Below are 144,179 nucleotides of genomic sequence, written 5' to 3' on the forward strand. Positions count from 1 at the left end.
ATCTTTGAACCTGAAATGAATATAAAACGGATCCCAGGTCTGTGGCACGTCACGTCACGTCACGTGACCGATAGAGTTTAATCAGTTAGCAGCTGTGCTCATTTAGTTAAACACAATGAAACTCAAAGACAGCCTCGGATGACCGATGTAATACATAAGAGTAAACATAAGGCGCTCATCTGATTAATAAAGAAGACAGAATACGTTTTATGACAGGCATTAAAAGAGCATATTTACTACTACTCACCATAGACTGTATAACTCACCCAACCTGCGGCTCTTGCAAACTGATGGAAAGTATCGCGATGTGTGCTGAATGAGACTTCTTGAACGTGATTTCAAAGCGATAAACATCTCATGTCAGTGACGCTAGAGGCGCTTGACCACGCTTCAGTTTTTGACGCTTTGGGGTTGACGCACAGCGCGTGATGCGCGTAGTGGGAGGGGCGGCGCTGTTTATTAATTATGTATTATTATTATTTAGGTCTTTCTGTGTTGATTTGCTGTTTATTAATATTTTTAAAACTATAACGCTAAATCTATCAACATTTATTTAGATGTTATCATGTATTCATTCATTTCTTTATTTTAATTATATTATTTCGGTCTTATTACAGGTGAAATATTACAGTAAGCCAGAACACAGGCCGAGCGGGGCTCATTCTAAACCCATTAGCGGACACTCATATCACAGAATCTGACAGCGATCAGAGGCTCATCAGCGACATCATTTTTAAGAAGCCTTTACAATAGCCTTAATAAAAACTTTTAACTTTAGAGTCTAAAGTAAAAAAAAAAAAAAAGAAAAAAAAATTAAAAAATAAATAAATCTGTAGGCCTATCGCTAATAAATAATTTATTTATTTTTAGATATTTTTTGTTCTTTTTATTTAAACTAAATTGTTTCTTAATGTGAAAATGTGTTACAGTTATGTGTCAAGGACTTGATATTGAATTCTGTAATAAAAAAAAATTAAATCTAGGCCTATGAAAAAAATAAAAATCAATGAAAAAGTAAAAAAAGAACCATTTCGCATTTTACAGCTAAAAAAGTTTTAATGTGTTTTTGTCACCAGCAATACAGTATGTTGCTCAGTTTTGTACAGTAAGTTAAGCTCCGATTTTTTTTTCAAGTTTCAGTGAGTTTCTTCTGTTGTCCTGTGAAAAATTAAATAATAATAATAATTAATCAGAAAATATTGTGCTGATGCACGAAAGATGCCTCCAGTTGAAATGCATTAGTTTAAAAAAACGTGCTGCAATCATGAAAATAAGGAAATAAACGTGTGCCTGCCACGAATAAATAGATTAAATTACGTGACAAAATCACAAACTGCCGTGAGACTGGGTTTCCGTGTGTGGACCACGGAAGAAGAGTGTCATTGACTTGCGTTAGAGTTATCCGTGATCTCAGCACAGACTCACTCCGTGCTCGTATCACAGATTTTAGTTAGGCTAACAGAATCAAAGTGAATCTGTATGATGGCAGGGCAATGCAATAGTTACAATAACAGTCAGGTTGGTCATGGTATTTGGTGTTGAAAAAAATAAATACTTCAAATGTTGCGTTTCCAGATGAGATAGCACGTCCATTGAGTGAGGTCTGTACTCCATCACTGAAACGATCCGTGTGTGGACCACGGAAGATGAGTGTCATTGACTTGCGTTAGATTTATCCGTGATCTAAGCACAGACTCACTCCGTGCTCCTATCACAGATTTTAGTTCTGACTATAGCCAAAATGTGTGTAAAACGCCATCAAACTGGATTTTATGATGACAGGACGAGAAAAAATGCCAAGTTAATTACATGCCATTGCAACAGTGTCGACGAAAAGCTTGTAAGTTCCTAAACAAGTGAGTGAGGTCAGGTTGTGGAGGTCCGTGCCATCACGGGACTTTTGTAACTGAAACAAACGTAATTTTTATGATGACAGGACAATGCAATAACTACAACAGCTGTCTGGTTAACGTCATTATGGCATTTGATATTGGAAAAGAAACAAATACTTCAAATGTTGCGTTTCCAAATGAGAAAGCACGTCCGTTCAGCGAGTTCTGTACTCCGTCATTGAAACGGGTATCCGTGTGTGGATCACGGGAGGTCAGTGTCATTGACTTGCGTTGGAGAAATATCCGTGGCCGGGTCACGGAATTTGGGGCAATTCCGTGATGGCTTCACGGATTTTGAGTTAAGGACCCGTGGACATTTCACGGAATTCTGTGAGACCAGGTTGATTTGGAGCATTTCCAAGTTTTACAACTGGATTTTCTGTAAAATATAAACTCCCTCAGGCACAAGGCTACATCTGCAGCTTACGGACATGGTGACACACTTGGAGAAAAGCAGAGCCTCAGTGTTTCTTCTGCTTTTTATTCAAAAGTCAGGAGCCCTGACTCTCTCTCTCTCTCTCTCTCTCATGACAAACTCTTACTGTGCAACACACAAGAGCTGTCTCATCACTGGACTCTGTTCACAACACAATATTGACAAACCAAACAAGAAATGATGGGAGTATGAGGGTTTGCTTGCTTTTTTTAAGCAAAGGAGTAGTAGGAGTAGTTAAGGATGTTAAGGAAGCCTAGACACTGGTTAAGGGAATCTGCATTATTCCACCAAAAAGTAAAAAAATAAAAATAAATAAATAAAACATTTTAAAATTAAAAATTATTTTAAATTTAAACACAATCTTATTTTATAAATGAAGACCCACTGTAACTTATTGAATACAGCATCTAACATGTAGCTTAATTAGAACAAAAAGGACTTAATTACAATTAAGCATGCAAAATATTATAATGATACTGCCAGTTACATGGCAAATTATTAATAAATATTCTAACAAAGTCAATGGGAGTTTATGGATAAATTGCAATACATATTGGCAGCATCTATTTATTTATGTATGCACAGTTTTAGATACAAAATAATAATAATAATAATAATTATATTTAAATTGCAAATATATTTGTCTAGCTACAGTACATTATACTATTATACAACTATTTTGTAAATATTTAATGAAATATAACTATTGAATTAAAATGTAAAGATTACTTAAAGTTTAGGACCACAAAAACAACTGAAATTCTTCAAAATTATCTATAAATCACACAGAACAGAAGAATACTGTTATAATATCAATCAAAAAGTTATTCACATTAAATAAATGTGATGGCAATAAAAAATAAAAAATTAAAATACAATTTCACTGGCATTGAAAAAATAAATAAATGAATGAATAAATAAATATTAATTATATGCTTTAAATATTATATTAACCCAAGAAATATTATATTACCCAAAGTAATATGATATTAACCCTTAAGTAATATGCACATTTCTTAAGTTTAATTTTAAAGTAATTAAATCATAGATGCTGTCAGATACATTTAAATTGTAAAAATATGTTTACAACCACAATTTACATACTAATAACTACAACTAATAATAAACAGCTCAGTTTACTAGTTAAAAAAAAGAGGGTTTGTGCTTGCTTACTTTATTTATAAATCTCCATTATATTATGGTCTGTATTTGATTTGACTTGGCATCCTCCTTTACTTACATTTTTTTAGCTAATTTTCACTATTTTAATCACTATTGAAACAAGCCTGATGTTTGAGGTATGTTGGACGAGTTATGTGACCAAGTTTAGGGGATTCAAATCACAAATGCTAAGTAACACTCAGCTGTGATGATCGAGATCTTCTGCATTACGTGCCAATTAAAGTGGGATGTCCTTGTGAGATCTGATGAGGGACAGGAAGAGAGCAGGCCTGCTAAGAGGAAGGCCATGTGCTACAGGCGGGCAGCTCATTAAGGTCTGGTTAAGTGTTCTCTGCAAATTTTCATAGATTAATTAGTGATGCATGGTTTGAAACACTGCAGCCGTCGAGCGCTTACTCAGTGCACCGTCATGCAACCTTTATTTTGCCTCTGTTTCAAACATTTGCTGAAGCTTTAGTCACCCTCAGGCCATCCAAGATGGAGATACATTTTTTTTTATTTCGACTAATTAATATTTTCATATAACATGCTCACTTAATGGATCCTCAGCATTTAATGGGTGCCATCAGAATGAAAGTCCAACCAGCTGATAAAAACATTACAATAATCCACAAATAATCCACACCACTCCAGTCTGACAAGAGCTGCAAGTTTTTTTTCCTTAAAAGCTGTTGCATCTTGCCAAAATATAGTAGTTCATAACCCATAATTGTCTCTCACATCAAAATCCACTAACACATTTGTTAAGAACCGTTTTGGACTGTTTTCATTCATAATTTGTTTTCATTTGTTCATTCATTTTTTTTAATCTTATAAACATGCAGCTTTTCACTTCACAATACATTAACTGATGGACTGTAATGGTGATTTCTTGTGGATTATTGTGATGGTTTTATCAGCTGACGGCACCCATTCACTGCAGAGACCCATTGGTGAGAAACTAATGTAATGCTACATTTCTCCAAATCTGTTCTGACGAAGAAACAAACTTGTCTAGATCTCGGATGGCCTAAGGGTGAGAATTTTCCTTTTTTTGGAGAACTATTCCATTAATGATACAGCAACATGACATTCATAGCCAGACAGAAGCTGATGGTCTTATCTGCATGGTTATTTAATTTGTGTTTATATGCAATCCGGTAGTTGCTTTTTTTTTTGGATGCAATTATTTTTCTACAGACTTCATCACATTATCTGATTTCCATTCCACCAATCTCAATGTTATGAACATAGGTTCTAAAAAAAATTCAATATTTTATTGATTTCTTCATGCCGTCTGGCAGGATGTGCCATGCGTGAGCTCTCAGATGTTCAGCAGCTGATGTTTGAAGAGCAACCTTGCGATCCTTCATTTCCCTTGCATTGGTTTGTTCTGGACTGTTCTGCTTTTGTACACTTATCGATCTGTTGACCTATACAGTATTCTAAATCATTCTGGGAAATACTGCCTAAATTATACTATGTGCGCTGCTATTAAAACAGATCACAGGTAGTCTCATCCCGTACAGTCACTTTGAGAAGTACCTTTAAAAGGACAGAAATGTTTTAAGCTAAAGTGACATTAAATGCTGGGAGTGCTATTGAATTCATGCCGTTTGTTGGCACAGCGAGCAGTATAGAATAATGTTAGCAATTTCAGAAGCAAAACAGCATTTCTATCATGTGAGGTCTATAATTCTATCTCACATAATATGAGATGTACGGCAGGTTCTGTAAAGGTGTCTGGAAATGTGTGTGGAGAGCAACAATGCACAGAAGTCATTAAACTCACGCTTACAAAAATGAGAGACGAGACATATTCCTCCATTCACAACTCATATATATTCTGTAAACGGCACTGTCAACAAGTGCATCGATTTTGACATCTTTCAGAATTCAACAGATAATAGTTCTGTATTTCCATAAAAACAAAACTCTGACTTGAGAGACAAAGAGAAAGACAGCTTGAGAAAACTAAAGTGAAACATATTCAGAATGATAGCCTACCATATATTTGCAAACATTACCTCGATATGCATGCACTAAAAAACACTGTTCAATAGAGGCAAAAGAAAAATGAATAAAGTTTGCAATAAATATTCATGTACATATTCCGTACATATGCAAACATTTTAACACCATAGCTCCTCAAATATCACAACCCCAAATGGCTTTGCAACCCTTATTTGTCTAGGACAGGAAAACAAATCAAGTAAAAGCAGCTCACAAAAACATTCAGCATGACCAGTGTTGTCCAATTCCCATACAAATTACTCTAACGTTACCAGTGTATTTTGATTCCTAAACAAATGACTGTTTGAGAAAGTTTTTTAAAGTGAATCAAAAACATCCAATGTGACCAGTGTATTCTGATTCCTAAATGATTGTCTGTTATGAGTCTGTTCTTCAAAGTGAATGAAATCGCATGTTCAAAGCTTTTTCAAGTCTGTTCTCCAAAGTGAAAGAAAACTATTTATCACAACCACTGTATTCTGATTCCTAAACTATTGACTCTAATGAGCCACTTCTTGAAAGTGAATCAAAACATGCAACACAATCAGTGTTGTCTGGTTTAATCACTGTCTGAATCCTAAGAAAATGACTCTCATTAGCCAGTTGCTTACAGTGATTTAAAAACACGCAATGTGACTTGTGAATTCAGGTTTCCAATCCAAAACTAGAATTTAATGTTCATGTAACAGTTTATACATTAAAGATGCACTTAATCAGTTATGTTGCATGTGTGCAGTCAGTCTTTAATTTATTCTGCAACCAAAATTGTCTGGTAACCGGAGCTTACTGAGATAAAGCAAGTAGTGAAGCTAAGCAGGGCTGAGCCTGGTCAGTACCTGGATGGGAGACTTCCTGAGAAAACTAGGTTGCTGTTGGAAGAGGTGCTAGTGAGGCCAGCAGGGGGCGCTCACCCTGTGGTCTGTGTGGGTCCTAGCACCCCAGTGTAGTGATGGGGACACTATACTGTCAACAAGCACCGTCCTTCAGATGAGACGTTAAACCGAGGTCCTGAATCTCTGTAGTCATTAAAAATCCCAGGATGTCTTTCGAAAAGAGTAGAGGTGTGACCTCGGCATCCTGGCTAAATTCACCCATTGACCTCCGACCATCATGGCCTTCTAACAATCCCCATATCTGCTGATTGGCTTCATCACTCTGTCTCCTCTCCATCAGTAAGCTGGTGTGTGGTGGGCGTTCTGGTGCAATATGGCTGCCGTCGCATCATCCAGGTGGATGCTGCACACTGGTGGTGGATGAGGAGATAAACCCTGACTATGTAAGCGCTTTGAGTGTCTAGAAAAGCGCTATATAAATGTAAGGAATGATTATTATTATTATAGTGTTCAGATGGTCATGTGATGTCAATCTGATCCCATGAGGCCACCCACTCAATGCAAAATAAAATCGGCATTGTGAGATTACATGATTTCAAATACATTTTTCCACAAGTAATAATCATTCACTTAGGTACATTTTAAATAAGGACAAATTACACAATGTATTTTTTTATTTATTTTTTTATCTATAAGCAACCTCAGATACCCTGTCTCTTTTTCTCCGCCTTATTTTATTTTTCAGCCATAAATAGCACATTTATCCTGCTCCACAACAAAACATAATAACAAAATTTTCGTTTGTTATTCATGGTTGTACTTTACTTCTAAAACGAAGCACTAGGGAGAAAAAAGCTTTCATTCTCAAGAAAAAAAAGAAAGAAAAAAAAAATCACTGGGGACCTCATATAAGTGTTGTCCTACGGAGAAAAAGAAAGGGAGAAAAATCTGTGCGAAATCTTAGGATGTGTGAATGTGTGCATACTTGCCCTGTTCAAAGCAAATGCAATTGCTGTCTTGGAAGAAATGTACTTTTAGATGAGGACAAGGACAACATTTACTCCTGAAAACACATTAGAAACTTCACCAAAGTTGACATGTTTCTTCAGCAACTTTTTGCTAGATTTCTACCCTTTCCAGGCACCTACATTACCTGATAGTCACCAATCTTCACACTCTTGTCTTTTTTCAGTTAGTTTGGTAGCATTCACAGCACAAGCCAGATATTTTCATCTTTTAACAGGTGTTTTAAGTGGTCTAAACTGGAAACACTTCTAAACTGACCAACATGAAAAAAACATCCTACCTCTGCATGCTTATCAAAAATATATTTAAACAGTATTCCTGTTGCTAAAACAGCAGCAGTGCCAAGGTCATGGGCTTGATTCTCATGAATGCATGAACTGCTAAAACAGATTTCTTGAATGCATCCTAGGCATCTGTCAAATATATGCACAAATAAATAAATAAATAAAGCAAAGGTGATGTGCTTTTAAAGTAAAGCAATTGTTTTTTTTCTGTGAGAGGAGTATTTCTTAAAATGCTAATTTATAATGGTGAAAAATTGAGGTAGCAAACAGGATTCAGAATTCAATTTGAAAGTAAGGCAGTAGGATTAAAATGAACTGAAATAAGGAAAGTCATCTAACAAACTTGTAACTACAAAAACTAAGTTGTCAAGACATAGATAGATAGATAGATAGATAGATAGATAGATAGATAGATAGATAGATAGATAGATAGATAGATAGATAGATAGATAGATAGATAGATAGATAGAGACTGACTGATTGATTGATTGATTTGCACAACATGTGAGGGGGGCAAATATCAATCTGTAGCCATAGTTAGTTTTCTAAATCATGCAGCTCTGAGACTTATGCATGATGATTCTGAGTAATCAAAATTTCTGCTGTGAAGATTTTCAGGGATACCTTTAGATGTAAGATTCAACCAAATATGTTATGCATCTCTAAAGGCTTACAGTGGAACTGTCACGGCTCACAGACTGTTTGTGAAGCAAACCACTAAACTCAGGGGACCCTGCCAGCTTGCGCCTTACAAGAACTCCACAAAACTGGTACAGCAAATAATAATTGTCATTTTGTTCGTTGCCTACATGCTTCTCGCTGGACATAAAGGTTGTAACCATCACAAAACAGATTTGGAGAGGTGTAAGACATGAACATAGCCTGAGGAATAAAAAACAGCTACAGGGCATGACATCTCCTGGTTCACAGAGCCAATGTTTATATGTATGCCCCGAAACAACACTATAAACTTGTTTAATAATTTTTAATCTGTGCTTTTAAGCTCTGCCTCGCTATCTACAGCCTACATGCAGTAGGCAGCTGTCTTCTAAGACTGAAACTAAACCTTGAAAGTGACCAATTTGAAACACTCTATATAGGCAGCAATTCCAAGCATCGAACAAATACTGTAGCACTTTTCACATAGCACTCAACTTAGAATTTTAGCAGAGTTTGGTGTTTCTAAACATCAACTTCCACTCTAACTTTTTGTGTCAATAAGATTTTTTTTTTTTTTTTTGAAAGAAGTCTAGAATGCCCAAAATAATATACCCCCTACACTAAAACGCAAATACGGTGTTGCACCAGGTGAGCTACCAAGCAAGTTTACAACATTGAAAAAAACAAATGTAGAGAACTGATTATAAGATGCAAAAATCCAAATGTATCAGTTTACAAATCATGCACACGGGGGAAAATGTTTTGATTTCATAACATATTTATACATATAGTATTGTGCAAGAAAATGCAGAAAATAAGCCATTATCTGCAGATGTAATCAGAATTAGTGTGAAAAGGAATAAAAGTTGTTGGTGTTTAACTGCCACTAATGGACTTTTCAACTGAAAGCTGCAATGAACCGTATGAACAAGGGCATAGATTTGGAGTTTTGCAAAAAATAAAGAGGAATTATTTTCCAATGAGCCAATGAAGCAATTTCATAAAAATAAAATAACAAAATCTTACCCCAAGCCTAGGTAGTGGGTTTTATAAGAAAGCATAATAATGTTGCAGCTTCCGCAATGGGACCAAACCTACAGTGCCTTAAAATGCTGCAAACTGTATGTAAGCTGTTCACCAGATTGTGGATCGGAGCCCCAGTCATCCAGATGGAAAAACACAGGTTTGAATTGTTGAAGAGTTGTTATTTAGTGTATCACATCAGATATGACATTAGGACCCACAGGTCTCCTGGGGTTCACTCAGAAACTGCTGGATTGAAATTCTGTCGCTGTAGAAATTAACTGCTGTTGTGTTTTCCAATTCCCACACACCAAACTCAAATCCTGCACCTATTATAGTGCATGAAGAGCTTTGGTTGTTTAAACAGCACCAACAGACAGCACAGTTATTAAACTGGTTGCCATGTAACAACATGTATAGCTGGAGCATGGCATTTTGATGAATTGACAATGAAATCTGTGAACATAAGCTCTCCAGGTCTCTATGCTGGGCAGAGACGGAGAAACAGAGGAATATGCTTTTGTGTGTGTTGATGGATCGATCCATGGGTAGAATAACCCTCAGAGAGAGAAACTACGAGAGGTGAAACTCACACACAAACACGAGGCAGATGGCAATTGTTGCTTTTCTGTTTATGAGTTCCCAGTATTCACTGCTGCTACTGTGTAAGATGCTCTCCAAAAACTGATGCTTTCTTTTCATCTGTTCTCGTTCTCTCTTTTCGCATACATGCATACAAACCTGCACTAATCAGATATGCAGCCTTCCTGTTCAAAGAATAGTTCACCAAATAATATGGTAATTTTGTTTGAGGTGCACACTGAAATTTAAAGATGCATTCTGTATTCCCCTCATTAAAGATGTTTTACACATAAATGGTTTACCCATACACAAATGTTCAAAAGTAAGTTTAAGTATCTTATGCTCATCAAAGCTGCATCTGTTTTATCAAAAATACAGTAAAATCAGTAATACTGTAAAATATTATTACAATTTAAAATTGCTTTCTGTTCAGCAGCCATTACTCCAGTGCATATCTGTTTGTGAGAAATGTCTTCGGCTCTGTGTGAAACCAGACACAGTACTACAATGTTTAAGACACAAGCTTTTCTATTGCGTGAAAAAAAAAAAAAAAAAAAAAAAAAAAAAAAAAAATTATGCTAAAGAAAAAGTTAACAGGAAAGCCTGCCCTATAAAATATAGATGTGAACAATCTTGGCAATATTTTGAAGTATTTTAGATGCCACTAGGGGTATCGCTATACTCTTTTTACTGTGGCACATTCTCTTTACATGCATATCTGATATCTGAAACTCCCAACAACTCACATATGTCATGTAACCAATTCAGATTCCACATCATCCGAAGCAAGTTTCACATAACCAAGCTCAGTAAGTCAGTAAGTCATCTCTCCATAAAAAGTCAATTTCTGACACTTAAACAGCCAGCTGCTCACTTCTGGCAAAGAGACATAGACAACTGACTGTTTCTCATGTCTGTTTATGTGAGAAAAAAGTTTGTGAACATGTCAACTAACAACCTTAACATTTTGAAGGCCAACCCATTGAATGTACATTTAAGTGTACCAACCTCAAAATTACTGGTACGTTTTGGCCTCTATACAGCAGTTTTGTCTGTGAAATTAGTAACAGATAAACAGATAAACAGATTGTGTTGACTCATAATTGTGATGTCTTGTTTAATTAGCCATACTTCAGAGTTTAAATCGACAACATAAACACATTATTCACTCAGAAATGGCATAGCATACGACACACTTCAACATCTGCTGAAGTACGGTATTGGTACGGTAATTATATTAAAAGGGACATACTGAACATTTTTGCAGCTTTTTTCCCTCATTTTCACTTGTTTTGTTAGTCAAGGCTTTTTGCACTAAGACAATAATCATTTCATTTTTGCATGACTACAGTAGTTTCATACCTCACTCGGCTGATCTCAAGAGGCACATTAGAGGTACTTGTTAGTGTGCCCACCTCACATGCCGGAAATGCTGGTTTGAATCCCGCTCGGAGCAAGAATGAGGTGAGTAGAACCAGAGATGTTACATTTCGTGACCCAGATGGGAGTGAGTTTTAGGAGGGTGAGTGCTATGGAGGCTAGCTGGTAAGAGCTGTGCTGGTGAAAATTACTTCCCTGATCTCAAGAGGCACACTACAGGCTGTGGTCTTGTCAGCATGGCCGCCTCACATGCTGGAAGCACCAGTTCGAGTCCCGCTCAGAGTAAGCGTGTGGGTTACATTGGTGCCGTGACCCGGATTGGAGTGAGGTTTAGGGGGGTGAGTGTAACGGTGGTTAGCCGGTAAGAGCTGTGCAGCAAAACCTCACTCAAGGGGCCCACCAGAGACTGATACTAGAAGCTGTGTTCTTAGTTAGTGTGCTTGTCTCACATGATGGAAATGTCAATTCAAATCCTGTTTAGAGCAAGAAAGAGGGATATAGAGCTGGAGGAGTTACATGTATATATATATATGTGTGTGTGTGTGTGTGTGTGTGTGTGTGTATATATGTATAGAAATATGAAACAATCAAAAATGTGGAAAGATCACATGTTCTAAGCGTTACAGTTGTTAGGCGTTTGAGTTCTTTGAGGAATCATTTTGCGGTGGTCACCCTGTATGATTTTGACACACATTAAAAGCTAATTAATTGATTGATTGATTAATAAAAGTATTTCAGAAACCTAAGAGGTTTTTTTTACATGACAACTATATATATATATATATATATATCAAAAAGGGGAAATTTTGTCCTTTGCATTTTTTTTTTACTTTTGCATACAGACAACAATGTTATCAAAATGATCCCCATTCTCACAGAAAATGACTAAAATGCTGTATTATGCATTCCAGGCCAGTTGTAGGTGGTCACTTTGTGTTAGCAATTTAGCGCATAGCATACTGTACCTATAAATTGAACACATAATATGCATATGCTTGACTTCACCGTTTTCACAAATTTGTCCATGAACAAACCATTAACATCATTTGCAAAGTGTTAGAATCTAAGCAGATGCATTATGTTCATGAATACTGAGCATTTGGACTGTGTTTGAATACTATGTGTATATAGTCTAGGCTACAAAGGACTCATGCATATTCTTACTGTGTATATTCTTACTATATTCTTACTTGGAGTTTGTTAGAATTAAAGTTAAATAAGGTGGCTAAAGCTGAATCAAGAATGCCACATAAGTTGGGGTCCCTAGGAGCAGGATTTAGAAATAGGGATCAATATGAATTGCTCTTGAGCACTGAAAATGGCAAGAAGAAGAGGAGATAGAGTGTGTGGTATGCTAGGGGTGTATTAGACCAGAGATGTCATTAAGATTATTAGCTCTCTAGACACAAAACACAAGCATGTCCCTTGTGTGATCTATAAAGACAATGTTCAAATGCCATATTCCACTGTGCAGCACTCCTTTTCCTAATTTCACTGACACGATAATGTGAAAAGCAAGGAAAAAAAAAAAAAAACATTAGCAAAGTTAATTACATGGTGTCTGGAAAATTGTGAAAAGTAATAATTATATGCACATCCATATGGACAGGTGCTTGTTGCAGATTTTCAGCTTATGGGAAGATTTAAAATCCTGCCCACTGACAATCTGCATCTCAGAGTCTCTGGGGTACTGAAATATTGTATGTTCACATCAACAGTATGTTTGAACACGTTTGTATTTTATTATTATTATTATTATTTTTATTCATACGTATTAGCTAAAGAAGGACCGGTTCTTATATAGACTTAGATAGGAAGACAACAGGTGAACTTGTGGATTAGAATGCAGGAGATACATAGAAATCTTCATTAACCTCTCTCTCTTTGTCTCTAATTCAGTCTTCCATATTGCTGCCCTCCAGCAATGCTTAAGCAAGGCATAAAATGCAAAACGTGTCTTTAGAAGTAAATATATTGTTTTATTTGGAATTATTATAAGAAATGTATGCACTGGTAGTATTATATATCTTTATAATTAATCACATTACATTAACATGTTCTTTTGACAGTCCTAAAATTGCTATACTATTGCTTTCTCATGTTAAAAAGTAGGAGAGAAATATGCACAGATCAAACACCATTTACAAACAAAACGAGTTCTAAACAAATATGTTGGAGGATGGGGATGGATGTAATACTGCAGGGAGCATTATTATGGATTATGGACTTGTATTCTAGGCAGTCATCTACATCGCAGATGGCCTGAGGGTGAATACATTTTCCTCAAGTCTTCATTTTTAGCAGAGTGATTTAATGTTAGTTCATATGGCGAACTATTTTCAAATACAAAAATAATAAATTACTCATTTATCAAAACTTTATCCCAGACTTTAAATTTAAATCATTTTTGATGAAAAACTGCTTTGATGATATCTTTCATGGGATTGGCAGTTCATCATCTGTCCCAATAAATAAAACTGATTTACAGTTTTTACTTTATTTTTTTTTGAAAATGACACGCCGAGTCTTCCATAACAATACTATATATTGTGATTTCATTTTGTTGAAAGACCAGAAATCATTTCATTTAAATAAGGATTCTGTAGATGCTGTTAGCAGGGAAATTTCTGCAGATTGAGCTTTTGAAATACCTGTATATTACTGAAATATCTGTCAACAGAATGTGTTGGAACATATGAAATATGTCAGAGTTCCTAAGCAACAATTAGAAGTGTTTAAAATAAAAGGATTGCTGAGGTATTTAAAGACGTTGAGATGCACACATCTACACAGTTGAGGTTAGTAAACAGCTACTGTAAAACTGTGAGTGAAGCTGCAAATAACCTCCTGAGGTTCCAGCAGATGACGGAAAGGTCTGGTACTTCTGAAAGTAGCACTCTGGATGTTTACAGGACTTGACATTTCCGGCTCTGACCAAAGACGCACTCTTCCCCGGCACCGACTGACCATAAATGTGATTTCACAGCAGGTTTAAGCTCCACTCCAGAACAGAACCAGTAATAATATTATTCCTCAGGCACCCAGTTTTTGTCATTGAGAATGTTCGTCCATGGACTGCAGATTCTGTTAATTTGCGCATTGTAAGATTTATTTTGGTCCAGGAATTAGTGAGGCAACAGAAAGCTATAATTATAGTGCCACAAGGCAGCACTTTCTTCCTCAAACATTATTCTAAACTTCCACAATTAATTCAGCTAGAATTGCTTAGTGTACAGGCTTTATTTAGATCTTGTCTTTCACAAGCTTTGCAATCCCAAGAAGCTTGAAATATTAAAATAAGAAGTTATCCTAGAATGTTTCCTACTCCGATCAAACCATCGGTGATGCCAGTATCTGATCGGTCTTCTTGCATCTATTTGCTGGCTATATCTGAATATTGCATTCTTGCATCTATTTAACCATCTACAGCTGCCTTTACTCTGCATAGACAATTCTGTGTTGTTTTCTGGTGTCTTCAACACATATGAGTGTCATGAAAGTGCATTTCATTCACGCACAACTGAAACTGAATCTAGAAATGTAACACTACTGTTCCCTCCTAGCAATGCAAATTTAGCTTAATTTGTGTTGAAGCATATGTGTTAAAGCCTAGACTATAAAACATAGTGGAATGCAAAACAAAAAAGGTGTTTTTGGTGCCAAAGAAAAAAATTGCAAGATAGTTTACTTGTGACATGCATGTGGAACACATCTCACAGCGCTGTTACACAGGAAAATTATTGAGAAAGCTAGATGCAAATCAATCCAATCAAGGTGAACTCAGATGTAAAATGCAATATTAGCTATCCTTATATTGTTTATTTCTACATCACAGGTTTGATCACACAATAGAACAGTACTCTCATATTTCATTGCAGATCTTCTCGCGTGAAATAGTTTGGATTTACTATGATGAGTTTCTTCAATCTTATATAGCTGTGTTACTTCTTGTCAAGACCATCAGATATTTCTGAAAACATTTATAAAAGCAGGCAAAAGACAGTTAGCCTTCCCTTTTGGCATTTTTTCATCTGTTATGAGTTCAAGAACATCTCATAGGCACTAGCGAGTTATAGTTTTTATTCTTCTCATGATTATTACTCTCTGTCACCTAAATTGTGAAGATATTTTGTGAGATCTTTACATACGGAATTCCTTTTATTTTCAAATATTTATAATACAATTTTTGCTAGTGGCTCACAATAAAATAAAATAGAAATGTGGAATATTCAAATTATGCATATTTTGTCAGCAGCAAAAGTTTTCATATTTTCAGTGTATTACTAATATAAACCGAATAACAGATTTGTCAATGTTTATAATAGATATCTGGTGTTATTTGACGATTTATGTATTGACATAGGGATCGATCGATATATTTTTTTAAAGGGTTGATAATATCAATAGTTGAGGATGGTCAATACCGGTATGTTACTGTATACATATCACAATATGACAGAAAAGTTTCAAATTATGTATGTATATTGTTCTTATACTAATTAATGATAATTAAATATACACATTTTATGAAAAAATGGAACAAAACTGTTCCATCCAGTTGTAGGTAAATGTTTAAGTGATTAAAACAAAATACATTGCTTGTACTTGTACTTTTTGAAGTCATGCCACTTTTCTTGTAGCTTTTCCTCCCCAGTACTGAAGAATCAAGTACAGTTTCTAAACTTCTTTATTAGTTCTTCAAAAGGAAATATACTGTATGTTCTGCAGCATCAGGCCCATTTTCCTTAGATACGTCATTTTCCTCACGGATACTGCCAGGAGCCAATGTCTACAATAATTTTTCAGCTGTTGTTATGTGAAGCTTTTTCCTCAAAATTGACCACAAAGATTGGCCAGTAGCGCCACTACGAGTCATCTCAAACATCCTTTTGATGTGAGTCTCATTCAAAACGTCAGCTCTCTGAGTTAATTCCAATCTTTGAAGGTGGTGTGCACTTCAAAGAGAGGGAAATGAAGCAGAAAGTGCAAGGGAAGTCTTTCTTTATGGGTAGAAAAAAAATTATAAAAGGCAATGGAGACCAAGGGTGTCAGTAACATGTCGAATGTTCTACATATCAGTGTCTGTCAGAAATCTGCTTTCGCCATTCTTTGTCAGTGTAAATAAATTTGGTTGTAATTATTTTTATGCAAGTTGAAAGTCTAGTTTTGAGACAGAAAGGTGGTTATTCAAAATATTAACTATCACAGGTAAAGGTAAAGCAGACAAGCTCTTGTCTTCATGATTCACAGGAGTGAGTTTCACTCAGTCTGGTGGGAGGAGGCTATGAATTTTGATTTGGTAGATTATTTTGATGTTTTTTGACCGGAGACGCGTAGAACACAAAGAGCTTTTGGAAGTGTCTGTAAGAGAGAGCCATGATGGGGACAGGGAGACATTTACTGCTGTAAGATATAATATGACATGACACAAGTACACAATGCGAGATCTTCTTTCATCACCTGATGTGGTCTTCTGACCAATAGATATAAGATTTATGTATTTGAATTTCCTGTACATATAAAATGCATATTGGCTACATTCATACTGTCAGATTTTGGGACTGACAACCACAACATTTTTAGAATACTGTCTGTATGAACGTGCAACTGGAGTCAAGCCCCTATTCCTTATCAGTTACCATCGTGATAGTGACCAAAGTCAAATCAAAGATCGTGTCGTCCATAAAACTGAAAATTTTCAATTAATCTCCATTAACCAACAGCAGCTTTTATATGGAGAGCAGAGCATTTGAGTCGCACATAGAACACAAAACTGACGGGAGCGGCTTTGGTGGAAAACTGACGGGATCGAAAACGTTCAGGTGACACGCAGCTCATTTCTCTGTCACTGTACGTTACCGAAAACACGTAACACTGTAGACGCGGGTTTGTGTGGCAGAGCGGCTCTCTCTGAACTATATGGAGTGACAGACGAGTTGTCCAGTCCCGTTCCGTTTACAGCGCGTGTGTTCAGAGAATGCGGTTGGGAGTCCTGCAAATGCAGTTGTCCGAGCTGTGTGTGAACATAACCGTATCAAGTACTCAAAAACAGGACTGACGACTGATTCTGCTGCCATGTGAATGTGGCCAGTTTTTGTGTTTTTTTTTAATAACCTTTATGTAATTAAGTAAAATTAAATATATACACTTTTACTTTCACTCAAATATTTCTGGTTGTGTACATTGGATGGAGTATAAATTGACAGATATCTGCACTTTAACTTTTTTTGGTTAAAAATAATCCAAAATCAACATCTGAGCCAGTGTTCAAAACCATTGCGTTACTTTAGCCCGATTGATAGCACGATTTATTGTAATGCTTTTTTCCTCAGTTGGTCAGAACAAACGTGGCAGACTTGTTACTTTTCTTACTTCTCTTGAAAATTCTTATTTGGGTCATATATATTTCAAAACGCAGGCTAGAATCTGTGATTACTAAGTATAGACTCACACCGGTGCGGTGACTGATTGCAACACACACACACCTCAAAACATTAGATTAATCCGTGCTAGAGCCGTGCTTGAGCCATGCAGAGGACAAACCACGCAAGGAAGAAAATTCTGCGAGGAACTGCAAATCCAGATTTTCCAACAGAGATGGCGACAAAGAGGCATAATTTATGGACTGCAGCTTTAAATACTTTTTACAGTCCTTCAGTTATGTCAGGCAGATACTAAACCAGCAGAACAGACTCCACATTTCAGTAATTAACTTGATGTCCAATGCCTGCAGTGTTTTTCAGTTGTACTCCAGGGATCCTCCCCAGTACTACACATCTCGGACGTGTCCAACGTTTAACAAACCTGATTTAACATATCAGCTCATTAGTAGTGGCTCCATGAGATGAATCATGTGCTTCAGAGCTCCGCAGCATCCCCAATCTCTTTCATTATATGGAAAACAGGCTTTTGTCTAGAGGAATACATGTTTAGAGTAATATGAATGGGGTGATATTATTTATATACTACTAATGAGCTTTTATTTTCAGTATTTGTTTATTCATTTAGCATAGTTTTATTTCAGTAGTATTTTTAGTTCTTCAATTTATTTAGTTGGCAAAATTAGTGTCATTCTTTTTAAGTTTACGTTTGTAAATCTGATATATTTTATTTTAGTTCAGCTTTATTTGAACTGACAACACACACACACACACACACACACACACACACACACACACACACATATATATATATATATATATATATATATATATATATATATATATATATATATACATATTCATTTTTATTAATTATAACAACACTTGCATTAATGTATGGAATCCCGTTTTCACCATGGAAAAAATTAATTAGATAAAAAAATAAAATAAATTAAAACTCAGATATATGGGATATTTTGTATTTTGTGGTGGAACAGTATTGTGAGATGTAAGTTCAGAATTGCAAGAAAAAGTTCAGCATTCAGAGTTTATAAAAAAGATCATATCAGCCAAATCAAATTATATCAGAACTGAGAATTGCAAGAAACAAAGTCCATTTTTTTCTTTTTCTTTTCTGAGTGATCTGTCCCATTAAATCAAATCCCCTTCATATATAAATATTCCAGTCTGGGATGTCTGGTTTCTGCCTGCAATCAAATGCAAATTTACTTAAAATCACGGAGTGATAGCAGCACCTCATTTTTTTTTTGCCTCTAATAATCTTAGCTCTCTGACACTCATCTGAGATCTTGATGAGGAACATTTTAGCATATTATTTTACAGCACATATTTCCATTGATCAACTGTCATTATGTGCTAAACCATGACTCACTTACCTAAAAAGTAGGCCATCCCTCAGTTTTTGGCCAAGATGAGGTAAAACTATGTCATAAAAAAAAGAAGTTACTGATAAACAAGCAGACTGACAGTGATTTGATATGACAGAGCAAGCGTTTCAGGGAGAACCCATCAGATGAGTGATTGCATCTACTGCTTTAATCGTTTTCTTTTTTTCATCTTTGAAAAAAGTGCAACTTCATGCAATACATGCATCTATAAAAAAAAAAAAAAAAGGCCAATAATATTAGGGCATCAAATAATTAGAATGCACGCTATGATCAACAACACAGCATAATGGTGTTGTTTGCATGAACAAGGCTTATGAAGGTAGTTTACATAATCGGATAATTTTCTCTCCCTCCACTAAGTTGGTTTTGAGGAAGCCGGCTCTCTATCTTAAACTCAAGGTACCTTTTAAATCATAAATAGCTGTTTCTGACAATGTGCATGCCTCAACTCTCCAACCCTGGGGCAGTTTAACTAGCACAAATGCTTCAGTGGGCAAGACTTCAGGAGCAAGTTTTCTGATCCCTTCTGCCCTCGCTCACCGGCTTGTTTCGACTTTAACAGCTGTAGTAACATCTTTAAAACACACAGTAGGGATTTAGATCAAAGTCCATGTTATCGCTGTCAAGCAGAGCAGTGTGCTGTCAGTGTGGTGTGTGGCCAGTGGAGTTTCATTCCTCTGCGGTCAGTCAGATGTGTCACTTTGACTGGAGCTGGCCAGGGAAGAGTACTGATATTCCCGCTATCTGCGAGACTTTCAGCTCAGCACCACCTGAAGAGCTATTTAAAGACGAAAATCCTCAGATTCTTTTTGGCTGCACACAAAAATTTCAGAGGAGGCATTTGAACTGCATTTCATGTTTTTTTTTTCTGTCTTCTTCCTCACATCTGGGACTGACAAAAACATTCATTTGTGAGGAATTTCTGATAACTATGCCTTAATGAAAGCATGGTAATGAGATGTAAATGAGCAATCCAGTTATCTACTGTTTTTCATTTCAATTTTTAAGTGTCCTTGATTGAATTTCTTCCTCACCTAAAAAAATAAAAATAATTATAACTCACCTGATTTTAACACTTTTCTCATAAACAGATTTTTTTCAGCAAAGTTTTGAATTGTTGATAACTTAGAGGTCTTCGAAATTTCCATATAAGATATAATACAGTAGGCTTTACAGTGTTAAGAAATGGAATATATTATATGTTTTTAAAATGGCTAAGCAGTTCAGATTTCATTCACCTACTCAATTTCATAATTTCATGAAAATCAACCCAATATGGCAACACTGAACAGCATCATGCAAAAAGAAAAAAAAAACTTGGTTGAAAGATTACTATTCTAATACATGGAAGCTAATTTTGGTTTGCTCTGCTCAGTCTAATTAGAATTTGCTTAGATATAATACAGATGTTTCAATAAAAGGCATTAATGATTTAGACATAATCTACTTCATAAAATATGAACCCCAGGAAGATGTGTGATCTGCAGCAAATGTTTACCTGGGTGGGATTCAGAATAACAGTTATGAATAAACTCTTTCTCGAAAGTCCTTGCTGCTTTAGATTAGACTGAGTGTTTGACTCTGTGAATCTCTGAGCAAATAAAGGATCTTTATTTACTTTCAATAGTAACACTGTCATAGCAGCGAACCCCCTCGAGTGTTTGGATAGGCAACCCGAGACGTGTCGCAGATTGATTCTTCAACATCTCTATAATCAGAATAGCTGAGAGCCGTTTATACTTGACTCAGATCAAATAAAACTCAACAGAGCTAAAGCGAGAACAACAATATGCCACCGCTGTTGTTTTTAGTTGAAGTCAGTGCAGTCTTTTTGTTCTGAAAGTACATAATTGCGTGCCTTCTTTTATTTTCATTGCCACAATCCCTTGGTAGCGCTCTAAACCGAGTCTCAAAACATACTTCCTAAATGTTCAGTGAGTATATCAAAGGCTGCTCCACTTAGCTTGCGCTTTCAAAATGTACCAGACGGAGAATAATGGTGCATTCAGTCTTTCAAGGATGGTTTTAAAAGGCAGACGAGTATCATTTAAAATGCTTGGCTACAGACATGATGAATGTAATAAACAAAGTATCTAGATTTGATAATAAAGTCACCTTGGAAATACAGAATGTACATGGTTTTTAAGCCTCTGTGGTAAAATATATATATATTTTTTCAGTTGTTAGCAAAATGGCTTCTCTTGCCACGTTAGTCTTTCTTTCTCCTTAAAGGCAATTAGCATCACATAGACGCTTCAGATTCCTGACTTCATTCTGAAATGTGACACATCTCAGTTGCATATTTTCACTGCACATACTCCATATATTCCTAATTACTAGCAATAAACCTCATCAAGTATTTACCGTACAGCTGACCCTTGAAGGGCTCCTGGGAAGTTCCTACTTATGAGTTCAGAAGTCATATTTGGCACAAATAAAATTGGTGTTGGACAGTTTAATTTATCTGGTCAAAAAGCTAGTGAAGTTCTATATATATATATATATATATATATATATATATATATATATATATATATATATATATATATATATATATATATAATTTTGGATGGCACAGGGAATTATGGTTAATGTAGTTTTTGTGAGCTAAGTTAGAAGCTAGCTTCATCATTGTTCTTTGATTGTACAAAATGCATTTAAACTAAACAGTACTGCCAGCGTAACTATTATTATTTTCATGTTTTCATATGAGACGATTTATACAAATTCGATTTATACAAATTTGTTCATTGATGCGCAGATTCGTCATTTGAATGCTAACATAAGAGGCAGGACAAACGCATTATCATTTTTCTAGTAGATTAAAGCAGTGTCTCCTCAGAAAGTGGGCCACAGGCTCTCCAAGAGAGCATTATTGATCTCCAGAGTTGAGCTCGACTGGTTCCTCCGTTCAGCTGAGGAGGCTCATCACAGACTCATTCTTACCGGGTCTTCTGTCGTCTTGATGCTGGGTGCACAGGGATAGAGAGTCTGTAAAAAGCCCAGCATTTAGTATTCAGCATCAGCAGCGTTTGCCTGAAAGAGCAGGCAGTGGAGAGATGAGCTGGAATGGGATTGGATTATTTCAGAAGCATTTTTATGGCACAGAAATTTAATTTGCCTTGCTCAAGAACTCATGAGACATTAGATGCAGGCAGTCATCAGCTGAATATTATTATGCGTTTAGAACAGAAATGGCTAATGGGAAGCTATGGCTGCCAAAGGAAGAGTGCAAACTGCACATAGCCAATTATCTCATTAAACTAGCCCGCTTATTAAAGCAGTATACGGGCAAAACTATTTGTGCTGGTGCCGTCTGCATTACACCTGATCACCTCTGTGCTTTCTGGTTTTAGATCTGGGACTGGCTCCAAAGCTTGTTTGTTCCTGCAAATATGTAAGGCAGGCCATCTCATTCCAGATGGATTTTCTCTATTATAACAAGCCCTGACTCAATTCAATCACAGACAGCAGACAGATTGATCTGCTACATGATTGAGAGCAAGACTAAGATTATAGATGTAGACCAGATGGTCAAGATTCGACTGGGTGAATTGGGTTTGTCCCTGCTGGAAGTTTCTGGAAGTAGGTGGGCAAAATAATGTAATCATTGATGGCCATAGTTCAATTAGTCCTGTACTGTATGTTCTGACTAAGCTTTTCACAAACAGTGTACGCTGCCATTAATATAATATTTTTTTTTACATTTTCAATATTTTTTTAAACAATAATGCATCAAATTAATCAAAAGTGACAGTAAAGACAATTATAATATTACACATTAACAAATCTCTCTCTCTCTCTCTCTCTCTCTCTTTATATATTTATTTTAACTTTATTTTTGTTAAGCATTCGTTCTTTATTTATTTACTTATTTACAGTTTAGTTTTAATTTATCTCAGCTTTAGTTTTCATTTATTTTACAGTTTGTAATTTTAGTGCTACGACTTATTAAATAAACTTATTTAATTTAGTTGCCAAGGCAGCTTTTATTATATATATATATATATATATATATATATATATATATATATATTAAATGTAATACTTTATTCTAGCTTTATTTCAAATAATAAAATGGTTTATATATATATATATATATATATAATATAAGTTAGAATATATAGCAATGCAAGATTTTTTATTTCTTTATTTTCTGAGAATAGCTTTTTGCATCATTTGTTGCAGAGGCCAATTGCTTTGATATTTTAATCATAATGCTTTGATATTCAGACATTGTAAATGTGACTTAAGTGTCTTAATACTTCAGGCCACTGTATGCAATTTACAATGTGTAACATTTATATATATCTTTCATTTCATAGCCCTGGCAGCATAACAATGAAGCATCAAAGTGTCTTTTGATTATGGTTAAGATCAGAAAGGAAATGTAGGTCATTTATAATAACTGCAAACCAATAGTTTTGCTTTTGGGGCTTTTTTGGCGTAAAAGGAGCATTAGTAGACGTTTTTCGGCTCCTGCATGGTAGGTTAAGCTGATGCCTGCTTCTTTAGATGAAGTGTGACAGAACCTGAGCGAAAGGTATGAGGAGCTGATTTGATCTGAGGCTTTATGAGACTCTTGGGAGCTGAATCTACTCTGCCAATTCCAGGACCAGGCCTCCCATATGACCACTATCACAGATGTGGCAGGATCCACAGGGTATCACAGGTAATTGTAAGTGAAATAGAGCAGGCTGGCTTCATGATGGAGTAGCCCTTGATTCCACCGCATGTGATATAGACTTCAGAGATTAAACACTGATGGAAGAATGGAGCAATTATCTTTATTTACGTTATCAAAGCTGATGGTTATGTGGTACAACAGTCCAAAAAAAAAAAAAAAAAAAAAAAAAAAACATATTTTGTGGCCTGTGTCAAATTCATGTTGTACAAGACAATTCATCTATAATGATGCTGAAAATTAAAGTTTGAATATATATATATATATATATATATATATATATATATATATATATATATATATATATACAGGTGCTGGTCATAAAATTAGAATATCATCAAAATATTGATTTATTTCACTAATTCCATTCAAACAGTGAAACTTGTATATTATATTATATTAATTCATTACACACAGACTGATTATTATAACTGACAACTAAGGAAAATCCCAAATTCAGTATCTCAGAAAATTAGAATATTGTGAAAAGGTTCAATATTAAAGACACCTGGTGCCATACTCTAATCAGCTAATTAAGTCAAAACATCTGCAAAGGCCTTCAAATTGTCTCTCAGTCTAGTTCTGTAGGCTACACAATCATGGGGAAGACTGCTGACTTGAGAGTTGTCCAAAAGACGACCATTGACACCTTGCACAAAGAGGGCAAGACACAAAAGGTCATTGCAAAAGAGGCTGGCTATTCACAGAGCTCTGTGTCCAAGCACATTAATAGAATATGTGGTAGAAAAAAAGTGTACAAGCAATAGGGATAACTGCACCCTGGAGAGGACTGTGAAACAAAACCCATTCAAAAATGTGGGGGAGATTCACAAAGAGTGGACTGCAGCTGGAGTCAGTGCTTCAAGAACCACTACACACAGATGTATGCAAGACATGGGTTTCAGCTTCGCATTCCTTGTGTCAAGCCACTCTTGAACAACAGACAGCGTCAGAAGTGTCTCACTTCAAAAAGGACTGGACTGCTGCTGAGTGGTTCAAAGATGAAGGTAAATTGTGCATTTCCTTTGGAAATCAGGGTCCCAGAGTCTGGAGGAAGAGAGGAGAAGCACACGATCCATGTTGCTTGAGGTCCAATGTAAAGTTTCCACAGTCGGTGATGGTTTGGGGTGCCATGTCATCTGCTGGTGTTGGTCCACTGTGTTTTCTGAGTTCCAAGGTCTACACAGCCGTATACCAGGAAGTTTTAGTGCACTTCATGATTCCTGCTGCTGACCAACTTTATGGAGATGCAGATTTCATTTTTCAACAGGACTTGGCACCTGCACACAGTGGCAAAGCTTCCAGTACCTGGTTTAAGGACCATTTTATCCCTGTTCTTAATTGGCCAGCAAATTTGTCTGACCTTAACCCCATAGAAAATCTATGGTGTATTGTGAAGAGGAAGATGCGATATGCCAGACCCAAGAATGCAGAAGAGCTGAAGGCCACTATCAGAGCAACCTGGGCTCTCATAACACCTGAGCAGTGCCACAGACTGATCGACTCCATGCCACGCCGAATCGCTACAGTAATTCAGGCAAAAGGAGCCCCAACTAAGTATTGAGTGCTGTACATGCTCATACTTTTCAGTTGGCCAAGATGTCTAAAAATCCTTTCTTAAGTGTCTTAAGTGATATTCAAATTTTCTGAGATACTGAATTTGGGATTTTCCTTAGTTGTCAGTTATAATCATCAAAATTAAAAGAAATAAACATCTGAAATATGTCAGTCTGTGTGTAATGAATTATTATAATATACAAGTTTCACTTTTTAAATGGAATTAGTGAAATAAATCAACTCTTTGATGATATTCTAATTATATGACCAGCACCTGTATATATTTATAATTATAAATACTGTCTAAAGAAAATAAAAATATATTTTACCTGAAAATATGTTGTCTGATGGATTAATGTTCAAACACAATTTATATTTAACAGACAAATTTCAACATTTCAAAAGACTGCAAAACTAGCAATGCAAAACTGTCACGTTTAAACTCATGTTACTGCAGTCATGCTTTTGTCGTAGACAAAAATGGTAATGGCAAAGTTTAGTAATTTCTGTATTTTCATTTACATTTTTTCAAAAAGTACACATTCAAAAGTGTAAAAAACTAACTGTAAAAAAAAGTAATATTGTGAAATGTTATTATTAAAAAACCTGTTTTCTATTTGAATATATTTTAAAATGGAATTTATTCCTTTTATGCAAAGCTGAATTTTCAGCATCATTACTCCAGTGTTAGTGATTCTTCAGCAATCATTCTAATATGCTGATTTGCTACACAAGAAACATTACCTATTGTTGTCAATGCTCTCTTCCAATTCTTCCACATCACTATGTTTTCATCCTAGATGTCAGAGGATCATTCCTGCACAATCAACACTTTCCTGAAGAGGAGAGGCGGTACATCAATTTTCCAGTGCCTGCGGCAGCTGTGGTATGAACAAGCCCTTTTGTAATATGGCCCCAGTGTTGATAATATTACTGTTCCAGAATCTAGCATGACAACAAACAAGAAGAGCAGATGGAAAACCTCTAACTGGTTCCCAAGTGCGCTCTAACGGAGGTTTGTGGATAATCAGAGCACACATGTAAATGAGAGGAAGTGTGGTATCCTCAGGCTATGACTCCATCAGGCATTGTGCACAGCAAATCACTGGCAATATACCCGCTATTCATATTTCACTTATTTATGCTTGGTTTAAAATGTTTGTTTTGATGAACATAATCTAGATGTGGGAATAGATTAATATAATTAACTGTGATGAATTTGTGGTCTTCAGAAGTTTACAGCAGCACATTATATTTTAATATAATTTACTTTAAATAATTTCCATCTTGCAACCCTGTAGGAGGCCCTCTTTGTTGCATAATTTGAATAATTATAACTTTAAATAACTATTGACAGCCATTTAACCCCATGTTTTGTTAACACTGATGTGTTATGTTTGGAGTCCTAGAGACTCCATCTGTCCATCCTTTACTCTCTAATATATTCTAAGTAGACAATTAAATGTAATAGTAAAATGATTTTCCTTTTAGCTGATGTGATGAAGCTCTATTTCTTTTAACCCTTTCTTTTCCGCTCCTCAACTGAACCCCCTGCTTAACTTTTTCTTCTTGGTCTGACCAATGACATATGGGAGAAGTATTAGGAATCCTGTTTGTAAACAGTAATTTTCTTTCTAGTTCCAATGGTTGATGGTGCTAATGGTGCAGAAAACATACACATTTTTTTTTCTTGTAGAAAGAGTTATGTTATTTTGTTAATGTGCACTAAACACACAAGCATTCTCATGAATACGTTCAACTGTGCTTTAAGGAATCTTAAATTATACAAGAGTATGTAATTGTGTCCAGGCCAGTCCATAAATACACCAGACTGCCCCTGTAATTAACCTCTCCGTGTGTTCTGTCTTAGTATAATCATTTGTCCAGCTGTGCGGGCATTAACATTCATCTTTTCTCTGAAAGAAATACCACAAAGCCTTTCAATGTCAAGGCAATATGTTTCAGCAGTCTTTGCGGGGCCCTTGCTAAGCCAATTCCTCTGGGTAAGATACCATTTACAATGGATCGTGTCTCTTTTTAATACTATTAAAATATAAATGAATGTCAATAATTTTTTTACCAGCCTCTACTGTTGCTCAGGTAACTAAGGTGGTGATTGTGGCACCTGACTTCTGAATATTATTGTGATGCTCAAAATATTCTGCCATGCTTTTCTCACGCTCACAGAATCGGAAGTAAGTCCAGCCCCAGGCATTAGACACACTGTGTGATTGAGGATGAGGTTTTAACCAATCAGAAATGGTTGAGAAATTTCTTTTCTGCATCCAGATTTTCCCTTCAGAGATACAGCAGCGGATGATCCAAACAACTCCTACGGCAGAACCCCAAACTGGAATATCACAACAGAACAGCCCAAGTCAAATAATCTCTATCGCCACAGCACTGGCAGGGCCATATTCTGTGCCATGGACAGCCGCTGGTATCCAGCCATTTTCTCCAACCAATTTAGGAGGACGGATGGAAGGGGCAACAGGCCCCAACTATGAGAAGAGATCCATTTTTTAAAGGACATGAAACAGAACTGCTGGGGAGCCAGGGGAGTGAGATCACACAGCTATGAAAATCAAGATTTTTGTTGGAGAAAATTGAGAAGTCTCGGCCTAGGGCTTCCCTCAATGTCAAGTCAAATTGTTGAGTTCTCACCCACTCCAAGACCTTGAGAACCTACCTTAGTAAGAAATTGATTTGGACCAGTTATCACCGTTAATGATAAATAATTCACAAAAGCACAACAAAGAGCCAGACTTTTGGCAGAGCACACAGATGTTACAATGAAAGTTTTATGAAACTAGCAAAAGTTAGCTATCAAAAGTCTTTGTTTACTGCTACACATCAACTACTGTTCAATAGTTTGGTGTCTGTATGTTGTTTTAGTTTAAATTTTATTTATTCATTTATTTTACTCTATTTTAAATAAGTTAATAATTGTATTCAGCGGGGGTTGGGGGGGGAGTTGTAATTTAAATATATATATATATATATATATATATATATATATATATATATATATATATATATATATATATATATATATATAGTATAAAAAAATATTCATTTTTTTTTTATAATATTTCAGTTTTTACTGTGTTTTTAAACAAATGCATGCCGCCTAATTTTGTGAGCATAAGATACTTTTTTGAATAGCAGTCCAGGCCTATCTGAAACTGTTTTGCTGATATTGTTGCCCCACTGAAAAAGGGTGGCAAAAATTAAACCACAAGGTTTCCCCACAATGAACTTTATGTAGAATCTCCTCTTTGTAATACAACTGACAATAAAGAACCTTTCGAAACAGCATTGGCATCCTTTCTTAAATGCACACATATTGCAGCAGTTTGGGAGATACAAGTAATGATGTACATACACTTAAAGAGCCAGTAAGATGAAAATTCTAAGCTAAAGATTCAGTTTCCTTAAACCCCACCTTTCGTTAGCATACTGTGTTCTGATTGGTCAACTGACATAGTTTGGATTGGTTGTTCCGCACACAACTTCATGGTAAACAATGCGTTAGCATATTTTTGGGGTGAATTATGTCTTATTCCTCTCATTGCGAAGGAAACAGTAAAATAAAAAACTTGAACAGTCTTGCTGCTTTTTCTTCTGTGTGAGTGTATTCAAGCCGCGCGCTTCAGTTTGAATCTGAATAGCGCGTTCAGCGCGGGGGCATGGTCACATTAGATATAACGAAAGGAGACATGAAAAACGGACATCTCGTTGTTTTCATATGGATTACTTTATCACAGAATATCTGTTAGCAGCACTTGGTACACTTCATTTTAATGACGTGTTTGTAAATGAAGATCAGCACAGACAAAGGCAGCAGACAGCACACATAGGCTACTGATAAGACGCTCGGGAGAAAACAAACACATAACTTCATAATCATACTTCGCGTTTTGATTCGGAGATGCTTGTTAGTCTAAATAAGGTTGGTAATGAACCCTCTTTTATGGCCAAATGCTTTGAAAATCCCGCTGTACTCACCGAGATTAGAAAAGCAGTAATCAGTGAAATATTGTGAACACAATAAAAGGGATTTGTTGTACTGCTCTGGTATTGTGGTAAAAATTAATTTTAGCCATTGGATCTTCTGATCTTCATTCTTTGGCAGTGAAAATAAAACAAACTTGCCTTTATAATTAAAAACAAACTGTCTCCTCGACATGATGCTCTCACACCAACCAGAGCGTCTGTGTGGGGGTTGGGGCAGGTCAGAGTTTTGCTTCTCCCAAGACAGTAGGCGGAGATTATTATGCAAAGTGTTCCTAGTGACATACATAGAGATGGGCAAAAGATTTGAAATCTATAACGACTCGTTTCAGCGATTCAGAGTCGACTCCTTACTTTAGAAGCCAATAACTTTATAAATAGTGTACTTTTTGGTTTAATTACTTTGCACATTGTTTACACTGATGGACAGCCACATCATACACTGTAATACAGGTAATTTTTGATTTCCCATCTGTGTGGCTCTTTGAGGCAAGACAAGGCAAGTTTATTTACATAGCACATTTCATACACAATGGTAATTCAAAGTGCTTTATATAAAAGAAAAGAAGAGAAAAAAAAAAATAGCAATAGGGGTGCACGATAAATATCGGCCGATAATTAATGCACATCTCGTCCGTAAAGGTTCTCTAATCAACGGCAAATTCCATATAAGGTGCATGATTTCACATGGAGCAGCTGTTACTACACAGAGCCTTTGTTAACTCAGAAGCTGCGCAAATTCACGTTCATTATCAGCGTGGAATTGCACAGCTTGTCAGTACTGAAAGTAAAGTAGATTAAACACCAAACTCGGCGAGTTTTCCCAACGCGAACTTTCAGTAGAATGAACAAACCCCGCGAGAGTTCAAAAAGACTCAAGTAATCCATCGCAAACCTTGTGCCAAACTAATTGATCACCGATAACATTTTTTTTTTTTTTTGCTTACTTAAAAAGACAATCCATCTACAGAAACATAGGGTTATGTCATGTGCATACTTCAAGGACACAATGGAAATAATGTGGAATACTGGAAATCCCTTGTGGGAACAGTCACCAGCCCTGAACCACAACACCCTTCACATCTGTCACCAGACTCCAAACACAGACTGGGATGTCAAATCCACTTATGTATCATTTTTGTTTGCACACAGCCTTTTATGACATTCACAGGATGGCTAATCCACTCACACCAGGAGACTCCCAGTCGGGTTTCCCTCTATTTGGCTGTACAAACATCCCCCTGGTGGTATAAGAAAAATATGATTACTTGTGCTTCAAAGTCACCATAGACGATTGATTGATAAGGAAGAAAAGAAAAGAAAAGAAAAGAAAAGAAAAGAAAAGAAAAGAAAAGAAAAGAAAAGAAAAGAAAAGGTGTTTGCCTTCCAGGTCCCCATTGGCCAAGGCAATACTGGAAGGCTCCCCATGTAGACTAAGATATTTCCTCTGGTACATCTGCTGTAATGATGACAAAGCTACGTGTGTTCAGACTTTTTATGAACAGAAGTAACAATAGGCTAGATTAAAATAAATAACTATGATTTCAAAAGTTTAGCATGTTTTTTTCTTCCATTTTAATCAAGGAAAATACTGAAGTTTAATTTTTTAAAATACATTATTATTTTATATTTTAATGTTTTGATCTGCTCACAAACTGGCAGATTTTTATAAATTTGTATAATGAATTTGAATGTTAAAGCCTCTATACGCCATGCAATTTTCAGATTAAAATAATAAATAAATAAATAAATAAATAAATAAATAAATAAATAAATACCTGTGGTCCCAAAAAGGACACTAGGGTTAAATAAACTATTATGTAGGTTTTAAACGAGGTAAATCGTGTCACTGGTTACAGATTGAAACAGTTGTCACAATATTCTAATCATCCCAGCTCATCAGAGTGCGGTTGTGCGTCTTTGCGCGTCCTGACGCACTTTGTGTTGTGCTGCGCACGGCGCCATCAGATCCGCTCAGAAAGCAAATGCACCCGGTCTGGACTGTCAGGAGGACTTTCAGCAGAGCATATCTGTTAGGCTATCTGTTCATCCACGACGATTGTCTACATAGCAAACACAAGTTCTACAAGCATGAATGAGAAATAGAGGATTATAATGTGATTAGGGATGGTTTTGCGATGCTTTCCGAGTCACCACTGCGGGAGGTTGAGGAATCGTCGGCTTGACAGTGAACAGGTTTCCACGAGATTCCCACGGAGCTCTTGGGAGCGAGATGAACAACCCGCCGGTGTGATCGTGCACATGGAGAGCGCAATCCACGGCGCGTGAACGCACGCACGGAGATCCGTGTATTCTCTGCGCTTTGGGCACCATTCTTACCGGATATTCTTAAAAACCTTCGTCTGCAGATACAGTTTCGTTTTTAATTGACCTGCTTGTATTTTGCATTACTTATTGATTTCCAACGAAACACTAACAAACATAAACTATGTTGAACTAAAGGGATTCTTCAAACCCCTCATAGAGTAGGTGAGTTTGGATCTAATATTTGGTGTATCTTACAATTAAAAACACTCAAAAAAATAATAATAAAATAATAATAACTTTTCCGTTTAAGTTACACAGAAAAGCCCTTAATAAGAGCCTTGCTCCTGTTCAAATGAGCTTTTTGGAAAGGGAGCCTGTTTAGATAATGCTATGGGCTTTTTTTTTCTTTTTCTTTTTCTTTTTTTCCTTCAGATTCTGATTCTCGTGATAGCAGGTATATGATTATCTGCGTGGAGAAAACAGGCTAATGAAAGAATTGTCTTGTGGTGATGTTTGAGTTCTGGTTATGCATTTAATATAATTTATGCATATACGTTTTTTGTGCTTTTGTAATATGTGCTAAAATATCCATCAACTTTAAGAGATTTCTGGACTGTGTAGTTTTTTGTTTTTTGATATTATTAAAAGTTTCATAGGCGCAGTCTTGTTATTTTAGTGAACGAGTCTGAATAACTTTTTCCATTTAAGTTACAAATATTTTTTTTATTTTTTTTTTTATTTTTTTTTATGATTGACATTTTTATTTATTTATTTATTTATTTTTTGCGTTGCATCCACCTGTTTTAGCCCATGCGCATGCATGTGCTGCAGAATTTGGGAGGGGAGCCTATATTATGTTTCAGCGGGCGTATTTTTTATACATATTCTGAATTTCAAAGTACCCTACTTTTTTTTTTTTTGGCCATGCATTTAAATCAGTCATGCATGCATAAATTACGGAATATGTACAGACAGTGCCCCAGTTTTGTCAATCGAAGACGCGGATACATGTGCGCTATCTATCTATCTATCTATCTATCTATCTATCTATCTATCTATCTATCTATCTATCTATCTATCTATCTATCTATCTATCTATCTATCTATCTTTTTTCCACTCCACAGACAGCTTCTTCACTCTCCATCCATCCTTCTTTTGATCTATATAGGATGCAGCAGGAATGATCCCGGTCCAGCGCGTTAAAGCTCAGCCTCAGCTGTGGCACGTGAGCGCCGAAGCTCCTCCGTGGCTATGGATGGTCCCGACCACCTCCGGAATGTGTAGGGTGGGATCTGTTCCTCCCGTGCTCATCTCCTCTCGCCCTCCTCCGGTGATTCAGACGGTCTCGGGATGGCAGATGTCCTGCGATCCGTTTGTGCCCGTGATGCGCGCTGCCGCCGCGGAACCCGCGACCATCAATCAGTTCAGTCTGCCCAGTGCTCAGGTAACAGGGATTCACATGCAAATAAAAATCCTCACTTTCTCCTGAACAGTTTATAGAGTTTAAAAGAGTCATTTCTTACAATTAATGAATGAATTAATGTATGACCCATTACTAAATTATAGCCTACAAGGACCAAGTCTTTCATAAAGGTTTCTTTCTCATCTCCTTGTTGCCACAGTTGCTTTTGGTTTGGTTACTGTGTATATTAAGGCTCTGTTTCTGCAAAGGTACCGAACTGATAAATATATAATAGCAGCTATAATGTATATGATAATACAGATAGCAATATATAGAATATAGACTTAGATGTTCACTCCCAATGTTTTGGGAGATCATCGTTACTTTTCAAAGACTGATGTCTTCTATTATTTATATGAATGAGGATTTCAGAATTTATGTAGATATTTGATATGGTGTGCATGACAACATGAAAGTCTATTTATAATAAATCACATGCATCCAAAACATTTGCTTCTACCAAATCAAATGGAAAACTCCCAGGGGCTTCCTTTCACTTTTTTTTTGGATACATTTTTCACTATGAAAGTTTTGTCAAAAAAAATAAATAAATAATAAGTTTTGGACTTTTACTAAGGGTAAGGCTTTAGCACATTTCTCTACAGGGTTAAATAATGCAATTAAAATGCATTACAATTGTCCTTAAGGATAAGATTGTGTCCATAATATAGTTTTGGCCTTAAATTTAAGTTCTGGCTGCAAATGTCCTGAAAATAATTAATTATTGCTAGATAATTTATCTTAATAGAATGTTTAGATACAGTACAATTCAACGTTTTACTCAGTACCCTGTTGATGATTTGGATAAGTGAAAAGTTATTGTATATTATTGTTTTATTGCATTATAATGTATTATTTCCCACTTTTGAAGTCACAATTATGAGTTTGTCATGTTCAAATGCTTTCTTGTTGGAGACAATAGAAATTGTGGATGACACTAGTTTCAATCTTGCCAATTTCTTGGGGAAATTTTATTAAAGCCAAAATGTATTAAACATATTTAATATCCAAAGGATAAAAAAAAAAAAAAAAGTTTCATCCCTTTCCTTGACAAACATACAAACATTACCCACTCCATTGTACACATTCACGTCTAGAAAGTCATCTAGTCATCAAGTTTCAGTCAAATAAGTGCTGTTTTCATTATATAAATACAAACAAAATGTATCACATTGCCATTTAAATACAGCAAATACACATGACTGTAATGTCAAGAAAAATCAATTTATATGTTGTGGGAAAAAAAATTACAAAACTAGGGCAATAGTCCTTGTAGTGAAAGTGTATGTTTTGCCCAATTCGGACATTAAAATGATGTCTTCCCAGTTGTAAATATGACTTGAGAGGTCGTAAAAGGCAGCATAAATGGTTTTCTTTTTGGCCAAAGGTCAAAGGTCATAACCCAAAAATGTTTTTATTTTTTTTTTAAATCAAAAATATTAGTTTTTGTAGTATTAGCCAGTGATCCTATAGTACTTTGTGTATGATATGCAGCTACCATTTGTGCAGTAAATACAAATATACTGTAAATCACAGAACTAAGATTAGTTCACATCACTAAGTTCAGTTTTAAATCACTAGCACACACACACACACACACAACTCTTCGTCTGAGCATTTTGACTTGCTGTGATAATGATTTAGCAAAGTGAAGGTGTCTTTCTAATACAATGATTCAAGGTCTTGATTAAATCTTGAAACAATTTTATTTAAAGGACTGGCAGCTGCTAGAATATGCCTAATAATGGGACCAGTAAGGACTGAAATGTGCAGCACAGTATATGATGTTGATAACATTTTATCAACATCACTTTTGGAGAACTTGCCACTGTTAAAGCAGAAAATCTAAATTCTATGCATTACCTCCCATCAGCTCCGCTGCTTCATCACTAGAGGCACTGTGCTCAAGATGACCCTCACATCTGTGGTTTCTTCCCCCTCACGACTCAAACTCAGCGTGACATTTAATCTGTGTGCCGGGCAGAGGCATGAACACCATTGCTCCACAGCCCTGGCATTGAGAACTTTGTGCTTTCACATCATTAAAGTGCCGTTCAGAGGAGCCAGCAAGCATGAACTCAAGTCAAACTGCACTGGAACCAGAGAGAGAGAGAGAGAGAGAGAGAGAGTTAGAGACAGAGACAGTGGGAGGAAAGAGTATATTATTTAAACAGAGACTTTGAGTTGCAGACAGCCTTCAGAAGCCTTTGATTGACTGCTACTGCAGAGAGGCATTGATGCAGAACCGAGCATGATAAAACAGGATGTTATTCTGAACGCAGAAGAAGCAGATATAGAGCGTAATCAGCAGAGAACTTTCCTAGCTTCAAAGTCAACATGTAATGATGTCCAAAACCCATTTGTCCTTTGTAATATGATGTGTTTTTGAGTGATACTGAAAATTATATTAAAGTACTGAAAGGTGGTTTGGATCAGGAATGGGTTTTTAAAAAGGCCAGTTTTGATTTCATACTGACTTGTTGTGTGCTCATAGTAAGTTTAAAGGATAGCCAAAAAAACAACATCCAACAATCAATATAATCTTACACAGCCTTCAGGTCATCATATTTTTACATTTATGAAAATAAAAGATGGCTGTTGCAGCCCGAATGGTTACACTGGTGATTCAACAAATCCAAACACTGATAGTCTTGCACTATTAAGAATAAAGTTCCTAAACTTTGTGTGTGTGTGTGTGTGTGTGTGTGTGTGAGAGAGAGAGAGGGAGAGAGAGAGAGAGATGTGAATGACCTTTTAGAACTTTTTAAAAAATGTGTTTTTCTACTATAAAGAAAAAAAAAAAAAAAAAAAAATTGGATCGAAAAGTCTTCATGGATGTTAAAAGAAGTCAATTTCCCAATCATTCACAGTAAAGATCCACTAACAAGTGGTTTCTCTGTAGTTATTGAATGAGATACAAAAAAAATTACAGACATGACTGTGATTGTGGTCATCGTGTAAAACTGTAGTAATTAAACCTTCCTTGATCCAGAAATATCTGCTGTAATCAGTGTTATGAGGAAAAAACATCTAATGTTTTGTGTTGATTATTGGGAATTTAGCATTTATCCTGTTGCAGATGATGGAATAGCCAAAGAACAGCATCCGTTTTGCCAAAACAGACTTCCATAACTTTCCCATAAAATCCCTGTAACTAAAATGCTTTCTTGACAGCTTTCCATCCCACCCAGGTCTGATACAGTTCTTCACTTCTTCTTAATGAGATCGACCTGAAAAGATCTCAGTGGTAATCTCAGAAACATCTCTTCTGCTTGTCTGTCCCAGTGGGAGATGCCGGCCAGGCCTCATGTGTTGGGTTTCCAACCTTCTGCAAGTGTGGATCTACTTCCAGTGTTTCCTCAAGTATACCGGACGGTCCTGCCTCCACACTACGGCAAGGGCTGGGTGGAAAAACGTGTGCCTGACTACAAGGTAAAGGAAGCATTCATGGTATTTGATTATTTTCAGTTTTGGGGTGTAAATCTCAAAAAACCTGTAAGGAATGCCATAGTTCATCAAAAAAATAAATAAAATAAAAATAAAATAAATAATAATAATAATAATAATAATAATAATTATATATATATATATATATATATATATATATATATATATATATATATATATATATATATATATATATATATATATATATATATATATAAATTAGCCTATTTGTATTAATTTTAAGCAATGTTCTTTTCATGGTAATACAGAATGTCTTCTAATTTTCTCTCGTTACTAAATCAAAGAGTCTCACCCAGATTAATATATATATATATTTATATATAAAGTTTTTATTAATATAATATAATATAATATAATATAATATAATATAATATAATATAATATAATATAATATAATATAATATAATATAATATTAATGAATGCAAGGAGGCACATGTATAGGCAACTTTCTTATTTTTATCAGATTTTTTTTATTTATTTATTTATTTATTTTTTTTATTTTTTATGAGATGTTATTAACCAAAGTAGGAATGTTTGCAAAAGCATCATTGCAACTTAATAACTTCCCATTCATTGTAAATGCAGTTTTGGTGTATACTCATATCCCCTCGTGACCGTGGGCATGCAAGAACAACTGTTCTGGGGAAATTTTGAGTTTTCATCATCCTGTCATTTATTTCAGTTTTTCTCATTTGCAGTTTTATCTAAACAACACTTTAGCTCTTGAGACCACCTGGATCAGTCCAGAGGAAATGGGAATTTTCCAGCGTCAGGAAAAGCCACTGCTGAGGACAAATCAAACGGCGTTGAGCATATGTAGGCCAGCTGCAGCCTCCAGGAATATCCACACTCTACTGCTGACACCCAGGCGCGTTTCAGGTAGGAGGAAGAATTTATGATCCCAGCACCCATTTTCCTACCTTTGTGATTCTGGCTCGCTGTTTGGCTAGCATTCATCAGAGGGCTTTATAAAAACCGCATCCTGTTTTCTATTTACTCCCTAGACTCTTTCAGGCTCATCTTCTAGTTTCTTTTTAAAACACCTTTCCTTTGTAACTTCAATCTTCTTATTTAACTTGATGTAATAATACCAGAGGATTGTCAGCTGAGATTTTACGGAGCAAATACCCGAAGCGAGGCTGTCACTCCCTCTGTCTGTGTGTTTGTGTGTGGGAAGAGAGGTGGTTTGATTTGTGCTTATGAAATGAACCCAAAATGACTTCAAATTTCAGCTCATTTTCAATCATAGTGTGGTTTAATCAACTAGATTGTGCACTGAAGGCTGCTTGAGAAGGCGTAAATGAAGACCCATAATGAGTATGCAGTAAAACTAAATATGCTATTTGATTCTGGTAACCTGACAAATGTATACACACATATACTGTATACCATGCTTCTTATGGTCATCCTGTTTTGCAGTATCTTGTGAACTCTGTACCTTTTAATAAATGAATCATGCATGTGGTTAAACTGAAACGTTACTATAAACGAGCATAGCTGTCCCTTTTGTCCCTCTATGTCTGTTATTATGCATTATAAATCAATTTTAAGACATTTCCATAGTGCAGACTTTGCAAAACATGCACTTAAATGTGATTTAACCTTCATGCTATAAATTGAGCGAGAATTTTTTTTTTTTACATACTTCACAAAGATGGTGGCTACTGACAAGTAAAGTGCAACAAAAAGTTAATAATGTGATGTTTGAAGATGCTTGCATTTGAATTATATTTATGTACATAATTCACAAAGATGGCGGCGAATGACTAGTACAGCGAGACATAAAGTTCAGTTCTGTTGTTTAAAGATTAAAAAAGTTGTTTATTGCAAATGCAAGAATTTTGTGTTTGTGACTTTTGTTTTTGCCATAATTGGCACAAGATGTTCTCGTTAAATCATTGACATCTTTTGGTGACATTGATGTGTGATTTACAGTAATGTGTTCAGAAGTGGGAAATTTGTCAGCTGTTTATGTTCAAAAAAAGCGATGATTAATTTGGAAAGGAATAATTCTGTTTAATTAATTACTCAAGCAATCTCTTAAGCAGCAGTAGCAAGGCATTCAAAGCTTTCTCCATGTAACTGTGTAAAATGTTGTCCTTCTAAATGATAACTTTAAGTTTGCTTAGCTATTTTTTTTTCTATAGATATTAAAGATTGTAAACTTATGGTTACACCTTTTAATGAAACAACAGCATGCAGAAGTTTGGAAGCTCTGCATTCTGAAAATGAGCGAGCTTTAGCACGGGAATACTAGATCAGATCCATTTTGTGGAGACACATTTATGTGACCTAGTGTGAAACACACACCCAGCGATCCAATTGGTCAAAACGCATGAAGTGACTCCTTAATATATAAAATTTACTCACAGTGAACAAGTTAAATTGAAAACAGACCAGGGATTCAGATGCAGCTGAGCGGTGTATCATACAGCGCTGCATTTAATTCCAAACGCTCTTGCCCTCCAGCAGAGAGCCAGTGTGTTACCCCTGTGCTCGTCCCTGATCATAATTCCTTAGCTGTAGACACTTTCAGGTAGACAGTGATTTATTAGATTGCAGATGCACTCATGTGCCGTTCAAAGATTAGTCCTTGAGAGATGAAAAGTTCACTCCTGTAGAGGGGTTTCTGTCTTTTTCGGACGGCAAAGTCTATAATGAGAGGAAGTGAATAGAATATCTTAGCAGCACAGATTCTGCACAAGCCTGAGGCTGATAAAGATTTGACCTTTGTGACTACACTTTTACAAGTTTAACACTTCAAGTGTTCTTTGGAATAGATCAAAGGTTTGAAAAGTATTAATAAAGCCATTAGATATTCTGAACAATGTAAATGTTCTGGTACGCTTCAGTTCATCTTGACTTCAGAGCTATAATCAATATCACTTGAGAAGCTCGACTTCTTGTACTTGTAAGCCGGATAAACATACTTAATACTACTTACTGTAAAGGATTTCTGACAACTTAATGCCCATACAATTATTTAGCAAATTAATATGATAACTGAGTATGTATGTTTGCAGTATGCAACTGACATAAAAGATGACTCTTTTTTTATTTTTATGATATATTTCAAATGTATTTATAAATGTTTAATCGTCTGTCCAGACGTGATTTAGTTATGCAGATGGAACAAATAATAATAATAATAATAATAATAATAATAATAATAATAATAATAATAATAATAATAATAAATGTATAACGACTGCAGAAAATATAATTATACAATTGATATGATAAAATATTATAATACATTTTATTGCTTAATTATAAGTATATTGATTTTTGAGATTGCATATTATATCTAAAATAGTATTATATATATATATATATATATATATATATATATATATATATATATATATATATATATATATATATATATATATATATATATTACAATTAATGTATTGAGTTTTCTTTTAGGATAAATGTGATAAATGTTTAAAAAGAGTGTTATATAACCAGAATAAAAACGTAAACAAACATTTTATGAGTGAACATGCAATGATTATAAATTATATATTGAAACTTTATTCATCAGGCCTATTTCAATTTAATATATTTCAATGTAGCTTTTACTTCTGCCGTGATATCTGTTCAGAATCCATTCTAAAGATATGTCATGTTCTGTTTTGTCTTCTGGTGAGAAAGTCAGTCGCTCAAGGTTGTCACGATGTGCTCCGGCAGACGTGTCAGGGTGAGTTATACTGTCTGTGAAAAGAGCTGTCTTATTTTCTCTATCTCTGAGCAGCTTGAGTTTTTCTTGCCATTTGAGACGCAATTAAATTAGCAGTATGTTTTTTTGTGGTTAAAAACGTCAATGTTATCTTTGTGCTGTAAATGTGCCTTTGATGTCTTAACTTGCAGTTTAGGTAAGAACGGTTGAACTATTGAGTTTATGTGAGTGTTTAGTCTACCCAACTGTATCCAATATAGCTCTATTAAAATAAATGAATAAATAAAGGTCATATAGGCAAGCAAAGGCTAGACTCATAAGAATCATGGGCAATATACATATATATTTTTTTTAAAATTAGAAACGTACTGTACTTTAGTACAATATATGTCCATATACAGTATGTGTAGTCATTGCGTGTTTCAAAAGAACAATGTACCAGTGTGAAAATTCCATTATGTGAGGAATATGCCAAAAAAAAAAGTTGTTATTCACTGAAAATATCTCAAATCTCATTCTTTATTTTTTGTCTATTTAGAATCATATCGGGTTAATTCACTGAACAACTGGTGTCAATCTTTAATGAATTCGAATTTGAATATGGACGCAAATGTGATTTCAGAGCTTCAGTAGAGCTTACGATTATCATAAAATGATTACTGTACACATTCAAAAGTTTGGGGTTGATACTGTGTGTGTGTGTGTGTGTGTATATATATATATATATATATATATATATATATATATATATATATATATATATATATATATTATATATTATTATATATATAAGTTTAAAAGTTGCTCAACCTTGCTCACCAAGGTTGCATTTATTTGATTAAAATACAGTAAATATAGAAATAATCTAAAATATTATTACAATTTAAAATAATGTAATATATTTCAAAATGTTCACCATCATTACTCCAGTCTTACTCTTACAGTGTCACATGATCCTTCAAACATCATGCTGATTTGCTGCTCAATGAACAATTACTATTATTATCAAATCTAGAAAACAGATTTACAGCTTAATATTTTTGTGGAATGACAATATACAGTATATATATATATATATATATATATATATATATATATATATATATATATATATATCAATCACTTTATATCACTTTATATCACTTTTAATCAATTTATGATATAATTATATAACAAGAGATTGTGAATCTCTATACGTGAACAGGGTTTGGAGATTCAGTCTTGTAGTATACACTTTTTTTTCAACGTTTTTGAGTTGAAAAAAAAAATGATGGAAATAACAGATGTGGGTGTGGAACTAAAGTCTGCTGCCATCTGTCAAACACTTCTACGGTTTGTGGTTGCATCTGTATGCTTCATAACCCCAAAATCATATCTCTATACCCCGTAAACCAAAAAGCAGCAGAAGCCTGTTTCTGTGGCTAAATTTTTTCGAAAATGATTTGTTTCTCATGCATATATCGATGCAAATCAGTTTGTTGTGACTGATGTTTTTGTGATTTATGAGAATCTTATTTAGAGCTGTGTCTACTGTGTCTACTAAAAATTGAGGTATATTTAAAGTGAGGTTTAAGATTAATGTTACATTCTTGCATGCTGTGAAGGTCATGAATGAGGAAACAATTTTTTATTTTAAACTTGTTATTAATGGAATGGAAATATTTCTGGAAGCCCATAAACTATTATTGTACAAGCAGGAATAGGTTGAGTTTAACATTCAGTGTGATTGAAATGTATGCAAGCCTGTTTCCACCACAGAATGAAAAAAAGAAGGTTACTGCCACATTTATCTCACAATTATGATTTTCTTTCTCACAATACTGAGTTTACATTTTATGGAAGAGGAATAGGGCCAAATAATACAAAAAATAAAACCATCTCTAGAGTAAAGTCATTAAAACGCTAGATTAAACTTGTGAAATTTCGAGAAAAAAGTCCAAATAAAATGCTGGGAATAAACACATTAAAATATGAGAAAAAAAAAAAAAAAATGTTTTCGAGAAGAGACTACAAGAAAAAAGTTGTGTTATCGAGAAAAATCGTTCAATTTTGAAAAAACAAAAACAAAAAAATCTTGAGAATAAACTCATTAAATGTCGTATGTGATGAAAAGAGGAAGAAGAGTGAGTTTGGCTGAAGTCAGAATCGATCTTTTGTCGAGTGCATCGCGTACTTCATCCACAAGCATTACGCTCTACGACCTGCACCGCTACAGATGCTATCAAAACACTGTCCAACCAGATCAAATGAACATGACACAGATGTGTTTAATCTCAGCATTTTATTTTGACTTTTTATTTCTCGTAATGTAAAAAAATAAAAAAAATTTTCTCGCATTTTTTCTCGCTATTTGAATATTTTTGAAATGTAATAATATATAATGACATAACATTATATATTAAAATGAATTTAATCTCGAGATGGGTTTTTTATTATTATTATTTTTTTTTTATTGCTTGGCCCAAATCCTCTTCCAAAACATCTAACAATTATGACTTTTTTATATGTTGTTATATTTTATTTATTATTTTTTTTTTATTTATTTATTTTTTTCACACAGAATCGAAAATATATTTGTGATAAAAAGAGTCTCACAATTAAAAAAAATAAATAAAAAATAAGTCAAAATTGTGAGATAAAACCTCAAAATTGCTGTATTGTTCTGTTGTACTTAGGACTTTGTCACAATTCTGACTTCTTTTCTTGCATTCCGCGTTATATCTCACCATACTGACATTTTACATCTCAGAATCATGACTTTTTTTCTCAGAATTCTTTTAAAATTTCTTTCTATATATAGTTTATATCTTGCAATTCTGAATTTATATATAGACATGAACAGAATTTAAATTTTTCTGAGAAAAAACGTAATTACCTTATGTGCGTTTATTTAAATGGAATGTGCATACTTTTTTACACCGATCAAACAGTAATTTGCACATATTTTACTAGGTGGCTTATTCACTCGAATGACCCCACCCAACCCCACCCCTAAACCTACCTCTCACAGAAATCATGCACAATTATGATTTATAGACCATATCCATTTAATGAGCACGTGTGTTCTCTGGGATCGAACCCATGATCACATTATTACTAGGGCTGTCAAATGATTAACATTTTTAATCAAATTAATCAGAATTTTCAGTGGATTAATCAGGATTAATCACTATTTGTAATTACACCTGAATCCTAACCATTTTTTTTCTGAAATGCATACCAAAAGATAAATAACAGGACACAGATACATAATTTGCATGTATTGATTCATCAATGCGGTTCTTTTTTTCTGAATTTCAAAAGTTTAACATTTACTTAGATCAAATTTACCTGAGCACTATATCAAACCATACCATTTAACTACAGATAGTGTAAGAGTTTTAGGTGAACCAGTGGTTAAATATAGCCACATATCTATGAAATTATGCATAGAGAAACTCGAAAGAATGAACTCAGAAACAAAAACATGCGCCACCATCACATAAGCAGCACTCTGGGCACTTTTGTTTTTGGGAGCTGTTCATTTGCTCTGCCACAATACTTTAGGATCGATATTTTCACGTTCTGAAGGCTTCAAGTGCCAGTAAAGCCAAGTAAAAATGCATATGCTTTCCTAAATAGCTGTAATTTTCGCTGCATTGCATGTGGGCGTTCTGCGCATGCGCAGTGTGAAACACAGGACGCTATAAAAGGAAGAAGCTCCAGCGTATCAACTACCAAAGTCGTCTCTGTTTATCGAGCTTGGCATGAATGTATTTGAGAGTAACTGGGGTAAAACCTTAAGCTTCTTTGGTGTTTTCGTTGCGGCGCTCACCGCTGTTTTTTACTATCTTGAGAAATACAGAGATTGACGAGACTTTCCTGACCTGAATAATTTGTCACACTGCGCATGCATGAAATGCGTTAAAAAATTTGACGTAATTAACAACAAACAACTATTTAACGTCATTAACGCGCTATTTTTGACAGCCCTAATTATTACATTTAGTCATATAACACAACATACTCTACCAACTGAGCTACACAAAACCGGAATTATAACGCAAATAAAAGAGTACAAAACATTAATATGAAAATGTCCTATTGCAGATAGGGGCACAATTGTAGTATATGCTCTGATGTGTTGTATTTCAGGGATTTGGACAAACAATCTACGAGCGTATTGGTTGAAGGACAGGTTGTATTAGCCATTCAAAACTGTTCTTAAATATGCAAAACGTTCCTTTTATAACTCTTTTGGGGCATAAAATAAGCATTCAACCCTTCTGTTGCCTGTCAGTTTTTCTAGGCCACAGGCAAATTGGCTGAGAATTAAAAAGTTTATCTTTGATCTGGAGAAGTACAAAATCTACTTGATCTTTGTCTTCACCTTTGATGAGCTTAGCTCGGTAAAAGCTGAATGGATCAAACCATTTTTTCGAACACACTTCGGCATCAGTTATAAAGCGATAGTTTTTCAGTTATTCACCCTCAGCACAACAAACCTTTGGGGAAAATCTGAGCTTCAGAAGTTAGATGTCTGTGTCCAGGAATCAGCTGTGGAATTGAATTAAGAGTTGTTCTTACAAAGTCATCCTCACGGGCTGGAGCTGTTGATGAGCGTTAGCCGAGGCAGTAATTGTTGCCAGGGGGTGTGCGGCACTCTCGCAATCGAACTCTGTGAGGAAGTCCAATTTGTGACTTCGTAGTCACACTTCCTTACCGCAGGGAGAAGGAAGTTCTCGATGTCTGCAAACACATCCGCACAGGTCAGCAGCAGTTTAAGAGCTTTTCCCTCAGGTAACAGATTACTTTATTAGGGGCACTAAATATTCTCAAGATAAACTGATGCAGCACTCATAGCATTTGCCTGTCTAAAAAAGGACTGTTTTTTTTTTCTGTGAGAGTGCTGATGTCTGTCATAATGTGGTGTTTTCCTCAACTTTTTCGATTTTAATAAGCATGCATCTACAGTCTTAGCCTCACATGTCACGCCTACAGTTCTTTAACAGATCTTCTGTTACATGCTGCACACAAAACTGCCAAATATGATATAATCGGTAGTTACTATTCGCTGTCTGGTACTGGGTGGATACAAGCGCTCTGAAGAAGAACTAATCACTAGATTTACAAGTTTCAGTGGTTAGTGGCATCACATTTGGCAAAGATATAATTTTTTTAAAGATACTTAGCTGTAAGTATACATAAATATTCACAAGCAGAAGTGTATGTTCTGGTATTACTGTTCAGAAATAATCATTCTGAACTTGCTCATTAAGAATGTAAGACAGTTCATACACACACACATATATATATATAGATAGATAGATAGATAGATAGATAGATAGATAGATAGATAGATAGATAGATAGATAGATATTTTATTCTCATCTGAAAGAGACAGTTGGTGGATTTTTAGCTGAGAGAGACAACTGTAAGATGTCTCACCTGAAAATTCATAGGAAAAAGATAAATTGTAGATTTTTCAACTCAAATTTCATTCGAAGATGGCAGATTTTGCACCTGGAAATTTACTTTAAAGATATAATTGGCTTATTTTTTTCACCTGAAAGTTCAGTTGAAAGAGACACTTATTTATGGAGACTTATATTTTCCTGTAGCTCAAAGTGTAGAGCATATGGTCTTAGCCATATATTAAGGTCATAGGTTCAATTCCCTGAGGATGCATTAACTTTATTGATTTTTTTTTTTTTTTTTTTTGCCTTGGTTAAAAACTAAATAAGTCCAATTTGGATAAAAGCATCTGCCAAATGTTTAAATAGAAGATTACACTTTACTCTTTAACATCTCTTGTGGCAACAGTAAGAATGACATGTTTTTGTTATGAACTTCAATGTGCTAAAACACAATGCAAAGTGAACATACTATTGCTATAGTAACGAACGCAACTTTAAAGCACTTCTGATCGAAAGATAAACCGTGCGCCACTGTGTGTTGGGTATATCTCAGCATATTTTGTCTACATTAAATAGATAAATATAGGCTATTAAATCACTGTTGACCCCCCCCCCCCAGCACACTAAACATTTTATTTATATTAATTAACAATTGTCTATTGTGTAATATATACTGTCTAACAACAAAGCATGCAGAAAACTAGTCTAAAATCTTTTAGAACGGCTTGGATTCAACTCACTTTATTTTTCTCATTGTTTGAAATAAAATTATATATAATTTTTTTTGTAAATGTTATTAGTCATGAAGGATAGGCTGATACTGATATGTGTGTTACGAGCTTAAGAGTATTTATGTGTGTGTGTGTGTGTGTGTGTGTGGTTTCCTACAAAGAAATGTAGAAATACAACAATTAACAATAAAAACGATTAACAATAAAATTAAAAAAATAAGAACAAAGATGCACATTACAAATACATTATTGAAATACGTCCTAGATAACATAATCCTTACTTATTAACTCTCGATCATGTACTGCAAAGATGCACAAATAAAGATCTAGGTGCACAGAGAATACTATACAGTGATGTCAACATTGTTTTTTTAATAAGCAGTAAGTTTAGTATCACACCGAACACTATTGCGTTAGTGAAACTGTGATGAGTCATCTAGCAGTAACAACGTAATGATAACAGATAATTATCATATTAAGCAAAGTACAAGCAAAATAATCAAAATCCAAGCATTTAACATTTATAAGTTAATTGTCATAACTGAACAATACTGCACAAATTATAGCGATCACAAAGAAGCATGTGTACAGTATGTGTACAGCAAGTGTGAGTGTAAGTATACAACACCCCATCAGTTATATTCAGTTCTATACTGCCAACTGTTAGTTACTTGTGTTATGCCGGGAAGATCAAGATAATATTGACACCTGCTCAAGAGAAATCAACTTTCATCATGTGGAGATCATGAGAAAATTAAATTGTGTTTATGAGAAAACATAAAAAGAAAATCATAATCATCTATGGCCTTTTAGGACTTCCATACATATGTCATTGGAGGGAAACTTATCGACTTGTATGTCATATAAATTATACATTTTTATTAATATTATTATTATATATATATATATTTTTTTTTTTCAATAATGCAAGACCAAATTAAAATGCATTTAGATCTGAGTATGTTTGGAAAATGACTGGTGAAGCTGCAAGCCTGAAACTCTAACATACAATCGTGGCATAATGAAACCAGAGCAAATCAATATCTGAAGCAAATAACTTCCTGAGATTCCGACATTCTTCATCTACTCAACACAGAATCTGCCGCCAGCCGTGCATTCTGGGTCCAGTATTAATAATCTGTGTTCTACAGTGTTTACATCTAACCGAAGGAAACAAGAAATATGTTCAGCACAAAATAGAAGGTGTGATAGCGCAGATGTATATTTCCATCTTCAGTGCAGTTTCAACCCTCGGGGCCATTAAACTCCGTCTTCTGAAGGTATACATCTCTGTTCTATGGTAAGCTACGTATCGATCCCTCCTGCTCGTTTTCATGTACCAATAAACCAATATTTTATGCCGAATTTATCTGTTGAAAATGATTGGTTCAAGTATCCTATAAAAATAATAATAATAAAAAATATATAAAAAATAAAATCAAATTATGAAACTTAAGAATTAGTAATGATGTGAGTTTTGTAACAGTTCATGAATTTAAAATTGGAGATGGAAAAAATGCCTCCAAATAGTTCCGAAATAGTTCAGTCTTTATTTTAGCTCGCTCACAGTCATTCATTTATCGTCTAATGGTTGGAAGCATTGCAAATGCTTCCTGAGGGCTTTCCTGAGAAGGACTCATTCTGTTGTGTGCATTTTCAGGATCTACAGTGTGGTTTCTAGGCCAAAAAGTCATTTTTACTTTAACTCACCATTCCTCTGCTTTGCAGACCTGCTCTGAAATCTAATTTTTCATCTTCACAAATTTTAGCCTGGTCTTATTGACAGGACCTAATGGAACGTGAAAAGTCACTCTGGTTGCCTTGTCAAGAAATACGCGGCTTCTGGAAAATAGAGTTTAAAAGTTGAGTAGGCGATTTAGAAGTGTGCACTGAAGCATTTTGGCCCACCTTGAATGGATCACGTCGAAAGTCTCATGGGAAATTTAATGAGGGTTTAAACACCTTCACGTGGAACATGCATTTATTTTGTGCCACAGTGAGATTCATAACCAAGACTTAAAATTTGAGAAATACTTTGATTTCATTCGAGATAAAGGATGAAATCAATAACATGCCATCCATGCTAGCACATCAAAATGTGTACAAAATAAAAAGAAACTGTTTACTTCAGTTGTGCCAGAAGAATCCACCGCAGTGCAACAGTCACACGCTCCTTCGCATATGACTCCAGCTAGTTCAAACAAAATACTTCTGAAATAAGAAACATCGATTTGTCTGGCACACTTTCACTGCAGAATACGTGTGAATACTTATCATACACTGTGAAACTCCACAACTTTATTGGTGTATTCCAGGATGTGAATGAAATAATGACTGTGAATGAAAGAATATCTCCAAAAGTGTTTTTGCCATTTTCAAGGGCACAATCTGCTGAGTGGTGTCTTAAGCAACGCATATTGGCAAACCATATTCCAGATCAACCAAACCCATAGGAATTGTATTAAAGGTCCTATGACATGAAAATGTCACTTTCTGAGGTTTTTTAAGATTAATATGAGTTCCCCTAGCCTGTATATGGTCCCCAAGTTTCTAGAAATTTGAATCGGTGTAAATCGAGATTTTTCTATCTTTCTCTGCCTTTGAGAAAATGGAAGCTCAATCAGGCTGATCTTGAATCTCCTCGTTGTGACGTTTCAACGAGAATTGTTACCTCCCCTTTCTCTGCTTTGCCCGCCAAATATTTACATATAATTCAGCACAGGCGTTTCAAACAGACTTTTATGATATGGATTCGACAGCACCGGCACAAACAGTGAGTAACAGTGTTCATTAATGCCTGATCTGTGATTTCTGATGTGTAGCTAATCATTCAAGTTCACACAGATTTTCTTTCTAAATCGTTTAATACTGTTTATGCATCAGTGAATCAAGCCAGTGATTAACGATCAACTTCACGTTGTTTCTCTTAGTAGCATGAAACAAATCTGTTATTTAAATTGTGATTTAACTACAGAGAGCGATCAAAGAAAGCTCACTTTTTTTCCGGAGCTGTTACACATCACGAGTATATCTGCACACTTGCCCAAACTGCCGTTACAATGAATGACGCTGTTATGCTGCACAACAAAGCTCTTACTGCATTCATGTGTTTGCTGTTAGCTGTGGTGAAAGCATTTTGTGAGAAAACGTGTTGCAATAATGACGAGATCACTGCATCCACGCGATAAACAGACCCTGACTACTCAATGCTCATCACTGCAGCCTTTCATGTGATGGGGAAAAGATCGAAAAAATAATTATATAATCAACACTTCCACGATTTGTTAATTTCGACAGCTGTAATATATATATAACATTATATTTGAGAGGGGTTCCACATGAAAGCATTTCGAATGCAACGATGTCAGCCGAACACAACAGTTGTGGTTTACTCGGAGTCTCACAGCAGACACGCCCCTTCAAACAGAGCATTCAAGCCAGAGGGCTAATATCAGGATCTAAAAATGCTTTTTATTTCAAAATTTTAAATGTAAAAATCATACTAACAATATAAGTACACCTAAGAGAACATTAAAAAGCATTTAAAGATAAGGAAATGATCCATGTCATGGGACCTTTAATAATTTTCCATTTTATTATTCATTAGAAATAATGGAGGTCTTTATGATGTTTACTTTAAGTATCTGAACAGATGTTTCCCTTAAAATTACTTGGAAGTAAAATTAGACACAGATGGGACAATTGTTGATATACAGTACAGACCAAAAGTTTGGACACACCTTCTCATTCAAAGAGTTTTCTTTATTTTGATGACTATGAAAATTGTAGAGTCACACTGAAGGCATCAAGGGCTATTTGAGCAAGAAGGAGAGTGATGGGGTGCTGCGCCAGATGACCTGACCTCCACAGTCACCGGACCTGAACTCAATCGAGATGGTTTAGGGGTGAGCTGAACCACAGACAGAAGGTAAAAGGGCCAACAAGTGCTAAGCATCTCTCGGGGAACTCCTTCAAGACTGTTGGAAGACCATTTCAGGTGACTACCTCTTGAAGCTCATCAAGAGAATGCCAAGAGGGTGCAAAGCAGTAATCAAAGCAAAAGGTGGATACTTTGAAGAACCTACAATATGACATATTTTCAGTTGTTTCAAACATTTTTTGTTATGTATATAATTCCATATATAATTCCACATGTGTTATATCATAGTTTTGATGCCTTCAATGTGAATCTACAATTTTCATAGTCATGGAAATAAAGAAAACTCTTTGAATGAGAAGGTCTGTCCAAACTTTTGGTCTGTAATGTATATGAAATAATTGAATGGTAAATGGTTGAGTTTTGAGTGGACATTTTTGACCCTAATGTGAGAGATGTTATTGCATGGCTTTTATATGAGATTAATTTGAGATGGAGACATGTTAACAGAAATACACTGAGCATTTCCAGTGAGCTTGGGTTGAGAATCCAACCTGTTTTATGGTCAGTACATTTCAAAACACAGTTTCTTATGGCCTGAAATTTATATGCCACAAGTCACTATATTTGCATGCATAATATGAACAAAATCCATGCAATAGCTTTCATTGGTTGGCAATATGTATGCAGAGCATGCAGCGATACTTCTGCCCTCCATTAAGACAAATCAGCCAACCGACACAATTTCAAATCAATACATATTGGCACCTGTTCGTATTGCAGCAATGCATTTTCCCTCAGCCAAGACCCTTAAGCCTGCCTTGTTTTTAATTTAAAATATCCCAAAAGCAACCACAGTGCCAGAAATCACTGAATTTGTGTTTTAGATACAGTCTACATGAAAAAATCTGAAAAGCAGAGACTTTCTCCTGCCTTTTGTCATGTGCTGATAAACCAGTAGTTATGCTGATTTATTTGTCATGTTGTTTCTGATTCACTTTAGCCCCTGTGCTGTCTGAAAATCTTGTACCTAATTTGGTATTCCTGGTCAAAAATGAACGGACTACTAAAAATTGCATGTAAATATTGAATCTCAAATCTTGGATTCAATCTTTCTGTCAACTTGGTTTCTTTAAATTAGCACAGGTTTTGTATTATTATTATTATTTTGTTGGAACTATCTGAAAAAAAAAGCATAATTTGTGAATAAACTTGGCCATGTTGGTTTATAAGTTAATAAAGTAAATAAACCTATGATCAATGCAAAAGCAGAAATTTTGGATCCATACGGGTTCAGATATGTCAGTTAAGAGTGAGTAAATGACAGATTTGCATGTTTGGGTGAACTATTCCTTTAAGTAAGTAAATAGTGTGCTTTTTGATTTCATGTTGACATCAAAACCGTGTTTACTAAAATTGTTGTGCTTCCACCAGACTTCTTACTCAACTAACTATACAAATGACTGTTGAAAGCCCCATGTTTACCATCGATCCACTTTTACACTGAAAAGAGGTGCTCAGCGTTATCATCTGGCCTTTGTGCTGCAGGAGGAGTCCAGGGAGACAAGTAGCATTATTCAGAAAAATAAGATGTTTTCATGGAGAGGGTATGACGTATATGCTTTGTTAACCAGGTAAACGAGGGAACAGTTGGGAGGACAGCATAGTGAGAGAGAGACAGATACTCCAACACTGAGCCTCTTTGTGAATCAAGATGATGGCAGTGTAGTCTGAAGCACACATAAGTGGCCGAAAGTCTCATAAGTGCACTCACTCGCCATTTCGGCTCCGCAGCAGGACGGACAGCTCTAGAGCACTGTGGGCTCCCCCTACATTTACCCTCGTCTTGGCCTGAATCTTTCTGCTCAATTTCTCTGAAACAAGACCCCCTGAGAGAGATTTGAGAGATAGAAATTGCTAGAAACATATCACACTCAGACATGAACACACACACACACACACACAAGCAATTTTAGCCCTGTGGACTTTTAGATAATAACATCTTAAAAGTTTGTCGTTTTTTCTTAAAACACTTTTTAAACTCTCTAGTTTACTCTGTTGGACTTTGTTAGTAGACACATTAAACTATAGTATATACAGTACATCTATAACAGTAAAATTCTGTATTTTTCTATTGCTACAGTGTCATCACAGTGTTATGATTATTAATATTTATTTTAGTATTTATTAATATTCTCAATTAGCTTATATTTTCATATTTCATTTAATTTTAATAAATCTGTCTGTCTGTCTGTCCGTCCATCTTTCTATAATAATAACGATTAATTTCAGTGATTTTAGTACTACAACTTCAACTTTTGCCAAGGCAGCATTTCAACAAGTTTTTCATTAAATATTTATATTTGATTATATTTCAGGTTTATTTCAATTTACAGAAACACTTTTTAATATGCAGTATATGCAGTATATATATATGGCGATGAATTATATATATGGTATATATTACCTCTGTCAAAGTGTCTGGAAACTAAATCTTAGTTATCATATATAATATAATAAAATTTGAAAACAAGGTAAAATTTACATTTTATTTTTAATGTGGCAAAAATTTCACATTTCTGGGATAACTCGTACTGTGGCTTGAAGGATCACTATATATATATATATATACTGTATATTATCATAGGGAGATGTCAAAACTATCATTGGCTGTGGTTCAAACATGAGAATAAATAGTAGGATTTATTTTAGGCAGGTTTGAGGACACTTAAAGGAGCACAGCAATAATTGCTCCTCTGGAGACTGTAAAAAAATGGCCTCATTCCTGCAGCCTTTGGCCACCACAGTATTTATGGTGTTAAACCTGTCAAGAGGCAGCATCCGGAACCAAAATAAAGCCAAGGAAAGTTTATCTACAGTATATAGCTAATTTCATACACAATGGTAATTCAAAGTGCTTTACATGAAAGAAAGTAAAATAATAATGAAGGAAAATAAAACAAGCAATTTAAAAACTTTGAAAAAGATTTTTTAAAAATACTTATTTAAAATGATTTTAATACATTTTTCAAATATAAAATGATTTGACATAAAATACAGTGAATACGTAAAATACAATGCCATCAGTTCGGACATCGCACAGTGCTCATTCAATAAATGCACAGCTAAACAGATGAGTTTTGAATCTAGATTTATATAATAAAGATAAAGAAAAGATGAAAAGTGCTGTTTCTGAAAACCATGTTACTTTTGAGGATTTACCTCTGTTTAAGTCACATGGCATGCTGGGCTGGCTTTCAAGGGAAGGTGGATGTATAATTCAAGGTTTCTAGGTCCATGGAGAGTGTCTCTTGATGAACAATGCATTGTTTATGTGATCTGTGAACATGCCACTTCATCTCCAGCGGCTAGGTGTTTAAGTGAAGTTATTAGATCCACATTTATCATTATCAAGCTGAAAGGTTAGTAGAGTTTAATCCGCAGTCACATACCCTTTGCTTGGGCTGTCAGATGACAGAGTATTCCTCCCTGCAACCCTCAGATGTTTTTCCGCATTCTTAAGCGTTCTCCCAGTATGGGAGAGTCGATGTGCTGGAGCTGTTCCATATGATATATTCCCCGGTGGCCTGATTTTCAGTGGTGTACATGTGCATGCTAACTGCTCTGGTTGGCTCTGATCCGCCCACTCAGTACCATTAGATAAAGTGTTTCAGCTGCTCAGCGTGGAAGAAACACCACGCCTGCTCACTCCAAAGATCTCTTCAAGGTTTCGTTAAATATCATTTCCCTCGCTCAGCGAAGGAGACAGGCGCTGTAAACGGTGGAGATGAGACATGCACATGTGTGTAAACTCACCCAGGTGACTCATTATAGATCATCATCATAGTTTTGACAACACCGTGAAGTTTGGTGCATTTATTTATAAATTAAAAAACATTTTACTTCTGGCCTTCACAGAACTATGCACTGAAATAGTAGAAACAAACTTTAAATGAAATGATATGGAAATTAGGACATAAGGATTTGATAGAGCTTGTTGTAAACTTTGTAATTTGTTGGTTTAATTCCCAGGAAGTGTATATACTGATAAAACGCATAGCTGGAATGCCATGCAACTTCTTCCACCTTATGCATTTGCTACAAAAAGGATCTGTCAAATGCATGAATGCATAAAATTAATTTCGCTTGCCTGGTGTTCATAACACAACTCAGTTACATAGCAAATCTCTTTCAATGTGCAGTTATGGAGTTGTTCATGCACTCACATATCGAAGATATTAGTTTGATATTAGATATTATCTGAGGGATTTGTGTGTTAATGTTATGTTTTTAGGCAGATTATAGATGGTGATAAAAGTGATCAGAAAATGATTAAAGTGATAAAAAAATGATTTAAAAACACTCCAGTAATACATAACATTAACATCTCAAAAACATTGTGCATTTAAATTCAGCGTTAAACGGAAGTTATGATCAGTGGTGCAATGGTGCCTTGAGAAGTAGGTATTCTCTTAATTTATGTCCCTAATATTTTTTTAAGCAGCACTTATGAATATCCGTTGTTATAAACAGTGACATATAAAACTAGTCTTGCATATTTATTTCAACCCAAAATGAGCCAATAGTATTTGCACACTGTCACTTAACTTCTGCTGTTTGACTTCATGGAGTAAGGATCATTCTGAAATAAATATTACACTCTCAGAACAAAAGGTACAAAAGCTGTCACTGGGGCTGTACCTTTTCAATATATATATATATCACTTTTACATACTAATATTTACTTTTTACTTAGCCTTTTGAAAAGCCCCAGTGACAGCTTCTGTACATTTTTTTCTGAGAGTCTAGCCACGGAAGAGGAGCAGATTTTGCAATAAATAATTCTATTAAAATAAAATAAAATAAATACAATATTGACTGCAACAATTATCATTTTTTTCAGAACCTCTTTTAAATTGCATGCTATTTTGTTTAGCTGACTGTATACAAATGTGGGAGAATCATGACCTCTGTTTAAATTATTATTATTATTATTTTAAATAAAAATTAAATAAATTTGAATAAAATTAAATACAATTAAATAAAAATTGTGATTCCAGAATTGTACAGTTCTACTCCTGTGTGTGACTGACTGTTTCTTCCATGGAATACAGTCACTTGTTGTAGCCATCATTTTAGAATTGAGGTGGGCATAAATGTCAAATATAATAATAATTAAATATAATTAATATAATAGATATACCTTTTCTATATTAGGGATTTCCTGGTAGAAGTTACAGTATTACTTTTACGAGTCCGTTTTGGACTTTCTGTGTGAGTGCACCCTCCAGCTTCCAGAGTGAATGAAACATAGCCTGCATGAATGTGTTTATGCCTCAGTCCTGAGTGTTTTTAGGGAATATTTGCATTTGTTCACTTGTGATTAGATTGGCTACTCATGTGCTGGACTGTCTTGATTTGGCTAATATACAGGATGAAGCCTATCAGAGGGAATTCAGACATGGGTATACACAATGCCGACTGATGAAGAAGTGGGTATACGCCATACAGCTGTGTATACCCTGAACTACACCACTGGTTATGATCATCTTCCCTCTTATCATGCATACTGTGTATTTGCCTCTTGAATGAGAAAAGATGCACGGCGGCACTTGATTTTGTCTATTGGGAACTAGTCTCTGACTAGACTGACGGCTGAAGGTCTGGAATCCATGGCAGCTTTCATTGGCCAATGCCTACCCATGGGGCTGTTTGAATTACATGTCAACCAATCACAGTTCATTTCGTTCAGCGTCACGTTTCGGGGTGTAGAAATGTCGTCACAATAAACAGACCGGTGTGTAAAAGTCTTATACGTATTCTATGCCGCAAACTTTAAATATTGCACATACTTTTGAAAACCCAGCGTTTAGTTCATCCTGATTACTGTTTAGTAATTGTGATTATGCTGTAGTATTAGTTCATTAAAATTTATGAGGACACATTAATAAAATAATAATCATGTGCACAGATAAATAATAAACACTGCATTATTCTATAAAAAAAAAATAAAAAAAAATCAATCTACTTTGATTTAATGGTGACTTTAGATAGACAATTTAATGTAATAAAAATCGACACAGACTCACATTACTGAATTAACTAAGACCAGTTCCCGATCCTTGTTCAAAATAAATATTTTGGAGCGCAGACTTTGTTAGAAAATTGCAAACCAAAAATACTGTTATCTGCATGGTATTATTCGATGAAGCACGGTAATTCACTTCTTTTATCCAACTTTATTTCTCTTTCCAGGTTGTCCGGTGGCCATTAAGCAAGTAGGAAGTTCTAAACGAATCGCTCTGGCAGCAGCAGCCATGATGGCGATGGATTCTGACATGACACAGGGACCATCCATCTCTTCTGCTCACCCTCTCCACCTGCTCTCACTCTCACCCATCAAGCTTCCCTTTCTGACGGCACCTCACACAGGTAGGGCTACAAAGAAAATGCTTATGCTAATGAAAAAATCCCACCACTGTCCCAAAGGATTCCATCCTAGCTGCGGTTCTGGGGAGTAACTAACTAAAGTAACAAAGACCCTTTAACTTTGACATGAACTATTACATTTTGCAGTGAAAGCAACATAGCTGTTTTACATTAGTTACATTGTGGTTTCCATTGTATTTAAAGCAAATCAATGCAGACCAAAAGTGTTTGATTCTCAGCATTTCAAAAAAAAAAAAAAAAAAGAAAAAAAAGAAAAAAAAAAGAAATGCATACAAGTTTTGAATTACATGAAGGTGAGGCGGGGTGTAAACAATGACATAATATATTTCATTTTTGAACTGACTATCCCTTTAATTTTGAAGTTGCTTTGTATATTTTTTGCTCCTCCACAGAAAATATTTTCAAGTGAAATATTAAGCATCTCCGAATGCACAGTTGTGGTGTTACTAAATGAATTAACACTGCTACATGAATCTAATGAGTAAATGATTCAGTGAGTCACTGGTTTGTGGTCCGGCACACTTTAAAGCTGCGGTAGGGAACTTTTGACGCTCTAGCGGTTAATAAACAGAACTACCTCTCTTTGTTTATGTCTATGAAGAATCACAAAGGTACTGGGTTACTCTGCCGCGGTACCCCCGAAGCAATCTAAAATAGTCCGAATATAAACACTTATTATAGGTGCACCCTAGTGATTCAGGACAAGCCAAATACACGGTTTGGAAAATGGATTCATGGTGTACTCGCTTATTATATACATTTTTCTACATTTTGAACACAAACAAATTTACGGACCGCAGCTCTGATTGGTTATTTTTTACCGGGAGCGATGTATTTCAGCAAATGGCTAAAGGACCACTAGGAGGAGCCAGAGGAGCTTGATTTTTTTCACAGATTATCTGTCTCATATTCTACTGTCAGGACATAATGACAGGTTTAATAAATATGTAAAAAATATTTTTTCAAAAGTTCCCTACAGCACCTTTAAGACATGAAGAATGTCCCAAAAACACTTGTATAGTCAACCTGAACAAATCAGTGTTGTTGAACAAATCATATGAATTAATGCTTCAATGTTCTTGATTGTGTCTGAGTCTGAGTGAATGAGTCTGAATGAATCTGATGCATGGATGATTCAATGACTCACTAACAGTCACTTATTTTTTGTACTGAATAAGTTAATGATTCAATGACTCATTCTTAAAGATAGGCAGTTGTTGATTTTCTGAGCGTTGTTCAGCATAGTAATAGTTCAACGATGTACTTGTAAGGACAGTTACATATGTTGTACCTGAATAGAATCGGTATGTTTCATTTTTATTATTATTTGTTTGTTTTTGATTAATGAACACATGATTTTGTGTAAACGAAATTGCATCATTGGTTTGGTGTGCGACTGTCTTGAATTTACCAGTACACTTTTCTCCTCATTATTGCTTCAGTTTTTTTTTTTTTTCTCTCTCTCTGTCTTCTGGCTCAGGTTTAAACCAACCAGCTTTGTGTTGTTTTGTCGGACCCACTTGCTTGATTCTTGGGTTCATAATGAGGGCCTGCTTTCTCAAAAAGCTTCTGATGGCCTAATTGGTCAATTGTAATTGCAAATGTCTTTGGTTATGCAAATGTCACAGCTTTTTAGTCCTCACTTGTCAGAAATAGTCTGTACATTTTCTTTTTCCTTCACTTTAGACTCAGCATGCATGAAAAGAAAGGTTATACAGTGCATTCTGGTAAAAATGAGTCCGTTTGCATTTGGTTCTTTGATGTTTTAGAGGAATTGTTAGGGTTTTATGGTTGTCAGTTTGGACTTCCCTAAGAAATTACAAGAAATGTTGTTTCTTGAGCACCCATCTTCTTGCTGAGTTTGTTTTGGTATTGTTCTTACTGTGTTGGTACCATTTATCTTGAAGAAGTAAGAGTTTCACTTTGCTGTAGTGGACGGATGTAAATCAAGGGTCAGTGCGTAAATGACTCAACTGAATGGAAGTTCATTTGGTGAAACAAACTGTCTTGTCTGTGAAACAGTCTTTCTTTCTTTTTTTCTCTTTCTCTGCCTTCATGCATATTGATTAACTGTTTCCTTCCTCTGTTGTTCAGTGAACTCTTGCGGGTGGATTGCCTGAGGTGAAAAACCATGCGTGTGTGTGTCAATAGGAGTGTGTACATGAGTTTGAGTGCAGGTCTATATATTTTATGAGCAAATGTATGTATTTTTCAGCTCCGGTCTTGTATGTGGGTGTGAGGGATGAATTCTCTGCTGTGAATCAATAGGAAATGTGGCTGTGGTTGTCAGCATGCCCTGTATGGATGACAGGCATCCTCCCCTGGAATTAATTCCTTTTAGCCAGGCCTCAAAAGCAACATTAAAGCAAACAGGCCAACAAACCCAGACGGATTTTAATTTAGCTCTAACGATGTATGTGCATGTTTGTCTGATGCTGTTGTAACTGGATCACTCTTGTTGTCTGGCAGCATCAGCCCACTGCATTTGAACTGTAATGACGCTGTAATTCATTCTGATTGCGATCTAATGCTTAAGGCAGGAATGATTGTCATACAGTTTGTGTGAGGGAAGATAATGGAGGTGTGTAGCTCTCTCTGGATGCAGGATTTTAGGATTTATGTAAGATACAAAACGGAACGGGTCTTATTCATTAATCCTGAAATACCATTGCACAGTGATCATTTCTATTATAATCAAATATCAATAAAGTATTTAAGTGGGAAAGTGATCAGAATACATTTAAATTTTGTTGTGTGTGTGAACTATTATTATTACCACACATTATAAACAGTCTATTTTTATTGAGGTGAATTTTATTAATTCTTTTCTGTATAAATTATAAGTATATATACATCATGCTACATATATACATCTTGCTTTGTCTGTCAACTAAAATGCTTTTTTTTTTCATTCTAGATGGCAAGCACGATGCATTCTTTTTATGCGATGCTAACTTTAAAAGCCAAATAGAAGGTATTTTAGAATAATTATGCTTGCCTAAACGTTTTGGAACAACCTACATGAAAGGGAGGTGTCTATAATGCCTTTAGATGCTGCCTACGTAGGCAGTTCACTAGGTTCTGAAACAGAGCCAATGAGTTTTCTGATGCTGAGCTCTGCCAATTATAATGGATGCATGTTTTTGAAAGCAGATGTTAACATTATATCAATGTGCACGAGTTGAGCGTTTTTTATTTTTTTTATTTTGCCATGTCCTCTGTTAGTGCCAGCACTTAAATGCCAATGGAGGAGTTTTTGAGCTCTCTTCAAATGCTTGAATTATAGGAGCCCTATACATCTGTGTTGAGAGATTAGTCTTTCAGCCAATGCCTTGAATGTGCTGCCATTGTTGCCAACCCCCCTCCCCCACCAATTTTGTGTGACCAAAATCCTATATCACAGTGTGAAAAGTTTTCAAGCTGGATAACATATCAGCATGAAGTCGAGTAAATGGAGACAGAACTATTTCTGCATTTGTGTTAGAGGGCTTTTTTCTATTTATGTCGAGATGTTGCACAAAAAGTTGAACTAATATGTTGTCTGTCAAATTCCCAAAGCTCATGATGTCTAGATGCCTCGTACTGATGTTGGAGAAGTTGTTTTTGGTTCAAACATAAAGATGTGTTTTTCTCGCTTCCTAAAGATTGACATGCTCAGTACTCATGTGAGTGAAGATACTATACTCTGTGGGGGTATATGACGTTTTTCTTTTTCTTTTTTTCTGTTATAAAAATGAAAAGAAACAAAACTGAAAATATCTGAGACATATTTACAGCACATTGTATCATATATATGATTTACAGGTGAAATCACATTATTATGACGAGTAGAATTTGGAATTTGGAGTCAGTAGGATTATTATTATTTTTTATTAATTAAGGCTGCATTCAGCTGATCAAGTTACAGTTTTATAATGATTTCTGATTCAAACAAATGGTGTTGTTGTAATTAATGACTATATATAACAAATATGTATTATGAAATAATATAAAAAAGTTTTATTATTTCAGCATATAACATTTGAATATGCTGAAAACAAATCAGCATATAAGAATTATTTCTGAACGATCATGTGACATGAAGACCAGAATAATGATGCTGAAAATTCAGCTTTGCATTACAGGAATATATGACATTTTAAAATGTATTGAAATAGAAACTATTTATTTTAAATTAAAATAATATTTCACAACATTTCTGATTTTACTGGATTCTTGATCAAATAAAATGCAGTCTTGATGAGCCTAATGGATTTATTTTAACAAATTAAAAATCTTGAAAACCTTTGGATGATAATCTAATTCTATCTCTGACTTAGAAAACTGGATGGAGGTTTGAGTTTGTCTTATGCAAATCCCACTCATGGAGTTTGCATGACTTACACAAGGTGTGACCCACCAAAAGCCAAAGGTTGAAATTTAAACAAACTGGGCTGCTGAACAAGGGGACAATTATGCAAATTACATTATGTCTGATAACAGCAGCATTAATAGGTCATGATTTACATAAGAAGTGTCTTCACTGCTTGGGCATAGAGATAACAATTTAGAGATTAGAGTTTTCTGAAAACTTTGATAAACGCCTTAAAAATCTTTATTGTGAAGGACAGAGATAGAGGGGAGGAGCCTATTCTCTCCCTCTTTTTCTCTCTCGCTCTCTCTCATTATCTCTGTCTCTTGAGAACTCCTGCTAGTTTTCCTAATTACAAACTTATCTCAGAACAGTAGACAGTCCAGAGGGTCAAGCTGGTTAGATAACATAACTACAGCATTCTGACAAAATTATATTATATTATATTATATTATATTATATTATATTATATTATATTATATTATATTATATTATATTATATTATATTATATTATGTCTTGTCTTGTCTTGTCATGTCATGTCATTACAAAGAAGCAAGGCACTGAAAGTGTGACATGGATTTATATTTTGGATAAAATAGTCTGCTAAATAAATACATGTTATTATTATTATTGTTGTTTATATATATATATATATATATATATATATATATATATATATATATATATATATATATATATATATATATATATATATATATATATATATATATTCAGGATAGGCCTAAAATCCTTAATCCTAAAATCTGTCAAATGTGCCTCCTAAATAACATTTTATCAGATTTAGTAATTTAATTTGATGAAAAGACACATCAGAAGTCAGCAAGATTTTGTGTAAATGTAATAGATAATTTTATTCAGCCAGAAGCATTAATTCAACAAGTCACAAGTGTCAGTAAATACAGTTTTAAGCAGTGCAAATGTTTCTTGAGCAGCAAATAAATATTTCTGAAGGATGAAATAGCACTGGAGTAATGATGCTGAAAATTCAGCTTTACTATCACATGAAAAATTTACATTTTAAAATATATTAAAAACAGTTATTTTAAATTGCTATAATAGTTACATTATTACGGAGATACTTATTTTAAAAAATCTTAAAAAATGTTATATGTCTTATGTTAGCACTGGCCCTGCTCTGACCTCTCAGCTCTTCCAGCTCATGGACTCGTGGACAGCTTGTTCTACTCATGTTCACACTGATCAGGTCAGCCTTAAAGCTTTAATTGATTGAAAAGGTCACTGGAGAGTGATAAAGAGTGAGAGAGATGAGGATGATTACAGTGGAAAGGTCTCTAGCAAAGCTTTCATGAATATTACGCGCTCGGGCTGGACTAAGAGAGATTCACTAATTACTCTGAGGACACTCGCTATGAATTTGGTACTACATTTAGATGAGCGTTTGCCCCCTGGGAATTCTTCACACACACACACACACACGCACACACACACACGCACACACACACACACATTTGTTTTTGTGAAAAGTTGGGACATCCCATAGGCGTAATGGTTTTTATAATGTAGATACTGTATATTCTATCGCCCTTCACCAACCCTACACCTAACCCTAACCCTCACAGGAAACTTTGTGCATTTTTACTTTCTCAAAAAAAAAAAAAAAAAAAAAAAAACTCATTCTGTATGATTTATTAGCGTTTTGAAAAATGGGGACACGGGTTATGTCCTCATAAGTCACCCTGTCCTTGTAATACCTGTGTCATACCCATGTCATTATACAGAGTTGTGTCCTGATATGTCACAAAAACATGCCCACACACACACACACACACACACACGCACATATATATGATATCAGCATTTGATTGTACAACATTTGATTGTAATGTTACTGTTGTCTATCAAATTCTATATTGTTAGTATATCTGAGATATTTGTATCCCAGTCTGCCAATGACATCCTGAATGTGAATGGTAAGGGTCCAAAGGAACTAGAGTTGTTCCGATTCCGATACTAGTATCGGAAATATCTCCGATACCACAACAAATTCTGGCATCGGCATCGGCGAGTACATGAACCCATATACCGATCCGATACCATTTTCTTAAAAAAGACCTAGTTATGACCGCAAGCTTTGCCTAACCGCTGCACGGTTCTTCTTCGCTGCTCAAAATGCATTGAAAACACAGGAAGTTGTGCTGTGTTGCCACAAGCAACCCCTGTTTAGAGCAGCGAAGAAGAAATGAAAACGCGTTAGCAGCCCTTATCTATATATGACTGGATCACTCATCACATTCTAAACTGCCAAAAGACAGTGAAGCCGCTACTATATTATAGATCAGTGGTTAGCAGTATGTCTCTGTAGTACCGGTAGTTACAGACTCTCGAGTATATTCAGTACCGGCAACTGCGTTCAGTCGCTTCCGTGTAAGTCAAAACGCAGGGCTCCAGACAGTAGCCGAATATATACTAGTGTCTGTGAATATTAAACTGCAAAATACTATTTAAATATTACTCCCGCAAAATCTACATCTCTGTGGGTGACTGGCACAGATGCGCGAGAGCTCGCTGTTTTGTAGTCTCTGCTGTGTGTCATGAGGACACGAACGCATAAACCGTCACTTCATGAGAATTTACCGTTTCATTTGAGAATACTGTCATATCATAAACACAGACACTCAAAGATCTTCATGGCAGCCCATTAAAATAAATGTTTGGTTTACATGAGTAAATTGACAATATATAAAGCTACTGTTGTAGCCTACAGTAATAATAATACATCTCTATAATAATAATAATTATGCCTAGATGGTTGCTTGTTTTTTACTTGTTAGAGATTATCTGATTAATAGATCTTTTTTTATATTCCTAGACTTATTTGTTGCAGTTTTTTTATACAGTTATATTGTAAAACTTAAATACCTTTTTTAGTTTGCGGTGTTAGATTTTTGGCTGCATTTGAAGTTCTTTTTTGCATAAGAAAATAAATAATACTGTCAAATTCATGTTAGATAATAAAAATACTGTAATAAATACAGTAGTTCACCATGTATTTGTTCATGTTTTATTGAGGGATCTGTCTGAAGCACACCATAAAAAAATTCTAGCAATTTACACAGGGCTAGTAGTATATACAGCTGTATATACAGATATACACCCAGGTATCGGATCAGTACTCGGTATCGGCCGATACCCTGAGCCCAGGTATCGGAATCGGTATCGGGAAGAGAAAAAGGGTATCGGAACATCTCTAAAAGGAACATATGCGTTTCATATTTTATTTTTATTTTTTTACAACAGATTATTGACAGCATGAGAATCACTCATCACCAGACTGTGAGTGTGTGCCAGTCAGTTTTTCACTGTGAATCACAGATGTGTCGCTCAGTCTCATTTTGGTATTTTGGCATCACACACGTGCACAGCTACATTAGCTGTCATTTGTTTCTGAGCAACTGCACATTAGTGTCAGCGGAGCTCTCGTTTAAACACATTTTGCATTTTATTAACAATGAAAGACTGGATTGCAGGGCTAATTTCACAGGTAATGTGATTCATTTGACAAGAATGAACACAGACAGATAAAGTATTGAATCCTTTACACAAATTTGGGATGTCCTTCTTTTTTTTCTTTTTTTTTTTTCTTTTTGACAATCATGATTAGAAATGGTACACTAATCATCCAAGCCCTGGTTTGCTGTCCTATTAAAAGCCAGTATCTGACGTGTTTGCAGACTCTTTTCACAAGATTTATGTCACTGAGCTTTTGATTTATTAAATCTTCATCATTAGTGCCATTCAGCTTGCCAAAAAGGATCCATTCTTTTTCCATGGCAGTGCATGTAGTGCAAAAAGACTAGTTAGTATAACTATAAGTACCATGATAGTGTGATTATGTGATAGTCTTCATATAAATAAATAAATATAAAATCTCTGTTTAGCAGTTTTGAAATTGTTACAAAGCTGTTTTTGCACTAATGCCGTGAATATGAATCATTGGAAATATCTTCTGGTTTGCATCCAAAACAATCAAATGAGATGAAGTAAACGTAGGTCCTTTCATGTGTGAAGTTTTAATTTAGTGGATTATCCAAAGAAACAGGCATCCTTGTATGGTTATTTAATAATGACAATAATAAAAATAAAAAATCTAATTACATTTTCAAGCAAAAATAACTACTGTATTTAAGTTTCAGTTTTTCATGTAAAGTTTATAAGTAAAAGTGTAATACATTTTTTTTTCTTCTTTTTTTAGAAAATGTACAATTATTTTTTGAAAACTATTACATATATATAAATATTCATTTAATATTTAATTTTATTGCATTTTTATAAATGACTCATACCATGGTATTAGATTTTGGTCATTTAGACGTGTTTGGATCTGCTGGTCATCACTGTAGATGTTATGTTATTTTCTAAGCACAGTGCCAGATTATCTTCCAACAAAACCGATAATTACCATTGTCTCTGTAGGAATATGTTATTGCTTAAATGACACTTTTTGAAAGCCCTCCTGTAGATCACTGGGACATTGATTCTCACATTGTTATGCTGAACAGTTGGAGCCTTCACAGATTTACTCTCTGCAAACCAGTTTCCCATAGCACCTACAATTACTCACCAACACCGAAATCAATTTAGCCTGTCAAGTTCCCCTGCTTCTCTGTCCCGCAAAATAAAACTCTTATCATTTCTCTGTTCGTACTGTCTCCATGTTTCAATGCGGTGTCATATCTTATCTGGATAGATGACCCTACAGTTTCTAAAATGAGTGAACTCCACCAGTATCCTATCGTTTGGATGGAGAAAAGAAAGCTTTTACCAGTGGTTCCATCTTCACTCTTCTTTAAGAATTTGAAGAGGGTCACTCCTTTCCTCTGTATCTGTCCCTTTATAATCCTCTACATTAAAATTCCCTTTCAAAGTTTTATCATCAAAAGGTAGGGAAATAAAACCCTCAAGTCTTCAAGCTGTGCTTCTGAATGGTTGTCAGAGTAGATGAGGGTCTAATCTCTGTGGGTGAAGTCTTAATATCTTTCACTTGGGTTCCTCAGTGGAATATACTCACGTCTGCTTCAAGGAGAGTCTTGAGCACACCGCGTCATGGACAATAGGAAAGTCAAGCCAAGAATGGTATCTGTTTAAACAAATCCTAGACAGCTATGGGTCTCCTGATTAGGTCTTCTGATTTTTCGCCTTTAGTTTTACCAAAGATCTCTTTATAGCACGTAAGAAAATGTCAAATATTTCAATATGAGACATTTCTAATTGTTTTTTATATTTTTTTATATTGTCGCATAAGGAATTTGAGGTGAAACATCTGAGAGAAAGTCCGCTGAATGAGCAATCAATGAGAAATATATACCGATAGGATCATGATACAGCAATTCTGCAATAATTGATATATTGCTAGACTATCCTTTAATGATACATCACGATATCTTCTATGAAAACAAAATGCCTGTGAAAGGGTTATGTGCAGGTTCATTTCATTCATGTCCAAAATTCTGAAAATTCCGCAAAAATGAAAATACTGTCATGATTTACTTACTTTTAAGATGTTGAGTTTCTTTCTTCTGCTGAACATAAAAGTTATTTTGAAGAATGTGGGTGACCAAACAGTTGCAGGTTACCAGTGACTTGCAAAAGTTAATGGGGACCAGAAGCTGTTTGGTTACCCAACATATCTTATTTTGCATTCAGCACAAGATTTTTGAGGGAAATAACCCTTTAACACTTTAACGCGTGCGATTATACCGGTGTGATCAGTCTTGGCTGGTGCATGAAGCATACAATCACACTGGTGTGATTAGAAATTTCAGTCTGTCATGTCATCAACTGCTGAATTTAAATCTGCTTTCATGCTTTGGCTGGTGCGGAGACAGATCGGACGCTCTGAGCGATTTTCATATTGTCATAAATATTCATTCTTTTCAACCATATAATGCTTATTTTAGGGTTCAGACATTTAAATACACATAAGTACTAGCAAGACCATACATTTACAGTTAAATGCATGCTGATGTCTATGGAAAGGGCAATAATGATCCTTAAAAATATAATCTGACAAAATGTTTTTATTGGTATCATTGTGGTAACTGTAAAGTTCACTTTGCTCCTCTCCCAATTTACCAGAGACCTACTTTAACATGTTTTGGGAAGAGAAGATGAAGTTGTGTGTTAAAAATCCCACAGCTCAGATTCAATGTGAACTAACATGGCACTAATATCAACTAACACAGTTGATATAAACGTGTTTAAACTACCAAAAAGGTTTACTTGCACATATTTCAGAATCTGAATATCCATTTTTTTCATAATATAGTGAGCATTTTTGTGAATATTTTAAATAAAACAGGACAAACTAAATAAAATGAATCCATATGTTGCATAGATCTACTGTGTGTGCGTTGTGTCACATGACAAGCATGGCACATTGAAACAATAAGGCGATACATTCTAAAATAATGGTTGCCTAAAAAAAAGGCTCAGCTAAAATATTTTAAACTCACGTGCGAAAGAGTTAATAACAAGCTGTGGTATGCTTCAATTAGTCTGCTGTCACTTTAAGACATGCATCTAAAAATACAGTCACACATTCATCATTCTCTGATTACTTTTACTTTATACATAACTCTGTTTATATGTAAACCTTGTGTGTTTTTGACAGTATTAACACAATCAGAGGCGAAAGGCAATTCAGTCAATTAATCAGGCGCTGTTTGACAGGCTTTTATATGCATCTTTTATAGTTAATAACCAAGGTATTATATAAAAACTAACTCTAATAACGTAGTTAATGTGGTCAGTTTCATATTACACCATTTAAAGGTGCTAATTACACTGTTTAAGGTGCTAATATAATTTGTAAAAAAATCCAAGCACCAGGTTTTCTCATTTGTGGTATCAAGCTTGTTGGATCCTACTGTATATGTGTTTATACCTGGCTATATCCTGTGCTCATATATATTGTAAGGTAGAATCATGAATAAAAACAAGCAGGCACAGAAAAAGGTGGAGTCAATTGCAGAGTAGATGTCATATTCAGGAACGGACCTTTATCTTTAAATAATGTGTAAATGTGTGCAGCAGTAAATCATTGTATTCAAATAAAGCACCACAAAACACTACTGAGATCAAGTAGAAGAATGCTGAAGTGTTGAATATTGCATTACATGGCTGCCAAACTCTAAGGAACTGAAACACATGGCTTTGGAAGCTTGTGTTCTCACGAGGAGTCTACTGTGCTGATGGTGAATATGAAATCTCATGCAACCAGAGTATGAATAGTGTATATATATGTATATAAATAAACTCAAATGCAATCAGATTAATGTCATTTAAATCAAGCTAGATTTTCCTCACCTCATTAGCTTCAACCCTCACCCTAGTTCTGTGCAATTAACTGGGGATCTGAATAGAGACTAATTATATTAATTTTAATTATGTAATATGTCATCATTTTTATACTTGAATATTTGTTTCAGTGTACTTGATAAGTAGCTTGGGTGCGCTGATTATGACAGACAGGAGACTTGCTGTGGCGATGAGCTCTCAGTGAAAAAAGGCTATCTTGAATTTCCATGCTTGCTTATGCAGGTCGGTCTGGATTGTTAAATCAGAACCAAACTTGACTAGTTAAAGACTTTTGAAATGAAGATGATTCTGGTGCCCTCGGCAAGAAATGATGGCTGAGCGACTCAATGACATCCGATTTATGAGTGTCATTCTGGGTCATTCTTACCGCTGGCTGTAAGAGACTTTTTTGCAATACTACACATAAAATGTCCTTATAGCTGACAGATATCACTGATGTAGGTGTCCCGAGAAATCCCACCTGTCTCTGTGACAGAACCAGACTTTGTTAACAGCTAGAAGAAGATTCAGGGGAGCAGCCCACGCTTTTTAGCCAATCAGAAACACTGACTGCTGGTTGAATCATTTTGGGCACTCAAGCTTCTGAGATCTGACATGTCACTCAAACTGGTGGAAGTTATTAAAGCAGCACACATTTCTTTCAGGATTGTAGTCTGTCCTTGTTTGCTGGTTTCTTCTGATATTGCATCATTGTGAACAAACTGCAGTATGTTTGTGTCTTTAAATATCAGTATTTTAGCAACTTTTTACCCAAGTAGGTAACAATTTGGGAGAAGAAGGTGTCATTTTTATTATGTTTATTCAGTGCTTTATACACTGAAACTATACATACAGATGCATTGCATGATGTGAAAAATGAGAATAAGACAAATTATTAAGAGATGAACAGCAATGAGATGCATCATATTGTGATCAAAGTGTGCAAATTCTTAAAATGACTCACTTATCCTTTCCCAGGCTGCATTTAATTGATTAAAATACAAAAAAATAAATAAAAATAATGTTGTAAAATAATGTTCTAATTTAAAAGAACAGTTCTGTTTCAATATATATATATTAAATTGTAATGATTCATTTGATTGCAAAGCAGTCACAACTCCAGTCTTTTGTGTCATCTGTTATTATGTAACATTATAAATGTCCTCACTCTTATCTTTAAATATTAAATATTATCAATGTTGAAAGCAGTTGTGCTGCATTATATATTTTTATAAAATAACAGCATTTATTTGCCATAGAAATCTTTTCTAACATTATAAATGTCTTTATTGTTACATGTCTTCTTTTGATCCATTTAATGTATCACTAATGAATAAAAACAGTTCACAAAAGTGTCCCCACTGACCCCAAACAGTAGTAAATTAGTAAATACATTTTACTTTAATAAGGTCAATAATAGGCCAAATGTTAAATGCAATTCAGTTTTATGCAGCATTTAACTGCTTTGTGATTCTATCTACTAAGGTTCTTTTCCTGACAGAGGTTGAAAGCAAGCAGTGTCCATCAAATCCTTTTTATGCTATTCTCTGTAAAAAGCAATACTCATTCATATGTAGTTTGGTCCCAAGAGTCAGTTTGCCGTTTTTATTTTGTCTGGTTTAGAAGCTATTTCTACTCACTCTTGTGAATGGAGCAGCCGGCGGTGATGTGCCAATATCCGTCTGATGTTTAATTCACGGGGCAGTCAAACACAAAGTGCCCACCGAATTCTGTTTTGATACCAAATTTATCACAGCATTTCTGGTAAGCCTATTGTAAGTCTCAAAAGTGCTGGTGAATAAATGGATATTCAGCGGTATGCACAGAAAAAGCTGTATTACAAATTGCTGTGGGTTATGTATCCGATCGATCTGTTCTACAAAGATCTATATGCAGAACCAGAGAAGACTGTTATAGTGTTGTTCTGAAGAGATAGGGTTCTGTGGGCTCTGACACCGCACTATGTGTATGTGCGTCTGAACCCATGCCAACCCCCAGCTCTGTATCAGACAGGATGTCCTGATTTGTATCTGCTCGCTGTGAGTGCTTCTTTAGCTGGCCAGGTGAATGACAGCTCTGCTATTCTCTGAAGCGACAGCTGTTTTTAGACCTGTGCTGGGAAGAGCTCTTTTTTTTTTCAAAGTTAAGTGTGAATGGAAGAACGATAGAGAGACGTGAGGAAAATCACAGCCAAACAAAGAGGCTTTTCACTGATAAGTCATGCATGGCATACACTGGAGTGCGTGAAAAGAGCGCATTGGGTCACGGTGCAGAAACGCCGTCCCAGGTGCATTATGAAAAGGTCATCTGCAAATCTGCGTTCATGTGGTGGGAAACAACCTCAGCTGACCTTTTGCTTTGAAAGGAGCTGATGCTAACATGCCGACTCATTGCTACAATATGCCGGCGCTGGCTTGAATAGCTTGTGGATTTTAGGATTAATTGATTTTTATTTAAAAAAAAAAAGAAAAAAGAAAAACAGTAAATGTGAAATGTTATTAGTTTATTACTGTGATGCTGAGCCTGGATATATGTCTGGATATATGTGTACATTCACTTATATTTTTATATATTCACTTATACAACCGGCAGTAACGTCCATTTTCTAATTGAAATTATGTTTTTGAATGAATTATTAGAATCAGTAAACAACACACTGAGTCATACAGAGAGTCATTATGCTCGTTTGAGATGCAACAAGCCTCGTCTGAAATTTTGGTTAGAGTAGTGAGGGGAGGAGTGAAATAAGTGTAGTCAAGATGGACAGTTCTGAGCTCTCTAAGTAGAACGCACACCTATACGCGATCAAAGGCTGATATTGCATTATTCACACTCATGCACTGTGTCACGGCTATAATTTCAGTTGTGTTGCTTTTATACGAAAACAAATACGTTGAACAAGACACTCAAAATACTTGCTAAAACTGCCAGAAATGAACACTGTCATTATTTACTCACCCTCATGTCATCCCAACTTCTTGTGTTGTTGTTGTTTTTTTCTGTGGAAGAATCTTCATGCAGCTCTTTTCACAGCGGCTGCAGCTGTCAAGCTCCAAAAAGGACCAACTCCATAAAAGCTTCATGAAAGTAGCCGGATGACTCATGCGCTATATTCCAAGCTTTCAGAAGCCATTCGATAGCTTTGTGTGAAGAACAGGCCAAAATGTAGCCCGTCATTTTTTTGAAAATCTTCCCAAACAGAATATCACTCGAGTGAACTATTTCTTTAATGTTGCAACTCAAAGTACATATATAGAGTGATGGTGAAAAACTGTGCAAGGATCAGAATATATTTCCATGTTAGCTGGTTTATTCTGGTTACTGTTGGTATAGCTATATCGGCCTGATGTCTACCAAACCTTAAAATATCATCATGACCAGATTAACATGCTTTTACATAGACATCCTGTCATTAAAGATTAAATTCTGTCATGTACAGTTACATAACAGTTCTCTAGGCTTTCATAAAACAAGCCTCACAGTGGACTCAATACACTGTATGGTCTACAAGTACTTACACGAACGTTGATCACTCTACAAACAATACAAACCTATAATGCTATAAGAAACAGAAAAGATTTATTCATTGCTTCAGTTTAAGATTGAATTGTTGCCAGGGTAACAAATTGTAGCTTTTTACTTCTTAGAGTTTATAAATGTGTGAGTATCTGTCATGGTGGTTATTTTCCATACATTGAATTCTGTAACAAAGGTAATAAAGAGTTGGTTATTATTATTATTAAGTCTCTTTCAGGTTCAGACTGCATAGGTTAAAGCTTATAGGTCTGTCACGTGTAGAATGAATGACTCAAAAATCCCGAAGACTCTTGAGATGATCTAATCAATTCTCTTTACGGCTCAAGACTGCGTTGACTGAAACAGTTAACTACTAGACTAATTCCAGTACAGAACCTATAGAACGTTGAGCATGCACGACTTACCGAATCACTCCCCTAAATGACTCGTTCTTGCCGAGTCACATTAAAGATTCGTTCAAAATGAACAAATCGTTAAAGAACGACCCATCACTGCTCTGTTGCCCCGACCGCAGATGGATGAGTATGTCACCAGAGCCACATCGCCAGCAATCGGTCCATGATGGAGTTTGAATAATTTAATGGTTGGTTTAAGGTCAGGATGGACTGGGCTTTAGGGCTTACTGTTGCATATAATAGGGCCATTGTTGCATTATATTGTTGAATATTGCAGAATCTTCCTTTTGAATCACTGCCAGTACTGATTTAGCACAGATGCTATAATTCAGACAAAACGCTCAGGATTTTAAAACGGGTTAGTGTTAGCATTAGGCCATGGAAGTGTGCCATGAAATGAAAGCTTAGGGGTCTCATATGGCACAGCAGATGTCCTTAGTTGAAATTCTGAAGGAGAATGAGACTTTTTGCTGGAAGAATTAGATTAACTTAAATTTAAGTTTCATTCTATAAAGACACTCCCATACTACAATACAATGCATAGTACACTTTGTTGAATACTGTATCTCACAATTCAGTGCACCTGTATTCACCTTCCATTTGGTGAATGGATACTTTTTTAGTTATTATCTGATCATTTTGGCTCAAAATTGGAATATGTATATAATTAAATTGCATACTACTGATTATTTAACATGCAAATTAGCCAAGTCGTGCAACTACAATGTACCATACAACTGTTTGAAATGCTTACCCTATGTCCAAATATGTCTTTACAGTAAGTGAAAAACAGTATTCGAACTAAATAGCATGTCTGAATTCATTGTATTTATAAAACAGTATACTAAAAATACCCAGATGATTTACTACAGTAAGTTCAACAAGATTCAGAAGTGCAATAGTATTCCATTTCAAACAAAGTCATGGATTGACTTCACCACACTGAAACCATATTAATATGTTATCAACCTACAGTATGTGAGTACATAATTGGCATACAGCCCTCAAGTAGACTCAAGTAAAATACATTTTTCATCAAATGTTGCTCCATTATGTAAGACGAAGAGTGAGCATTCATCTAAGAATACACAGTACATTTTTGGAGGCAGATACAGTGTGAACAAACTGTTCTTAAAGGGATAGTTTACCTGAAGAAATGGTAATTCTGACATGAATTACTCAAAACACTTATGTAGTTTTTTTTTTTCCCCTCTTCTTCTATGGAACACCAAAGGAACATTTGGTTTGATCTCCATGCAAATAGATAATTTGGCTTCAGAAGACTTGGCAATTATATATATATATATTTTTATGACTATGGGGTGCTGCGCCAGATGACCTGGCCTCCACAGACACCGGACCTGAACTCAATCGAGATGGATTAGGAGTGAGCTGGACCGCAGACAGAAGGCAAAAGGGCCAACAAGAGCTAAGCATCTCTCGGGGAACTCCTTCAAGACTGTTGGAAGACCATTTCAGGTGACTACCTCTTGAAGCTCATCAAGAGAATGCCAAGAGTGTGCAAAGCAGTAATCAAAGCAAAAGGTGGCTACTTTGAAGAACCTAGATTATGACATATTTTCAGTTGTTTCACACTTTTTTGTTATGTATATAATTCCATATATAATTTCACATGTGTTAATTCATAGTTTTGATGCCTTCAGTGTGAATCTACAATTTTCATAGTCATGAAAATAAAGAAAACTCTTTGAATGAGAAGGTGTGTCCAAACTTTTGGTCTGCTCTCTCTCTCTCTCTCTCTCTCTCTCTCTCTCTCTCTCTCTCTCTATATATATATATATATATATGCGGCCGGCTTGATGTCCTTCTAATATATTAAAGGAAGAGACAATGCCAAGACATCTACTAAAAAAGGATTCTTTTATTCTTGACTGAGCCTCAAAAGAAGACCCAGCATTAAATGTTTGGTTCAGGGAAAATAGCTTTTTTTCTCAGGACTTAGATCCAATTAAACAAGAAAAGTTGTATAAAACAGAATAATAAAACAAAACAAATGATGTGACTCGGTTCCCTTCAATGGGCACAGAATGTGAAATAACATAAGAAGAAAAGCAAATAACAAAAATAAGTCCTTTACAGTAATAATCTCTAATCAAAACACCAGATCACAAGTCCCAATTTGACTTGAAAGAGTGCAATCAATGTTAAAGAACCAATAAAGGTGTATAAAACAACGGCAGTGGCTTATATGTGCCTGAATAAACAGACAAAAAAAACAACAGCATGAGCATACATGAAAAATCTGCACATCTTGCCACATAAATGCACCACTCACATTACACACAGTTCACATTTTAACCTCTTTTAAACATATTAATCAGTAAACAGACTTTAGATGAAAGTATACACTTTATACAGGGTACAATACTTTTCATGCCACATACATAAACACACTTTGGGAGAATAAAATGAAAAACACTCACTGTTATATGAGACTTTGGATTACCAATCACGTGGAAACTGGCATGTGCGATCTCACAATCTTGCTCTCCCCTCTTAACAGTATAATATACAACAATTACTGCATGTTCTTCCTATACATGTATTACACTGCATTATTATACATTATAACAGTCTTCAAAGTGTATTTTAAATTAACTTACGCTCAATCTCCGTTGAAGTAGGCCTGAATCCCCTCCCCCACCGGAGATTTCTCATATGCAGCAACAAACACTAATATAAACACTGAATTGTCATCTACTCATGCAGACACACAACTGAAACCACCACAGGTCCACAAGTTGAGAATTAACCTGGATTATATCCGTTTTGCAGTTTCTAATCAACTATTTTCTCCTCACTTGTAACTGCTGCTTCTATCAGCGCGCTCTCTGTTCCTTTCTGACGCACACACGCTCTCGTGCATATGATCAAACTCTTAAAGGAGACAGCACGCATAACTGCATCATAACAAAAACTTAAAGGGAAAAATCACCAGGGGAATTAAACATCGGCTATTCCTGCCCCGGTTACACTCTCCCCTGCTAACAGTCAACGTCCTCGATGACTGCAAACACTCTTTAATCATCCATTACTCCTTGTAATTTACCGGATGTGTACAAGACCATACCCGCTAACACTTGGGAAAGGACATCAGGACTAAAGGACACAGCATTACAAGCAGATTTAGGCAGTCTGTTTGGGTTACCATGAACACCAGCAGTTGGCCGCTGGGTTCTGCGTGGCATAGGGTGGGGTGCAGCACTTTTTACTCTTGGATTTCGGGGAACAGGAACTGGCCTAACTGAAACCACATGCAAAGGTGAATCAGTTCTTTCAATATCAGGCAGAGAGGGCTCTTCAACAGCACTCGCCTCAGTATTCACTAGTGCATCATTATATCCTCCTTGTGCTTCTTCCAATCCAGCACAATTGTCTGATTCCACATCTTGTTGCTGTGAGTCCTCAAGTACTGGGTCCATTGAATCCTCCTTAGTCCACCTAGTTTCTTCCACTAACACACATTCTGCATCCAGTGAAGGTATCTCTTCCACTAACACGGAGGTAGGTACTTCTTCTACAGGTCTCACTTTTCTCCGTGCCATTGGTATTGGTCTCGGACAGGGCCTAATGTCTGATCTGTGTACTCTTTTTGCAGGACCGCCTCCCACTGGCTCCACAGTGTAGGTCGTACCATGCACCTCTACCACCTTATAGGCTGTAGGTGCCCAGGCGTCCTGTATCTTGTTCCGTCCTGGTGGACGATATCGTAAGTACACCTGCTGACCAACTTCTACCTCTGGACAGTATACCCCACTCTCATGCTTGGTAACTCGGTCCGCTGCCTTCCTTTCAGCATATTCACGTGCCCTAGTGTGAGCATCCCGAAGCCGCTCCTTGTGGACAGACAACCAGGCAGGCTCCTTCTCAAACACTGGCTCCTGGCCCAATAAGGCATCTACTGGTAAGTGTGGCTGCATACCAAAAAGCATGTAGTAAGGGGAGTAACCAGTGGAGGAATGAGGCGTTACATTATAGGCATACACCAGCTCAGGTAAGTACTCTGGCCATTTCCGTTTCTTGTCAGGTGGCAAGGAACGCAAGAGGTCATGCAGAGTTCTGTTAAATCTCTCGCACTGTGCATTTCCCTGGGGGTGATGTGGCGTAGTGCGGGACTTTCTCACTCCATACAGCTTACAGAGCTCTGCAATAACGGCACTCTCAAAGTTCCTCCCCTGGTCTGAATGGAGACGTTGAGGCACACCATACTTGAGGAACCATTCCTTCAGAAGGATCTTAGCGGTAGTGTCTGCCTTCTGATTGCGTGTGGGGAATGCCTGGCTGAACTTAGTGAAAACATCAGTCACCACCAAGACATTCTCCTGTCCATCCGACGCAGGTTCCAGTGTGGTGAAATCCATTGCGACCACTTCCAGTGGATGAGAAGCCAAGAACGGGGTCCAAGGTGCCTGAATCTTGGGCTGCGGCATTTTGGCTAGCACACACCGCTGGCACTCCTTCACCCACTTATCCACAGCATCATACATCCCAACCCAATAACAACGCTGCTTGAGCAGGGCCAGCGTCCTCTCTACACCTTGATGCCCCATCTGGTCATGGACACTTCGCAACACCATTTCAACAAGACATGCAGGAAGCAGCAACTGTTGACATTCCCCATTGAACACATCGTCAATAGTTCTGTACATCAGCCCTTCTTTCTCTTGAAGCTTGTCCCACTGCTTAAGCAACAACAGCACCAGCCTGGACAAGTGCTTTCTTTCATGATTTGTGGGCTTCCTCTTCTTGTCCCAGAAACTCTTGAGCACACTGATGGTTGGATCTGCCCTCTGAAACTGACGAAGCTCATCCTTTGTGTAACCAGGTAATGTTGGAGTATTCTCCAGTTGGTCCCCTTCACTCTTTTGGTCTTCGATGGCTGCCTGTAAGATTCCCATCTCTCCCTCTCTAGGACTCGCCACTAGCCCAGCCAGGTCAACTCCCACTACCGTCCCTGTACGAAGCCCACTGCAAATAGCCACACAGCCATCATACTCCAAATCCTCAGTTACCACTTCCATGGCCTCCAGTCCTGGTCTTCTAGAGAGAGCGTCGGCTGCAGTGTTGCACCGCCCAGGGCGGTACTGCACTTCGAAATCGAATATCGCAAGTTGTGCAGCCCACCTCTGTTCAATAGCACCCAGCTTTGCAGTGTTGAGGTGACAGAGGGGATTGTTATCGGTTAGGACCATAAACCTAGATCCGAGCAGGTAACTACGGAACTTCTCCACAACAGCCCATTTGAGTGCCAGGAGCTCCAGCTTCATACTGCTGTAGTTCCTGTCGTTTCGCTCTGCGCCCCTCAACCTCCTGCTTGCATATGCTATCACGGTCTTAATTCCCCCTTGCTGCTGGTATAGCACAGCGCCCAATCCCAGGTTACTGGCGTCGGTCTCCAGCACAAAAGGTAGGGTGAAATCTGCATAACCTAGAGTCGGAGCACAGGTAAGCTTCTCCTTGAGGTGCTCAAAGGCTTGTTGGCACTCCGTTGTCCAGGAGTCTTTAAACAACTTGTTGACCTGAGCAACACTCCCCTGGTGGACACAAGTGTTTACAACATCATGGAGCGGACCGGCCACCTTGGAGAAGCCCTCAATGAATCTCAGATAGTAGCTGCAGAATCCTAAAAATGATCGCAACTCCTTCAGAGTGTTAGGGACTGGCCACTGTTTCACCGCACTCACTTTGTCTGGGTCTGTAGACACCCCTTGAGCAGATACCACATGTCCTAAGAACTTTACTTCGGACTGCAGGAAGTGGCATTTTTCCACCTTAATCTTAAGTCCGGCCTCCCTCAACCTCTGTAACACAGTCTCAAGCCTCACCAAGTGTCCCTCAAATGTGCTAGAGTACACAAGCAAATCGTCCAAATAGACGAGAACCATTTGAAAGACCAGGTCACTCATTATGGCCTGCATGAGACGTTGGAATGTCGCTGGCGCGTTACATAGGCCAAACGGCATCCTTTGGTACTCATACAGGCCAAATGGTGTAATGAAAGCTGTTTTGTGGCGATCCTTCTCATGAACTGCCACCTGGTGATAGCCACTCGCAAGATCAATAGATGAAAACATCTTGGCCCTACCCAAAGCATCCAGACTCTCATCTATTCTTGGCAACGGGAATGCATCACGCCTAGTTTTACTGTTCAGCTTACGGTAGTCCACGCAAAGGCGAAGACTCCCGTCAGTCTTCCGGACTAACACAGCTGGAGATGCATATGAACTGGAGCTTTCTTTGATGACACGCTTTTTGAGCAGTCCAGAGATATGGTCCTTCACCTCCTGGAATTGGTTTGGGGGTATTCGTCGGTAGGACTGTGAGACAGGAAGGTCATCATTCAAGGGAATCTCATGCTTTACCAATTCAGTATAACCGAGGTCTTCATCAGTGATGGCAAACACGTCCAGGTATCCCCTCAGAAGTGCCTTCAGCTCTGCCTGCTGTGCAGGGGTACCGCCAATCTTCATTTTCTCCAGGGGACACTGAAGGTCACCGCTAACTCCCGTCATTGACCTCTGATTTACCATAATTTCCTCATGATCTGCAGAGATTCGATTGAATCTAACTTCGCAGGAGCTACTCTCAACATGATGACCTTGGGCAAGTACCCCCAGCTTTACCTTAGGTGGCAACCACACATCTTCAGGGGACAAGTTTACTACCTGCACTGGGAATACCCGCCTACCGGGTGACACCAAGGTAGGAACCAGGATCAAGCCACCAGGCAATGATGTATTACATGGTTCAAGCAAGCTTACGCCACTGTTGCCAATCAGCTCTTTGTGTATTCTAGCCTGAACTGTGGCCACAGATGCTGCAGGTACGAAAGACTTACGTGTACCTGCCACCCGAACCACAGAGTTCGCTCCTACTGGGGCAGCCTCTTGCACTCTGTTAAAGGCGGCCCTCCAGTTAGCATCCAATGTCCCCTCCAAAGCATTGTCAAACTCAGCTAGAATTAATTGTTTACACCGCTGTGCTATGTTCATACCAAGTATGCCTGGGGGTGCTGAGTTAATCTCCCCATCATTCTGGTCATGTACCACCAAGAACCCACACCCAGGTATAGTCAACCCCATTACCTGGATATCAAGTTCTACATAACCAAGGTAGGGTAGAGGCAGCCCATTGGCGGCAGTAATCTTTAACCACTTGCTTGTACAGTGCATGTCTTTGTCTTCTCCATGAAGATATTCTTTAAAGAAGCTCTCTGTCAAAGTACTCACATTACTGCCAGTATCTAACAGACACCGGATTGCTACCCCCCCAGCATGAATTTCCACTTCTGGGCATTTGCCCACTGCACGCTCCAGAAACCTCTCTTTTGTCAGTGAGCCAGTCTTTGAGCCATCAATTCCACCTCTCATTGCTCGGCTCTTCGCAACGGAGGTGCACCGTTTCCCGGAAACAGAGACTCAGACGTTGCTGGCTCAGTGCGTTCCTGAAAGCGCTGCCCAGTGCATTGCCTGGCTATGTGCCCAACGCCCTCACATCTCAAACAAATGGGTTGGCCATCTCGGGTATACCTTGGCTTAAACCTGGGCTTACTAGGTTTTTCACAAGTTGGGTCAGACCTTTGAATCGTGAGATCACGGACAGCATTGGTAAGGTCCCCGATAGCCTTCCCTTGTTGTGTAATTACCTTAATTACTTCTTGTAGGGCTACAGTCAAGTCATTTGGTACAGTGGCAGTCATCCTTGAATGCTCTACACTTTCTTCCACACTCACTAGGTTTCGGTTTCGGACCACATTAGCTGGACGAGGTCGCTCTTCTGAGCACCACAACAGGGCCTCCTCACGAACTTCAAATAATGTAGCATGAGGCCGCTCTCTAACCACTTTGCGCAGTTCCCTCCGGAGTGCTGAATCCCTCACCCCTTCTATGAACTGGTCTCTCAATGCCAGCTGCACATTTGGAACACAATGTGGTGCTTGTTGCAATGCAGCATTTAACATCAATGACAGTGCATGTGAAAAATCACAAAAATCCTCACCGTCCAATTGTTTTCGTGCATAAAATGTGTGCAACAACTGGGAGGTGCTACGCTTTTCCCTGAAAGCTGCCCTCAAATAGGAGAATAGATCTTCAGCTGACTTATCCTCCCCCCCCATACACAGCCTGACTTCTTCTAGTGCTGAACCCTTTAAGTGGGAGAGGATAAAATCTACCTGATCCTCAGTACTCAACCCCCTCACTCGTATAACCCTCCCAAGATCCTCAATGAACTCATCAACATTTTGGCAATCTTTACCCGGGTCCCCACTGAAAGGTACAATTTGTCTCTCTCTTGGGATATACACATAGGATCTAGTATGAACATTAGTCATGTTAGCAAGTGCTGACATTACTTCATCATGTCTACGTCCCAACTCCGAGATCTGGGACTGAAGCTGTGAGACTGGGTTAACTTCCTCAATGTCCATTTCCGCCGCTGCAGCACCTGCACCTTGAATGTCCTCTGCCATAGCAGCTGCACCCTCCATGTTCTCAGCATCCATGACTTTGAGGGGTAGTCACAGAAAATATCAGTTCTCCAATAGTCACTTCAACAAGCACTGTCCTCCTCGAAGTCCTCACACAGCAGACTTGGTGTGCTGGCTCTTTGTCCTGCCGCCGCTTCTGTCAGGATGTCACTGCAGGTCGTTCCAGCACTCAGTCACCCTTCGCCACTACCGTTGTTTACACCCTTCTACTTTTGCACTATTGTAACAAAAATAAATCAGCCCCAAACAAAACAGAATCCCACTTCTGACACCAAAATTAGATGTGGCCGGCTTGATGTCCTTCTAATATATTAAAGGAAGAGACAATGCCAAGACATCTACTAAAAAAGGATTCTTTTATTCTTGACTGAGCCTCAAAAGAAGACCCAGCATTAAATGTTTGGTTCAGGGAGAAATAGCTTTTTTTCTCAGGACTTAGATCCAATTAAACAAGAAAAGTTGTATAAAACAGAATAATAAAACAAAACAAATGATGTGACTCGGTTCCCTTCAATGGGCACAGAATGTGAAATAACATAAGAAGAAAAGCAAATAACAAAAATAAGTCCTTTACAGTAATAATCTCTAATCAAAACACCAGATCACAAGTCCCAATTTGACTTGAAAGAGTGCAATCAATGTTAAAGAACCAATAAAGGTGTATAAAACAACGGCAGTGGCTTATATGTGCCTGAATAAAAAGACAAAAAAAACAACAGCATGAGCATACATGAAAAATCTGCACATCTTGCCACATAAATGCACCACTCACATTACACACAGTTCACATTTTAACCTCTTTTAAACATATTAATCAGTAAACAGACTTTAGATGAAAGTATACACTTTATACAGGGTACAATACTTTTCATGCCACATACATAAACACACTTTGGGAGAATAAAATGAAAAACACTCACTGTTATATGAGACTTTGGATTACCAATCACGTGGAAACTGGCATGTGCGATCTCACAATCTTGCTCTCCCCTCTTAACAGTATAATATACAACAATTACTGCATGTTCTTCCTATACATGTATTACACTGCATTATTATACATTATAACAGTCTTCAAAGTGTATTTTAAATTAACTTACGCTCAATCTCCGTTGAAGTAGGCCTGAATCCCCTCCCCCACCGGAGATTTCTCATATGCAGCAACAAACACTAATATAAACACTGAATTGTCATCTACTCATGCAGACACACAACTGAAACCACCACAGGTCCACAAGTTGAGAATTAACCTGGATTATATCCGTTTTGCAGTTTCTAATCAACTATTTTCTCCTCACTTGTAACTGCTGCTTCTATCAGCGCGCTCTCTGTTCCTTTCTGACGCACACACGCTCTCGTGCATATGATCAAACTCTTAAAGGAGACAGCACGCATAACTGCATCATAACAAAAACTTAAAGGGAAAAATCACCAGGGGAATTAAACATCGGCTATTCCTGCCCCGGTTACATATATATACATATATATATATATAGAGAGAGAGAGAGAGAGAGAGAGAGAGAGAGAGAGAGAGCGAGTTGGTAAAACACTTAACATTTGAGAGTTGGTAAAAAAAAAAAAAATGTGTTGTGCATATTTAATTGTGTCCCATCATGGAAGAAATGAAGTTATATAGGTTTGAAGGCTCTAAACTAAATGATGACAGAATTTTAAGTTAGATTAACTATTCTATTAAGAAAAGCATTGTGTGTACGTAAAATCAATACTTCTTTCCTACACCTTAATACCTTTACACATTTTTTTTAGATACTTCCATCTCCCGTCAAGCATACATGCCAACACTCCTGATTTTTCCGGGAGACTCCTGAATTTCAAAGCCCCTCCCGAAAATCTCCCGGGCCGACCTTTCTCCCGAATTTCTCCTGATTTCCACCCGGACAACAATATTGCTAACCATCCGTCAATGGGCTCTGTTTCAGACCGAACAGGGACTTAGCAACAGCCTCTGGTGGAACGGCAACGCCATTCTGGCGTTGTATTGCGCATTCGCGAATTTAACTTCTACTTTGTGACGTTCTACTTCAACGGTCTACTACGGGAGAACAGCTGATTTGCCCACATGAGAGATTAGGTAAATAAATGTTATGTTTTATGGCATATGACACTGTAATTTGCATCAGTTAATGATTGTCTGATTACAAACGATCTCATTGGGAATCCCGAGAACATCAATATAGGTAATAAATAAATATTTTATTTTACCATGATAGAAAAAAAAAAAAAAAAAAATGATAGCTTGAATGCACTGTAAGTCACTTTGGATAAAAGCATCTGCTAAATCTGCTAAAAAAAAATCTACCAGAATTGGTAGGTCACATTTTCTGACACGGAATTCATTTAGGCATTCGTCTTCCTCCTCCTCTTCTGACAAAAGATTGTCATTTAATGCCAAAAGCAATCCTTCTCTTTCTTTTTTAAATTACATTTTTTTTTTTTTTGTATCTCAATAAGTGAATTAATGCCTCGTTGCGCTGTCCTGTTTACTGTTGCTTAGTGATTTTTACGTTCTTGGCTACGGCGGTGTGACAGCAAACTCACGGTCGCTGTAGCCGTTCCATTCGCAGCTGTTGCTTAAAGTCCCTAATAATAAAGGTTACACCTGGAAGTCCAACACGGCAAATTCAGAACAGAAAAAGAAGCAGAAGAAGAAGGTGAAAAGGAAGAAAGAAGAGACATGGCGAATAAAAAGAGAAAATATGCCAGCAAATTCCTAACTGAATGGTTTGGTTTGGGTTGGGTTTGCATAAATGGGGTTGGGTTGTGATGGGTTGTTGTTATTGTACATAATATGTATGTATAAATTATGTACAGATAAATGAATTATATTCTTCTTTATGTTTGTTTATGTGTGTAATTATACACACATAAACTTTTGAATATCTCCCTAATTCTGAGGTTTCAAGTTTGGCAAGTATGCTGTCAAGTAAGTTTCTTACTGAAATGGCCTTGTTCCTGCAGCACAGCATTATTCTGTAGACCTCAGGTAAATAATTAATTATTTTGTAAAAGTTTTTTTTTTTTTTTTTTTTTTTTTATGCAGTCGACAGAAATGCGGTCCTTTTAATGGCGCCACATGTGGGAACAAGCCTCCTGTGCTCTTAAATCTGATTGGTTATAAAAAATTAATTACACTGGAACAAACATCTTTATCACGCCATTGTTTGTTTAGATGGGAAGCTGATTACTAGCTGAGGTCTGAGTGTGGGGAAATTAGCAGTCACTAGGGGCTCTGTGCACAGATTGCATTCCATATATTGAAGATGTGCTGTGAGCTTTCATTGCAGAGAGTTCAGGCATCTCCGGCTCATTTTTCATGTCATTATTTTCAAACAATGGAGTGTCATTTCCAAGGGAGGAAGAACTTATTTTGTTTCATTGCATTCTCTGCAAAGCACTGGGTAAATAACAACATCAAACTATGACTAGTGGTAGAAAAGCAGGAGGCATCGAAAGACAGTGTGGACTGGATGTATTTTAGTAAGCAGAGAGCAGAGCTTTTTGGAGTGAAGAATTAAAGGTGCCATATGCAAAAATTGAGGTAAAAATATCCAAAACATGACCTACACGCATCAAAAGAATGAGAAGAAATAAGGGCGATGATGTCATTAAAACAATTGTCAAGTTATAGTGCTGCAGAGATATCGACCTTAATTAGCATTAGCATTACTAGCCCAGGCCCGACAGGTGTCGTAATACCAGTTACCGCCATGGGAGGGGGTATGCGGGCAACATAACCACCAGCCAACCTGCAATACACGAATAACTCGCACGGCTTGTAGGCGTGTACTTGAACCTGATGTCAATCGTGTGGAAATCGTGAGGTTCCACTCCGAACTTGCAACATTTCTTTTGGATTGGTAAGTAAGATACTTTTAGTATTTCACTAGAAGTTTGTTTTATATGTTTGTGTTTTTGTTTTCGGGAAGTTATAACATAGAAATGTATCGAAGGCTGTTCGATAAACGTGCTAATGTTAGCGATGGCTAACCGTAGCTGCGTTTGATAATTAGCTAGCTATAACTTACCCATTGTTTTATTTCATAAGTAACCTGCTCTGTCTAGTCTGTTGGTCTCCGTGTCCTCTTTGGTTCATTGTTTTTCTGTGCGTGAGAAAATTGATGTGTGGCGTGAAAGCGTGTGAAAAGAGTGAAGGGGAGTAGCTTGAAGATGTCATATTTCAATATCACTTGACATCACCCAACGTTCCTCTGGTGGCAAAACGTCCTCTTTTAGGCTTCGGCTATGGCTGTAGTGTTGTTGTGAAGGTAGGGGCGGAGCATAGAGACTATGCCGTTTCTTGTTTGTTACTCTACAGTAGACCAATTCACTTTATTGAGGCATACTGCCCCCATCTGGTATGGAATGTGCAGTATGACTTGACTTTTTTTGCCAGACATGACAGATGGCACCTTTAAAGCGATGCATTATCATGCTTAAAGAGTTAGTTCACTCAAAAATGAAAATTATATCATTAATTACTCACCCTCATGTTGTTTCAAAACCTTAAGACCTTTGTTCATCTTCAGAACACAAATGAAAAAAAAAAAATATAAAAGGTTTTGATGAAATCTGAGAGCTGTCTGACCCTGCATAGACTGCAATGCAACTGAAAAGTCCAGAAACGTAGCGAGGAGATCTGTGAATTAATCCATGTGACATCAGTGGTTCTTCCGCAATAATAAGTAGCTACAAGGATTATTTTTGTGAAAAAAAAACAACAAAAAAAAACTATATATATATATTTGCTTAAATCTATGTACTTTTTGTGAGTTTTCTGAAAATAACTTTTGAAAAGGTGTATTAAGAATGAAGTATATTTAAACCTAGAATTTTATTAGCACTCTTTTCCCAAGGACTGTCAAAGGTCAGCCTGCATGTAAATGACAGGTATATGTATCCATCTCAGTTCCTTCTATTCTCCTTCAGATCTAGATTATGGTTTAACTGTGCTTGACGGACACTCCCACACACAGAAGTCTAGATGAGAACCAAATGCGAGTGTTTTTTTTTTTTTTTTTTGATTTGAGATATATTGCATTCCTGGAATGGATAAGGATCCTTTCTGAGTAAAAAGCCATCCGACAGGCTGACACTTGCTTGAAGCTGATCTGTTTTCTGCTCAGGACCAATGCCAACATCACATGAAATCCTATAAGAGACACACAGAGAGAGAGAAGAATCGAGCGACAGTAATAACAGGAGGTTGAAAGAGGACAGATTTGAATAATTTGTTATTGTGAAAGAGATTCTAAAATTTGCTCTGAAGCGAAGGCAATGTGACATTGAATTGCAAAGCCTGCCAAAGCCTTTTCCTTGTTTTTAGAGGTAAATTTCACCAAGCTTTGACCTGGTACAGGCTTTTCAGGCTGGGACAAAATACAGGACCTTATCATATCTGAGTTTTCCGATATACAAAATGGAAATATGCTAAAATCTCCTTGATACAGCTGTACTCTTAAGAAGACAAATGGGAGGAGATTAATGAAATGTCGCTGCATAATGTCCTGAATTGATGCAACTATTTAACACTAGTGTCATGGTTTTATTCAGACCCTCTTCAGGCTCTTTTCAAATGGAAATGAATATGCATCTGTTCTAACTCTTCTCCATCATCTATAACAATGGCTGTGTCTCTGCCTTAGAGTGACTAAAGCTTCCCAATTCAACCATTAATATGACAGCCTAACTCAAACAAACAAACATCCTCTAAACTTCACCCATCATTCTCTACAAAGACAGCCTCTATCAAATGTGAGCGGAGAAGCCCCAATGCTATTAGCCTAGTGGCTCTGACAAAACACTTTTGTTTCAACCCCAACTGAACACACCTGAGGCTGTTACTTCAGTAATTAGATGAAGCTATAATGATTGAATACGGTTTGTAAGGCCAGGACCAAAATAAAAATATTTAGACAAAGGGAAGTCTGGAAATCTGGTTGGGAAACTGCAACTTTTCTCATGAGCAGAAAGTACTGGAACAGCTACTTCAAATATTTTCTGTCAGTCAATGTCATGCTATTCCCGACCTTTTATTTATTTTGTATATACAGTTGGTTTAGAAAATACCTATTAAGCTCTAATATGTACACTTTAAGCACTAATAAGTACGTTTAAGGTACCAAAATGGACCCTTTAGGTTACCTTTTTAAAAGGTACAACCCCAGTGACAGCTTTTGTACCTTTATTTCTGAGAGTGTGAGTTGGAAAAAGGATCACCCCCTCCTAAGGTTTAATATGGTTTAGATGATTTTAGAGGGAATTTATACAATTCTCACTCCCCTATAGCAGAGAATGAGTGGAATTATTCCTCAGGGGATCTATAGTGCACTATCTGATGTGACACTGCATAGCTGATGGCTACATTGTTATAATTTTATCTCTAGTAGTATTGATTTTGGAAGTCAAGAAGTCATTACTGCTGTGCTGTTGGGAAATGTTTGTCTGTTGATGCTTTATTTTTCGTTGAGTAAGCAGATCTAATAGTTTTTAATGTTTTTTCTGTAGGAGGAAATACTTTCCCTCCATGCAATACGAAATACCTCTAGATTTGTTTTCTTCCAGCAGCTGCTTTTGTAATATTATAATATTTGTAATATAATTTTGTAATATTTTTATAGAGCAGGGATGAATAAAATAAATCAGAGGTGACAGTCAATGTCACAAAGTAAAGGGCATTTCCACCCTGAGGTTCTGGGAGTAGGTCACACAGTTAAAATCGCATTCCGGGGTCACAGGGGATGATTGCCTAGGGTATAGCGCAGAGGCTAGGGTATGGCGACTGCCATACTCAGCCACATGGAAATGCCATCCTGGTCTTACCTGCCCCAAAAACGTTTGAATGGTAGTGTTTATATAAAATATGACCTTGCTTATGATGCCTTAAAATACTGTTTAGGTAAGCAGCTGACTAGGTGTTGGAACAGAGCTGTTGTCTGTCTTCTCTCATCTCTTGATTCCACTGCTGCCTCTCTTAGATTCCACAGAGACCCACAGCAGAAAGTTCTTGCTTTCATTTTTAATGAATCCTGGCACTTCTGTACTCTCACCATAAAATCTGTTTCTCTCGTGGCTCTTGAATACTCCCACATTTACCCCAGTGCTACACAAACTCTCTCTCTCACTGTTTCTTGACCTCTCTCTCCATCCAGTCTCTTCATACATATTATTAGACCTCATTTTCCAATAGTTTCTCTCTCGATTTCACTCTATACTGTACTGTAAATTATCACACTCTTTTCTCCTCAAACTGCTCATCTCTCTGCTCTTCTGCACTCTGCCACTCCTTATGTACTTAAAATCAGAAGCATCTGTGGTTGAAAATGGTTATAGATGATTCCCCATAGAGGGCTTCTATGTTTTTTATATGTATTTTGCTCTGCCAAAATAAATAATCCCAAAGTGAACAGGCAAAATGAACCATTGTGGATCTCAGAAAAACAGAGTATGATTCAGTTGAGTAAATGACTTAGTGAATCATTCATATATAAGATAACTTGTTTTGCAACATTAAAAAGTCTGTATATAATAAACAGAAGAGGTGGAATCACATTTTTTTTCAAAGGCGTTGTGTATAACTTTATCTAAGCCAGAAAGTCAAAATACACCCACGCTATTTGGGATAAAATGACTGTGTACAATGTGCTTGACATTTATGAAAATTATTCTTCATCACAGCCAGTGTCTAAATAGCACCTGTCACCAAAAACATCACATGCCCACAAAAAGTTGTTTTATTTGCATTGGAGGCTGTATTTATTGGCTTTCCAGATCCTGACTCGTTCTGAATGCATCATATTTCAGCCTAGAAACATCCACAAGAAGAGGCTGTCTGCTAACATGTAAAGTGACCAAGCACTAATCGTTTTGATGTGTTGTTTAGGGCCGGTTCATTTATTTCCTGTGTTTTAGTTACTGTATCCTTAAAAATAAAGTTTCTTTATTGGCAGCTGTATTGTTCGTTTTGACACCAATAGAAACTTTTAATTGCACAAAGGTTCCTTATAGTAGAAAAATGGTTCTTTAGATTATTAAAATTTTCTTCACACTAAGAAAAAGGGCTATTTCTAAGAACTGTTCACTTAGGTCTTATGGATCACAGTGGATAAAATGCATATGGATAAAATTACCTTTGTTAAGCGTCTCCAACATGCTTTTTTCCTTTCTGTTCTGCATGTAAATGCTCTGTGAAACATGCACATACACTTCCAGTTCATGAGTTTGTGTCAAGCATGTTAATGTGCGGCTCAAGGCAGGTTGAACGGTGAGGCTGATGCAAAGTAATTAGGCCTTCAGAGATGTCAGTTAGGGCTTTAGAGAAATCAAGACTTTAGTCTGAGGCTTCACCTGGTCACTGTTTGAAAGAGGATTTTTCAGAATGCATGTCAGGTAGACTCAAAGAGGCATTAATGTGTCAAGCTAAATATATTTGCTAATGGTCACAATGATCACAAAAGCTTTATCATAACCAAATGTGACATCCAAGTTTAGAATGAGAACTGAGAGCTGTAGTGGGGAAATTTTCAGTGAATAAAATTGTGGCCTTTATCTCACACAAATCTACTATATTATTTCATAAGAATATGTACATTCATCATATGAACTGCTTTTATCGTGTCTTCTGTACTTTTGTAAGAATTGCAAAGTGTAAACTTGGAATTGTAAGGAAAAAAAAAAAAGTTAAATAATGTTGATAAATAAACCATGTTTATAACTTGCAATTGTGAGATATAAACTATCATCTGTAAGAAAAATGTCAGAACTGTGAGGTAAAAAGTTTAAATGACCTTTTTTTTATTTTATTTTATTTTTTTTTATGGTAGAAAAAAATAGAATAGCGAAAAGTAAAATCTGAAGAAAAAAAAAAGTATGAATCATGTAGCTCTCTTTTCTTTATTTATATATTCTCTTATAATTTTGCAATTACGGTTTCATTTTTATTTTTTATTTTTTATTTTTTTTTCTGTGGCAGAAACAAGATTCCATAGACATGAGAGTAAATAGTGTCAGAATTATTTATATATTTATTTAGTAAAATTTCAATGTTTCATTATTTAATATTTTGTTCCTCTTTTTAAAGTTGATATGGATAAAACAGTCTGCTAAATGCATATTATAATATTATAATATATATATATAAATTACCATTATGTCAAATGTATGTTGTGGTTTAATTATATTAAATCAGTCTTTCTAACTGAATAATTATTGTTTGTTTCTCGGGCTCATTCATTTCTTTTTTTACTTCAAGAATTCTGGAAATACTTTCAGAAAGTCTCCTATGTTGGTGTTCAGTTTAAACAATTGTATTTTCTTTAAATTAAAAATTGTAGGACCCATGTCAGCATTCCTCCATCAGGCTGCCTCCAGGAGGAAATTAATAAGCATATCAGAATGAGCTTTGGCATATTTATGGATCTCATAGGCCTAACAGATGTAGAGAAGGGAGATGTTTAGAGAGTCTGCTAATATTGGACAGATTGTGCTTATCAGCTTGTAAACAGAGAAAGACAACAGGATGTGGATGGATCAGATACACTGGTACTGTTATTATAGATCAGCGAGTTTGGTGTCAAATGGACAAGTATTTAGGGTGAAGGAAATTAAAAAATCTGGAGAAAAAAAAGTGTATTTATGCTCTGAATTCTCAATATTATTTCGTGTCAAATCAGCGTGTTGGTTCTAACTGTATATAAGAAATGAATTTTAATACCTAATTTTTGTCAACCCCAGTTTCATCCAGATCGATTTATATTCACACATACTGAGCATTGTTACCCAGCCAAGAGCTCTGATGAAATGGGTCGCAGGGAATCTTTCAATACAGCAAACTCCTAGAGCTTAAATTTTGCTTTTCAAGATTTTGTGGAGTGCAGTGATTTCAAGGACAAGACACTAAGGACTATTGATTATGAAGATACAGCATCTGCCTACCAATAATGCAAGTCCTCCTCTATAGACAAGCCATTGCTAAGAGAAATTATGTTGCTTTATCATAGGGAATATTGTACAAATTCAAGCATTAAAAACTTGATAAAAAGTATGATAAAACAGTACATAGTGATTGTAAACTAGACTTACCATAATCGTAAAGACCCTAAGCATTCAAAATGTGTCTATTTTTGTGCACATGTATTAGCTTTAAGGTCATATGTTTACTAGTGCAGTATAAAGGTTGTGCAGATATAGTGCTGATAAAAACCATTCAAATGAACTGGAAGAGAAACCAGAACATGTTAATGATTCATCTTTGAAAGAAATTTGAAACAAATTTGAGTAATTTGAAAAATACTTCCCAGTATCACTGGTATCTGAGCATTTCCTTGTGAAAATGAAGGACACTTTAGCATACTTTAAAAAAAGAGTGTTTATTGCATAAATAACATACTTAAAAAATATATCTATATACTGTGCAAACTTAATGTCATGGTTTCAGGCACTTAATTGCATGTTAATAGAAATCAAATTAGTTTGTATTATAAGTAATACATTTATATTAAACTGTTAAGTGGGACTAAAGTTCATATTTTTTTATGTAGCTAATTTACTAATCATCTCTACTGTCTTTGGAACAAGGGTACTGCCAAATATAATCACAAGTATTAACAGTATAGTAAACTAAAATATACATCAATTTCCTTTGTAATTATATATATATATATATATATATATATATATATATTTGCACATTTTTAATGATGAAATTTGAAATGAATTTAATTAAAATGTGATATTTAATGTCACACGCACTACAGTTAAAATGATACAACACATCAAAATAAGAGTGGTTGTTTATAAAGCAGGGCAAAAGATTTTAAAGAACACAATGATTTAAAATTTGCTGTAAAGTAAACTTTTATTTTGATAATATTCATTTTTAGGTGAACTCGAAACGTTTAAGTACACTTCATTGGCCTTGTATTAGATTTTTTTTTTTTTTTTTTTTTTTTTTTTTTTATCTGCGAGTACAGTTTTTTGTTTTTAAATTAACTTTTTATATTTGTTTTACTTTCAAGTGCATATTCAATCAAATTAAGCATGTTTTGCAAGTAGCAACTCATAATTCACAGCCGACGTAAACTAATGTCCATCTGCTATTTAAAAGGAAAACTGTTCCAGTCAAGCCATTTCAAGAAGTTTTTAAGTTAACGATGATGATCTGGCACTCTGTTAGAAGTATGCATGTCTTTGTTATGATCTGAAAGAGTGTGTCAGTATTGCCAGTATCTTTCACGCTGGCACTACAACACTTGTACACATAAATGAAGGATGTTTGTTTTCTCAACATGTCAACCTTACAAAGTATTACATCATGAAAGTATCCTGATCACAGTCTCTTTGATTAAATTTTCCACTCATCTCTGAGAACGGTACTTCAGATGCTCTTCGGGAACTCACTCTCTTACTCAGTCTTTGTTCACACTTAATTTAAGTGGAATATGTGTTTAGAATCAAGGCCAGCGTTGCAGGCAACAGAATCAGTACTAACTCAGTAGTGTGTTCATTTAACCTCTGTATCCGTCACTAAATGATTAACACTTATGAAATCTTCTGCAGAGTCCTTTGAATTCTTGAGCCCGGTTGAGTGCTTAGAAAGCCAACAAAGTAAAATGTGTTTAAAGTGTCAGCTCATGCTAAAAGGACCAGCTCAGACCGACACAAACTTCTACACAACTTCCAGGTTGGTGTGTCTGTTGGATCCTTATAAAAATGATATTAACGAGCTGCCTAAACTGACCATAAACTCATTGACTTAACATTCAGAATTTTTGACCATCTTTAAATTAGCTGTTTTCTATAGTAGCACATTTTGCCATGGAATAATATAATAAAAGAAAGGTAACTGCAACTCTCAAAATTCATACCTTGCTTTTCAAAATTTCCGAAATTGTTTCTCACAATTCTAAATTCTAAAAAAAAATCACTTACTTATGCCAGTAATTCACTGCACAAAACTCATTATGGCCCAAATTTCGCTTATCTTTGTTGCATTTGGAAACATTCCTTTTAAAAGCTGGAAACCTAACCTCTGTATGTATGATTATATGGTTGATTGCATTTATTTGTAGTCAGCATTGTTATTGTTTTTCAATATTTAGTTGGGCTTGTAATTTTCTATTACACATGAACCCAGGAACGTAGATGTCCAGGAAAAAAAATTGAACACCTGTCTAAAGATCTTAAGTGACCTTTAAAGCAGGAGATGTTCTTCTCAGTTGGAAAATGGCTGGCATTTAGTATAATTGACTTGCTTCACTCTTGTAATCTCTGTTGACCCAGCACTTCTGAGGGACCGGAGTACATCCATGTCCTCTTATCTAGATCTCAAATTAAATCCAAATTCATTAGAACAAACAGAACAGGGCACATAATATTGACTAAGCAAACAGCAATATCACATCACTAAAGGACCTTGAATGAAAGTCTTTGCTGCTTTCATTTTTGCTAATATATGCCACAGACAGTATATATAAGAGTTGTCCTGACCACATTGTAGCATTAGTATTAACATTTTCCATGTTTTACTTGTACCTCTTTGCCCTTTTCTGTACAACAATTTAGGAAACAGTCCGGGATTGCCTCCTCTCAGATTTCTGGCTAAACTCTAATTGTTCCAGGATTTCCCAGAAGTTAAACCTCTTTACAGTAGCAAGTAGTTGCGAGCATCAGTATTTGAACCGTGTCAGAGCTTATGGGGTTCCTGTGCTATTGTCAGTGAATACATGAAGTGTGAATCAAGTAACAAAAAAAACAACCTTCCTTTAAAACGTCGTTATCATATAACCCCTAAAATATTTAAGAAAAGTTCTCATGCACCCTTAGATTTATGCAGTGTGTAGCTGGGCCAGAGCTAGAAGTGATACTTTCTATGCAGAGCAGCCTGGCTTCGATTCCCATGCTGGAATAAATGTTTTTGCCCCTTTTTTAATAAATCAAGTAATCAAGTAAGATTGCAAATATATGCCAGTGGATGTATTAACAGGAGCAGGATCTCATTTGTTTTAAATTTAAGTTAGTGACTTGATTAAAAGCCTAAAAGCAGGGAGGAACACATATTCATATATGCTGTCAAAAGTTGTCAAAAATCTGTCAAAATCTTGATTTCAATGTTTCCTTTAAATGTTTGAAACCTGATAATCATGCTTGCTATCATTATCATTATTATTATTAATTTATTATTATTAATTTAAATAAAGTACAATATTCTTTGTTAATTTTCTAATTGTTCATACACTAAAATTACTATACCCATTTCCGTGTTTACAGTACCTTCTGTGCTGATTATTTGATATATGATCTGCACCTCCTTTGTTCCATTAAACTGCATTTATTATATAAGCTTACTTGTGTGTTGTGTTTGGGAGAATAATATTTGGTCAGTTTGAAATTCTGGCACTTGACCAACAATGAGATAACGATGTGTTGTTCCCCTGCTCTTACTGTTGTTTTGATGCACTTACTAGGACTACTGCTCCATTCGGCCAATGCCTTTTTTTTTTTGTAAATTGTCTTTTGAAGCATTGAGCTTCCTTGTTTCTAAAGGCTGCTATTGCCCCAGAAGTAAAGTGTTCTAATGACACTTGCACTTTTGTTTTAGTGGTTTTTCAGAATCAAACAGTAGGTATTGATTTGTGTTTCTTGCAGAATTTGATGTCCTTTATCCTGCCCTCTTTTACTTAAACTGCTGACTCCAATAAGGCCAGTTTGTCTCTTGCACATCCTCCCATATGCATTTAATGTATCTGTCCATTAAGTTGATGGTTGGTTGGTATACTTTGTTTGATCTGAACAAAGCTAACGCCAGTCTATCTGAACAAATGCATCGATGACACCATGGTTAAAGGGGTAATTCACCCCAAATGTTTAATTCTGACACCATTTACTCACACTTTTACTATAATTAAAGTCTAAAAACAACATTAGACATCAGTGAATTTAATTTTTGGGGTGAAATATCACCTCCTAAAGCAGGAGGAAATGGTTGAATTTGGACATCTTGATATTTTGAAATAAAGCTTTTGTTAATGTGGAATTCAAAGGTTGATATTCAAGCTGCCTACATTTTGTTGAGTTCCTCACTGTTCTTGTCTCTGTGGGTTTGAGCAATCCTGCTGATCCGTGTAATTTCCAAATTAAAGTCATGCATCTGAGGCTTTTTGTTTACTTGATCTTTAGATGGATCTTTTCGGGGAGATTAGCAAAGCCAGGGGTGGTAACCTTGGCTCGGCAGGTCTGATTGGCCTCCCACAATGCACTGCTGAGGCATGACATCCTTCAAGAACAGAGAACGGTAGATCAGTGTCAGAATGCATAGGTCGACAAGTCTGTGGTACGTGTGCAATCATGTGCTTATTGTGATTGTATAAAACAGTATTTGAGTCAGATTTCCCAAATATAGAAAAAAAGACTGATTAAAGTGCTGCTCGATGAGAAAATTACAGGGGAGAGATATCGAGCACATGCCATGCTGAAGTGCTGCAATGACGAGAGCTTGTGAAATTGCATTGTCATTTTTATACGACAGGGCAATATTACAAACAGGAACTCATCTTCAAAGTTTTGGAGACATGACAGGCTAAAAGGGTTAAGAGCCTCACTTTGGCCGCCATGACAAACTAGATATTTGGATCCAAAGACTGACAGTATTGGTTGCATCTCCACAACTTCAGAGAGGACAAATCTTAGAAGCCTTTAGAAGCTGTATCTGATAGCGTATATCAATTTCATGGATATTATAACTGGGATTAGTTTTGGCAACAATAATGATTGCAATATTACTTCACAGTGAAACCCATTATCCAATCAAAGGATCATAGGCTGATGTTGTTAAATCTAAAATTAATTTTGTTTTTAGCGGGTTTACACCCAAATAACCTAAATCTCTCAGGCACTAAACTCCAACCCACACTGGGCTTTTCATAATTATACCCAGAATTAATTAAGGGAAGAGTTTAAGCACAGCTTTTAACATTCAACTCATCTCTCCCAAAACACTCTCGCCCTTGGGCCACTGCGTTTAGCTCACAAGAGGGAGTTCTTGATTCCTCCACAATGGAAGCCTTCGGTTCGGTTGCGTTTTAAAGCCAACAGGAGTCTCCGGAGTTGAAATGCTCGTGATTCTTGGCACATGCATGCAGTCTTCGCTCATTGATTCTGATGTGCGTTTGATGTGCCGTGGGACTCAACTAGGTCACATTTTATTCCTTTGTTTCTTTGATACAAGACATTTTGGCAGGGCTTGGTTTGAAATGGAAGGGAGAGGCAGCTAGTGCTCAGAGACTCTGAGTTTGTCGTAAATAAAATGACTCATTAAATGGATTATGAAGCACAGAGTTTTCAAGCTGTAGGTTTAATTATCTCGATGCATGTGATATTATTAAACATTATACATCCATAAAAGCAGCATCATCGTTCTCTAGAGTTTGATAAAGTGAGAAGCAAAAAGGTGATTTATATGGTTTATGGCTGTGCTGTGCAGCACATCAATACTTATAATAACTGCACTGATATCAGAACTGGAAGTTCAGATGACCAGAAAGGTGTTTTGAGTCCAGAAAACTTTAAAATCAAGGAACCTGAGAAGTGGTGTCATGTTCTGTTGAGACAAACAACTGGACCATTGAGAATTTTAGTTACCGTATTTTCCGGACTATAAATCACACTTTTTTTCATAGTTTGGCTGGTCCTGCGACTTATAGTCATGTGTGACTTATTTATCAAAATTAATTTGACATGAACAGGGGGAAATGAACCAAGAGAAAACAATACCGTCTACAGCCGCGAGAGGGCGCTCTATACTGCTCAGTGCTCCTGAAGTCTATCACTGAGCAGCATAGAGCGCTCTCTCGCAGCTGTAGACGGAAATGTTTTCTCTTGGTTCTTGGTTCGAAATGAATGCGACTTATAGTCCATTGTGACTTATATATGTTTTTTTCCTCATCATGACGTATTTTTGGACTGATGCGACTTATACTCAGGTGCGACTTATAGTCCGAAAAATACGGTAATAGTTTCCTTGAATTCAGATTAAAATATATCTCTAGTCAACACAACAATAACTAACAATACTAGATAATAATCTATCTATCATCTTTTTTTTATTTCCCTTATAACTTCTGAGTCAGATTTATTTAATCACTAAGATTATTAGTTAGCACCCTCATGGTGGTGATCTTCAAAAAGGACTGGTGATGTGATAAAAGGTCCGTAAAAATTGTCCAGCTACCCAGCTCTGAATGAATATAATCAGAAGTTACAGAAGCGTGTCTGATGGTAAGGCCAATGAATCGCCTCTGTGAGCAGATACCATCAGGTAAGGGGCTTCAGTCAAGGTCCAGTGTCAGCAGAAGCAATACATTCTCATTCATAATGAAGAGGCTGTTCTGCTTCCCAAATAAATAAACATTTATTATTCTCTCGGCTGCATGAGCATGACAGGAATTGTAAACTGATACAAATTGCCAGGATACACATTGGGTGCATCACAGTTCACCTCTTTCTTTATGACAAATGCATCTTATAAAAGACTCAGTCTGTTCGTAAATAGACTATGCTAATATTTTGAAATGTATACACAAACATATGTGTAACTCGTAGGCTGACATGTCTGGAAGCTGGTGTTGTTACAGATCCTCCCTGCAATATGCTGAATACTCTTCACACATTATTTTGGCAGTCACTCACAGCAAGGATGAGACTACCTGTACTCTTCCTCTTTCTGGAGACACCTTTTGTGGGAAGATATTCTGATACAGTTACAGAGAATCACATAATCTCACAATTTTTTACTTAATGCTGCCTTAGAAAATTCTCTTTTAGGATATATAAGATAGCATTGTAAGTATATATATATATATATATATATATATATATATATATATATATATACTTTTATTTATTTATTTTGATTCATTTATTTTTGCAGAGAAAACACTCCCATAATAAACAGCGGTGGTTACATATATATATATAAAAAAAAAAAAAAAATGATTATGTTTAATGTTCCAGCCAACCTCCGTAGCCCTATTTAACAATTTTCAAGATACATAATAAATAAATAAATAATAGTAGTAATAATAATAATAATAATAATAATAATAATAATAATAATAATAATAATAATAATAAAATCAATCAATTAATCATTCATGAGTCTGGTATCACTAGTGTATTATATGTCTAAAAATAAAACATGAAAATATGCTAGTGTTAACCATTGATTTCAGGCATTTACAAAATAAAATGAAATAAAATAAAATAAAATCCCCCAAAACCACTGACTTTGGAACAATGTGTAAAAGCAAAGTTGCTTGTATGTTTTTTGCATCAAGATTATCTTCACACAAAACTTTTATGAATTGTGAAGCCTACATATAATTGGCAGAATTAAAAAGCCAAATATAGGTATAAACAATATAATCCTTGGTCATATTCTGACATCACAAAATGTTTTTACAAATTGACTAATTGTATTGGTCATTCAAAACACTTTTAATCAGTATTTGTGTGTGCTGTGTTTTTGTGTGCATCATTAGCCTAGCAACATGGCATGCTAATATGAAACTATTTGGAACCAATTATGAGTTGAGTCTCCTATGCAGAATTGCTGCCTATGTAGAACACTCGAAATCAATCACTCTTGAGGTTTAATTTCTGCCTATACAGGCTGCAGTCAGCTTTGTATTGAACACATCCTTACCTTAGCCGAATGCATTAGGCTAAAACTTCAACCCAAATAATGAGCAGAAAACATCAGAAAATGCACAGATCTTGCATTTAACCTCGAACATTCACCATGCATCATGTTGACTGTAAAGGTCTCTGTCTCTCACCCCTAGCAACCATTTGTCTCTTACAGGTAATTCCAAAAGCTTTCACTGCCTCTGTCTGATGCCTTCATAACAACAGATTACAGATAATGTCCTCTTGTCACCCTCTGTCCCATCAGTCCTGACATCAAAACACATCCAAGTCTCTTAACCTTCACAAGAATAATATCAACTGATCGACCCTGTTTTGATTCGCTGGGTTCAGGGCGAAGACAAGTTTATACAGGAACGCCTCTAAACCGTTATGAGCAAATTCATGCCTTTTTATCCTCAAAGCAAGAAGAAATAAGGGACAGCTCAACCAAAAATGAAAATTGATATTATTTGCTCCAGCCCATTTCATAAATTAACCACGGGAAAAGTGGCATTAGAGCAAAGACATTGAGTGCGACGCTCTCATTGTTGATCTTGGTAGCTTTAATTTGGTAGGTTTTTGATCATGCGCTTTTAATTATTTAATGACAAAGCTGGAAGACATCTTTTTACTGAGACCTGTGTACCTGATCTGATTAAATGATCTCATATTTTGTATGCGATAGACAAGCAGCTAATTCAAGAATGATGAGATATGTTCAAGAAGAGTCCTCAAACAGCTCAGGCCTCACAACATATGTAACTTTGAGCGAAATAAATGAAAGCTAGTAAACTAGAGACAAGCCATATATCATGAAGTGTAGACATGATCTATAAGCTGCCCAATGTTATCAATCCAACATTTGTGTGTGTGCGTGTGTGTGTGTTTCTGTCTGTCTATGTGTCTCCCAGATCAGAAAGTAATGGCAAGAACAGCCATATTTGTTTTTTCAGTGAACAGATGAAAATCATGAGTTCATGCATCATTAAATGTTTTAATGAGCAGATCTCATCATCTCCCTCTTCATTTAACTCCCATAATGCACAATACATCTTTTCAAAAAAGTATCTGACAGGACACAATGGTGACTGATATTCTTTCATAATGAACTGAGGTTGAACTGAAGTCAGAAATAATTTGAGGAGTCAAAAAAAAAATGTCTTCCAAATTTAAAAAAATAAATAAATAATTTTTTGCTTATTTACATAAACTAAAATATATTTTTGTCTAGCTACAAATAATACATATTTTCAATTACATGTATTATTTATATATATATATATATATATATATATATATATATATATATATATATATATATATATATATATATATATATATATATATATATATATATATATAGTACTAATAATTTACATTTTAGTAATTAAAATAGAATAGATGTATTAACTAGTGTCTCAATAGTAATAAAATAGCACTGCCTGTGACTGTATTGAGAATTTTTTTTTGTTTTATTTTATATATAATATAATTTATTATATATTATTTTATTTATTTATTGTTATTGTTTATATTTACTATTTTATTGTATACATCTATTTTAATATTTATTTTTTTTAGTATAATTTCTTTCAATTTACAACATTTAACATCTTTTTTATTTCGTGGTTTAAAAGTTTTCTGAAGCAGAACATCACAACAGAGCATTGTGGAAATTGCACATACATATTCAACCTGACAATCTGTCAACCCCTCTGGATTTCAGCAATGCCCAGCCCAGTGCTGAAGCCAAATGTAATTAACCTTTATGAACAAGCAGAGTCTGTTGAGCAGAACTGGGACAGACGCTAGAAAATTAAAGGTTAAATATGGCCCGGTTGATGAGAAAAAGCCTCAAGCCTCTTCCAACATTTTCAGTGTTTAAACAGTCAGCTGAACATTTGATTGAAGCTTTAATCAGTTTATTAAGTTAAGAGAGTACAATGAAATGCTGTTTTGATTCCCAATGATGAAAGCAACATTTATGTTGATCTAGAGAGTTATATTGCTGATTGTCCAATGCACCGTTTGAGATTTGTGAATTTAATCCATAGCCTTATTGGCTTGTAGAAAATGGATAGCCAGACTGATTTGTTCTCCATAATGTTTTTTTTGTTTTTCAGACAGGAACCACTTTGGCAAGTTTACTTGAGTTTATTGAACACAATTTATCTTTGGCTGTATGGTTCCATATGGGGGTTCTTGCTCCCAGAATAACTGAGCATACAAGAGCTTTAACGTTAAAAGCAGCATGTCCCTGAGCTTAGTATGAGCGGTAGGGGAGTACCGTGAAGACCCCCTGAAATTGTCCATGTTCCATTCCTGCAAATGAGAATTTTTTTTTTTCTTTTCTGAGAGGTCCTTAATGCAGCCTATGTTAGGAGAGGGGTATTCTCCCCTCTAGACGCGAGGATGCTCTTGATTTAAGTAGCAGGGGTGTTCATCCCCTGCTGAAGGATGAACAGCAGTCCCCTGCAGCCATAGCAGCAAAGGGTGTTCTCTCCAGCTGGAGAGAACAGCAGTCCCTTTCTTCTGAGGGGTGTTCATACCTTGCTTGAGGGATAGAAAAGTGGTCCCTTAAAGGTATCGCAGCAAAGGGTGAAAACAGCAGACTCAATTTTTTCACATAGCAGCAAGGGTGTTCTCTCCAGCTGGAGAAAACAGCAGTCCCTTTTCCTTTTTTGATTTAAGTAGCAGGGGTGTTCGTCCCTCGCGTGAGGGATAGAACAGCGGTTCTACAGGTATTGCGGCAAAGGGTGCAGTCCTTTTTTTTTGTATCGTATGCATGCGGTTTTAGGATGTAGTTTAACTGAGCAGGGAAATTTTGTTTGCCTTATTTGCTCAAGAGCACGCTCTCCCGTGGAAAACAAACCAAGCCAACTTTTTCTCTTTTATCGGAGGGCTCGCGTTAATAGAGCCATTAGCCATGCTTATATAATGAAAACATGGTTACCCATTCAGTAAAGAAGCAAATATGAACCCAATGCATGCATTTCCAGGCACTTATATATATAAAGCTTATTTAATCTTAAGCTGGTCCTGATGGTTTTGAAAAGTGTATATATACAAAAAAAAAAAAAAAAAACAGCCTTGCAAGTCCGTCATTCTCTGTATTTTTCCATGCTTTGTGAATAATGAAATGCTCTTCCATGTTCCCTTTGTGGAATACAGGAACACGGAGCAGCTGGGAAGGCTTACTGGGACCCATCCTGCCCTCTCAGATAACTGCAGTAACATCACTCTCTGCTCCTGGAGTGACCCTACTTACTGGAAACTGGAAGAAGCAAAGAGCAACAGGTGAGAAAACACATAATGTAATGCGATTTTAAGTAGCCTTTCCACAATTGCTTTGATCACAGGAATGAATTCTTTCAAAATATATTAATGCAAAATAGCTATTTTAAATTATAATAATATTTAATAATATTGCTGTTTTTACTGTATTTTTAATTGAACAAATGCAGCCTTGGTGTATATGTATTTTACTTAAGGTAAAAATACCTATAAATTGGATCATCTGATAGAAAAGTTTTAAACTCTGTTCTACCTGTCTAGTAGCAATGGACAGAGCTATCATAAGTTATACTTCTTTAGAATAAAAATCTGTTTTGAATTTTATTTTCTCTTGAAATCATAATTTTATCCCAGCCTAGGCCACTTTTATAAAAAAAAAAAAAAAAAAGTTATTGCACATCTCTGAAGTGAGAGATTTTCTTCTAAATTGCATCATTTTTTTTCCCCCGACATGTTTATTGCAAAAATACCAACCTTGCAGGCACTTCTAAAGGAGACTTTAATTAAATTACATTTACTATATAGCCTATAGACAAGTATTCATCACCTGCTTTTCCCATCTTCATGGAATTCATTGCATTTTCTACAAGACAGATCTCAGTCTGCACACTATAGCTAACAAAACTGACCAGATTTAACATGTCCAGCAATGTTCAACCAGTCATATTCTTTCCTTCTACATTATGGTCTGTATTTCCTGTGTGGCATATTTTGGACAGCAGCCTTGTGTTTATCGCACCATAAGCAGCTTGAGATTCAACTGGTCGCCACACAGATATTCTTCTCCATTGTCTTCCATCAACCTAAGACTTTATAGTGGAAGTGTGGCACGGAAGTATCTGCGCTGACAGAAACAGATGAATGGTTTGTGTAGGCGTGGATGAGAGGTTTCCCATCAGTGCTTCTAGCTCTGTGATGATGACTGATATAAATCAAACAGAATCTCCATTCAGCGTTTATTGCAAATCAGTTGCTTCTTGTAATACAAAGAGTTGCTATGGGACCAGAACAGTTTCATCCAACTTTAATCAGGATGTGTCAGTGCTAGTTGTTCTATAAGTAATCCACTAGCTGTTCCCCCTATGCCCATTTTAACTGTATACACACACTGCTGTTCACAAGGTTTTTTTTTTTTTTTTGAAGAAACTGGGTCAAGTTTGTTGACACACTTTGATATTGGCTTGTCTGAAAGTTTAAAATAACTATTAAAAGCTTAAAGTTTGGAAGTTATACTCAGTCTGAAAAAGTCAGACAGGTCAATAAAAACTCAGACCATAGACTACTTAAAACCCTATTAGACCTCATCAGACTGCAAAACCACAAAAAAACAGACCTTTAAAAGACATACTAGGATTTTCTTAAGTTTTGTTAGAATTATTTCACATGTTGGTGGCATATTTTATCAAATTGTTGGCTCTATGTTCTAGCAAACTGTCAACATTTCTATTTAACATGTTGGCAGTTTGTTGCTGCATGCTGCATGTTTTAACACAAGGCTAGCATGTTTTAGTATATTTCTAAATATTCAACAAGTTGCTAGCATACATGGCTGACGTTTTAGTAAGTTGCTATTATTTAAACAAGTTGCTAGCATGTTTTAAATTGCTGGCATGTTTCTACAATATTTTAACAAGTTGCAAACATTGCATGTTTTATGTTTATAGCACAATTTAGCACGTTGATGGCATGTTTTACCATATTGTTGGCATGTTTTAACAAATCATTAGAGGTCCTTTAAAAAGCTGAGATCAGCCATATACGTACAATGTATCACTATATTCAAGTCCTCTGATGTCATTTGGCTGCTGTGTGTGAGGAAAAGACTGAAATTGATGCAAACCTCATTTGCAATTATCAAATGAATATTCAAGTCAACTACTTGTATTTCCTCTTAAAATTAATTGTTTGCATTCCATATACATAACAGTAAATATGTAGAATCAAAACAATCTTGAGCAAATCCCTTTCCTACATCTTAAAGTGAGCTTTTCTCCCTGACGTTTCTTTCTTTCTTTCTTTCTTTCTTTCTTTCTTTCTTTCTTTCTTTCTTTCTTTCTTTCTTTCTTTCTTTCTTTTTGTTCTATCCAAAGCTGCTGAATTCAGTATGCTGCCTGTTTGAGTTTAATTTCATGCAGGACAAAAGATCAAGCAGCGCATTTGATTTCCACTCCACCTTATGCTTGCCACATCTAATTTCATACCCTTCCATGGAGATAAAGTGAAAATGACTTTGGGCTAGACTGAGTTTGAGTGTGTTCAAACTATGTATGTAGTAGTAGTGATGGCATAGTGTATAATGGTTTCTACCATTAATGACAGTCTCAGTGTGTTGCTTTCTCATTGATTTGCCTGCCAGCTGTTATGTGGTTGTTGTTAGAAGGTTTTACTCTTATCATTTGAGGTTCTGAATGTGTTGCAGTGTCTTTTGATAACTTTTAGATGTTGCTTGTAATGTGATTTTTTTTTCTCTCTCTTTCTTTTTTTTGTGCATTATAGATTTTCTGAATGTTCTGTCAATATTCATAAAGAGCAAAGCATACATCATTGTTTGTACTCAATGAAGTACAGTGTGTCTCTGTGTGTGTGTGTGTGGGGGGGGGGGGTAGAAACAGTTCTCACTCAGAAACTGCTAGTAAGTTTCACAATTAATTACAAAATAACAGCAAATAACACATTGAATTAAACATTACATTTTGAAGTAGAAGGACTGAAATTGTGTTTTTTATTTTTTTTATTTTTTTTTGCAAAATGTACTATTTGTTTTATTTAGAACTTTGTCAGACGTTTGGGGTCAGTAAGATCTTCAGTGTCTCTGAACAAAGTCTCTTATATGCTCCTCAAAGCTGCATGTATTTAATGTTAAACCAGTAATATTGTGAAATGTTATTACATCTTAAAATAACTGCTTTCTATATTATTTATTTCTGTGTTCATGTATATGTGTGTATATATATATATATATATATATATATATATATATATATATATATATATATATATATATATATATATATATTAGGGTCGGGACTCGATTAAAAAAAATAATCTAATTAATTAGAGGCTTTGTAATTAATTAATCGAAATTAATCGCATTTTAATCGCATATAAATATTTGACCTGAAAACAGTGAGAAGTAAAAATGTTTTCACATGGATTTATAGTATACCACTGAATAATGACTGAATACATAAGCTTAAGCAACAAAATATTGTTTATTTTTGTTCAACCAAGTCTAGCAGACCAGTGCAATTTTTGCCATGAAGTGTAGCAATAGCATATTTATAAATAGTACATTTCAGAAATTCAGGAAGCTTATAGGTGCTGGAACCTTCTGTAAAGAGTTTTTTTTTTAAGTAAAACACAATACTGTCAATTAAATTCAGAACATTGGAAACACTGACTATTAGAAAACATCTCTCTGTTGCTTCAGAGGCCATAACATACTAAGTCCAACTCTCAATAACCTTGGCCAAAACAATAAAGAGTTCAACATAAACTGTTGCACCAACAAAATAATATATAGTTCAATAGTGATGTGTCGTTCGTGAACGAATCGTTCTTTTTGAATGAATCTTTTAGGTGAACGAATCGTTCTCGTTCACGTAATCCACTGACTCATATTTCTCGTTCAGTGAAGTTCCTCCCTCCACAGCAGCGCGGCGCTATAAGCAGCGCATGCGCAGCTCGGTGAACCGGGTAACAACTGTTTCATCCTGTCAAAGAATTACTCAACCTCGAGCCAATAGCCTTCGAGTATGAGATGTGACAGAGTATTTGATTTGTTGAATGTAGTGAACGAATACGCCCTTCAATGAACGAGTTTCATATGAGTCTGAACTAGATCTAGAGATCTTATCGTTCGTGAACGAAATTACTGAACTGGTACCCATGTCGTTCGTGAATGAGTTGAATGAGCTGATACATATCGTTCGTGAATGAAATGACTGAACTGGCACACATGTCGTTCGTGCACGAGTTGAATGATACATCTCGTTCGTGAATGAAATGACTGACCTGATGGTCAGGGTATATTCTGGCAAACCGTTTACCAATCACGTTTCTCAATCGGCAAAGCACATGTCGTTCGTGCACGAATTGAATGATTTAGAAAATCTCGTTCGTGAATGAAATGACTGAACTGGCACACATGTCATTCGTGAACGAGCTGAATGAACGGATACATGTCGTTCGTGAATGAAATGAACTGGTACATAGCTTATCTCGTTCGTGAACGAAATGAATGAGAGTAAACCGGGTCAGTCTGCCATTTAGCATGTCAATCTCGCAAAAATGCAAAGCGCAGTTATAGGTACTGTACTGTGCACATACGCTTGTTTTGATATTTGATATTTAGCAACTCCACGTTTAATCCACGATTGATGAATGTGAATATATAATATACAAACTGTCTGACCAAACAATTAAAATGCTATTTAGGCAAGAAAACCTTGTGCTTTGTTCATCTGAACAACTTAATTAGACTTTATATATTGAATGCGATTATACACACATTTTAATAAAGCCAGATCAGTTTTTGCAGCAAGTGAATACGTTCGTTGACTTAAGACATAACAACATAATACACTTTTTTTTTGCCATCTGCTGGCTTATTTTGTGTAATACGAAGAAATGGTCACTGAACGAATCAGTGAACGATTCTGAACGAATCATTTTGGTGAACGAACTGAAAATGAACGAATCACTAGAAAGAATCATAATTTCCACCACTATAGTTCAACATAAAGTGTAAAGTCCACGCTAGCTGCTATATGTTTTGCGTTGAGGTGATACTTGAGGCTCGATGTGCTGCAGGCTGCAGTGATATGCGGAGCGAACGCTAGTTGGTGCTTCAGTATAATCGGTCCCGCCGAAACTCATCCAGTGAGAAACGTTCCGCGGTGCAAAAATAAGTTATTAAAAATGCGGGATTTTTTTTTTCTGTAATTAATTAATCTTAGTTAACGCGTTATTTTTTTGTGTAATTAATTAATCTCAATTAACGCGTTAAAGTCCCGGCCCTAATATATATATATATATATATATATATATATATATATATATATATATATATATATATATATATATATATATATATATATATATAGCCTATGTATATATATATATAGCCTATGTATATGTGTGTGTGTGTGTGTGTGTGTGTAGTTAAAAAGGCTAGATTATTATTAAATTAGAAAAATACAAAACAAAAGCTTTTTCACTAGTAGTCTCAGAAAGCTAAAGAATAGCAGTCAATCAGTGAAGAATACTGTAATTTACACAAATCAGCATACTTATAACTGAACACATAGCCTATATTCATACATGCAAATGAAGGCACCCCTCTTCCCTTGGTGATAGCTCAGCTTAAAACAGAAGACAAAATGAAATAGATCTCAGTAAACTGATTTGCAATGTTTTCATTATGGGAATTCATTGATTAATTTGGATGCCACAATCATTTGTTTAATATTGTAGATGAAGTGAACATGAATTTCCTATTAATGTTTTACTTGAATTAAATTTACTATTAATGAGGCACTGATTGTTTGAATAAATAATGTGAATTTTGTATCAGGGGATATTGAGCATTTATCTCTGTCCTCAGATAAGATTTTGGAATTGAAGAAGCCATCCTGCACAGACGCCTTGGTGCTCCACCGTGATCCGAACCCAAACGCTAAGGCTGAGGTTTGTAATCCTCATCAACATAATTGCCATTGCCATACTGTTTGTCCGTTGCCAGACTTTGCTCCTCATGAAAATTGTTTTGGATTGTCTTAGAGGCAGAAAGAATATCAAAATGATTTGTGAAAAAAGGTCAGACTGTGGGCACCATCAGATTTGGAGTCCAATTAAGTTTGAGTTAATAATCGCTTTTGTTGAAGTGTGCTTTGCCATAGAGTCCCTGTAGGTGACGGCTTTTAAAATCTTCTCAGCCAGATTAATTAACAAAATTCCCCCAGAACCGTAATTCATTTGACCGCAAGCCTGCTGCCCGACCTTATTCAGAGAATCAGTCATTTGCATCATTCGGTCATGCAGGGACTGGGTAATTGGTTGTTTTCTGAGTGTGTGTTCAAGGCTGAGCATATCTACATCATTTATCAGGTGGATAATCAGCACTATATTTTATCATTAGCCTTGTAACCCATGTTTAGGGTGAGATAATTGAGCTTCACTTTGCCTGAATGATTACAGAGAAGAAATAAAACGTATGCGCTCTATTTTAAAGACTCACTGTCTGCTGCCAAACTGAATCAACTGACTTGATTTCAGAAGTGATTTCAAACAATCTGCATATATCACTAAGATAAAAATATGATACTCTGATAAGCATGAAAATACATAAATCACACAAGTATTGACTAAAACAAACTACATTTGATTATTAGAGCTATTTTGACTGAAACCTTTAAGTTTCTTATTGCCTGTTCTGTTTTAAAACTGTGGATTGTTCAGAATTATAGGATTAGATCTTACTTTCTTGATTTACTTAATGTATAACTTTTGATGGTATTTTATGTAAAATGTGTGTGTGTGTGTGTGTGTGTGTGTGCGCGCCCGCGCAAATTTAGCAGTTTTGTGTTTTTCATCTAATATTTGATTTTATACATAAAATACTTAATACCATCAAAAAAATATATTTTCTTTTTAACTAACAGCACACACAGATCTGAAAGAATAAGAATAAGAATAAGAATAAGAATAAGAATAAGAAAAAAAAAAGAATAAGAATAAAAACTTAAAAAAAAAAAAAAAAAACTTTAAATATTCTGTTTTACTCATTCAATTGTGGATGCTGTTTGATGCTTTTGGCCCTGACTCTTGTTCTGGTTATGAATCTGGCCTGAATCCCGTATGAAAACTCACAAGACCACTCAGACAACATTATGCCTTCATGTCAAGCTGACACATCCTTTCTGTATGTGTGTGTGTGTGTGTGTGTGTGTGTGTGTGTCCAGGATGAGCCTTTTAAAGTCAGTATGGATGAGGACAGCTCTCTCAAAGACAAGCGGCCAGTTGCATCCACGCCTATACCTGGATCGCCATGGTAACTATCCGTTTTGTCTGCGCAAATATAATTGTATGGCTCACCATCAATTTCATGCATTTTTATTGCTAATAAATGACTCTCTGCAAGCAAGATAATGACCGATCAATTGTCTGTGTCAACCAACACTTTCAAATACTACTGTTGTGAATGTGCTATTTTCTCATGTGTTTTGGAATAGTTTAATAGCCAGATTGTTCATATATATTGACAAAGTTGTTTGTTTTATCTCCTCTCAGTCTGTCATAAATGTCAGCAGCTTTAGCACTATTTAAAAGATGCATGCCGCTCTATAACTGCCTGATGACAGTAATGCTTGAATGAAATACAGAAGTGCACATGGCAAACCTCCAGAGCTAAACAGACACACTGACACCCAATCGAAAACCTGCATGAGGACGACGTGCTATGCAAGACTTCCTTTTGTTTTTTCTGCCAAAGCAGTGTGGGCTTTTTTCACTGCAAAACACACACACACACACACACACTGGCTGATGGTTGATGACACCAGAATTGGAGCTGTTGTGTGATTGTGATCTGTTATGTGTTGGTTAGTTTCCTGTGGTAAATAAAGGAGCAAATGACCCTCCTCCATCCTCAACTCCATTTCATCACAGTCAGGACTTGGCTTTCTAATATTCATTGTTGAATCAGACTCCGTTGATCTGTAATGTTGTTAAACTAAAATGTCCTTAAGAACATTAATTATATCTGCATCTGTGTCTGTTCTGTTTACCGTTGGGAGATATAGCTGCTCATTCATGACAGAGTTTTTACCCAGAACAGAACTATACCTCCAATCCAAACTGTTTGCAAAGTGTCAATCATTTTGATGATAGTGTTTCTGACAAAACGAGATTGAATGGAGAGCAAATTGAGAATAATACTTAAGTCTCCAACTTCTCACATATCCTTTTTATCTAGAGCTCTAGAAGGAACCTTAATAATGTCTGAAACTATGAGTACAAATTATCTGATCTAATTTGATTCTGATTCAAATATTTAATTCAATTCTGATTAATATAGGCATATATTAGGCGTAAATATGCATAAATAAGCTTTCCATTGATGTATGGTTTGTTAGAATAGGACAATATTTGGTTTTTCAAAATATTGAGAAAATCAACTTTAAAGTTGCCCAAATGAAGTTCTTAGCAATGCATATTACTAATCAAAAATTATGTTTTGATATATGTACAGTAGGGAATTTACAAAATATCTTCATGGAACATGATCCTTACTTAATAGCCTAATGATTTTTAGTATAAAAGAAAAATCAATGATTTTCACCCATATAATGCATTTTTGTCTATTGCTACAAATAAAACCCAGCTACTTAAGACTGGTTTTGTGCTCAAGGGTCACAAATGTATTATTTCTCTCTCTCTCTCGCTCTTTCTCTCTCTTTTACTTTGGTTTTTGTGGGATTAACTTCAAGATAAATTTAAAGGTGGACAGTGGCATACAATGATGATGTTTTGCATTTTTTGGGGCAATTGACATACAGATACCTTATAGTTGTTCTGCGTAGTACTGTAAGTCTGGATAGAAGGAAGGCAGAAGAAAGTTGCATGGAAAAAAATATATTTTGCATCTCCTAAGCAAAAAAAAAAAAAAAAGAAGAAAAAAACAAAGAACAATCTCTAAGCAATAAAATGGTCCTTTGGGTAGAGCTTTTGCTTCTAAAGTTAATTTTGTAGTTATTGTTTTATATGGAGGTTGCATGGAAATGATTTTAAAACACAAGAATCCGAGCAATATAAATGGAAAGACAAACGAAGCATGAGTGTAGTGCCAGCCATATGTTTGCACTATGAATAAATGCATATGAGTAAAGCGGATGATCCGTTTCAAATATTTTTTTTATTTATTTTTTTAAATATCATTGGGTCCGTTTTATGGAACAGGAAGGCTCTGCCGATCTCCCTGATGCGATGGGGTTTCAAAATGAAATGTCAGGATTGGTTTGTCATGGTTGGCATGAGGTTGTATCAAATTTCCTCACAGACCATGGCAAAATCCATGAATACTTTATCCGACATGCCCTGAATGAAGCCTGAAATGGGTCTTAAATTATCACTGTAAGGTAAGTATATCTAGTGCGGAACGTCTGAAATATTGGCTACTTTTGGATTTATGACATAAAACTTAAATATATAATAGGCTTGTAGGCTTGTATTGTGGATTTTATCCATTTAAAAATCTTGTGTAACTCCTGGATGATTACGACCTAAAAAAAAAAAAATAAAAAAAAAAAATCAGATTCTGATTCAAATAGTCAAATTAAGCCCATCTGGTCTTTCTCAGCTGCCATTTGTGACCCACAATCCTCTCTCTGGGTCTCTCTAGTCATGCTGGGACTGTTTTTCATCATCAGGATTTCTTAGTCATTGTGAGAACAGTCTGTCGGATTGCGTTCCTGCATGTATGCGACTATATAAAGGCATGACAGCATCTCTCTCTTTTCTGTAGGTGTGTAGTATGGACAGGCGATGACAGGGTGTTTTTCTTCAATCCCACCATGCATTTGTCAGTATGGGAGAAACCAGTGGATCTGAAAGACCGTGGAGACCTCAATCGAATCATCGAGGACCCGCCACATAAACGCAAGAAAGACTCTTTAGGTGAGACTCAGTCCAGAAAAAGTAGACCATTCAGGTATATTTAATACACTCTTAAATATACAATTTTCAAACATTTTTAGATACCATTTAATATGAATAATGTACAAATTGGTATGCAAGCAATGTGTTTTCTGACCCGTTTAATGGCAAATTTATTTATAAATGAAATCCAGATGGCACAGACAAAGTCTTTATAGCTGAATTTAATTAACATCAAAAGTCCCGCAAGTATGAATTATAATTGAAACATCATCGCATTTAGAAATCACACAAAAACTGTTATGGAAGATTCAGTAAATGTGTAAGCTGTGTAAAAAAAATAAAATAAATAAATAAATAAAAATTCTAAATCTGTCTCATTAAAACAAATCAACCTGTGATTAAATTGCATAGTCCATGAATCTGTTGTAAGATAAAATAATTTACTTTTCAGATGCTTTGCATATGTTCACATTGTTTGCATCCAAATGTATAAAAATGTAAATGCACTTACACATAAATAAATATATACATCTACTAAAACAAGTTTTTTTTTTTTTTACAATTTAAAATAACTGTTTTCCATTTTATTTGTAAATATATATATATCTATATATATCTATATATATATATATATATATATATCTATATATATATATATATATATATATATATATATATATATATATATATATATATATATATATATATATATATATATATATATATATATATATATAATAAACAGGAATTAATATGTAATTATTACTGTGATGGAAAAGCAACATTCTCAGCAGTCTTCAGTGTCTCATGATCATTCAGAAATCATTCTGGTTATTTGCTCAAGAAACATTCATTTTTGATCCATTTTATGAATCCTTTCTGAATAAAAGTATTCAAACTTACTGACTCCAAACTTTTGAACAGTAGCATACCTGCAAATACTAATGAGATCAGGATTGAAAGCCCTTCTGTAGCCTCAAGGAAAGACCCATTTATGTTCAGATTAAGTTGCTGAATCAGTGAACTGTAACTCACGACTTTATGATATGAAATACAGGAGCACAGTCTGTAAAGTGATGAACTTGGCTGAAAGTCTAATCTTTACAGTGTGATAATGATGCTCAAGCTAAAGTTGAATACACCCACCAACTGCAGGACTGGTGTACTCGTGGATTAACTAAAAGCTGTAATCCAATGAAGCGGCTCTGCAAATATTGAATTAGTCTGGATCTTGTCTGGAAGTTATTATACGGTTGACTTGATTTCCCAGAAGGCTTTTCATCTTTATTGATTTAGTTTCATAGCTGTTTCATGGAGATTATCTATTGATGACCTTAATCTATTCAGAGTCTAAAGTGTAAAAATGTCTGTTCGAGTAAATTAGTTCTTATTGTGCTTTTCGGATTAACAACCTGGCACGAGCCAGGCATATCAATACAGAAAAGCTGGAGTTATGTGCAAAAAGAAAACTTTACAAACTTGCTGGTGTTTTTACTAATTAATCACTTGTTTGTTTTGATAATCTGTTGATAATTTTAAATCCTAGTAAAGTGCCTGGATTTCTACAGTACTGCTCTACAGCATGTTGTGTTCCTTCAACAGACGATGGCTCAAATGCTGACGATGATGACAATGATGAAGAGGAAGGTAGTTCAAAGAACAAGCGCTACAAGTAAGTTGAAATCTTAATCTGCTTTAACTGATGAGGAGGGTCTTGTATCAGATGTGTTGTATTTCACACACCTTAATAATCGCAGCTCAACAGGAAGTCTTTAGTTTTTGGTGGGCAACATCTGCACTCACAGCTTGATGCAGATTTATTAATCTGTCACTCTTGGAGATCATTTAAATTGAACAGTTGGGTTTTTGAAATACTCCCAAATGTCTGTGGAGACAAGAAAACACTTTATATATATATATATATATATTGGCATGACTTATGCGTTTCATCAATACTTCAAGCCTTTAATCATAAGCCTTTAGATCAAAAAGTTTCCAAGATGAAGACGAACAAAGTATGTCCAAACTTTGCAGTGTGTGATAAAAATGTATGATAGCAAACGAGGCACGGTAAGAATAGCTGGAATGCCATGAATATTTAATTCACACAAAATTTACTTCAAAATATTTGAAGATATTTTAGTGAGTTATAAACTAACTATCGTAGTAGTCTGTGCAGAATCAATGCAGTGAAAAATATCTGTAATATCTAAAGATTATTGGAGTATAACAAAATCTTTATTTATTTTTTCTTCTTAAAATTGTCATGTTTAATTCAATGTGTTACTTTTGCAGTTTTTTTGCTGTTGGTTTTGAAAACATCAATTTAGTTTCTACATTTTTTTTTTTGTGTGTGTGTGTGTGTGTGTGTGTGTATTGGACAAAATATTTACAGAACTACACATCAGAGCTGTTGTATTTCCATTCCTTTAAAGACTGGACCATCCTGCTGAGTGTGAAGGAAGAAACGGCTCATCTCTTCAGATGGTTGTACCGCTGGAGCTCCGGATCGGCCACTTCAGAGACATGCTTCTGGAAAGAGGGGTGAGAAATCCAGTGATGATAATGAAACTTCAGACTTAAAGAAAAAAAAAAGGAGATAAAAGCTAATGCAAGCATTCATCCTAAACTAAAATTTCTGCCAGTACCTGGCCCACCACAGTAGCCCAGACTTTATATATGTGTACACACTGTGAATCTTGAAATGAAGTGGCATAACTGACGTGTTTGTTCTGGATGAGGATCATTCATCCTGTGTATTTTGAACAGGTGTCTGCATTCTCCACCTGGGAGAAAGAATTGCACAAAATTGTATTTGATCCACGTTACCTGCTGCTGAGTCCAGAAGAACGAAAGCAGGTATGACACAGAGGTTTCACATCAGCCTTGATCAACCTCAAAAAATAACAAAACTTCAAACTTCATTCTAAATTTCCACTGACAAACCTACTGTGGTTTTGAAAGTAGTAGATGGTGGTAAAACTGAAATTTTTACTTGGTAGGGGCTCATTTTGCTTAAATTACTGCCACAATTCAGTGTGGCATGGAGGAAAGCCTCAATTCAGTGTGGCACCTGTATATTTACACACACACACACACACACACACACACACACACACACACACACACACACACACACAATCTGTACTAGTTGACAATACTATTTTTTTCTCCTCAGATTTATGATCAGTTTGTCAAAGCAAGAATGAAAGAGGAGCACAAGGAGAAAAAGTGCAAACTCCAGCAAGCGAAAGAAGAGTACAGAAAACTGCTTGAGGAATCAAAAATCACATCCAGGTGAGCTTATGTATAAGTGTGACTGCTTTTGCTGATGCATTAATAAAATCCGTCTCTAGAGCGGATTATTTATTCAGCAAAGGTGTTAATAACTGATGATCTTTGCAGTTTGGGTCCTCGTTTCTTTGGTTTTGTGTATTTGTTTCACCTTGTTTCTTGTTAAAGGTCTCACACAGAAGTGAATTCAAACACACCACAGGGATTAACACTCTTGAAGTTTCCTTTTTTTCCCCTGAAGAGAAGTGAATCAATGCACTAATATTACCACATTCACTGTTCCTGTAATTGAAACAAAGCAATCTATTTTTAAGGAGAGATCATCTTAAATATTTGATTATGAATAGTTGGAAATATGATTTATATATGTTGGCATTAACTTCTTCCCCACCATTGCCGTAATTTTCTGGCTTTCCGTGTTTTTACTGATATGCAGTAAGAAGCGCTAGACACATCTTCTGAAAAGAGTATAGAAAAGAGTCACACTAACAAGGACACTAAAGATCCAAGCCTAAAGCATCAGTCTCTATTGTGTCTCTTGATATCAGGAGGTAAAGTTTACCTGCACATCTCTTACTAGCTGGCTACCATTATACTCACCCCCGTATATCCGGGTCATGGCACCAATGTAACCCACCCACTCACCCCAAGCAGGACTTGAACTGGCATTTCCTAAAACTAACATGGACACTAAAGACTGTAGCCTTTAGCATATTTTGCTAGTGTGCCTTGTTACATCACGAGTGCAAGATTTTTGAAACCCCCTGACACTAATAACCCCCTAACTTGCATTACCCTTAATCTCTAACGCTAGCAACTCAACTTGCTCCAGTTAACTACTTCTAAGAACACATGCAATTGCATGGCAACCAGCCAGAACACTCTAGCAACCATATAGATATGTGTTTACATCCCAGATACGTCATAGCAACCAGTTTGCAATCCCCTAGAAAAAGGTTTTAGTTAAAGATTTCAGAAGATAACATGCATCGAAATTGTGCTTTAATGTTTTAATGCTCTGCACGGGTTCATGTGTTTTCACCTGCACTTCAGACTGAAGACATGCAGGCTCTCACCTTTTGAGAAAGCTTTCAAAGTCTTCCCATGAAAACAGATGCAAACAGACCTGAGAAATAGTGGAACTGATGATTATCAAGGATCTCATTCTGACTCTCTTTCGTAGGTCGACATTCAAAGAGTTTTCAGAAAAGTATGGAAACGATACACGGTTTAAACAGGTACTGAAGAAGAAAGACCAGGAGCTGTTTTTCACCCAGTTCATTGGCACGTTAAAGAAGCGGGACAAGGAGAACAGAATTCGTCTGAGGAAGATGAGATGAGTGTTTGCTGACATGGCCATGAACTCTCCACAGTACTATGAACTGATTTCTTGTGACTGTTTATCACAGCGTATGCGGTGATACCATCTGCCCATTTATCTGACCAAACCAAAAGGGCAGTTTGCTTTTCAATGACTGACTTTCAAACAAATGGAACCATACAGAACCAGCAGAATCTGAGCAGGGGTTTGGGAATGAAATCTGTATATGAATCTGTTTCATATTGAAGCTAGTATTCCCTGATTTGAGTATAACGAGGTTACTAAATCGCAACACTGAACACAAAGACAGACTTTGACTCACTGGAAGTATCTAAAGCCATTGACCTGTGCACACAGGTGGACAATGATTTTTTCTAATAATTGTAAATAAGTGTTGACTTGCCTGGCGCTGTGTTAAAAGTGACAGTGGAAGTGAAACTATTTTGTCAGAGTAAGACAGATTCTACACAGCATCTGTGAGAATCAGTAAGTGGTGTTGTGTATCGACTGAATTTTTCAAATGTCGTCTAAACGTTTGCTGTCATTAAATTTGTCACAATATCGTAAAATTTAAAGTGATGCTTTTTACTGGAAATTTATGTACAGCTCTGTGAAGTGCTGTAATATTTGGTTGGAATTGTTTCCCCCAAAATAAAAAAAAATTGCTAACAATTTATTCAACCTCGAGCCATCCCAGATGTAGATGAGCTTGTTTCTTCATTAGAACAGACTTAGAGAAATTTAGCGTTACTTCACTTGCTCACCAATGGCTCCTCTGCAGTGAATGGGTGCCGTCAGAATGAAAGTCTAAACAGCTGATGAAAACATCAGTCAAATCATAATAATCCACAAGTAATCACTCCAGTCCATCAATTAATGTACTTTAAAGCAAAAAGCTGCATGTTTCTAAGAGACTTGTGGATTATTATGAGGTCTTTATCAGCTGTTTGGACCCACATTCTGACGGCACCCATTCACTGCAGAGGAGCCATTAGTGAGCAAGTGATGTAATGCAAAATTTCTTTAAATCTGTTGCGATGAATAAACAAACTCATCTACATGTTGGATGGCCTATATATTTGACAAATTTTCATTTTAGGGTGAACTATTTCTTTAAGTTAGAGCAAGTGGATTCTGTTTACAGTAAATGTAATTGAAAGGAATTAGATGTCTTGGCTGCATTCAATTCATGTAGCTGTTTTTAAGTATGATTAAATCAATTGTTTTATTTTATTTATTCTGGTTGAAATGCAATTTTACACTTTCTTTAAGCTTTTATATACACTAAAAACCATATTCACGGCTCAACAATATTGAGTTTAATTTTTTTTGGCTTGCAAAATATAAGTCAGCAATTACCTTTTAATCTTACAATTCTGAATTAAAGTCGGAATTGTGAGATATAAACAATTCTAAGAAAAAAAGAAAGTCATAATTGCAAGATGTTAACTCACAGTTACAAGAAAAAATAAGAACTGTGAGCTAAAACATTTTTTTCTCCATTTTTATTCCTTGATAATAATAATAATAATAATAATAATAATAATAATAATAATAATAATAATAATAATGAATTGTATTGTAAACTTAGAAATTGCAAGATGTAAACTAGGAACTGCAATAATAAATAAATAAATAAATAGAGGAAAACAGAATTCTGAGGTTATATCTCGCATTTCTGAAATTAAGTCCAAATTGTGAAATAAAAAGTCATAATTACCTTTTTATTTCCATAGCATGCAATGGCATACTATTTAAAAATATGATTATAATCATAAGAGCACTGAAAAATATTTCATGCAGTTTCAATAATCATTTATTTTAGCCAGAGAGATTACTTTGGTGATACTAAAATTAGAAAAACGAACAACATTCAAACCACCCAAAATATTTAAAATGTATGAAAATACATGATTTTTGGAAGTAAGACATACTGTACGTAGAACAGAGCATCAACCAAAAAGGAAAGAGACTTTTATGAAATTCTCCTACTCTGACCCTGGGGCCATAATCTATATTGTTTGCATGTAAAAAGTATGTATTTTTTCATGTTTGTTTGAAATTATGAGTTTTCTTTTATGTCTTTTTTTTTTTTTTTTTTTACTGTAATACCTCCATTACGGTCTTTCAATTTGCAATTTTTATTTTATTTTTAAAAAAATTGAAACATAGATTGTGGAAAAGTAAATAAAAGTGATTTCCAATTAAATACATTTGTGAAAATTTTCTGTACATGTATTATACACAACCTATAACCAACCATCTCACAATCTCCCTGCCAACAGAAAACATGTTATTTTTATCCAGTTTCTTCTTTAACGTTGACACGGCAGAAGAAATGTAGGCTGAACATGTTCAATTTAATTTGTGTTCCTAGAAGTTTAAGCAATAATTAGGATTTGATGTGACTAATTAAATGTTGCTACATTTTCATTTGTTGCTGTGACATTCGTCAGCAATTGACACATTAACACAAACTATTTCTCAGGCATAATTAAGCATAAGCATAATTAAAATGATCACTCTTTGTATATAGACTTTTCTTAGATTCATGTTGTTTGGACTGGCATCTTCATACTGGATTTTGGAAAGGACATTGGGCATCTTTTGTGAAGCTCTTTGGTTTAATGCTGTGGTCTGTTTTCAGCTATCTTTCCCGCAAAGCTCAAATAACCAACAACAAACACTGTGTTTGCTTCATCAGCAGCACCCTCATTATTTTAACACCAGAAAAAAAGAAAAAAAAAAAATCCTTTCTTAACATATATGAAATATTTTTGAATACTTAAGGAACATGATAATAAGGCTGAAAATAAACAGATTTTTTATCCATATCCAAGTGGTTATTTGAAACCTTTTTCATGCAGTAGAAAAGCTGGAGATACATCTTTTTTATATTAAGTCACTTCTCAGCCTGTCTTGGATGGATGGGATCAAGAGAATCATGTACTTTCATGAAAAGACAATGTAGTCTGCAGCTGCATATATATATATTTCTGAAAAAAAAGTATCAGTTTCCACGAAAACATTAAGCCCCACAGCTGTATTTAAATTTAATGAATTAGAGATAAAGATTAATGATTGGTCATCTAGAAATTTCTCCATTTTGTCTTTTATTTATAGTGTTCAATACAATAATAATAATGAATCCTTTTATTCAGCAAGCATCGTGATCAAAATGTTATAATACAAAATATTATATTTAAAATAAATGCTGTTTTGAACATTCTATTCTTTAAAAAATTCTGAATAAAAGTATCAGAGTTTCTACAATTGTTTTTTTTTTATTATTATTATTTTTATTTTTGTATGCAGCACAACTGTTTTCATCATCGATCATAAGTAATGTTTCATGAACATCAATAAGCATTCTAGAATGTTAATGTTAATTTACAGGAAAATTATATTCAAATAGAAAACAGTGAATTGTAATAGTATTTCACAATATTACTTCTTTCACTGTTTTTCATCAAATAAATTCAAACGTGGTGAGGATAAGACACTTCTTTCAAAAACATTAACATCCAAACATCTTATACAACTTATATATAGTAGATTTTTTTTCATCGCTTAGTTTTGTATTTTTATTTATAAAAATATATAAAAATAAATAAATTAATAAATTAATAAATAAACACTTTTTATTGCATTAATAATGGGTTTTCAATTGAAAGGTATGGTAATAGTAATAGACAAAAAAAAAAAAAAAAAAAAGCAAAGAAAGAGAGATTAAAAAAAAATGCATATTAAAATCCTGAGAACTGGTCTCACATGCTGTCCCTATAAAAATGTCCTTAATAAATTGTTATTTGCAGTAAAACGTTATCAACCATCAATATTCAAAATATATTGTACAATTATTTCCTCTTAAACTGTGTCAAATCAGTGTTGAACCAATGAAAAAAAAAAAAAATGCCATTGTATAAATTTCAACCAAATAAATATATTTCTCTCTGACGTATGTCTCTCACAGCAGTGGAGCGGTCCAAACACAGGGGATGATGGAGAATTTGGCTACTGGCATTGAGGCCCAGTGCTCATTTACCGGGTGATGGAGCCGGAGTGTGTTCATGCCATCAGTAGTGCCGCATTCCCTCTGCGCCTCACACAGGCTGATTGAACCGACTCACTGTTGAGGAAAAGTCAACAGCCCTTCTCCATCAGTGTCACCTCATTGAAACACAGCTATAAATAAGCACAGGGACAGCAGACAGTGTGCTGGCAAACTGTTTTATGGGGGAGTAAACTCCATTATGGCTCTACAGGACATCCATACTCTCTGGCTTCATTCCAAGCATGTGTCTACTCCTATCCATTAATGAAACTGTCAGGGAGGGACAGCTTAGGGTGAGAGATCACTATATAGTACCCGACCAGACTGGAAGGGCATTGCTGTAGAAGGTTACCATATTAATACATTTAGCTGACGCTTTTATCCAAAACGACTTACAGGGAATTCAGGCTATCAATATTTACCTATTATGTGTTCCCGGGGAATCAAACCCCCAACCTTGCGCTTGATAGCGCAATGCTTTAACAATTGCACTATATGAATATGAACCATAATGAGTATCACTTCCAATGAGCTGTTAATGTAAGAACTGTTGTGATGGATCTGTGAGTTCAGAACCAGCTGAGAATTGGAACAAATGGATCAATTGAACAGAATTAACAAAAAAGAATGATACATTCATTAACCAGACTGATCCTCTCTTTTTAAAAGATCCAGTTCTTGTGTTAACAGCTCTGAAGAGCAAAATGATCAGTGAATAACAAGTTACAGTATACAACAAACTATATATATATATAAGTTTTTTCCCCAATATTGGAAATGTATATTTCAGAATTCAGACTTTTCTTCTCATTTTTGCCAGCTATCAGTTAATGTGTTTTCTCATATATATGCAAAGTAAAGTCTGAATTGTGAGAAATAAACTATATTTATTAGCTTATTTATGTATTTATTTTAATTCCAGGGTGGAAACAGGCTTCTATAGAAATTACATGAGTGTTAATAAAAAATAAAAAAATAAATAAAAAAAAGATTATCATTAATTTGGAATTATTTTTTTCTAGAGCTAGATTATTTATAAATTGAGGCTGATTCTGGTAATTTATTTAGCGCAATATTTTATTTAGACAAAAATATGATTTCATCTTCATGAGGATGTCATGCAAAGCAATTTCCCTTGCTCTTTTGAATTAAAAGTGTTTGATTTACTACAGGTGATGCTAACATTTAAAACAACACTGATGGAAACAGCTGCAAAACTAGATTTTTCTGAAAGCATCATTATGTTACAACCTTGAGCACTTTAATATTCACAGTTCAACACCTATTTAGTATGCAAAGAGGTTATCCAATCATAACAGGGGTCATTTGTATATTTCAGTCTTACATATAAAGTAGCAAACAGGGTCTGAAAAAGGGAGATGCACACTGTGGAGAATATGGCCCCTTAAAGTCATTAAATATTTAACACAAAAACTGCATTAACAGAGTCATATTATGAAGAATCAAAGTTGCCTTGATCTTTTTGAGTTAAAAGTTGTTCACTGTACCATTAAAAAGTACTGTAACTTTAAAAAACCCTTTAAAAAGCTGTAAAAATAGCTCACTCAGTCAATATATTTCCACATATGAAGTTAAGGTTAAACAATATATTGAACTATTTAAACGAGACTATCAGTGTAGGATGGAAAATGCAAATCAATTCCATATTACATCAAACAGCAAACCAGCAGCCTGCAAATATCTCATTTAACATGAGAGAGTATAGCAGCAGCTAAAAAGGACTAATTCTTAGGGCAAGAAATAGGGCGGGAAATGGCCATAACAATCTTATTAACTGAAATATAAATAAAAATAAATCTTATGATCCATACTTTGGAACATAAATCTTATGATCCATACTAAAACATCCTTGAGGTCATACACTAACTAAACAATCCTTCCTTAGACTATATCAAATGTGTGGCTCACTGGAGGAAATGAAGAGTCAGGTGGTAAATTAGACTTGGCATCGAATGTGCTGACGCAAGCGTGCATCTCTTGAAAACAGAGGAAAATGAGTGCTTTAGAATCAAACCCATCTGTAGGTATGCAGAAAAGGAGGAAAGGACAAAAGAAAGAAGTTCAAATGAGAGCAAACTGGTTTGAGCACTCTTGTGATAATGTATCTCAATCAATATTGATCAAGATGCAAAAATCAGACATCTAAACTAACGAATGATAGGAATTCTGGAAATGTAGACGCCTATTAATTTTTTTTTTTTTTTTTTTGCCACTTTCTACATCTAAATGGAAAATGGTGCTAAATATATATTCACCTGTTTTAATGTAAATCAAGTTGCTTAGAAACACAACAGCATACCTCCTCTTCAACATGCAGATCTGAGATATCATGGAAGGTATAGTTCACCCAAAAAAGAACATTTGCTGAAAATATATATTCACCCTCAAGCCATCCAAGATGATTTCTTTTTGAAGAAACAGATTTGAAGAAATTCAGCATTACATCACTCGCTCACCAGTGGACCAATGCAGTGAATGGGTGCCGTCATAATGAGAGTCCAACCAGCTGATAGAAACATCACAATAATCCACTAGTAATCTACACCACTCCAGTCTTATGAAGTGAAAAGCTTCATATATGTTTATAATTACGAATCTGTCAGACATTAACTTCAAACGAGTCCTCTATAAATGATATTTCTTTCTCCAGCAAAAATGTTGTATGCACAGATCAAACAAAGTTTAGAATTGAAAAACGTCTTAACAAATGTATTTTGTTTAATTCTGATGGCACCCATTTACTGTAGAGGATCCATTGGTGAGTGGAGTAATGCTTAACAAACTCATCTACATCTTGGATGGCCAGAGGGTCAAAATTTCATTTTCGGGACATTTAAAAAAATTACGAACTACTCCTTTAATGTCTATTGTACATGTGATGCACTATTCCCATTTGTTCCTTAGTAAGCACTATCAATAATGAAAAAAGTGGTGATGCAATATTTTTACAGCAATAATGATGCTTTGTGCAAGGACCACAAAAAATAAACATATTTGAACAATAAGATTGTGAAATTATGAATAAAATAATGAGATTAAAAAATAAATAATATGAATTCATTAATTAGTGTGAAATTCAAACATAGCTAAACAAAAATTCTAAACAAGCAGGCGTGTTTAAGCTGTGGACCACCTGGTGGTCGCTCTGTCCACTAAACAAACTCTCTGCTGTGGTTTCCAACAGCACAGTTTGTTCCAGGAGTTTTGGCATGCATGTTTTCTTATTTTTTTTATAAAAATCCACCCAGCATAAGGAAAATAAAGACTGCAAGTGTTCCTCAGTGCTATCTGATTTGCTCTTTCTTGCAAGGGGGTAAATATGTAAAAACAATAAGTAAAATACCCTATATTTTTCCGCACCAGCATGGCATTTCTGCCCTTTTTTAGAATAATAATTAGTGGTTTACAACTCTGAACCACATCAGCCATCATTCTCCGTATACAGTTATTATTAGCAAAAACTAAATATGAACTCTTTTTCCAAACGATTTACTTATACTGTAAATATGGTGCAATAATAAAACCATAACAAATAAAGCAAGTATATTTGATGCAGTATATTTCGGGAGATGTACTTTTGTCAGTTCAACATAACATTATCAAGTAAAATGTATATGATACACAACTGACAAATTCTCATTGGATTATATTCAAATAGTAGAGTTAAACTTTTTTGCAATAAGTAACAAATAAATTATACATACAGTATGAGACTTCGTAATAGAGAGAGACACAAGATAGGCATATAAACTAAGTGATATATGAGAAGCTGCTGGGCAAAAACTAGATTTCAGAGTTTCATACCTTCAGGGTCAACCATTTGTTTCTACTTCTAGAAATGTCCGATGGATTGTGAGCAAATACATGATACGAATACACCTGTGGCCATTCTTATGAATCATTTGAAGTCTGATATCTCTCGCATTTATACCGATGCCTGTCACAAAAAGCTCTAGTTTACCCCTGTGGCACCATGAATCCATGACCTCTAAAGTGCAAATGCAGCTCCGCTCTCTCCAGATTCTCTGCCATGCCACAAAGACTTTTCTCAAACATGCATTAAAAAGTGCTTTTGTAGTCTGAGCAGAAACAAATACATATTAGAAACACGTTATAAATAAATATTATATTCAAAACTGTACATTCAGATAGTCTTAAAGTTCAAATCTGCAAATCAAATACGATTTGTGTGTAAAATAGATCTTAAAGTCACCATGAAATCAAAAATGACAACTTCATTGGGAGTTTGATAGATGTGACAATGCTGAATCCGCTGTTTTGTCCAACATACAAACCAGACGGGAAAAGTAGAGTTGAACTTGAAGATGGTGTATTGATGTCTTTCCACTGTTGAGACAATATACATTTTGATATTCACTCATGTGTATGTCATGCTATAACTAGCAGGAAGAGATCGATTCACATTTGAACTGCTAGAACTGAGACACTACAGCGATAGGTCACATTAAAGAGCCACAAAAAATATTTATTGTTTATCTTTAAAAATGAGACTTATAGTTTCATTCCAAAATTAACCCACACTGTTGTGTTGGTCAGATCACCTGTCAATCAAACTCCCAGTGAAGGGGGAAACCCGCCGTACATTCCAGAAGCCGTTTCACTCTGATATACATCACAGTTGGGAAGAAAAGACTATCGCAAACGTCCAATTCATGCCGACTTTAAAGAGGACAATTATGCTCATTCAACATCAAATCAAACAATCCAAACTGCTCGTTCTGTGTTTCCGAATTCTGATAAATCTTTAGCCAACTGCTGTTTGATAGAGTAGACTCTGTTAGGGCTAATTTTAGTTTACTTAATGCTAATTAGTGGACATTCAGTTCTCTAATCAATATCAGAGAGAATACATGGTATTGAATGAACAGCAATCACTGCGATGTCAATAGGGTTTTAAAGATGACACATCCCAATGCAATAACTCTCATTATAGCTTATCGTAAAAACAGGCAGAGCACACAGCATGATGAACAATCACGACTTATTTGATACCGGTAAAAATGACCCAGTTTTCACAGATAATCATGGTTTAGAAGTGTCTGACATCACCAGTGTGAGGACTTTGTCATCATTTACTCACTCACATAGCATTCCAAGCCTCGTTTTATTTTATATCTTCCATGAAACACAAAATCCAATGCTTTCTGCAGAATAAACAAGATGTTGTTATCCAGGGAAAGTGAATGGTGATGCGTACTTCAAAAATCCACAAGGGAAATAAATTATTATTATTATTATTATTATTATTAACCTAAAAATCTTTTAGATAACCTCTAGTGTTATTTTTATGATTATAATCTATAATTTGTGAAACATTCCATTCCATTTTTAGGTATTATTTTTATAACTGTAAATTAACCTTCCTAAAACACTGCAGGGAGTTTTAATTGATTGATTGATTGATTGTTCCCTATACAAAATCTTATACTTATTCAGAGAAATCAGTTACAGCTATGTGTGATTCAACATCTTACACAAACTTGTTAATGGACAAACGAATGCAACCATGACAGTTTAATCATTTTACACCATGTGTGATTACTTGTGTGTCTGTAACATTGCCAAAGGTATTCTGGTTGTGATTTGTTAGGTGAATAATGCATCGGTAGAAATGTAGTGACACTTTTCTAAATGTATGTTTGGACAATCTGACCTGTGTCTGCCTGAAATTAAACCACACCATGCTGGTTTCATCTGGCTGGAAGAAGCAACACCCTATCAACCACTTTGGGTACCCTAGCAACCGCAGAGCAACACCTAAGCAACCAACCCAGGTATATTAACAACCACCTAGCAACATCTTAGCAACCAACCCAGCTACCCTAGTAACCACATAGCAACACCCTATCAACCATCAAGAATACCCTAGCAACTTCATAGCAACCTTATTTTCCTATTTGACTCTATGAAGCTGCTTTGACTGCTTTGATCAGTATTTTATAAAACACTATAAAAATAAAGGAGACTTGACTTGACTATACAAATACATTGCACAGGAGCAGAGAAGGGTTGGCCAAATCGTGTCCCCCTGCTCTGATGGAAAAGCCAATCACAGCACTGAAATGGAGAAGCGTCAATCCTCATTGGAAAGGGATAAAGGTACCCTTTCAACGGACACTCCTTGTTCTCATTCTTCCATCCAGAGAGGGACTTTGTCCAGGTACAAGTCACGTTATATCTCTGTTCCCTACATATTGTGACCGAAACATTCTTTCATAAGATTACCAGACAACATTCGGTTGGGCGAATTTGTGAGTGCAACCTTTGTTTAGCCCTACTAATTTCTCAAAACTCAGTATATAATTTGCTGATGAATCAACACAAATAGTAACAGACAAACATTTTAGTGCCTTATGGGAAAATAGCAGTACAAAAAAAGTGCAATACGCCACTATTTAGATTGACATTACTTAAGGTAACTCATAGACTCAAGTAGCCTATTGCGTTATTAATAGATGATCATTGATAGTTCTGTCTCTTGATTCTGACTGGTTGAGCATCATTTAAAGGTTATTGTGGAATGCTGATTATGCGGCCCTGCATCATATTTACTGAATGAAATTCAATACTTGCTTCTTACTAATTTTGAGGTGCTTTCGACAACCATTTGTGGAGCGAAGTCATCTTATGTATCCTTTAATTACCAGATAAACTGCCATTAAGGCATGATTCCCATCTCAGCTGATTTTCACAAGTATGAATGATTCTGAAGACATTATTGTCTAGTTGTGATTTCAACTCTGTATTATCAACTCTAAAGCTAACATATGTTTTTTTTTTTTTTTTTTTAACTGCATTTTTTTTTTTATAAAGGCAATACGCCACTTGAAGAACAACACAGAACAACCACACACTTAATAATAAAGGTTCTTCTTTGGAAACTTTACTTTTAAGAGTGTAAGAGTGCATGGTAAAAAAAAAAAAGCACTCATGTAGGAAACTTCAGTGGTACATTGCTTGCTTGGATTCTTTCTCACTCAATTACCAGAGATTTTCCAGCTGTCTAACAGCTTCCTGAATGTCCATTTGTCGGCAAAGAGGGCCTGCTGTCCATTGATCCATTGTGTATCTCTTTGTCCATGGTGTGTCATTTATGTATCTTGGGAAATTGCTGCTTGGAAATGCTTTTTGGTGAATTGGGATGCACTGTAAAAAATAATATTGTAATTATATATTGTAATAAATAATTCTAAGGCCTCCCAGCCGGCATTTCAACGTTGTATCCACGTTGAAACAACGTCAGGTACCAGGGTTAAATCACCGTTGAAATACCTTTTGATTTTGCAAATTGGATCAACGTTGAAATGACGATGTTGATTCACCGTTGAAATCGCAACGCTGTTTCACCGTCTTACCTTCATCGCGGGTGAATTGTGATCATTCTGGAGACCTTAGATTAACGCTGAATGAGGTGTTGATTTTTAAATGTTAATCAATGTTGATAACACAACGTTGTTTCACTGTCGTATCTTGTATAAATGCACAATTGTAATGTTCAATTAGATTCTAGTTTATATTTAGATTAACACTGTACATTATAAAGGCAAAAAAATAAAATGACTGGCAGCAATGGCTTGACAATCCACTTCAATAAACTACCACATGCTCAAAATTGTAAAAGCTGTTTTATTTTGGAAACAGATGAAAATAAGGAAACAGATGAATAAAACAGATGAAAATAATCCCAAACTTTGCAGAGTATGCATGGATGTATTGTTAAAAACATGTAGTAGAACAACATGTTCTTGCAACCACAGCGGCCGGTATTTTACCGTAAATGTCACAGATTTTTTTTTTTACAGTGTGTTTTATTGACCATTACAGACTGCAGATAGACATCGTAGACAGTAGACAGCATATATAGTTGTTGATTAACGTTCGCGCTCTTCCACTGATAAACATGGTAACGTTATTAGCTTTGTGGCTAATCTAATATAGCAATGCATTAGGCTAATCTAATATAGCAATGTAAACGCTGGCGCCGATATAGGATGGCTGCCTCCGTGACGAGCTCCACATATGTTTTTGTGTTTTTGTTAGTTTGTCCTGTCTTTAGTTATATTCCTGCCATCAGTTTCACCAGGGAAGAACTGCTGAACATTCGGCAGAACGCACCACAAGATGTTTTTCCGGATTTCAATTATTCAGATGTTTTAGTGAACGTTGTTATCGGAGGAGCGGCGGCGCTGATCAAGCGCTTCAGGACGCGCAGACTGGGGAAGCGAGCGGGAGCGCTCGTCAGACTCAGGAAGCGCGGATTTCGAACGCCGTTGCCTAGCATCCATCTGGCAAATCTCTGCTCTCTACCCAACAAAACGGACGAACTCCTTCTGCTTTCTCTGACAAATAAGGATTTCACACACTCTGCTGCTCTGTGTTTCACGGAAACCTGGCTAAATGACACCATACCGGACAGCGCGCTCCATCTGCCGGGCTTTCAGCTGTTCAGAGCGGATCGCGAATCAGAATCCACTGGGAAATCGCGCGGCGGCGGGACATGCTTTTACATCAATGAACGGTGGTGTACAGATGTATCTGTGTTAAAGAAGACGTGCTGCTCAAATCTCGAAACACTCTTCATTAACTGCAAGCCGTTCTATTCGCCGCGGGAGTTTCACTCGTTCATTCTGGTCAGTGTTTACATCCATCCTCAAGCGCATGTGAGCTCAGCTTTACAGAAACTCGCTGATCAGATCACAGAGACAGAACAACAACACCCGGACTCTGTTTTAATCATTCTCGGGGACTTTAATAAAGCCAATCTGTCCCGTGAACTGCCAAAATACAGACAGCATGTTACTTGTCCCACAAGAGACAGTAATATATTGGATCACTGTTACACCACAATAAAGGATGCATTTCACTCTGTTCCACGAGCAGCTTTGGGACGTTCTGATCACCTTCTGGTTCATCTTATACCGTCCTACAGGCAGAAACTAAAATCATCTAAACCTGTATCAAGGACTGTAAAAACATGGACTAATGAAGCAGAGCAGGATTTACAATCTTGTTTTGACCTCACTGATTGGAGTGTTTTTGAAGCTGCTGCCACTGATCTGGACGAACTCGCAGAGACCGTAACCTCATATATCAGTTTCTGTGAGGATATGTGTATTCCTACAAAGACTCAAATAATTTACAATAATGACAAACCGTGGTTCACTGCAAAACTCAGACAGCTCCGTCAGGCCAAAGAAGATGCTTACGTGAAGGGGGACAATGTCTTGTATAAACAGGCTAAATACACATTGGAAAAGGAGATCAAAGTGGCAAAGAGGAATTATTCTGAAAAAATAAGGACTCCGCATCAGTGTGGAAAAGTCTAAAGAAGATCACCAATTACAAGACACCACCCCCCAGCACTGTAGAGAATCAACGACTGGCAGACGATCTGAACGAGTTTTACTGCAGGTTTGAAAGAACACCCATCACCTGCCCTGAACGCCTCCCCACACAACCATTCACACCCTTCACAACTCCTGCAACCAGCCCTGAATGCCTCTCCAAACTACCGTTCACACCATTAACAGCTCCTGCAACCCATCCTGAACACCTCTCCAATCAAGCACTCTCACCATTCTCACCTCCTGCATCCCCCCTCTCCCCCACACCTGCAATTCAGATCAGCGAGGATGCGGTGCGCCAGGTCTTCCGGAAGCAGAAAAGGAAAAAAGCACCAGGCCCAGATTGTGTTACACCAGCTTGTCTGAAATCCTGTGCTGACCAGCTGGCCCCCATCTTCACACAGATCTTCAACAGATCGCTGGAGCTGTGCGAAGTCCCTTCATGCCTCAAACGTTCCACCATCATCCCCATCCCTAAGAAACCCAAAATTACAGGACTAAATGACTACAGGCCTGTGGCTCTAACGTCTGTAGTCATGAAGTCATTTGAAAAACTGGTGCTGGCCCACCTGAAGGACATCACTGGGCCCTTGCTGGATCCTCTTCAGTTTGCCTACAGAGCAAACAGGTCTGTGGACGATGCAGTAAACACTGGACTGCATTATGTTCTGCAACACCTAGACAGACCGGGGACTTATGTGAGGATCCTGTTTGTGGACTTCAGCTCGGCCTTCAACACGATCATCCCAAACCTCCTCCTGCCCAAACTAAATCAGCTCTCCGTGCCCACCTCCGTCTGTCAGTGGATCAACAGCTTCCTGACAGACAGGCAGCAGCTAGTGAGGCTGGGAAAATACACATCCAGCACCCGTACAATCAGCACCGGAGCTCCCCAGGGCTGCGTTCTCTCCCCACTGCTCTTCTCCCTCTACACCAACGATTGCACATCTAAGGACCCCTCTGTCAAGCTCCTGAAGTTTGCAGACGACACCACACTCATCGGCCTCATTCAGGACGGTGACGAGTCTGCTTACAGACAGGAGGTAAAAGAGCTGGCTGTCTGGTGCAGTCTCAACAACCTGGAGCTTAACACCCTCAAAACAGTGGAGATGATCGTGGACTTCAGGAGAAACCCCCCTGCACTCCCCCCACTCACCATCATGAACAGCACTGTGACTGCAGTGGAGTTATTCAGGTTCCTGGGAACCACCATCTATCAGGACCTGAAGTGGGACATTCACATTGACTCCATCGTAAAAAAGGCCCAGCAGAGGTTGTACTTCCTTCGCCAGCTGAGGAAGTTTAACCTGCCACAGGAGCTGCTGAAACAGTTCTACTCCACCATCATTGAATCCATCCTCTGCACTTCAGTAACTGTTCAGCTCAGCTTCTAAATCTGACCTCAGAAGACTACAGAGGGTAGTCCGGACTGCTGAGCGAATCATCGGTTCAACTCTCCCATCTATTCAAGAACTGTACTTATCCAGAGTGAGAAAAAGGGCTGTCAAAATCACTCTGGACCCCTCACATTCAGCACACTCCCTCTTTGAACTGTTGCCATCTGGTCAACGCTACAGAGCACTGAGCACTAGAACGACCAGACACAGGACCAGTTTCTTCCCTCAGGCAATCCATCTTATGAACAGCTGATAATAACTGCGAACACACTACACTTTATATTTATATACACATACACTTTATTTAACACACATACTTAGTATACACTTAAATTTTGCACATAATATATATGTACATACATAACTGCATTTTGTAATATACCTGCCTACAATTGTCATTTGTATATTGTCATTCACTATCTACTTATTTGTATTTTTTATTCTTTTATTATGTGTTTTATGTTCTGTCGCTGTCATTCTGTTGTACTGCAGAGCTTCTGTCACGAAAACAAATTCCTCGTATGTGTAAACATACCTGGCAATAAAGCTCATTCTGATTCTGATTCTGATTCTGATTCAGCCATAGGACTGGAATTCAGGTCCATTAAGGTGAGCAGTAATAGAAAAACAAATGGTTATATGAATGTTTTGTCAGCCTACATACTGTGTGTGCTTTACTGAGAGGATGGCTTCAAGTAGCACACACACACTGGGCCAGTACATAAATGATTATATATGTGCCCAACTTTGCTGAACTCTACATGAAAAATAATGCTTCTAGACTGAAGGGTTCAATCAATGTGCCAAACTTCACATTGCAGCATGCAAATCTATGCTCTACCATAGACTCCCACAGGGTCTCCAAGGAAGAAGAAAGTGAAAAATCGTTCAAAACAACTGGGGTTATGCAACTTCAGTGTTTAGCCTCAAATGACAGAAATTTATGAAACAGGAGCAGGGTAATGGATCAGGAGCACATGTGCTGACTACAGCCCCATGAATCCACAAAGTGCACTATTGTCTCATTTGGACTTCTTTCTTGAACTAATAAAATTAGATTAAATAGTGTTTCATTAGCATCTGCATTTCACCATTAACATTACAACTATAAAATGGTCTGGGACAGATTGTCTTGCTTGCTCTGCATATGCAAATAGTTGGCTGATGAATTGGCAACTGGTAAGAGTTGCACACAGACGTGAAATGGCAAAAACTCAGTCTGCTAAACGCACTGTCAGCTAGAATAATACCAGCAGTCAGGCCAACAAAGCGTCTTCATTTTAAGGGACATTAAGTTGGAGGTCTTTAATTTATCTCTGTACAACGAGGCTTGTGAAGGCCGGGGGTTTGGCTTCTTTTTTAGACTGTTGTAAATATTCAGAGATATATGAATGCAACATAATAATCATTGATGGAAATGATTCAAAGTCAGAATGTTCCTTAAACCTGCTGGCTTAACTGAGACAAATACATTTAGTAATGCATAACATGAATTCATGTTGAGTGAGAAATGTTATTTCAATGCCTGGTTTTCTGAATGTTCTGGGAAGGTTAACATGTGTTTATAAAAATAGAAACTGAAAATGAACATTAGAGAACAATCTGTATTGGTTCTTTTTTTATTATTTTTTTTTTATTTTTTATTTTTTTGGTTATTACAAAAAACAGAATTGTTAGTTTATAATCAACTTACACTCACGTCAGGGTTATGATTTTTGGATCACGTGTCACTTAGGGTTCGGTTATAGGTACAGTACATCATATAAGAAAGATAAAGTGAAGTTAAGTGATGTGTGGCAAACTATTGTGACCCCTGCTTGGAATTTTTGCTCTGCATTTAACGCATCCAAGTGCACACACACACACAGTAGTAAACACACATACACCATGAAGCACACATCCAGAGCAAGGAGCAGTTGCAGGGTCAGTGCCTTGCTCAAGGGTCTCACCTCAGTCATGGTACTGAGGGTGGAAGAAAGCACTGGTTATTCACTTCCCCACTGACAATTCCTGCCGACACTGAGACTCGAAACCCACAACTTTACAAGTCCGACTCTCTAACTATTAGCCCATGACTGCCCATGATTGGTTGGATATCTAACTTGTAGAACCTCTTACTGTATAATCAACATTAGGATGACACAAGTGTTATTAACAAAAGATAGACGAGATTAATCAACAACTACTAAATGAAAGTGAAGTGAAAGTGGTGACATTTGCCAAGTATGGTAACCCATGCACAGAATTGGTGCTCTGCATTTAACCCATTCAAGTGCACATACACAGCAGTGAGTAGGGAACACACACACCCGGAGCAGTGGGCACTTATTTGCTCCAGCACCCAGGGAGCAATTGGGGGTTTAGCTTCTTACTCAAGGGCACTTCAGCTATGGGTATTGAGGATGGAAGAGCGCTGTTCATTCACTCCCCCACTTACAAGTCTCGCCAGCACTGAGACTCCAACCTGCAACCTTCAGTTTACAAGTCCAATTCTGACACAGTGAATGCCATAAATGAAAAAGGAATAAAGTGCATAAGATAAAATGCAACTGATTCAGTTGGGTATTGCCATAGCAGGGTTAGTTTATCTTATGAAAAGATAAACTGAAACTAATAAGACAAAGAACTTATTACGCCTCAAACAAATAAATAAAAAAAGTATTATACCAGCTATATAACATCTAATGTAAATTAGAAAATCATATACTGATAATATGCAATAATAACACAGTCTCTGGAAAAGGTTTAAATAAGTGACATTTATGTTCTCTGTGGTCGAGTGACCATGTCCTGTGACTCTGGTTGTGCTGGTAACAATGCAGTTAGAAGAGGAGTAGGTATCCATTTCAACAGCCTTGAACATGAAGAGCTGTATAGTGTGCTGATCGCCAGGATCACCAAAGGGCCCTAAAATCTTGAACACAAATGTGGGCTTGGAGCCTGGAAAGTACCTTGAAGTACATGGAAGGACATCGGCTCTTCACAGAGATTGCAAAATCTCTCAAATGTGTTAGGTGTCACCCAGCCTGCATCTCTACAAATGTCTGTTATCAATCCCAGAAAGAAGCAACACTCCAAGAAGAGTGAGCTCCAGGCCAAGGTGTTTGGTCTGATTAGGGAAATGCTACCATCCTTGGAGGTACGGGTCTTCATCCTCAGAGCCTAGTTGACCCTCCGATGTGTCTGACATCCTTTCATCTTCCAAAGCCTTGAAAGAGACCCTCAGAAGGACCAGCAACCTCATCCCAAAACTCCACAGCTTGAGATGTACTAGATAAGCGAGGGGCCCACAGAGACGTGCTCAGTTGGGAGGCCCTCAATGTAATCCTCATGTCACCCTGGCCACATGAAAAATTTGTCTCTTCAAGGATGAGGAACTAGATCAGGGATTCCACCTTGTTTGAGGTACTCAAGTCTCGACCGCGTTGGTCATCATCCCGCAATGGGAACATGACTAATCCACGAACACTGACTAAGAATGCTTAGAGCCCAGGCACATGATACAGCGATCATGAATAATAGACAGAGCCAGAGAGCAAAAGCACCCAAAAACACATGGGTGGAATGACATCTTAAGAAAAATGCAACATCACACCCATGTCACTCTTTTAGATATTAGTGCTATATAAGTGCACAGGGGAGGTCACAGCATGACTGACAGCTCTAATAACCTGCAGCGCACACCGCAGGTTTCTCTCTTAAAATCTGCAGCAGCACTGAACACGCAACCATGCTTTTAAACATGTAAACCTCACTTTTCCCCTTCTGTATGCCTGTGTGAGGTAAAAAGGATGGCTTCTCTGAATATCTTAGCTGTGGTCTATAATGGCCAATCTGGCAGGGTGGCAAATGGCTCCCTGACTCTTGAAATATTCACCACAGCCCCAATTAAAGCTTCATGTCACCTCTCCCATTTGTCAGTGGCTGATTTGGCTGGGGTTTCGCTCTCTCTAGCAGGAGATGTGCCACTTTCAATGACTAATTAATCAAATCTTGGCACTTTTTCAGGTGGAGAGGAAAAGTAATCTTCTGTCTATAGGGAATATGTGTAAAATGTTTATTCCATATGATAGTTTAATCTATCATTTACAGGTGATTCGCACGAAGACAAGCCTGACCATAAGCTGCTTTCTCAAGGGACTCATTATGAACTAAAAGAAAGAGCTTGTGTCATACATTTATTTATTTAAACATTTATCAGCAATATTTACTAGAAAATGCTAAATATATGTTTTCCAAAAAAAAAAAAAAACATAGTTTAGCACACACTTTGTATTGAATTAGTACAGAGGCTGAGGACACTAATGAAAATACTTTTCTTTTTTTTTTATACAATCTTTCATTGTAAACTGTATCATCGGCATACAATGTGAGTAAAAAGAATATACTGCATTTGGTCAGACCGTTTATTTGATAAAAAAATACAGTAAAAACTGTAAACATTTTTGATGAATAGAAAACTCAAAATAGCATTCATTTGAAAAAAAAAAGTAAAATTTTTAACATTATGAATGTTTTTACTGCACTTATGATCTATTTAATGCATGCGTGCTGAATAAAAGTAAATTTAAATAAATAAGTAAAAAAAAAAAAAAAAAAGACCAGTCAAGGTAAGTCAAACTGATTTTTTTTTTTTTTTCTGTGCTTGTAGATGTATTTCCTTATGCAAGTTCAGTTCAGAACATCACATACATTCTGGATTTGCTCTGTGATGCTCTATCAAATATTCACTTCAACCATGACATGTCCTACATTGACTAGTGTGAGTTCCACAGAGAAGATAAACTGAGCAAATTGGAAAAGCATATATCCACTTGCTGCAGGTTTTATTTAGAGCTCTTTGATCATGGCAAGGTGCTGGGATTGTGAATATTGAATGAGGCACCTGGGACTCAATCAGCTGTCACATAATTACTGCATTTAAATTCAGGTTCTCAAACATACACTGCTACTTATAAGTGGTCGTTCTTCTTAGGTAACATGTCACATGAAGTTCTTCATCATTACAAGCAGATGTGATACATATATTTGTATTTTTTCAATGTTAAAATGCAAGTTTATACCAATATTCATGCAAGATGTGATATTTGCAACTGTAGGAATTTAAAATAGTCTACAAAATAAAAAGCGGTAAAATTAACAGATTTAGCAGTCCCACAAGACTATTTACTGCTCATTTAAAATGTAAAACAATCACTTTGTCATTGCATAATTCAGTTTATTTTAGCTATGTGTCTACACCTCTTTCTTTTCAATGCCACATTATTAAAAGCAGTGAGTCAGATTTATTCCTGAAAAAAAAAAAAAAATGTGTGTGTGGAAATCGTCATGGGGCACTTTTCTATACACGGACAAAAAAATGGGGTGAAATGCATTGCTAAAGGCTACTGAAAATGTTTTAAAATGCAAACTGAAAGCATTCAAAGTTTATAACGTACCTGTATACAGTGTCTCATTGGCAAGTAATCATTCTGACTTCATGCACCTCACTGACCAAGTTTAGAGGACTAGACAGAGCTACATTATTCTCAGTTAGATGTGACATCCAAAGATTGATAGTGTGAGGAACTACTGGAATGTTTTTCATCTCAGCAAAATTGCCATGTTGTAGCAATTCATGTCAGACGCATAAAAGCAAAATGCATTTCCTTTGTGGCAGAGATGTTCAATAATAATTACCAGTGCAGAAACAAGAGGGTAGAAATGTGTTCCATATTGTTTGACATGAAGGAAAGTGTAGTCAGAGAAAAAATGCGGTTACATTTATTGTAGAGCTTTTAGAAGCTCACTGTCAAATGCAAACACATATATTCACACAAACGGCATCATAAGCAGATATTAAAAAGCTTTTCATAAAAGCAGTGTGAACAAATGAAAGCTATTCAATAGTGCTAGAAATGATTGAGACATTATTAACTGTTTTAAAATAATTTCTAAGGATTGACTAAGGCCAAAATGAGAAATTGATAAGCAAAAAAAATTGTTACCAAAACCTGTGAATGTTTCAGAAAATAAATCAACCTCCATACTGGAGTACTGTTCTATATTTGATTTCACACGCTATCAAATTAAATTGATTGAGTATGAAATATTAGTTTTCATACTGTGAATCTTATGATGTTTCTAATCAGGTACAGATTTATAGGGGGCTGTTTTTGAACACAGATAAACAAGCTTATATGAAAAACTAGAAGATGGATGGAAAAATGACTGCTGGATGCAGGCTGTAAGGTTCTGGACAGAATGGTGCAGAAAATAATTAAGTCTTTTTCAGCTAGACTGCTTCAGAGGATGCTTGGCAGATTTCAATATGGGGCCCTGCAGGAAAAATATGGAAATGAATCCAAAGAGGAACCGTGTTGGAGGAAGCTGGGAATTTAAATCAGCCTGCAATGATCTTGGATACATACATCATTGAGGGAAGAAAACACACAATACATGCCAAGAGCTTTTTATGTCACGTAACCCAGACTGTCAAACCTCAGTGAGATGGTAATTATTCACAGTGCTTTTCTTCTTCTTCTTCTTTTTTTTTGTATCTATATGTACTTTTTCATTAGATGACAACGTACACAATTAAAGGAACAGTCCTGAAAAAATAAAATACTGTTCATTTTCACTAACCATGTCATTTTGAACACAAAAGGTCAGAATTTTAAGAATGTACTTTTTTTTTGTTGTTTTTTTTTGTTGTTTTTTTTTTTAAATACAATTGCAGTGAATAAAGAATTCGGAAAGGGTATAAAAGCACCATTTAAAAGAAAAAGGTCATCCACAAGAAGTGCACCATATTTCAATTCTTCTGAAGCCATACGATAAAAGGAACAAACTGCAAAAAAAAAAAAAAAAAAAAAAAAAAAAAAAGCCTTCTCTTCCAGTGAGCTGTTTTTGTCCATTTGTGTGAAAGATTCATTCAGACTACTTTTGTGAAATGAATCAATTTGTTCATTTAAAAGAACTGACTCTACTAAGCTAGGGCGAATGTCAAGCTATTGTGGATGTCAACCTTTTTGGTGATTAATGACTTCAGTTTTGTACTTTCTCCTCATACAAAGCTATCAAATGACTTGTATGGAGCACTTTAACAATAGTTTTATGATGCTTATGTGACCTTTTTTGATGTTTAAAAGCTCCAGTCACCGTTAACTGTGACTGCATCTGAACAAATTAATAGTACATTCATCAAAGAATTTACATTTAGTTTTTCAACTGAAAAAAGAGGATGAGGGTGAGAAAATGGGAAAATGTTAATTTTTGAGTGTAACATGATTCTCCTTTTTTTTTTCTCTCTCAATGTTTCTTGCACCCCATGTTGTGATTCTCCAACTCTGGAAGGGAAATGCACAACATCAAAAAGGTCTGACACTTGACAGATCTCCTCATTTCATTCTTCAATGAGTTTGTTTCATTTCTCCATGCTGAGGCACTTCTGACAGACAGACAGTTTCTTAGCATCAAACTCGCAGCACCAACATCTCAGCCTCAAACAGAGAGGATACATCTTATAAGGGGGCATTACTAATTACTAAAGGCTTTGACTAATACACATTAAAGGGATTAGCTGACCAAAGAGCATCATGGGATTGTTACATATTTAGACAACATTAGATACATACTGAATAAGATGTACAACTGCAGCAGTTAACCATAAATGCAGTCACTTTAAGTAAAATGAAATTATCACAACACAATTGCATTTATTTATTTATTTTTAGCCCTGAAGTCATCATTTAGTACTAGTCGAGGTAGGTGACAGATAATTTAATGTTGTAAATTTAGTAAAAAATAAATGTATTCGACTGACAGGACAGATTTTTTTATTTATAAAGCAAACGATAGATTTCTTTCTTACAAACACGCATAATTTTACTTTACAAAATATTAATTGATGCTCTGGAGTGGTGTGGTTTACTTGTGGATTATTGTGTTGTTTTTATCAGCTGTTTGAACTTTCATTCTGACGGCACCCATTCACTGCAGAGGAGCCATTGGTGAGCAAGTGATGTACTGCTAAATTTCACCAAACTGTTTCGAAGAAGAAACTAACTCATCTAAATGATGACCTCAGGATGAGTACATTTTCAGCACATTTTCATTTTTCGGTGAACAGTTCCTTATAGCAAGATAGCAAGAAAAATCATGTTCTCCGTAATATAATTCAAAAAGAGAGCATGTTTACATTCACAGTAACAGCACAGTCCTTCAACCACATATTTATGACAAGCCCTGTACACAGTGAATAAAATTTCCCCACATTCTGCATATTCACTGCCTCCTTCTTGCTCTCTTGCCTTATTTTCTTGCACTGCAGAATGTTCTATCAGGGCGAATTGATGTTTTGGATTTACTAATGGCCGAATCAATGTCTAACATCCAACACGGCCTACTTGATTCACATGCATGAAAGAAAAATAACCTTATAAACGTTTATGCTCAGTGTTATTATGTTCTCATATCTTTCAAATCACCTACTAGATGACAAATGATTGGAGAAAAAATATTGGCATTACCAAGGGATTTCATCATTAGTATTGATTCATACAAATCTACAGTTAGACAGCCTGGAAGATAAAATGTTCTTTTGTTCAACCATGTAAGGTACCAGAAGGTCATGCACTCATATAGGAAAACAGTAGTTGAATGATCCCAGGGGCAAAATTATAAAACAATCCTCATCAGAGCTCAATTTTTAAATATATATGAAGTTGATTGCATAGTACTGTAACTAGAAACACATTCCATTCCTGTACAGCTAAATATGTTTTTCTATTATGTTGTTAGAAACGCCTCAGTGCACAACGTGCTGCTGTAGTTTTAGCCTATATGGTATTAAAACAGAATTTTAGAAAGAAACCTGACAGAAACACTCAGTACATTGAGAGTATTGAGATACCAACCTGATGCCTCCAGGGCTTTCTGTCCTCACCACTTTATACCTTGTCATTTCAGACACGGCAAAATAATAATAATACTCATATTCTCATCCACCAGATCAAGAAACTGTGTGTTTAAAGGAATACTTTACCTATAAATCAAAAATATGTCATTATTAATTCACTCTCACAATGTTCCAAACCCATACAAGTTTTTTTTTTTTTTTTTTTTTTTTTTTTTTATATGACAATGAACTGTCAACCTCCAAAAATAAATAAGTAAATAATAAAACACCAGTATAAAGGTATATTTTCAGTGTATAAAGACTAATTGTTGGTCTGTTCCTCACCCTAAACTTTCACTTTTTTTGAACATAAAGCACAATTCACATTGAACATAAGTCATAAAGGACACTTGAAATGTGGTTCATATGGATTCTGGGAAACATGTAAATAACATATTTTCAGCCAGAGCCTATCCTATCTATATGCAAAATATGCAATCTGTGTACCTTGCTCTCAAAGATGATTTAATTTATTTATTTATTTATTTATTTTTTTGGCCAGCGGTTATGAAAACATGAATGATAATTAATTTTTATGTGGTGTGCCGCCGCCCTTTTTATGTTAGAAGCAGTCAAACTGTGTATTTGAAAGTCGTACAGTTTTGATTGAGATAAAAAAAAAAAAGAGTTAAGTGTATTGAGTCATGGAAGGGACACCATTTCTCAAGCGTGATTCGAGACGGAGTGAAACACGGACAGATGCGTTTCAATCATTCGTTCATAACCACTCGTACACCAGTATATGGGGGAATAATATATGAATGATAACTCTATTATGCCTTGATTATGCTAGTACCTGTCAGGCTTTGGTCGGGATTACAGAATAGCTATAACAATTAGTTACGTTCCTCTATCAACATTTTTATTGTAAGGATTTTTCCATCGACTTTGTCTGCAAGTTACATATTTACACCAGTAGGTGGCGAAAAGTGATTGTCTTTATGAGTGAATCATTCATTCAACCAACTCGTTCAAACACACTTGCTGCATCCCAGTTCGCCCTACTATGTCCTAAAACATGTACTCTTTTTGTGAAGGAAAATTACAATCATTTGAGTAGCAGAAGAGTCTGCAAGCTTTGGAACATGCTAATTCTAATTACGAATACTATTTAGGACAGATATTGTGAATTGCAAAGCAGCAACTGATTAATTCAGGAAATATTTAAAAGAATCACTGAATCATTCACTCATCCAATTTGTTCAAATGCAATGATTCATTCAGGAATGCCTAGAGTAGGGCGTTCTTCTTTTAAAATATTTAGTTTAGCAAAGAAAAAGTGAACTAAAGTCAAATTTTGTCTGGAACCTAAGTTAATCGATTGTTTATTGAACTGTGACCTTGTATCGATGGCTGAATCAGTGCCGCTGCTGACACTCGGTAAACAAACAGCACTCTTTCTCATGTGATATTGCTTAAACAACACCTCTGAGGTTGACAAAAGATAATAAACTCTGTTTGTCCTCCCTCTCTCACAGCATCGTGACCTTGCTCAGCTCTGTGCTCTTGGGTTCACTGGCCACTTTCATTTGTAACAGATCTTGCCAAATCCAGTCCAGCAGCTATGGGGGCATTATGGGAAATGTTCCATCACTTGCTCTGTGTCTGAAAGCAAAAGGTCACTCACAAGAACAGAGAAGACATTTTGGGGACAGGAAGTTATTATGACAAAGCTGTAAAGTTCGAAGGACTTTAAAATCTGCTTCTGAAATAAAGGGGGAAGCAAGACAACAAGATTTAAAACATGCTTGTCCACAACTCAGAAATAAATTCCTAAATTTGAATTTAGATAGAAAACAGGCTTCTACACATTAAAAACGTTTGGGGTTGGTGAGATTTTTTTTCATGTCTTTGAAAAAAAAAGTACCTTATGGTAACCAAAGCTCCATTTATTTTTAATAAAAGTATTTATAATTATATTTTTATAATAAAAGTATTATTTACTTCTGAATGGTAATGGTAAATTAGTTAGTTGCTAAGTTTGTGTTGGACTAATGAAGTTTCTGTTGTATGACTGCGATACATTTCTTGGCAATTTCTGCTCCCACCATTCAAATTCCATTTTAAACTCATATGGGTTTAGCCAATTCAGTTTAAATTTATGCTCATGAATTGAAAGTAAACAAATTCTTAAAGGGGGGGGGGGGGGGGGGGGGGTGAAATGCTCGTTTTCACTCAATATCCTGTTAATCTTGAGTACCTGTAGAGTAATACTGCATCCTTCATAACTCCAAAAAGTCTTTAGTTTTATTATATTCATAAGAGAAAGATAGTCTGTACCAATTTTTCCCGGAAAAACACGACCGGCTGGAGGCGTGGCGTGTGGGCGGAGCTAAAGAATCACGAGTGCCAGTAGGCTTTTGCTTTGAGAGCGTTTGGAAGCTGTGACATTACCTTGAGGAAAAAACCATCATCCAAAACAAACCATGACTAACAGTCAGATTCAGCCGTTTATTTATGATCCAGAATCAGATCCCGAGGCTGAAACTGAACGAGAGCAGCAGCAGCAACGACTCGCTCCGAGTGGGGCTCGAACCCGTGTCTCCGGCATGGGAGGCGGATGCACTAACAAGGAGGGAGAGATATTTTAAGCAGTTTTACTCACCGCCTGCGGTTCCAACACACGATCGTGACCCTTTTTCGTTGGAATTGCATCATCCTTAAGAAATAAACGATACGCAAATCCGTCGTCAAACTGGGCTTTGTTTGTAAAACAAGCATTTTAGAAATGCAGGGAACAAACAAAAACACTTGCACAACTCCGTTGATGCTCTGTAAAAATGAACTCCACCCACTGGTCCCTTAATGCTGTTTTTTCTTTGGTAATCTGTGCAGGGTTGTCTTGCCCTGGCAACCAAAAACACACTCCTTTCGTGACATTTCGCGACGCTCTCGCTCTGATCAGTCAATGTCTGTGCTCTCAGTGCTCTGCTCTACAGGAGCGCGCGCTCTTCCGGCAGACGTGCCCTTAAGACCCATATAAGGAAATTCCGCTCCATCTAACGTCACACAGAGCCATACTCGAAAAAAACTTTCAGAAACTTGTGACAAACCGGAAGGAGTATTTTTGGAACAGAAATACTCCTTCAAATGTACAACTTAATTTTTGAAACTTTGTCCATGTTTAGCATGGGAATCCAACTCTTTAACAGTGTAAAAAACTCAGTATGCATGAAATAGCATTTCACCCCCCCCTTTAAGTTATAAATTTGCACAACCCTGATTTGGAGTTGTTTACATTCGATTTGCAACGTTACTAAATACGCAATCAGAATCTTTCTAAAACAGAAAAAAAAAATAAGTTTTGAGTGTGTACTGCCTAACAAGCATCATTTTTCTCCTCGGTCTTCGGGTATGTCCCCTGGATGATGCATGATGCTTCAGTCTAGATGATTAATTATTTTTTTCAATCATCTTTAACTCTAGAGCAAGACCAGGTTTGGACTAATGGCAGTCAGCCGAGCCAGACTGATCACTAGAGAAGAGAACTAAATAGTACTTCCTAATTACCTGTTCAAGAACAGGCAGGTCGTTGCCAGCACTGTTACACTGGCTTGCCCAGATTGCTCTTTTCAGGACAGCATGACAGATAACAGAAATGGTGTGACCTGCGCAGACAGACTCACTAAATGATATTTCCTGGGGTTACTGGTGTTGAATTCCTTCTTAATGTGCTCAGCCTTATTTATTTATTTTTATTTATTTTTGCTAAAGACAAAGAGGGGAATTCACTAAGATTGAATTGTGTGCATTTTATTTAGCACCCAATTCACTAATGAAATTAAAGTGAACAGAGTCCACCACACAACCTTTTGTTAGTTCTCTGCATGGGTGGTGATGTTTGCTATAGTGTTTGGGACAAAGGAGTTTTCATTTGGCCCTCATTTTCAAACTGACAAGATCAAAAACGAGACACTTGTGAGGTTTGTTCATTTGTAGTGTGGAGACTGCCATCTTATATTACAATTCAGAATAATTGGAAATCTAATCAGAGATGAGGCAATTAGCTTCCTTCTCACAATATTCTGTGAAGTTCATTTGTCCAGCTTTTAGCCTTGTACTCACATTGATTAGCTTTTTATTTTTGAACCTTAAAGCAATTTTGTCCTACATTTATATGCTGAAGTGTGCAATTTTTTATGCAAATGTATTTTATTCTATATGCAAAAGTGACGCTGTTAGTCGAACACCACAAGTGGGAATATGTGTTTGGCTAAACAAAGGCAGATAGTTTGGGAAAACTTTATTATGAGTGAAAACCCTCACAGTTATTTTGCTAGTGGCACAGACATGACACGCTTCAGCTTTACTCTGGGATGCAAACATTTCTGACTCC

General features: G+C 36.0%; 1 protein-coding gene and 1 long non-coding RNA gene across 2 annotated transcripts in view; one reads left to right on the forward strand and one right to left on the reverse strand.

Annotated features, from left to right (window-relative positions):
* Positions 1-31,320: 31,320 nt before the first annotated feature.
* LOC128025489 (transcription elongation regulator 1-like protein) lies at positions 31,321-116,786 on the forward strand. Its single transcript, XM_052611902.1, has 14 exons — positions 31,321-31,824; positions 32,772-33,047; positions 36,351-36,497; positions 37,233-37,413; positions 56,476-56,652; positions 101,674-101,799; positions 107,402-107,484; positions 108,759-108,847; positions 111,320-111,471; positions 113,056-113,125; positions 113,889-113,997; positions 114,223-114,312; positions 114,632-114,750; positions 115,931-116,786. The coding sequence occupies exons 2-14, from the start codon at positions 32,784-32,786 to the stop codon at positions 116,085-116,087; spliced, it is 1,764 nt and encodes a 587-aa protein (XP_052467862.1). The 5' UTR covers positions 31,321-31,824; positions 32,772-32,783; the 3' UTR covers positions 116,088-116,786.
* Positions 116,787-143,961: 27,175 nt separating this feature from the next.
* The window catches only part of LOC128025770 (uncharacterized), a 21,926-nt gene continuing 21,708 nt past the window's right edge, over positions 143,962-144,179 (reverse strand). The window contains exon 5 of the long non-coding RNA XR_008186223.1: positions 143,962-144,179. This exon is cut by the window's right edge and continues 796 nt beyond it. This is a non-coding gene — a long non-coding RNA (uncharacterized LOC128025770).

Source organism: Carassius gibelio, chromosome A12 (genome assembly GCF_023724105.1).
Source record: "Carassius gibelio isolate Cgi1373 ecotype wild population from Czech Republic chromosome A12, carGib1.2-hapl.c, whole genome shotgun sequence".
In the NCBI taxonomy this organism is placed as follows: Eukaryota; Metazoa; Chordata; class Actinopteri; order Cypriniformes; family Cyprinidae; genus Carassius; species Carassius gibelio.

What these genes read in the sequence shown, in the direction of transcription:
- LOC128025489 (XM_052611902.1), top strand. Translation starts at nt 32,784, where the DNA reads ATGATCCCGGTCCAGCGCGTTAAAGCTCAGCCTCAGCTGTGGCACGTG. An exon ending in CCTATACCTGGATCGCCATG is followed by an intron (nt 108,848 to 111,319) that starts GTAACTATCCGT and finishes TCTTTTCTGTAG; the next exon opens with GTGTGTAGTATGGACAGGCG. An exon ending in TCAAAGAACAAGCGCTACAA is followed by an intron (nt 113,126 to 113,888) that starts GTAAGTTGAAAT and finishes ATTCCTTTAAAG; the next exon opens with ACTGGACCATCCTGCTGAGT.